The sequence below is a fragment of the Vigna unguiculata genome, chromosome 7 (genome assembly GCF_004118075.2).
Source record: "Vigna unguiculata cultivar IT97K-499-35 chromosome 7, ASM411807v1, whole genome shotgun sequence".
Taxonomy (NCBI): Eukaryota; Viridiplantae; Streptophyta; class Magnoliopsida; order Fabales; family Fabaceae; genus Vigna; species Vigna unguiculata.
Window position 1 is genome coordinate 2,280,278 of NC_040285.1, and position 144,179 is coordinate 2,424,456.

A 144,179-nucleotide genomic window follows, 5' to 3' on the forward strand; every position below is an offset into this window, starting at 1 on the left:
TGAGGGAAATTGCCTCCAATTTTGGGTGTTGTTTTTGCATAGTAATAAATTGGTTGACTTTGTTTTAGTGAGCATGGATTATTATTATTATTATTATTTTATTTTTTTTGCATGCTATTGATTTTGGGAAACAAGAGTTTATAAAGTAATTTTTTAAAGCTACCTGAGTTTATAAAGTATTAGTACTATGTTTTAAGGAAATTTTGTAGAATATCATTGAATGAATTCCATAGAACTTGATATTTAAAAGAAAGTTAATGTTTTATAATTAAGATAATACTATAAATCAAATAATAATAAATATCACATAGGAAAATATTATTTATTAAAAATTAATTTTTGAAATAACTTTGCATGAGAATCCTTTGGAATCTTAACTCAATGAACCTCAAGCAAGTCCACTTACATGGTAATAAAAAAAATACTTGTAGAATTTGGTTTGACTATTTTTGTTCATTTAAAAATAATGTTTGTTTTTAGATATTTGTTCTACTTCAAAGTATAAATGATTCAAATTAGAGTATTCAAGTTGTCTATTGTTTTAAATTATCTTTTTATTTAAAGTTAATATGGTTATAAATTGAACAATCAACTTATATCTCTTAGAATATATTACGATATAACATATTGGAATACTGATGTTATCATTTTTTTATATATATTTATTTTAGAAACAGAATTGTTTATTCCTTTAATATCTTATACAAAATTTATTTTAATTTATCATAAAGTTAATCCCAGACCAATTTTAAGGGGATCAATTATATCCATCTTGATCTAAAATCTTTAATCAAATAAAATCTCCCATACATATCTGATCAATATCTAAACAATATTTTTTCAAAGTTATGACGATACAATATTTAATGATATTGAATTCTTTTCTTGATACTTTAATATGTGTGTGTATAATTTGTGTTGAGGATGATGTTGTAACCGAATTTGAGTATAAAGAGTTGTTTATTTATTTTTATGTTGTATCCAAGTATTTGAGACATCTACTACTAAAAATTCTTATATTACATGAAAATTTTCTTATAAATTTGTTAAAAGAATTTTCAAGAAAAGACATTTTTCTGCTATTTTTTTTAAGAATTTTAATTGGCAGGTAACTGCACGCACGATCAATAGTTTGATAAAAATCTTGAAAGAGTATTTGTGGTATTGTCATCTAAAGAAATATCATCAAATATTTTTATGTTTCTAAATAATGACAAAGCTTTCATTCATATCATTAATTATATGTTTATGAGAATGTCATTTTAAAGAAATATTTTTCCAATGCTTTCTAGGTCACCACAAAAAAATTATTCATATTTTATTAATAATATAAGAGAACGTGTAAATATGTTTTGAACACTTATTTGAAACACTCATGGTTTATAAGTTGAGTTAGCAAATTACATTAGTTTAGATTTTAAAATTGTTGATGAGACTTGGATGTTCGATGTGATGATATTAAATAAAAATATATGAGAATTTTGTTACTTAGAAATTAAAGTCTTTCGAGAGTTCATCTCCTCAATAATATGTTTTAGTTTTTTTTTTATATAATTTTATTACTTATTTTATACATTCTGAACTTTTTTTATTAAACATCAAAATTTTGTTACAACTGGAGCAATAGGGAAATAACTGGAAACGGTAAAAGATTTTATTTGGCGCGCTGCAATGGCCAACAAGATTAAAAATCTTGGAAGAGAATAAAAAACAAACAAAAAGAAAGTTCTTGTAAATAAATGGGTATACAAAATAAAACATGACTCCAATAGGACTATGCAACTTTTTGAAAGTGAGATTTGTAATATTTTGACATAATGAGAGGCAGGGAATGAACTATGATAAAACATTATGAAACATTTAAGTTCCCCAAATGGATATAAATAATGTTCTATCTGGTGATTTGGTCGAATATGTGTACATGAGCGTTCCTCTAGGTTTCGAAAACACCGATCCAAATTTTGTTTACAATTTGATAAACTCATTGTACAACTCAAAACAAACGACATTGAAGTATCATAGTTTTGTTCAATCTTATTCAAATTATTCATTGTATATATTATGTGGATGACTTAATTTTAGCACGAAATGATATTTCAATCATGAATATTTTTAAGTTTGCTTAGGTGTGTATTCATATGAACAAGTCTTAATATAGTTTTTGAATGGAGGTATTTTGCGAAAATACATGTTAAAAATTATTAAAGATAAATTTATTAGTTGTTAAGTATATGAATTTTCAAGTAGAACATCATAAGTTAGCGTTAGCTTTTGTGCATATCTTAAAGATTAAGAATAGAGATGTCAAATAAACTTGTTTCTCTAGGTATTGTTTGAATCCGTTTCCGTTTTAAAGAGGAATCCCCGCATTGACTAGGTATAGATATGGAGAATTTCCGACTTTTTCAATTGAGAATGAGGATGTGGATGTACATATTCGCCATGTCCTCATCCTCATATCCGCCATAATACTCGTCCTCGGTTAAATTATTAAAATATTCATAGTCAATTAACTATATATATATATATATATATATATATATATATATATTACTACACACTTTCTAGTATTTATTTCTTCTAATTGTTTGGTTTGTCATAAAATTTATTCACGTCTCTAATATATTTTTCATCTTATCATTTTTTTTTTGCAATGATGTTGAAATAATGTATGTCAATTAAATGTTTTTTATGTCTCACATTTGAATATTTTTATCTTTTTTAATATTTTTATTTATTGTATATTTTTCTTTAACATAAAAATGTTTAAACTCTCGATCTAAGTGTTCAATAGCATAAACATTTTATTTATTAGGTAATATAAATTTTTGTTTCATTTGAATAACTATTTTGTTTCACTAAACAACTTTCGTTGTTTCTCAACTATTCACTATGTTGATATTTAAATATTTTCTTAAATCTCTAAATTATTTTTCATTTTATCATACCCTTAATTATATATTTGTTTTCCTTTGTGTGATTTTATTCAATAGTCTCTCAAATTGTTTCTAACACACACTTGATAATTTTTTAATATTTTTATTTGTTGTTCATTTTTATCATGTAAAATATCATTTTATATATTTTATATGATTATTTTTATTTTCTAACTCATTATTATATTATAATTTTCTTATTATAATTGTACAAATAAAGTTTATTTACTGTAATATAAAAATTTAATGTAATTGCCATGAATTTCTTTTTTATCACCATCAAACATATATGGAAGTTCAAAAGATACAAAATATATGTTAAAATATTTTATTATTATTAGTTTAATATTTGTTTTTTGCGTTATTTTGATCAAATGATGTATTATAACTTTTATTAGTATATAAGAAAGAGTTCATTAAAATTTAAGAAATTGAAGTAAACAGACCTTTAAAATATATTTTAATTTGAATATTTGTTTTTCTTTTATATTTTTTTAAAAATATTTTTAAATTTTCTCAACTAGGTTTCATTCATGTTTACAAATTTAATAAATGTTTTGATTCTCATTAAATGTTATTTGGTATATACAATTATAATTTCTTTATAAATATTTGATATTGAATAAACAACCGTCTTCCTAATATTGAATATGATAATATTATGTTTCTTTGACCGTAATTTTGTATTATTTTGTAAAAATTAATTAATACTTAAACAGTAAGAAAACGAGTACGAGTATGGGTACGAGTATATACCCGTTACTCGGTAGGGATGGAGATGGGACAAAGATTTGATACCCGTTGAGTTTGGGTATGGGATGGGGATGGATTTGTTCAATGAGGATGAGTATAGGATAGTGAAACTCGTCCCTGTCCCGTCCCGTTTCCATCCCTCATTAAGAACCTTTTTGAAGACTTATTCAATTATCTCTAACAGTTGTGACTTGTCTTTTCAGATTCTTAACCTAGTTTTCGAATTTGTATTTATAGAGTTTTAAACCCATTTGTAAAATAACCTTTTTGAGTATCAGAAGTTTAATGTTGTACTTTCAAAGAAACTATCTGAGTGTTTGAATAACTTTGAAAAAACTAGTGTGGGTAGAGCGATAAATTTCTCCAAGTGAGTTCTTGGGGATCGAGGGTTATTATTGTTGATAAGAAAGTTGGTCATTCTTTGTGTGACTCAAATGAAGTGTTCTTCATCTCTTGCGTCTTCAAGAGATGTGTATTTTAAACCCTTTAAATCTCTTATTTGTGATTGTACTGGGGTTTATGTTTAGTGATTAAGTTAATCTCTCTCTCTTTAAGAAATTAAAGACTAAACGTAGGGTTTTTGATCCGAACTAGTATAAATACTCGATATTCAATTTTCTCTTTCCATACACTTTTATTAACCTACAAATACATTAAAGGAAAGAATATCTAATGATGTCTAATCTTTATATATTGATGAATTCATTGCACTTGTATTATTGCATTTTAGAGGTATATGATTAAGGTAGATGTTATAATCCTCTAATTATTGTTTCATCCATAAAATTTGAGCACAACAATTGCTTGCAACAATATAGCCAGACTCAGTAGTTGATAAAACCACATAGGCTTGTTTATTGGAGTGTCAACTTGTTTCTTAGAGTGCCAAAAAACTACCTTAATCATCCAAAGAGATGACAAACATCACTGGTACTTTTACGAGTACTTTTTCTATCAATTTTACAACCCCCATAATCAACATAATTTTAGGTCTACTAATAGAGATCCTATCATACCTCTAAACATAACTTAGTTAACTTCCATACCTGATTCATCTTTATCCAAGTAACTCATAGGTGTACCCGCCCCCTTAGCAGTATCTATCCCAAATTTCTTTAGTACTCCCTTGCAATACTTAGATTGAGATATATAAAAGTTCCATGTTCCATTTGCTGTTTAATTTGCAGTCCAAGAAAAAATGTCAATTCACCCATCACTTACTTGCAAATCGTTCACACACAAAATTATCAGTTGATCCAAATATTATATCATCAACATATATTTGATTTAACAAAATGTATTCATCTACTCTTTAATAAACAAAGTTGAATCAATTTTTCTGCTAGTAAAATTATTTTCTAACATAATCCTACTTGATCTTTGATCTTTCATATCAATACTTGTTTTAATCTTTTCTAAATGGTTTATTAACCAATTATGTGTTAAGAAAACTTGTTTCTTATTTTAAAACAATTTTTTTTTTATTCTTTGATTTCATTTAATATTTTGTACTTATTTAACCTTATTTCTATATTTTGCTAAAAAGTGCATGCCATAGTACTACTAAACTTGACGGAACACATTTTAAAAGTATTTTCCATATTATATTCGACTTATTTTGAAGAAATCATATTTTTTCTGCACACTTGTTACACAGAGATTTTGAAAAATGGTTCAAAAAGGTCTACCTAATATCAATTTTAAAAATTAAAAATTTTACATGTTTTAGTAAAACTAAAACAAATAACAAACATGGGTCAAACTTTCAAAACCTTAAAAATGGTAACCCAAATTATGAAATGACCCGGCCCAATCTAAAAGTTGGATCTTGAACGTTAAAAGCTAAAAACAAATTAATAAATTAATAAGTTGGATCTTTAAGTCATAAATTCCTTAAATTGTTCTCTTAAAAAAAAATTGTTTGTAGAAAACCTTGTATTTTATGTTGATATAAAAATCAGACGTATTTTCTCCTACTTATCTCACTAATTGAGTATGTAAAATCACTACAAATAACAACCATATCACATTTAATCAAACTAATAATAACATTGGACTCTTGAAAGAATACATAAAATGTGTGAGAACTCTCAAGTTTATTATTATTATTAAATAATAATAATCAATGAATAAACCAATAAGATGATGAGTTAACAAAATTGTCTATCTTATAATCCATAAAAGGGGGAAAAATAAAAAAAAAATAAAAAATAAAAAGATTGGTTTTTGCTAGGGCAATATAATATACATTGAGAGAAGGAATTGACATGTTAACCTTCAAAGAGATTTTAAACAATATCATTGATCAAACGTTTATGGTGATGATAGTGCCTCTCCATGAAAGCTCTAGAAGCCCCTTCTATGCTTCTTCGCCATGTCTACAACAACAACCATTGAAAAAGACAACTTATGCAAAGGTTTTAAGAGCTCAGACACATCAACAAAATTATGCACTTTTCTTTCTTATTCATAAAAATAAAAAAATATTTTTTTAGTACTGAATTTTGACTACTTTCTCTTACAATTTTAAACATTATATTTTAAGTGATTTTTCACATTTTTATTTTTTTATTTTCAATATTTCAAAACCACTTGAAAAGATAACATTTCATATGTTATAAAAAAAAATTGTCAAAATTTAATTGTCAAAATATTATTATCCTTAAAAAAATCCAATCTTCTCACAATTCCGCTTCTTTATGATCGAGACCCATCAACAATCGTCTTATTCATATAGTATAATTCAAAATCTATCATTGTAGTATTTAACTTCATTTAAGTTATCATTCGGATTACAATACACCATAAAGAACTGAAAACTGTTTTTTGATGTCTCAAAAACAAAGAAAAGTGTTAGAAAAAAAAAAGTGTCTCAATGTTGTTTTAATCTTTTCAATCATTTTTTCTTAAAATACAATTTTTAAAGAAACAAAAATTATGTTAAAAGAGTACAAATATTTATGCTTTTTTTTTTTCTGTATTTCTTGTTCCAATACAGATAACAAATTGGTGGAAACAATTCTAGTCAGAAGAACAACAAAAACTCCCTACCAAATGTTACATTCTCAATTAATAGTAGCACAATAAATCATAAAATATATGTTTAAAAAATAAAATTACACAAGAAAAAAATATAAAAGATCTTTTATGAATTAAAATTAACCTACAGTTATTCTTTTCCCTAATATTGATTTACAGTTATCCTTACGGGTTTCGACAATTTTTTTTTTTTTAATAAAAAACAATAATTTTCCAAAAAATTAAAATCAGTAAATGATATAAAATTGATTTACCTTCTCAATCGTTCCCAACAGTGACTTGTTTCTGAAACCCCTTGTCCTCATGATGTGGGCCCCTCCGATCCCAATCTGCCGGAGCAACGCCGTCTTTCGCGTGGCGGCCGGCGGCGGTAGAAGCGACCTCCGTTCAACGAAGGTGGCGGCGGCGGCGGCGGCAGGCTCTACCCTCTTGGTGATCTTCTTCTTCTTCTTCTTTGGAACGTTGTTAGAGTTACCCACTTCAGCAAACTTCCTGAGCAGTTCGTCGGAACTTTTCTTTGTGACATGCTGAACCTTTTCATCAGTGTTCATTGCAATAACGTTGGAAATTAGATTTGTAACGAAGAATGTTGTTTCAATATGGTTGAGTTTTGATGAAAGGAAATTGGACCGTTGAGTGAAACAAATGATTGTGATTTATGGGTGGGAGAGGGAAGAAAATATAGCCGTTGGGATGTAATAACATGGGTCGGAACTTTCAAAAAATAATTTTATTAAACAAAAGTGATAATAGATCTACACTACTAAAATTGTATAAACTATCTTCACGTTATTTATTTCAACTTTAATCCAGAATTACATTAATTTAACTAAAAATATTGAATGAGGTCCTATGAGTATCTCTAGGCTAGGATAACGAATACTTGGGAGTTATTTTGGATCAATTAAAAGAACCTTTTTATTAAAATGGTCTCACATCTTTAAGAAAAATTTAATTGCATATGTAAATAATTCCAAACAACTTACTCTAAAATAAAAAATAAAATAAAAATTAGTTAGAATAATAGGTTCTATCATATACAATAATGAAGTCTAAATAAAAAATTGATAGAAATTCTATAATTAAACTATATGTTGAAAGAATATTTTTATTATGTGTGTTCTTCTAGCAGGAGCTTTTAAAACTAAAATAAATGAAATGAAAATTGAAAAGAGAATAATATCATATAAATCTAATCGTCGCTAGTTTTCGTTCGGGGATGTAGCTCAAATGGTAGAGCGCCCGCTTTGCATGCGGGAGGTACGGGGTTCGATCCCCCGCATCTCCACTTTATTTTGGATTTTATTTCGTTTTTGTTGAAATATTTTTGAATGAGTATTTTATGTCTTTTTTTCTGCTTCTGTAATTTTGTTTTCTCACTTTATACACTAATGAGTGAATTATGTTGGATTATTGTAGCAAACAATCTCTCTCTATCTCTGTTCTTAATATAAATATACATTTTTAAGACTGAGTTAAATGATTTTTGTTAGAATCATGTACGTTAGATTAATAAATGTGTTAATTAAGAGTATTAATTAACAAATTTAAAAATAATTAATGTGATATGCTTTTCACATAATTTTTTTATTATAGTCCCAGTGAAAATAGTTATTATTTTATTTAATTTTTTAAAAATGCTGATTGCCACGTGTTTATTAAATTAATGAACGTTTTCCTTTACATTAAAGTTTTCTTATTTTAGTTTTAAATTGTATTGTTCATTAGAGGTTTTCTACTTTCAGAATGCACCCCTTTAAAATTAGAAATTTTAAGTTTTCGTTAAATTATTTTTATCACCATTTTATAAAGCGTTATTGAATTATTTGAATTTCAAAATTAAACAAAGACATAAAATTATAGAAAGAAAAAAAAAATTATCCAATAAGTGAATACATTAATCCATGGGAGCAGTGACCAGACTCTGAAAAAAAACAGTAACCAACGTGGAGTTGTGTTAGGAATGGTGAGGTTATGATTAGGAGAAAAAAGAAAGTGAAATCGAAAATTATAGTAAAAAAATGAGACACCCAATTGGTGTTGTTTCTAAGTAGTAGTGTTTTTCAACTCACAATTGGCGAGTGATGACAAATTGAAGAAGCACTTCCACCATAAGAGACAACAAACCTTTCATTCATTCATTCACTCAATTCATTTCAAACAATGTCAATGGCTGCTTCAGCTTCTTCGCATGGCTGTATCTCGGCAATTGCCACGTGCATCCCATGCTCCTCTTCCAAATTCTCTTCTCAGTCTTCGTTGACACTGGCTGCACCCCAGAGAGCCTCAACCAGAAGAAGCTTCCGTGTGTGCAGAGCCATGGTTCAGCAAGCCGTTCAGGGTGCCCCTGCAGCGTACGCCAAGGAAATGGAACGCCTTTCCGCCAAAGAATCGCTTCTTCTCGCTGTGAGCCTCTTTTCCTTGAGTATATTCCCAATTTGCGTTTTCTGGGACCTACCCACTTGCTTTTGGGCCTTTGTTTTACTGTTTGTTTGTAAAGAAAAGAACTTGTTGCTGTTTTAGATTATGGGTATGGCTCTGTGCACCACCTTTTTTTCGTGTTTGTTTAGTTTTACTGTTTTAATTTTTGTTGGGAGGGGTACGAGGTTTTAAATTGTGGTTGGGGATGCTGTTTGATGCGATTTGTTGAAAAATGGGGTGTGGAGACCCTGAAAACCATGATGTTGTGGCTATAATTGTGGTTGCAGACGGTTTTTTGTGACATCGGTGGCATGAAATTATCAACATGTGTGGATACTGCATAGGTATACATCATGCACTGTGATTGGTTTGAGTTGGTGTTAGGGCCTAGGTTTGTGGACAATTTCCATCCTTTTATTTTGATTTCCAAACAAATGCTTGTCTTGTTTTTATATCTGTTTGTTATGTTAAGAAAACAAGGGGGAATTTTGTTGCTGTGCTAATGTGGGATAGTGGAAAATTTTATCTGTTATCTTTCTAAGGGAGGTTGCTGTGCATGTTAAAAAACCAGCATAGATATGTGCAATCTCAAGACACTTCAGGGGATTGTGGCTGTAAGTTACTCTAGATTCTATTAGTGCGTTGTGTCTGCAGATGAACCTGGTTACCTGCCAGAACGATGATAGACTTGATTTAAATATGAAAAGGAGTAATTTGCCTATGTCGTTTTTGCAATCTTTGAATTTGTACTCTTAACATACTCACACCGGAGACATCTTTTCAGTTTAAAGATGCAGGGGGTTTTGAGGCCTTAGTCGCTGGGAAGGCTACTGAATGGCAAAAGATTGACGTGAATGAAAGGATAACTGGTCTTGAGCGGCTTAATCCAACCCCTCGCCCCACAACGTAAGTGAATGAGATTATCCATGTCCATGCTTCTGTATTAGATGTTAATGCAATTTTGTGCTACAGGTCACCCTTCTTGGAGGGGCGTTGGAACTTTGAGTGGTTTGGTTCTGGAAGTCCAGGATTGTTTGCTGCTAGGGTTATATTTGAGTGAGTTTTCTCTTTGATTATTTGCTTTTATCTTGTCGATTATCATCTTGGGACTTCATACTGGTCTCTTTTGACTTATAAGAATGTAAAGTTTTTATATGGGAAATTAAGTTTTGATTGATCTCATTGTGTGCTTTTGTATCTGTGCAGAAACTTTCCTTCAAGTTTGGCTAATTTGTCAAAAATGGATGTTGTTATTAAGGATGGAAATGCAAAGATTACTGCAAACTTGACATTATTAAACTCGGTACACTTCTGAGTTGCAATTTTTTATGCATGTACAAATCTTAATTTGGCATTCACGAAGTGTTGATAGCTTCGGGTGTATTTTTCACCCTTTCCAATTTTCATGCACCAGTTATCCAGAAAAGCTAAGTTTAGATCATGACATACGAATGGTTTTATTTCACATCATAAACACTCACATAACTGCCCTTTGGCCTTTAAGTGTGGACAATGCGTAGGCCTACCTACCTTGTGCTGAAATTTAACATTTTATAAGAACAATGTAGACAGAAAATATAGATTCTAGACCATTTGGATTTTAAGGTTTGGCAGAAGGCATGAACAGCGAACAACTGCATTATATTCTCTTATGTGAGTGTTATTCCATTGTAGCCATTTTTAGTATCTGCATGATGCTAAATGGTTCATTCCTATTCCTATACTAGAGAGTGGGGCATGCACTAGTGACCTGTCTATCAAAGTATAAAAGCTAGATTTGCTTGTTTATGGGAAGAGGGAAAATAGCAACAGAAGAATTGGAGAAACGATCTTGGTTGCAGTTATAATTAAACATTCTTATTTGATTTTTTTAATAAAATAGAATTACTGTAAACTTGTATTAATTTAAACAATTAGAGCGTGTTTGAATTAATGATTTTTTTTGTTGAACTTCAAAGCAACAGAAACTTGCTCACGTTTGGTGCCTCAGAATGTGAAATTTTGTGTTCGAAGGTGTAATTGAGAGAATCCAACGGATTCCCAAACATTCAATCAAACATGGAGAAGTGTTTACTAGTTGTACTTTTTCCTGTATATTTTTTAGACAAAAAAGTGTAAAAGTACCTTGAGTTGACATAAAATTGGGTGCACGAATAGAAGAGTATCTATTCAATAGAACTGTCATTTTCTGTTTACCATACTCTTATTTTAGGTCAGAAGCTAAAATTATTTTGTCCTTTTCATCCGGACACACATGAAGGAGGGTAATCTTGTGCTCAGTTGTAGTAAGTAAAACTAGTTTGGGAATTCAATTACACAACTTGAACTTCAAGTTAGTTTTAGTTGGTATTTTTCTTAAAAGCTATGATAATGCCTACATAACATATTATTGTACAATGTACACCATTTGTCGTGTTTAACCTTGTCTTTGTTGATTGTATTCTTGTGGGTATCATCCCATTATTGTATTTTGAATCAACTTTGTGATCAAGTGTAGATTGATAGTAAATTCCTTCTCTCAACCAAGTTATCTGTGGAGGGGCCACTTAGAATGAAAGAGGAGTATGTTGAAGGGGGTTTTGTGTCACCAACAATTATTGAAGAGAGGGTACCGGAACAGCTTAAAGGGGCACTTGGCCAGGCAGCTAATGCTTTCCAACAACTTCCTGCCCCTATACGTGACCCTGTTGCCAATGGGCTGAAAGTTCCTCTAAGTAAGCTATTGCTAATTTTCTATATTCATTCTTGACACAAGTGTTCTTGTAGATGTTGCACTATATTTTTGTTTCATTTCACTTTGCACTCCAATATAAGTATGATTGGAACATGAAACTGTATAGCCAATAGGTTGGGAAATACCTTATCTCTATGAAACTTGAACCATGTTTATGTTTCAGTCATTTCATTCAGATATTAAAAATTGTGTTATGCCACCCTTACTATCCATTTTTCTGCAGCTATTGCTTGTCGTTTTTCAATAATTAATGCCTTCTGAAATGGCGTATGTTGGTAGATATCCACTATAACATTATTTGATTATTTCACTCCCAAAAAATATACATGCAGAAAGATAGGTTGATAACATGACTGTGATTAAGAAAATATATGTTAGAGGGAATTTGGGCAACAGCTGGGTGGTCCCATTTAGGGGTTGTTTTTCAGTTATAAACTGTGATGTAAACCATTTAATAACTATGAAATGGAAATGAATACCATTAGGTGGAGTTAGAATATTGTGTGAGGATTGTATTGCGAATTGCATCAATTGTCCTGTGATAAAAGTTAGATGAGTCAAGATACTGTCAAATTGTAACACTTGAGCTACTATACTTTTAAATAGAAGAGATGCGTTCTGACTATATTAACTATAACTTGGTCACTGTAGACCTCTCAAAATATCTAGAATGTGTATCATTCTCACAAGAAGTTCTTCCCTTGTTTTCATTCAATAAAGCTTTGACTTTTCTGGCTATTTCAGTCACCATGTCTACACAAATGTATATTCAACTTGCACTAGTATTCATATTTTGATGTGAAAACTCCATTCCCTTTTCTTGTGTACGAAGGTGGCAGCTTTCAAAGGCTCTTCATGATTTCATATCTCGATGAGGAGATACTCGTAAGTTTGACATACTTATTCTCAGTAGTCAATTTTTTATAAGTTTGATGCATGTGTGGACCGTTGTAGATGACAATGCTAATCTGAAATCTCAAATTTTTTATGCATACACTAAGAAGCATAGATTCAAGTCCTATTACAACTGATATAAATGTTATGGGTATATCGCCATATTTTGAAATAAGGAGATTTAAATATACATTGTCAAAGTTGTAATAAATGTGTACACTCTTGCATAACTGAAAAGCTTTTTCAAATGGAGTTCTGGATGTATTTTACTTGAATTGCCAAATTGGAGTGTGGTGAGGCATTCTTATAATGTGATTAAGAATAAGAGGCGTTTAAATATTTGATCAAACCATGAGTAACACATGCTTGGTTTCCTTCGTGAAAAAAGTAACACTTGCTAATTCACCTGAAAAAGAAAGTGGTTCATATTTAGTCTTAATAAATTGCTTAATGCAAGCCATCTATTGTGGACTCTTCAAAATCTGGTAGGGTTACTTTTCCTCAATAATATGACATTTTCATGACTAAAGCTGAGAGCCCAATGCAGCTCAGGGTTTATTCTCTCTTGAAAGGAAAGGCCTGAAGATAATGTTGTTTATTATCATTATCAAAATAGCTATGCTAGTTACACTTTCTTTTGTTTCTTTATATGTTTACTGTCACTAAAATTGTTCTTAATTTTTATAGCTTGATGAAAGTTTCTTAATTATAGAGACAGAAACTAATGTAAATTGCTTGTTACTTTCCAGCTGCTCTTCTAGTGTATTTCTGTGTCTATCTCTACTGATTGGGAAAGTGACAGTAACATGGAAGAAAATAAAAGAAAAAAAAGAGATATGATTCAAATGTTCTTCTTACTCTTCACTTTTTTGTTTTAACTGGTCTTTGAGTCAATTAAAGGGTAGTCCTAGATTGAATGCATATAATGCCATTTTTAGCTATAAATAACTAGATCAATTGTGGTTATATCTGAATGTTTATGTTGGTTTTGATGCCAGATAATAAGAAACACAGCTGGGATTCCTGAAGTTTTAACGAGGTTGGATGCTGCACCATCTTCCTTGGGAGATACTAGTCCAGAGTATGAAAGCTAGAACTTCTATATATACTTGGGAACTGAATTTTTGTCCCTCCTTACTCATGATGATGAGTCAAATTTCTCTGGAAACTCCTTTTACTTTTTCTACAGAGGGTAGAAATGTGAATATGGGTTGAAGCTGACACAAATTCTTACAAAACCTTGGATTTCATTCTTTGTTTCACAACAAAGTGGCTCTTTGATGTAGAAATTATATAATGCTACTCATACAACCATCATTGGTGAAATGAAAAATATCTGCCTTTGATCCAATTCTATAGCAATTCTGGCATTAGTTTTTGTTAATTTTTCAATTTTTCTGGCTGGTGCATCCAATTGGGTCAATGTCAATGATTCTAGAAAAGAAAGAAAATAAAAGCATACAGTTTGGGATTGACATTTATTTTGGTTATCTTTTCTTTATAGTTGTCAAAATGAATTAGAATCCGTGAACCAATTCTGTCCACTACAGGTTCAGGTCGGGTTGGGTTAAATTATTTGTACAAATTTCAGTATAGGTTAATTTTTTATTTTTGACCTGACTGTTGAACTTTGCATTTGGGTTGGTGGAGTTGTATTTTATGATTTTGGTTTGTATTTTGAGTTTAACACCATTTTAAATTGAATTGAAGTTTATTTAGATTTTAATCAGAATTATAATTTAGTTTTTTTTTTCTTGGATTGAAGAAAAAAATTGTATTTCTTCTTTTAAGTGAGTCAATGAGTCAATCCGTTTAACTCACCATCCTGTGGTGGGCTGAATCGGATTTAAATTTTTTTGACTCACTAATAAGTGAATCGGTTTAGGTTCACTCACTAGTGACTAATCTGTGGTAGACTGAGTTGGGTGATTCATTTTGAATGCTCTACTTTTCTTCATAACATATTTCTTGCGGCACTCTTCCAAAAGTCATCTCACCCTCTTAAATTTTCAAAATTCCCAAACAAAAATTTTACATGAACACTATTTTTCGTATACTTTTTCTGATTACCAAGTTCATGATATCTTAGACCTGTGGGACCTAAATAACCATGGGACATGTAATCTAGAAACAAGAGGGTATTATGAAATATTTCAATAAACATATTAACATAAACTAAAAATCTACATGCTGCAATGATACTTTTAATGTGTTATAGAAGAGATATCCTGAAACACTTTATACATACTTGAAAACACTCGTTTCAGAAACAAAATATCTTGTGGATTGTATATTTTGCAATACATTAAAAAATGTTTCATGCAAAAGAAGTTGTATATTCAAGTTAAGTAAGTAGCAGAAATGGAGGCAGGTCAATGGCTGTGTTTTATGAGAAAAGAATCAAAAGTCATTCAGTGGTGTATGAAAGCTTTAAAGGTGTGAAATCAAAGACTATTATTAGGTTTCAGAAATTAACATTTTGTAAAGAGTAATAATGTTTATTTTTTTTAACCTGAAACTTCCAAAGAAGACCGTCATCTTTAGAAGAAGGAGCAGGTATGTTCTGAGTAGAAAGTTGAATTCACAAGATCTACCAATAAGATGTAATTTGTTTTGTTCTTAATTATATAACTTTTGTTAAAACTTTAATTAATGTTTTACTCGGTTTATTATTGCATTTTGGGAACGTAATATAATGTAATGAATTAAATCATCAAATTGCATTAAAAAGTTATAAATTTAGTGAAATTAAATTGATTTATTTGCTGATAAAAAAATTATTTGGACACATTTTTACAGCAACAATCCCTATGTAAACGCTATTGATGTTTCAAAAGATTTTTTGTAGAATGAAGTTAAGAGTTGATTATTTAAAAAACAACGACTTTTAAAAGAAAGGTAGCATATGTTGTCTGCCATTAATTTCAATAATGTTAACACTTTGGAACTTAATCTGAACAGTAGAATACAATAAACCCTGCAAATATTTAATCACACAATTGACAATAAATAATTAAATATATCACCTAACTTATTGACTTCGATCCACCTCTTTTAGAGGTCAACCTATTATGTTATGGTTACCATTTTTTCAATTTTTTTTCCCAATAAAAGATATCATCGATCGTGCCTTATTGCTGTTAAAATTTCATCAAGAGTTCTAATCATGATTAGGAGGCTCTTGATTAACTACTTATTGTTCAGTTTTATAATCAAGTCCACGGTTAGACAACTTAAACCAGTCAATCATTAATATTTTTTTTTTATAAATAAAACGTTTTCATAATATTTTTAACTTTACATATATTTTTAAGCTTAATTGATTCAATTTGTTAAAAAATGTTAGTAATGATGAATAATAATCTATATCAATATATTATAATAAAAAATCTAAAATAAATAAAAAGTGATATAAGTACATACAATTTTATTTTTCATAAATAAATAATGAATAGTATATATAGTCATGTATTGTTTATTAGTTGAAGTAGAGAACAATTTAATACATATTTTTATTTCAACTTTTTAAGGTATATTTTAAAGATAAAATCGTGATAAATGTTTTAAATTTCAAGATGAATAATATATTAGACACGATGATTAATCATAAAGATATTATCTTAAGAAACTTGAAATTGAAACAATATTATATATGAAATTGATAAAAGAAAAAAAGATTACACCTGCTCCTACCTTAGAAACTTAAGCAAAAGATACATGTTTTAAACGAAACATCTTTAGTCAAATTTAATATTAATAATGTTTTGGATTGTCCACATGTTCTAGTTGTTACTCTAATTACATGTCTCCAACCAATATATGTAAAAATCTTAACCTAATTAACCAATTTACAAGTCACCGTTTTATATTTATAAACATAGTACTTTTTCTTCTTTCTCAATAGACATCACTTTCTCTATTTAAAGATATGATGAATTTTCTTATGAAGTTCCTTGTTTAGAAAGCATAGCAATGTGATGTCCAAAATTTACTTTCAAAATTTTGCTATGAGCACCAATAAAGTTTGTTTAGTTCAACATACTTTTTAATATATATTATCAATTTTAAATATTTTTTAAAAAGTAAGTGCTTTTAATAATTAAATTTTAAGTATGGACATATATTAATGATTTAATTTAGGAGAGAAAATCAGAAAAAAAAGCAATCTAAACTAACTAAAACTAGCTTTTAATTTTTTTAACTTGTACAAAATTAACTTTATTTTATAAAAAATATTTTATTTTTAAGTTTCTTTTATAAAATTGTTTAAAAATTTATATTTATCCAAAAAATAAGATGGGATTGATAAATACTTTGACTTCTATATATATATTAATGAAGTAAAGATAGGGAAACTGCATTCATATCTTATGCTTACATCTGGTTAAATAAGGCACACATTTACTTTAATTTTAATATAAATATTTTTTTTTGTTATATTTCTTATAAGGACTTTTTTTTTTTGTTAATATACGTTAAGATATAATAATCAAATCATTTATATTTTTTTTTCTTAAAATAAACTCTTTAATTTTGTAATTTTTCATTTAAACTTTAGTCAATGTGTTGTTTTAAATTAAACAAGAGGGGTGATTGCCAATTTCTTAAAGCATAATGTTGACAAATGTCATTTATTAAAAATATAAGAAAAATGAATGTTTATTTTAAAATCAGAGTAAATACAACAAGTATTATTTAAAATATCTTAAAAAGGTAAATGCAATTCCCTTTATTGATTGGAAAACAGGAAAAACTATCCTCCACACTTATACTATAAATATATACAGTTATAATATATATATATATATATATATATATATATATATATATATATATATATATATATATATATATATATATATTAATGAAATGTAATCATAGGAGCTAAGATAAAGACATGAAATCATTTTAAAACCACCACTTTAATTTGGTTTTCCGACAATATAATACCTTCATATTTTTATCTTCTCTATGGTGATAAAATGTATAAAGTAATGCATTTATTGTTTTGAAATTAAGATACTTTAGTAGCTTGATTCTATATTAGAATTTTTTATATTTTGAGACTTTTTAAATTGATAAAAAAATTTGTTTATTATGAGTTTTCTAAGTTAGCAAAAAACTTTGAAATATGAAACATCATAGTAATAACTTAGTTCAAACCTAAAAAATATATATATCTTTCTTCAACTTATTTTTCATTAAGAAAAAAATGAAATTCAACCACCACTCAATGTGTTATATAATAAATTATTAAGAGGGCTTCTGAAACTAGGTCATTTTAAAATGGTGGATGTGATGTGTTTCAGCCATATGCACTCCTTTTTAAGTTTTAAAACCCTACTTGATGTTTCAAAATTCTGATAGAGTATTCCAACTTGCAAGCTATTGGATATGGATGCCTACCATTACACTATACACAACTATATATCTACTTTTTTTAATTTACAAATCACATTTCTGCATAAACAAATTCAGACCATTCTTATATTATTTTTTACATAATTAAAAATAAGGTATCGTACAAAAAAAAAAAAATTACATCATCGTCTATTTGAATGATCATATTTTAACCTTTTATCTTTTTTCTTCTTATTATTTCCTTTTTATTTTTTCATCATTTCATTTATTACATGCATTATTAACTTTGTTCTAATATTTTTCCATATATATATATATATATATATATAATGTTTTGCTAATGAAAATTTTTTTACTATTAAAAATTTTCATATTACATGAGATTTTTCTTGTAAATTTATTAAAAAAAATTTGCAAGGCTTTTTCCTGCTATTTTTTCTAAGAATCTTAATTGACAAGTAATTTCTTTGTGAGTAATTATTTCTTACAAAATTATAAAATTTGTAAGTATTTCTTATAATTTTTTTTGTTAAAAGTGTTCAATACAAAATATTCTGAAAAAAAAAATAGACAGTAATTTCTGCAAATTGTTTTTCATAACAAAATTTACAAATATTTTTTACAAAAAAAATCAAAATAAAATTCACAGAAAATATAAATTTTTTTAAATAACGTTTCTGTGTATATAATCAGTGGAAGACAATAATATACAAAGAAAACCCATGCATTTGGACTTTAAATATCATTATTAATTCTAGCAAGGAAAACAATCCTTAATATATTTGATTCCTCCTTTTGCTCTATGTGTTATCCAAAAGTTTACCCTTTGTTTACTTTTATGAATTTGAATGGAAAAACGTGAGAGAGGGAGAATGAAGATTGCAGACTTCTCCAGTATTAAAAATTGTTGTCAATCTCACTATCTTTTTTTTTTTTTTTTCATTATAGGAGATAGTTAAATATTATGAATATTCAATTACCCTCCACTATACACTGAGAATAAATTAAACTATTGTATCTCACTTTAGATAAGGATTAAAAAAAAAAAAATGGAACATTATCCTTTCTGGAATACGTGCTGATGGTAATGTTCACAGCCTGAGTTTCGTCTCGATCCTTAAAAAACACAAAGAATTGAACAACATACCACTTTACTCATATTAATATTCTTCTTCCTTAAAATAGTGAATCAAATTAATTAATGTGATCCATGTTTTTCCTCTGACTTTTCTGGTTTCTCCTAGTGAAACACGGAGATTTAAGCATGGCAGAAACTAAAATTTGCAGAAGAAGATGCAGATGAAAGTGATAAAAAGTCAGTCATTCTCTTCTCTCTCTATATATATATGTGGATGATAAGCAAGCGAAATGATTTCATAATCAAACACAAAAAAAAAATATATATATGAACTACGAAATTGAAGAAAAGATCTCTCTCTATATATATATGTCTATAAAAGAAGTTGAGGTGGTTCAAAGCCTTGCATGATGTGATTAGGATCCAAAGGGAGAAAAGGAAAAGCAGCGATCTCAGAAATAAAGCCTTCCAAATCAGTGAAGCCACCCAAGTAACCACCACAACTTTCATCACTGGAACAAACCCCAACCTCTTCTTTGACTTTCTCCCTTGTCACATCCAACCCCCAACATCCTCCATTATTATCGTCATATTCTGACATTCTCGAATATTCTTCTTCGTTTTTTGCCCTGGCCTTCTTCTTCTTGCAACATTTTTCTCCGCTCGGTTTCCCAGTTAGCTTCTGCACCAGTTCCCTGAAGTTCTCCACATCGGTCTTGATGATCTCTGGGGCAAATATGTGGATTATGCGGATCTTGGGTTTGGCTTTGGACACCATGTGGGAATCTCTGTGCATGGCTAGGGAAGGTGTGTGGGTCTTGTGTTTCCTAAGCTTCATCGTGTTTTCCATGGCAAGTGTTCAAGTTGGAACAATAGAAGGGAGAATTAGAATATTTGTGTGATTCTTAAAAGGGAAGAAGAAAGGGAATCATGTATATATAGGGGCATGGATTGATGCAAAAGGGAAAATTTGGAAAAAGAAGAATATGAAGCTGTCTGTTGGGAGCATGGATTAGATGAATGGTGGTGTGACAAATGCAAAGAGAGAGTCAATAAAGTAATCACAACTCAATGCTCCCTTCATTTCCCACTTTTCATTATTATATGTTGTTTATGTGTCTACTTTATTTATTTATTCATATATCATACCTTGAAGGACAAGAATGGATGTGGACAAATTTTCTTATTCAATTTCCCCAAAACTTATCACTTGTTTTAATTAAAGGTTTTGGAGGAGATACTAAGTTTTTACTAGTACTATTATTAATTAAGTAAAGGTTGATTCCAATGTTTAACATAACCATATTCAAAGTTGATAATTTTGAAGAGCTACTTCAGATAGGTTGGTTGAAAGGTTTTTTTTTTGTAACATATTATGTGATTGATTAACTCATGAAGTTATTAATAACATAGTGTGACTAATAAATTTTATCAATCATCATGCATCATTAGCTAGCTATATTATAAAATATTATACAGAGTGCACAGGACTCGTTGTTAATTGTTCTTTCATCTTCGAATGAAGCCACCAACAGCACCAGTGATTGGGTGGAATCTCTCCTTCAAGCACTTCAATATTTATCAGATCTCATTCTCCATATATTACATGACAAAAACTAAGTCCCTTCCACCATAAAACACCTCAAATGTTGCAAAATCAGTAACTTTTTTTAGAGTGCACCGTAAAAGATTTATGCAACAAAAAATAAGATATTGCTTTTTCTTTTCAAATATAGTTGAAAGTCTCACATCGACTCATAATATATAAGTGAGATGCAAATCTCATCTTACAAGTTGTTTTTATAAGATTGAGTTAGATCTAAAATCCACTTTCTTAACATGATATTAAAATCGTGTCAAAAGTTTTTTTTAACAAGATTTTTAAATATTCTGTTTCACCCGTTACCCGACCATCCATTTCTAGTCCGGGCATATAGATGCAAACCTCGTTAAACCTACTAAACCAAATATTCTTACAATTTTTAGCTTGTTAGAAGCCTAAAATTTGTTTAGGATCTTCTGATATGCATCTGGCATTTATATTTTTCTTGAAGCTATATAGTATTGTTTTACACTTAAGCAAAAATGCTATATACTATAATGGACCTCTGCAAATCGTTTTGAATATTATATAGATATATTTATGATACATGAAATTTGGTTTGAATATTTGGGGTTAGGTATATTGTTACACGAAATGTGTGTGGTTGGAAAATTGAAGCCCACATGTGAATACTTACATAAATCAACAACAGCTATCAGATATACGTAATCTGAGTTACAGAAGATCAAAATGTACATGCAACTTTTTACCTTTTGCTTCTTTTTTTATCTCATCCTCTCATAATATACTTTTATTCCATGTTCACATTACACGTCGCTTTCACCATCTTGGCGTGCAAACTATAAAGTATAAAATCATGTTTTTTTATAAAGAAAAAAGTTACATACAATTTTGAACCTTCTACTTTGTGTAAATCCTATGAATTCAGTTTTTTCATTTTGAAATAGTAATATTTATAAAAAACATGATCAATTCTTAAATTGTTTGTTTCTTATGTTTTAGTTAATTCAATTATTCTTTATGATACCTTCAAAGTAAGTATTATTATGTTTATGGTTCAAATGCATCAAAATAAAAGAATTATAATATAAAATATTTTAAGGGTTGAATTAAAATTATAATTTTTTAAATAAAAAAGGTTTTATTGTGAATTGGTAATACAAAAAGTACGAAGAAAATAGAAACATTAAAATTATGTTTATACATGACGAAGATAAATAAATTTTAGACATAACTAGTTTTTAATTTGGGTGGATAATCTTAAACATCGATAATTTTATTAGACTGATGGAAGTATATTATAAAGTAATGTTTTATTTAAGAAAATAAAATGAAAATATTACATATGCATGCATACTACTCTCTTTATATAGTTAAGTGGCTGATTATAATTTTGAAACTAACTATGTTTTAAAATCAACAATTTCAAACATACAACTAATCCTATGCAGTGAAATGAAATTATGAATGGGTGTATATTAAGTATTTCTTTTAAAGGCTAGATGTTTTTATCGTTTTTCAGTTATTTATTTATTTTATTTCTATATTTTATGAAAATCACATGAAATATTGATTTCAACAAATTATTATATTTTAATATGAAATCCTGTTTTATTAAATGATAAACTTGATGTAGAAAAATAATTTTATATGATTTTATAAAATATATAGACAAATAAAAATAATTTAAAACTTAAAATGTATAACATTTAAAAAAAAAAATTGGTGAACTATCTGTACCTGGCATTTTGTGTCTTTTATGGTGTGTCCAAGTCATTCATTGCTGGTACATTCATTTCATTGATAAAGATAAAGATCTAAGTTGAAGGTTGCCACTTGTCGTAATTTAATGAATTTGATGCAACACCACATAATTTTGGTGATTCATTGTGGCTCTATAGCTCCTCGGTTTTTGACCTTTTCGAACTGTTCATAATACAATCATAATCACAACTTCCAAAGTACTATGTTTCAACATTTTTTAATTCATTTCAGCCGGAGTTTTGGTCACTTTCTAGTGGACACACCCACATATAATTTCTTTGTATTAAATTAATACGTAAAATTTATTCTCTTAATTATATATAATATATATTTATATACACACAGAGAAAAATGTGCTATACTATATGGGAAGCCTAATGGACCCCTAATATTTAAATATAAAAGAAAATAATCACTAATATAAGATTTGTTCGTGTGTAAAATGCACAAAGTCTTGGACAGTCTTAAACAATATCATCAATATTGTTTGGACGATGAGTAAAGTTATACACTATTTGGTACAATTTGTTATATCTTTGACATGTTCTAGAAGACAACAACTACACTTATTTCATCATTTTCAGACTAAGTATATTATTTATTTTAGATTGAAGTAGGTTAATCCAAATTAGGAGTTGTTATTTTCCAGAGAAAGTATAACCTTCACATATTGAAAAACACACCTTCAAGATTATAAAATTAACTAATAATTTGATTCACTACAGAAATAATTAAGACCATGTAATTTTTATCATAATTAATTATAGGAAAACATAGTCCAAAACTTGAAATAAGCTTGGATTTTAATATGAAGCAGAATTGACTAATGTGTCAACGAAGGTTGAGAAGAGAGAGAAAAATTAGGGTTGAAGAATGGGAAACACGAAAAAGGGATGATTTTTGTTACGTGGTGGCAAGTATGGTCTGATGATAGTGTTCCAATGGCAACCGTGTGATCTTAAGATGATTTTGTAATGTGTGATCATCACAACACAAACACACCACCACAGAAGGACCACATCGTATTCTTTTGTTTGCAGATATGTAACGGTTGGCCACGTGGGCGACGTGTGAGTTAGAAGATCATAGAAGTGCAGCAGCAATGTTATGTGCGTGAGTTGTGCCATGTTGTTATTGTTTGACGTGGTTCCATGTTCACCGTTCGTGCACTTGCACTTCCTTTCTTTCTCTTAGCTGGAATCTCTTTTTTCCCTTTTCTAATGTGCACGCGCTGCATCACTCTCCATTGGCTAACTATGAAATGTCAATATATTAATTAAATCGACTTAATTAATAAATTCATTTTTTATTTGTTTTTAAGTTTTAAAATAAAGTAAATAAAAATATGTAATTAACAAGGTTTTTTAATAATATTGTCACTTTTAGATAGAGATTGTAGTGTTATTTTAATATTTGGCTTTTACAATTATGAAATTATATTTATTTAATATTATTATGTATATTATTTTATTATTAATGTAAAACAAAGTACTGTTATTTACTAAAATCAATTGAAACGTAACCTTTCCATCTTCACCTTATAAAATTACACTTTTAATCCCTGAAACAGATAGGATTTTCTGATCTATCAGAAGCAAAATTGAACTTTATAATCTACCACAATTAGTTGTGCAATTCAATTTTTGTAATATATATATATATATATATATATATATATATATATATATATATATATATATATATATATATATATATATATATATATATATATATATAATTGATAAATAAATATAATCACTCTTCGAATTGCATTGGAAATGTTTTAATGTATTTTCTTTTTCACTTTGATGGTAGGGTTTAAATTGTAATGTGGGGGTGCTAATAGTAGGGCCTCTGTGAAAGAGCAATTCTTTGTGCACTTCACCTTATTTTCTGCGTATTTTTTTAAATTTTCATTTGTCCTTTTTTTTATAATAAATAGAATAATAAAATTATCTTTTAAGATTACAAATTCTGAAATAGATTTATAATTTTGAATATTTTATCCAAAATTATGTAATTAATGATTATTTTACACAGCTTCAAAATGTCTTTAATTATATTTTGAAATGGTTGTTTTGAAACAATTTAACTCTATATTGGAATATATAATTTATAAAAAATTCAAGTTTTAGGTTATGAATTTTGAAACATTCCTAACCTCTTGATTGTTATCCGGTTTTTTTTTCTTTAACATATCTAAAATAGTGAAGAGCATAATTCCAAAATAGATATTTTTGGAATGTCTTATATGGAATTATGTAAATGATGCTTATATTAAATAATGCGCGTTTTAAAATTTCTTTTAACAATATTTCTTAATAGTCATTCTTGAAAATGTTTATCAATGATTTTGACAAAGTCCATCCAATACATGAAGAAAGTATTTGGTGTAGAAAGAAAATCCTTTTATGGAAACACCAACCTTCATGGCTCGATGCTATGTTTGGACCTCAGGGCCCATAACTCTATAATGTGGGCGTCATTTCTACTTGCACTTTCATACTTTCCATGTACACCGCTATGGATAATTGAAAGACCAAACATATATAAATTTTGATGTCTCTCTTTCACAATTACTTAATTGAGAATTGTTATTATTTATTTGTTATTTTTAGTCTCTTATTAAGAATTTTGATAAAACTTTTGATTCTCATTTTAAAAAGTTGAATTCATCCTCTTATATGGTTCGTCCCTCGATATATATATATATATATATATATATATGAAATTGAATTTTATCTCTTTTTATAGATTTATATCAATTATATCTTTATGCTTCGGAGGGTGGAGGAAAGTAGGAGTATTTAAATTTCGCTTGATCTCGATTCCATTTGATCGAGAATCCAACCGCAGGGGTCGGGCCCAAACCTCTGAACTAGCACTACAAAAAAAAAAGTCCGTAGATGACGAGCTTTGTGTCCAAAGGTATAATGAAAAGTGACCCTAAGGTAAAGGTTTTCTAGCCATATTAAGTTGAGCCTACCCATCCCTCCTTGGTTGAGGGAAGATTCCAATTACCATGTCAGAAGGCAATCGTTAAATTCACTCTTCTGGCTCCGTCACGGTTATTACCGCGTTCTCGAGGTATTGTCTGTTTTGGAGCGTTTGAGCTTCGTCACGTTTTTGTCCTTAAAAAGCGTATCAAAAAATGGAGGAAGGTAGGAATATTTAAATTTTATTTGACCTCGACTCCTAAATAATATGAAACTTATTAGGTAACGGAACAATATATTTCATATATTACTAAATTATAGAATGAGTTTTATATAAATTTTTTTAAGGAAATAAAATTCTGTTGTGTATCCCTTGTCACCTAACAACCAGAGAGCAAACAAACGTGAAACTTCTTCTTCTGGTCTCCCACACATAAATACCTTGTCTACTCAGGGTAGTTACAATCAAAACCACTTTATTCACAAAATGTTAAATATAAAATATTTAACTATAATTTGCGGATTAAAAAAATATCATTAAAAGATAAAAGTCTACTGTGAATGGTCAATTCAGGTTTTTCTAAATGAAAATTAATCATTGACGCAGATAATAAATATTTAGTACAAATAATATAAATTATTAAAAAAACTTTATATACATTATAAATAGGAAAATAAAAATAAAAGAGAGAGAAAAAAAAACACTAAATAGCTATTTAATTAAGTAGACGTGACTATTTAATTAAGCAGGCACAGAAAAAGACTTTAAAACTTAATTAGGTTCATTTATTTTGATGCGCCTATTTTGCCGTTAAATTTGGAATTTTGTAAAGCCGACTATTGAATGTTATGAATTTAATTAAGACCAATACTAGAAAAAATTATTAAATTTGTGTAATTTGACTCAATTTTGTTTTATTAAAATTGCATAAAATTAAAAAAAAAAGTTATGCACGTAAATAAATCATGCCAAAAGCAATTCCATACTCGACTTTTATGTTGAACATTTTTTCTCAACATCTTAGTTTCATGATTTCTAAATTTTTCAATACAGTTCATGTTTGTATGCATAATTTTTTAATTATTTTTGGTAGAGTTGTATTTTTATGCATACCTTTTTTTTGAGTTCTTATTTATGGAATTATGTTTACATCCATGAGTTTTGATCTTTTTTTTTTAACAGAAGACTTTAAGACGTTTTAAAAAATATTTAACATGAAAATCGTGTATTCAATTACAATTTTTTTAAGTCATGCTTCCTAATATAACTAACCAATTAAAAAATATATTAACTTTTAATAATAAAGTAAAATTTTCTCCAATACCAACAACTGAAAAAAGAAAAACAAAATTTCTTGTCTTTTGAAAAAAAATATGTTTCAATATTATTAACATAAAATGGAATTAATGATGTTAGGTTATCATATATTATGTGACAAAAAAATTATTAAGCATAGAAAGAAATACAAAATATTGATAGGTGATTTTGATATATAATATATGAAGTGGTAAGTATTTATTAAATGGATGATTTTCACATTATCACGTAAGTTTAAGAAATTTGTTTGAATATCACTTTAATTAGTTGAATATGATATTCTACTTAAATAATACTAGTGTGAAAGATGAATAATTTCCTTAATAATTACAAAAAAATTAAATAATATAGTTGATTTTTAACCAAAAATTTTAGAAAGATCAAAGTAATATAATTATATAATTATTGGATTGGATCATTATTATAATGCTTTATAATTGAATCATTAGTATAATATGTTTCAAGATAAGTAAAGAAACAAAATTTATTTTGTTTTCATCTTCGTGAATAATAAAAAAATTAATCTATTCTTTTATTCTTCGTTAATATACATTTTGTTGTTAAAAAAACATAAAAAATGAAACCTTTAATAGTTTTATAAAAAAATATTATAAATAACAGTTACTCGTATCAAAATAACGGTTACTTCTAACAAATCACTTAACAATTATTCTTTTTAATAAATTAATTATTGTATTATAAAGAGTAAAAACGAAATAAAAATTATGTACCGAGATATATCTTTAAATATAGAAGTATAGAATATAGATATAAATTACATGACATAGGGACAATATTTAGTTACTTTTCAAAAAATTTAATTTCTCCTTTTTGTATATGTTAATAATGTTTAAAATATTTGGTTTTTTATATTTTACATTAAGACAATATCCTTAAATATTTAATACTTTTAACCTATTACATTATTTCCAAAATAATGATCATGATTTTGTAACTTAATGAGACTATTCTAAATCATGTTTGACTAACATCATTCTTTTTAGGACAATGGTAGGATAACACATTTGCCATGACATTTATAACGAGAAAGGAAAAATAATGTGTCAAAGTGTAGAATAATACGATGACACAACTACATTAATTTGGCATGACTTTTTATATTGGGAGAATAAGAAATAAGAAAATTATTTTTTAACAAATTTTTTTTACAAAATTTTGATAATACCCACGTTACAGTACTAAATCAAATATTTTTATTAGTAAAAAAATTTTCTCTAAATAATTGTTGTGGTAAAGTTGTGTATGTGTTTTAGAAAATTATAGCATGACTTATTTTTTGACTTACATATTTTATTATGTGATGTGGTTTAGTATGAGTCATTAATTCTTTCAAAAAATAATAATAATAAATTAATTAATAGGATAAAGATGCTTTAACTCATTTTTTTTATCCACTTTTAACTTATTTTTTCGATTACTATTAAATAATTTATTTTGATTTTTTTATGTGATGATCTAATGGTGATTGAAATAGTGGGTTAAAAATGAGTGAAAGTGGGTTAACTATCATTGTCCTAATTAATAATACACGCTAAATCACTAATTTCAAGACATGATTAAGCTTTTATTGCAAAAACAACTTTTCTCTGTTTCCCCCTTCCTCTGTTCTCTCTCTCTCTTCTTCCATGCTCTCTGTTTCTTGTCCTCTAAACTATTTTTTAAAATTCTTCATTTAGTCTTCAAATTTAAGATAACCTTTTAATACGGAACATGCTCAATATACTAAGAACATTCCTCAAATCTGAACACAGCACGATCTCAATTCCTCAATGATCCATGGTTGGTTGGTTCGCACAGCAAATTTAAGTGGTATGAATAAATTATTGTAAACATGACAGACAGAAAGAAGAACAACAAAAGCAAAACAAAAACTCCACTTTCTTTTCATTACATATGAGCATAACATAGTATAGTATACACTTCCATTTCTACGACCAACATCACCACTAATCATGAAATCAATCTATAAGAAGCATAACCATGATTAGAGGATTAGAGGTAAAACAAAAACAACCTAAACTGTCTCGAGTCTCATCGAGTCTGAACCAACACAGAGGAATGAATCTCTACTCAATCCAGTATATTGTTGTACCAGTAAACACCATTGTCCTTAGACTTTTCATCACTCTCAACGTACATGCACTCTCTTGCCTCTCTCCACATAGCCTTATAGATAGGAGTGGCATCGAAGTGATAATAATCTCCCAGAATCGGTTTTATAGCATTGGTGGCTTCCATTGCATGGTAATGCGGCATGGTGGAGAACAAGTGATGTGCGACGTGTGTGTCAGTGATGTTATGAAGAACCTTGTTCAGGATCCCGTAATCTCTGTCCACGGTGGCCAATGCGCCTCTCAGCCAATCCCACTCCGAGGAATCGTAGTGAGGAACCGCAGGGTGAGTGTGCTGCAAGAAAGTGATCAACACCAACAACGCATTTACCACCATCAATGGCACCCCATAGACACAAACCACCCAGAGGAACCCTTTTGCCAGCACAAGCTTGTAGAGGCCGTAACACACGGCTAGAACCCCCGCATCGGAGAGGTAAATCTGAAGCCTTTCACGGTCGGAGTAAATGGGGCCGTAAGGGTCATAGTGGCAGGCGAAACGCTCGTAGCTCCGACCCGAAACGTTGAAGGCCAAGTAGAGAGGCCAACCTAGGGTTAGGGTGACGGTAAGAGTGAGAACTCTCCCAACAGGGTTGTTCAGGTACTTCGAATACCAACCAATGCTGGACTTTTTTTTCGGCACAAACACTTCGTCGCGTTCGAGGGACCCCGTGTTGGAGTGGTGGCGGCGGTGGCTGTATTTCCACGAAAAATAGGGCACCAGAAGGAACGAATGGAGAAGGAGCCCAACCGTGTCATCGAGGCACTGGTAATCGCTGAAAGCGTGGTGGCCACACTCGTGCGCTATGACCCAAACGCCGGTGAGGACGGAACCTTGGAGGATCCAGTAGAGGGGCCAGGCCAAGAGGGAGAGGTTATAGGGAAGTGTGGAGAAGTAGTTTAGCGCCACGTACAGAAGACACGAGGCTATGGCCAGGTCGTAGAAGACGTAGGAGAAGGAACGAACCACCGAACGCTCGAAACAGTGCGGCGGAATCGCTTTCTTCACTTTGCTCAGACTGAACGGTGGTTTTGTGTGTGGAACGCGCTTCTTCAAAAGCACATCTTCACCGGAGTTTCTCTGTTTTGGAGCAGAGCTTCGGCCACCACCTCCCATTTTCACGCAACCTGCAAGTAACAGAAAGTTTGGTTGCAGACTTTTAACAAATACGTTGTGATAGTGATATATATTCACAACCAAAGATTCGTATGATTGTTCATATAAAGTGTTTTTGAGATACAATACAACACTAGTGCCTAAACATGGTCATTGTTGCGTAAATATGAATACATTTTATAGGAAGAATTTGATAATCTTTTTCCAAACCTAACATTCATAAATACATAGACCAAAGCGTGTGCTGATAGAAAACTGAAGCCCTGCATTTACCTTGAAAGCTGGTGGATTCGTGTAAAATTAAAAAGTTGAATTTGCAACATAAAGTATTAGGGTTGTAATGCACGTTTAGATATATTTTCACGTTGTAGTTTAGGTGAGTGTGAAAAGTGAGAAGAAAATCGATTTTTTGTGGACACACGACAATAAGTTCTTGCTAGGAACGTGTCAAATGCATGTGGAGTGTGGTAACCAAGTCAACGTAAACAAATAGTTAAGTGGCATGCACAGTGAAAACACAACGAACAAAACACTAAAATACAAAATCAACGAACAACGTAACGTGAACATCTTGAAGTCGTAAAATATTAAAACTTATGTAAGGAAATTAATTCCATCCCGACCAAGTTTCACACATCAATATCAGTTTGTAATTGTCTGCATGATTGATTTTGTTTGATGGGGTAAGACCAAAAGGATAAGATCTGTTCTGTATTAAAATAATTTGATGAAGTGGTAAATAATATTATATAATATAGTAAAATATATTTTATTAGTGAAAATAGGTCAAGTATCGGTGAAAGTTTTATATGGAATAGAATAAACAAAATTATATATTATATAAAAATAAAAACTCATAACAATATTATTTTAAATTTTTTAAAATTTTAACGTAAAAGTAATGTTAGATGTCTAGTATATAATACAAATACCATTTGAAAAAATATAACCCAACATTTATTATATAACAATCACATGGGAATTGTGTATGCCTGTCCACTTATACATTATAAATTATATTTTACATTTTGTAGTTTTGGGTTTTTTTTTCATAATTTTAGTCTCTTAATTTTTAATGTAGTAATTTTCGTTTTTTACTTTTTTTTTTTTAATTTATGATCTATGTTTCTTGTTTTTAAAATTTATATTTTAATTAATGAAATTATTTCTTGATGATACCTTAAATAAATATGCTAAGCTTAAAGATATGCTAAGCTTAAAGATATGGTTAGATGAAAAATAAATAAAAGTAAAGTGTAAGAAAATTAAAAATTGAATGAAAATTAGGAAGTTTTAAAATTTAAATGCTGAATTTCCAGAAAAAAAGAAAACTAAAGTCGTGAAGAAAAGTTAAAAGAAACCAAAGTTATCATGGAATGGAGTGATTGATTGAAAAACACAAAGCATGGATATATTTTTCTTCGAGAAAAATGTTAAATTCATAATTAACGGACTTTTAGGAATCAGAAAAGGACTTTGTTAACATTGAACTATTGTTTCTTTAGAAAATTATGTAGTACGGAACAATTAAATATGAAGACAAATGGGAGAAATTGATAAAAGATAAAATATCTTTCAACTTAACAAAAAATAACACTAAAAATATATTGACTTCAAAAACCATACGTCACATATATTCCCATATTTAGCCTTGTCTACCTAAAAATATTTAAAACTATTAATCAGATGGTAGGTAATGATTGAAATTGGAAATTTTGAAAACCTTGAATCAAATGAACATTAAAACATGAACCAAGCATATTTATCTACTTTAATTAGAAGTGTAGAAAGTAAATTAACAACAGAAAAAAATAAAAAAGAAGAAGAAGCAATGATTATTAGATTCTTTAGATCTAGCAATCATGAAAATAAGCTCCAGATAAAAAAAATTAGCATGATAATTATATATATATATCTATTCAAGAAAAGAATATGAAACACAAATAAGGAGAAAAACCTGAATCAGAGAGGTGAAAAGAAAAGTTATGAAACAGGCATACTGGGAAGAAAGACCTAATTTGTAAAAAGAAAAGTTATGAACAAGAAGACGATAATATGAAGACTCTAGAAGCCTTATATATTTAGTTTTAAAACATTTTGAAACTAAAAAAAATAAATAACATCTTTCTTTAAAAAAGAAATCTGTTATAATCTTATCAAAATACCATACACAATTATCACAACACATATTTAAGAACAGTTAACCATAAACCAATCTTATTCTATTCCAACAGTTACATTGCAAAATTGTGATTTTCTCAATTTAAGAATTATTTATTCTACTTTTACTATGTCTCAGTGAAAAAACTACTAATTTTAAACAGAAATAAGAAATATGAACCTGGAGATAATAAATTATTATATTAAAAGATATATTAACTATTATATTATAAGATATTATTTGTATATTGGAGATATTAAACAAATAATTATTATATCATAAGATATGAATTTTAAATGTCTTAGAGATGAAATAGATTGTGATATAAATTATTACACTAAAAGATTGATAGTTAGTTAAAGAAATTAACAAGAAAAAATATTTTTCATTAGTTTCTCGTTTTTTACCGAGGGAATAATTACTCGAAAATATTGTAGTTAACTTTAAGTTAATTAGTTATAGTTTGATAAAAATATTTCTTTCTGTTATTATTTTAGCGCAAAATTCAATTTCTTTTAGTTATGGATAATTTTGTTGTTAATCCATACCTGACAAACAAAATTTATATTAACGAGAAAAAAATATCCAAATTATTATCTGACTGATTTATTTATTATTATCCCAAAATTTCACAAAATTATTCTCTTTAAAAATAATAAGATATTAATATATTATCAAACTATCATATTTTATTATCACGTAAATTCATAACATTTTATTTATCAATTACATTTATTAGATAATTTCCAAAATTATAAAAGATATTTGACTAAAATATATAATATTATTTTCTTTCCTTTAATGCTATCACTATTATATTTTTTGCTAATTTCTTTGAAAAAACTTTCTTCAAAAAATACACAAACAATAATTTACAAGAAATTATTATTATTATTTTTTATAAAATATTTTTGTATAAAATTCTTACTAAATTTATTGTAATTTTACCTATTATTTTGTATTTCGATTGCATATTAAAAAAAAGCAGAAGCTACATATTCCTTTTAAGCTTTTCATACATATTCTTTTAAAAAAAAAAATTGGCAGATAAATTCTATAATATTTCAGATAAAATTGAAAGGAAATTAATCTAGCTATAATTTTATTAGTAACACTGTAATTTAATATAGGAACAAGTTGTTAAAATTTATTACGGGTCAATTAGGCAGTTGATAAAGATAAATTTCAATAATTTCCTTTGGATCAATTAGGAGTAATTATAAATAAAATTTTGTAATTTGCTACATATTATTTAAGAAATATATAGGAAATATTTTGTTACATATTTACTAGGAAATAATTAGGAAAAAATTACCATAAAATTGTTGCAAATTAACAAATAAGTTAAGTTATTTCCTTTTAATTCATCAATGAGGTTTCATAGACGAATTTGTTATAGAAATTGCAATAATGACGAGAAAATAACTCCCTCGCTATTAATTACTTACGAAATAATGTCATCGTTGTTTTTTTAATAATCTTTCTTAGAATGATTTTAAGAGATCAATGAGGGTTTAGTTAAAGATATAAATACGTTAGTATAACATTATAAGATATTATTTATAAATATTTTTTGAGATATTTACATAGAACTAGGTATATTTGAGATATATATATAAGATAACTCATACTATAATGGAGATATTTTTAATATCTTTGAGGGTAGTACATAAGTCTCTTAAGCTTAAAAGTCATAAATTATTTATTTTATTATTATTCTTTTATAGTCTTATTTACAACAATATAGAAAGTATTACGTTCGAAAATACATTTAGTAGTTTATTTGTTTATTTTCTGAAGAATACCTAATAAATTCTAAATTAGTTATTAGCATGGGAATAAAATTATTTAAAGAAAGATGAGAGGTGGGCTATGAATAGTAGTAACGTGGTACAGGCCGTTACTCCCTTAAGTTAGTTTCATAAAGAAACGTGGCAGTTAGCGATCAGAAAGATGCCACGTGTGTTGTGTTGGACACGTGTAGGGCACTTGAATGTTTATATAAAGGTGGGAAAGAGAAAAGAGAGAAAAATAGAAGATTGAAAATGCAGGCAGCGAAGAAAGCGGTGGAGAGCGTGAAGGAAACCGCCGCAAACATTGGTGCTTCTGCCAAGTCTGGTTTGGAGAAGACCAAAGCCACTCTTCAGGAGAAGGTTAATCTCTTCTTCTTTTTTGTTACTTTCGTTTTTGTTCATGCATGGTGAATGTTACATCTTCAATTAACCAGAATCTTTATAATGATTATTATGGAAACGAACGAAAATTTTGTATTCGTGGAAAATCACAAAAATGAAACTGGGCTCGTCTTAACTTTGAATTGGTCCGGAACAGAGTGAGAAGATTAGTGCACATGATGAAAGGGAGAAGGAAAGGGCGACTAAGAAGAAACAAGAGAAGATAAACCAGGCCGAGATGGAGAAGCGCCAGGCGCGTCAGCACAACGCTGCAGCCAAGCAGTCTGCCATTGCTGGACAGGCCCACGGGCCTCAGACAGACACAACTGGGCCTGAGTCCGACAACGCTGCAAACACTGGGCCAGCGTCTGAGACTTCGACCTTTACCACAACTGGGCCCGGGCCCGATGCCATACCCCCAAGTACTGGGCCTGGGCTTGGGTCTGAGTCTTCCATGTACCCCACCGGTGAATTTGGACAAATGGAATCTAACGAAACGGCAAGAATGTCTGAGCCTGATGATAGGTATGTTCTTGACCATGGGCCTGAGGCTGGGCATGAGGCACTTCCCCCGATCGAGACTAAAACTGTCGTGGATACAACGACCCAAACTAGCATTGGGGGAGAAAGTGCTCCTACGAGTGGGCCTACTTTCAGTTGAATAACAACGATTCGTGAAAACTTTGAATGTAGATGTGTTTTGTAGGTAGTTAGGTTATGCTATGTTTTTAGATTATGTAGCTTTGGGTGTTGTATTTTATTAATCTTACGTTGTATACTTTTGTGTGTGTTTTTCGTAGTTCATAACCCTTTTGGTTATGGGACCAGTGTTGTACGTGGAACATTTAGTTCCTCTTAGTTACCTTATCTGTCTGTCTCAATAAATAAAAGTGTAGTCTCAAGGAATGGTGTTTTTTTTTCTTCATAATTTCATGGCAAAAGAAATCAGTGAATTATCTATTTCATGACATCCAAATTTATTGAGTTATTTTTATCACAGACAATAATCTTTCGGGCCTCACCAACCTAAAAAGATAAAATACTTATATTATCAATTAATTGTAAATGTTCTTTGATATAATGCGTTTTTTTTTGTCATTGTACAAGTTTCTCACACAAACATATTGAAAACAGAACAAAACTGTGATTAAAAGCAAAAGAAATGAAATGAAAACATGGCAAAAAGAACAGGATACTCATTTTTGCAACCGCAAAAAAGATGATTTGAAAATTAACTTAGTTCGGCAAAACTATAACAGGAAAATTAATGTGAGTACCAACCACTAAGTAACAATGCACAACAACATCAACTGCAATAATGATAATAATAGACCTGGCTAATACAAGATCGAAAAACAAAATCATACCCCCTGCTTGCGCAACTCGGCAGCTCCATGAGCAAAGTGGCATCGATCTCCAAAAGTGCAAGACCCTTTTGCAAAATTCTCACACAGCTTGGTCTTGAAGTTACTTCCAGGTGGAGCAGGGGCACCAGGAACACCATGGGTGGATTTGGGAGGGGCAGACATTGAAACAGTCAAAAGTAAATCTTTTACCATATTACTTGCCTCCTTTATCTGTTCGAAAGTTCCCTCAAGTTCAATGTTTCTAAGGTTTGGATCAGTTTCATGCTCTCTGATTGAAAGCTTCGCTCCTGTTTGGCGACAGATCTGCTTTGAGTTCACACCACCCTTCCCAATGATAGCTCCTGCCAGAGAAGCTTCTACACTGATCTTGGCCGTAGAAATGGCGCCAAAGCTACCAGCCAAGGGAGGAGGCTCAATTCGACCAGCCATTCGACCAGCTGATGGAGGTCCCAAAGGTCGATGATCATCAAATGAGGGAGCAATAGGTTTACCAAGTTCCCATTCACCATGAGCAAAATGGCACTTGTCACCAAATTTGCATCCTTCAGCAGTATTGAACTTGTTACATATGCGTGTTTTAACAGCAGATGGAGTAGAGCCATTAGGGATCGGAGGTGGTGCAGCAACAGCTCTTGAAGGAGGAGCAGCAGGTTTTAAATTCATCATATGGGCAACCACATTATAACCACCAGGAACAAAATGCAAGAAATGGCAGCTCTCACCAAATGGGCAACCAGAAGTGCTGCAAAACACATCACGGTATCATCAGATCATCATATCAATACTTCTTACATAAAATGCAAGCCTCTCTTTATTTCCGGTTTTCTACAGAATGAAAAAGTAACTCATGGTATAGAATGTTAAAGACCATGGATTATTTAGAAAGACATGTATGCATTATGTTCAAATTTTGAAAACCATCAAAAGTCCAAAACTAAGTTCATGAAAGTGAAACACTGAATTAAACACAAGAAGAAGGAGATATCAGTGGGCAGAGATATAGCAAAGCTACTTCAAGAGGATCAGCCATATCAACACTTTAGCATCGCAAGTCTTTCGTATACCATGTCAATGCTTATACTCACCCAACATACTAAGGGAGTCAACCAAATATGAAGTACTTAGTTTGTTTTCACAAAATATAATAACAATGACGTTTAAAGACTAAGTACACTAACAATTGCTATAGAGCAACAGTTAATAATGGACAAACTGCATCAGAGCAAAACGAGGACTTGACGAGTAGTCTTATTGAAGCAACGAACTATTCTTATCTGTTTGTTTAATATATACTATCAATGAGAAAATTTATCAATGCTTATCAGAGTGTAATTTTTAGCTTATGAACTTGTCTCGGTCGATTTATAATTTAACAGTGTACAACAACTGATTAAAAACGATAGGTTTTCAGATGGGACAAGCGGGTGAACAAAAATACAGTTTCCATCAAAAGTTTAGGGAGTGTGCTCTGGTTTTCCCTTCAAGTTACGATTCAAACCAAAATTTTCACTAGTAATCAAACCAGCTTGGTAGTGTTTGGCCCAACTATCGTTTTGGTTTTTCTTTTTCAAAGAAAAGCTAACACAAACACACACACATATATTTGGAAAAGCTACTAAATTAAGGAGCATTTTTGCATAAAATAAAAAGGGGAAAAAGTAGCTTAAGAGGAAAAAAAAAAGACAACCAGAGTAACTTTAGTCAGCTGCAGTAACTACCACCAATTCATCCTAAAATAATCAATGTATGAAAGTAAGTGAAGCTTTTGGCTTAAAATGAGCTTTTACGCAAAAAGTATCAAACTAGTTCAGCTTTACTTTTAGATCTCTAATTTTGAGCTTTTAACTTCAAACTAAGTAGCTTTTAAACCAAGAAAGGATGGCAAAACAAAATCCCATTTCAGATGGTAGCAAAAAGATTACTTATACGGGCAGTTTGAAGCCTCTATTTCAAACACCCAAACCAAAGAGTAAGCTTGGCAAAAGAGCTGTGTTGCTCAACCCCACCACTATGTACAGAACCTTCTAATTAGGACCTTGCACACTACTACTTTGAAATCATTTATTCCCCCCCATCTCCTCAGTCAAGTGCTAAAAAGCTCAGAAAGGGGGTGGGGGGAAAACTAACGAAAGCAGAACAGAAATTAAGACACAGAACAACTAAGAGCAGAACCAAGACCGGTAACAATGTAAGAATGACCAGTGCTAAGAACCACCACAATAAACAAACACCATAGAGATTACACAGATTGGCTTGTCACTGAAATAAATCAGTTACGGACCGAAAGAAATTGATGATTGGGGTATGAGTTCTTAACAAAATCAAGTTGGGCTAGTGTTTCCTTTGCAAAAATCACTTAACAAGGTAGGACCCAACACAGAAATTATACAGTAATCCCATTAAAACAAAGTTTAGATGTAGAATTAACTATTGAAAACAACAGATAAATTACCACAATTTTAATCACATCATCAAGGTTTAAGGCTACTGCAAATATAATGATGAGACCTCACAATGAGATTCCCCTCCATGAGCACTCTCTCAATCAAGGTTCTAAAATGTGGTTGCAATTTTCTTGCAATCCTTGATGTTGAGGAAATATGAAACCACATTGGCCACCTTTGTCCACCACATCAAAGATTGCAATAAGACTGCAACCATAAAGTGCTCTTTGGGTGGAATTTCATCATAATTTCGCATGACCATAAGTGCTGGATTACAATCTTATAACACTAAATTTTGAATGACATATATTTACATTATCAAGAATGTAAATGTAAAGAAGTCACCAGCTAAAAAGCATATCCAGAAAATCCCTAACAAGCAAGAAGGAATAAAAGATGTTAAAAAGCACAACTATCTTGTGAGACTACTTCTAAACAATAAACAACCTCTCAATCAAATTCATCTCCAATTATTGAACAAAGCTTCTATATACTCAGAATGTAAGATAGGACACAATTGACTAGTTCAAGTTTATAGGTGTTGAAAACAAATCGGTCTCTTGAAAAATATAACAACACAACCTTGATGCTAAATTTTAAATGCATCTATACATAATTTAGAAATAGAGTACCTGACCCAAGTAACAAAAGTTCACCATATCAGTCTATTAATAGCTTACCATTTGAAAGGTGTGTTCATAAATAATAGAATGCAACGAAAATTTCATAGATATTGTTAAAAACACGAACAACATTTACACTAACTAAAGAGCGTGGGAAACACAAACAATGAAAACAATCAATTTATCTTCGGTGTAATGTTTGGTTCCCATTGCCAACGGTCGTCCTGCAAATTGTTATCATCTTTATTGTTCTCCATTACAAAACCATTATTCTGTTACAGCTTGATTAGACCAAAGAACAGTATGTACCTGTATAAAAGCTTCCAATACCGACCCAGTTAATTCACATATTAGTTTTATAGCATCATTAAAACAATTAATTCTTACGATACACCGCCATTAAAAATATAAAAGATGCACCTCAGAAATACTCATTTAGATAGGAAAGATTAGAACCTAAAAAACTTGGTACAGGGCTTCGATTTGCTTCCTACACCACCTGATGAGGACTCCAAGTCTGTTGCAAAACATTAATTACGTTTTCTCAGTTAATGTTCTCTACTGTTATTATTAAATCAGTACACTCCATTTAAATTTTTTTTCTCCAAAAACACATATTTCACGAGTAATATTTATATCTGAAGTATATTAAATCAGGTAAAATTTTGTACAATCAACCACCCGAAGCTAATAGTTAACAAACCAATGATAAAAAAACATGCAACACAGTGAACACTAAACACTTAACCACTGTTTCGTTTGAAAAAGACACGTGTAATATATGCTTAGTTTTGGCTGGTCGAATTTTCAAGAATTTCAGGAGTGTTGTAACAAAGCAAGTAACTAAGCTAAAACCGTAAAACGAAAAACGACCATGAAGCAGAGGCAAAACGACGAAGAAAAAGGAGCGAAAACGGGACATTGCCGAGTAAGTAAACAGAAGAATGTTACAGAGAGAGAAAGAGAAAGAGAAAGAGAGACGGAGAGAGTGCAAACCTTGCTTGGTCTTCTTAACGGCGCCGTTAAGGGTGGCGGCGAGTTCGGGCCTTCCACGCTTGCGAAGGTCCATTGAGAGGGATCGAGATCCAGAAAAACCCTAACAAACGGCGGAAAAGAGGTTTTGGAGAAGAGGGTGGTGAGGCAGAGAGAGAAGGTGGTGGTGGTGCGAAGAGAATATCAATAAATAAAAAAAATAGTATATATTGAAATTGGTGAGTGGTAGATTTGGGTAATACTGAGAGGATTTAAAAAGAAAAGGTTTCAACGTAGTTAAATGTTGGGTTTGGATTCCGCTGAGGTGGGAATCCAAAAAAAAACAATCATATGTGTTGCCCTAACTGTTTTGTTCTTTTGCTTCTGCCGCACCTTCATTACCCGTGTGATTTATGACGTCACGCCTACCTCCATTTTTCATTAACCTTAAATCTGAAAAGAAATATAATATATATATATATATATATGTATGTATAATCCAAATTGCATTTTGCTATTGTCGGAAAATATTTACTATAAGAAATATTATGGGCGGAAGAGTGGTGTGATCTTAATCAATTTCTTCGTGTTATTAATTTTGTTAACGTAAATATGGTAGTGCTTTAGTTTAGGTAAATTTTTGTAGTATTACATTATAATGTATATTTAGGTTTTTTAAATTATATACATATAGTAATAAAAATTGTATGTAATAAGTAATTAAATTAATAAATTTATTTTATATAGAATATTATTAAAATATTTCTAATATAAAATTAATGCTACAGACATTTTTAATTTTTCCATAATACAAAGATATTATTGTAATCCCGCACGAGTGTTAATGCAATGTGTTTATATTTTTATCATATTATTTTATTTTATTAACTTAAAATTAACTGTGGTAATAAATTTACTACTTTCTATGTTAACTAATACTTATATTGTTTTCAAATTCAATATACTTACGTTATTTTACTCAATATATCGAAGAGAATAGGAAACTTAGAAATTATAAAGAAAATTGATATTTTGAAGATTGACAAATCTAATATGTCAATTTCTAGTTCTATTAAAAATTATTATACGAATTCATATTCTTTTTTTTTTCTTCTTTTAACATTACAATGCTATTTTTTATTCAAATTCACAAAAATTCAATTTTGCATACTTCATCATTTACTCTCATTTAAACAAAGGCTTAAACCCATCAACAACAACACTCATGGTATTAGGGATTTTAGAATTATAGTGGTGAATGTGATTTTAATGTGGTGGTAAGAGTGGTGGTTGGGGTGGAGCTTTTAGTGTAGGGGTGGTGGTGTTGAAGGGTCATGAAATAAGTGTTAGGGTTATGAATGATTAAATGACAATGATCGTGATGAAGCGAGGGTTAAGGGTAATAAAGTAGAAGATGAGACTAAATTGAACAAATTTAACTAAAAATAGGAAATTATTTTAAAAAACACAAATAGTCATAATTAAAATGGTGCAAGTAATATGAATAGTGTCAGTTGATACACTTTGTTATCAATTTAAACAATGCCAACGAAAATGAATATAAACATAATGTAGGAACCAAATTGAATGCGAAAAAAAAAATGAACCAAGACAAGGACCAAAGAATATTTAAACCTTAAACAAATTATTTCTTTTCACTAATTTGATTTGTTTATATATACATTATCTTCTCCATATTTATAAAACAATACACTTGGTTTCTTAGTTAAGTCTTGTTGAATAAATATATTATTTACTCTTAAACCTCCTTACTTCTATTATAAACATACTTTTGTCAAGGCATAGATTAAAATGTTAATAAATAAATGCAAGTCTAATTCTGAAATCTTGCTTATAAGTACGTGTGATTTTTTATGATAACAAATAATATCATATTTTAACTCTTTAATAAGATTATTTATTGTTCAACTGTTTACAAAATATTTAAGATTAAACAATCATATGTAACTATGAGACATAATAGAGAAAGACTAAACACACATCCAATATAGATGAAGTCTTACCAATAAGCAACAAATGTTATTTTTTTATTTTATAAATAGTACACAAAGTCTACAAAAAACCTCTAAACACATAAATAATATATGATTAGTAGCATGCTCAAAACGACTTAACAAAGTGTAATAAGTACTAAATGGAAACAACAAAGAATGTCTACCTTTGGAGGAAGTTGACTAACATTTTCCAAATATAATTCTAACACAATCACACATAATGAGTTTGTATATTCACTTGTATTGTCGGAAGAGTAGAAGAAATTGTAGACCAAAATATGTCATTCACCATGATATTGAGTATAACAATGAAAGTTGTTAGAAGTCAAACATATTTTAAAAAGTACAAATACAAAACACACGCAAGTTACAACCATCCTTTTCAGACACTACAAAAAAAAAGTTAAATTGCGGAGGTTTTAATTTCGTTTAGCGGGGGTTTTTACCCTCCACAAAATAATTTGCAGGGATTTTTCAAACCTCCACAGTTAGGTTCCCCACAAGTTTTTTGTGGAGGTTTTCTATAACCCCTGGTACCAGATTTATATTGTGGAAGTTTTTTAATGGAGGGTTATAACCTCTCCTATTCATGACTATTATTTTGTGGAGGTTTAAAACCTCCTTTATTTTCATAAACCTATTTGATTCCAAAATTCCTATTTTTCATTTTTTTGTGGGCGTTAATACCCTCCTCAATTTGAGGATTATACTGTAAAAAAATTTTAACTTGTTTCGTTTGTATTATTTAATTTGTGGATTTATAATTGTATTTTTCTTGTATTATTCAAATCTCATAAAAAAACAATATTTTGTTTGTAATTAGAATTTCCTACTATACTTGACAATGTATGTCATCATTTGAGATACTTATATTTTTACATCAACAATAATTTTTGTAAATTTCAATCAAATACTTCAACCAAAGTGCTCAAATATATATCATTAGAACTTTTGATTCTCAAAATCAACATATTAACATAAAAACAATTACAACTTAATCCATACTTACTCAAAGTTCATAATACACTAAAATAGTTTCATCCTAAAAAACATCATCAACACCCTAAATGTTGCTACCACCAGATGATCCTCTTGTACCCATAGAAGACTCAGGCTCATTTGCATCACCGGTTTGCTAAAATTATAAAAGATAAATATTAGCTGCAAGAAAGACGTCAACCTCAAACCATGAAATCAACATGCATATACTAAAATCAGAACTCCACAACTAGCATAATAATAAAATAAAAACAACACTCGATGAAATTTGTTACATGTTAATTATGACTCTAATTTCCTTTATGACAGCTAAAGAATTAATTGGAAAATATACCTTCCACATAGAACCTTGGCTATTTCAGCCCATTTGTTGCCATGTATACAATGAGCTTTAATAAGAGCTAATTCCTCCTCTAAAATCCAGGGATCCTTCTTTATGTCTGGACTAAGATGATTGCACCATCTGTAAATGTTTGAAATTAATTTCATGATAATGAACATATATATATATATATATATATATATATATATATATATATATATATATATACCAAAGCCAATGCGTATGTATTTGGTGTTCATGAAGGATTTAGTAAGCAACAGAGTATATAATAATACCAGGAAAAATGAAAAGCAAAAATAACAAAGCTAGTACAACTTAATTGTTTAGTAGCCCATATACAAAGCTACGAGTTGCCAAATCTTATAATATTCTAAAAAGAGTTATTCTTTAAGCTTAGGTATAGTTTGATGAAAGGTTTTAGATTTAAAGGCTAAACATTCTAATTAAGTCATATACAATGAAGCTTAGCATTTATCAATACAAAAGAATTAATTAAAAAAAGATAGAAGAATTTCTCACAAAGTTCAGTTAACCTTACTGTTCTCTGCATTGTTTTTCTATTCGACCAGGCAAAGACTGGGATATCAAAGACCATTTTGTAGATCCATGTATAGACACCAGTTCAATTATTTTATCATCCTCCTGCATGTCAACTAAGAGAAGTTAATTATGAATAGAATTGTTAGAAAGTAACAAAAATTGAAAAGGAAAGAATTATGTTTTAACCTCCTTTGTCCAATGTCCTTTAACAAGTTCAGGATTAAGAACTTTTTTCCATCTGTGAAGACATTGAACGTTTTTCCATCAATTGCATTCCACATTTGATAAATCAGTTTCATGAAATGAGCATAATGCTTTCAGAAAGAACTCAATACAAAAGATCTTGAATATATGACGATTATGGTCACATCACACAAAATAATTCCATTGGTTCACCCATATATCAATTCTCCTTCACAAAAAATAATGCATTCAAACATTAAGGAAAGATGGAAATAGAGATTTAAGGACTTTAGCTTCCCTGGTTTAATTCTGACTTAATCTAATAAGTTCATCCTTAACCCTTTCTAAGGTATATTCTAGTTTTTTTATGTTTCGATGAGTATGCTCTGCAAATGGAAAACTATAGAAAGGTGCTCTGCAAAACTACATTTATTGGGTCATTGTGCAATTTATTACATTGAAAATGCATGAACATAATGGGGTATACTCACGAGTCATCATTCTAGCTTCAACAACACATCCCTCATTAGTTGTAGAAAACCTTCTCATCGCAGAAACACAACAAACCACCTAGGAAATTGAAGAAGTTGAATCTAAGTACATATATGCACACTATATGGTATGAAGACGTCTAGGACTCAAAAGCACATGATCTAGCTTTCTCTCATTTCTAGAGCCCGATTATCTCAAGTGTGAGAAATGTAAGATATATATCTAAATATTTATACAAATTCATAGACAATGATAAATATATAATGTTCTTACCACATCTACAAAAATCAACATGTTGTTAGAACAGGACAATATTGAGTCCAACCAAACCAAAATAAACACTTTAAAATTATCACTCTCCAAACAAATGTTACTTCTTTCCCAAAAAAAAATAATTGAATTAAAGTAATGGATCAACAAGATGGAATGCAATATGAGCCTGAAAAGCAAATTATAAGAAAAGAGATTTGCAAACAATATCAGTTGTTGTCATTATTGATGAGTTACATACTCACCAACCTTGATTTCCTGCAAAATGATTTAGTCCATAAAACTAATCATGCATTTTCACTTTCATATTTACATTTAAGCTTAATGCAAACACTGGTTCAAAAGCATTACCTTCTTCATGTACTTTTCTACAAGCCAAGGAACTTGTGATTGACTCTTGAAGCCACCAAAAGTTGTTCCCTTCCATACATGCCCAGTCACCAGCTGGAAAAGCCGAGTACATATTTCCTAACCTGATGTTGCAACCTCCACAATAACTTATGTCCCCCAACCCTGTAATTTTTAAACAACCTTGAACTTAGATCCTTAAACTTAACTTTTTTAATACTTTCTGCTATCAGTGTTCAACTAACTTCGTTAATTTTAGATGTTTTAATACTGTCACTAATTTCAGTTTGATAATCTAAAGCTGTCAGCACTAAAATTGTTTCACCAAGCCCAAAACATGTGTCAGAAACATCTTCACTTTTTTAATTTCGATTAACAACTCTAAAACCAACTTCGGTTGTTAGGCAACTATTAGAAGAAGTTATAATCAACAATTTTCTTGTAGTGGAAATGGGCATGCTATAAAATCTTAAAGAACTTTCAATAGAAGGGCAAATGAACAAGAAAAGAGATGCTAGGGACCAACCATCCATGATATGGAACAAGAACTGAGGAATGCCAGATGTGTCCCACCAGGTTGTTTAGCAAAGAGCTGTTTTTGACACAATATAGGCACCTAGATACCTAGGCCACCCTTTACTCTCTAATGAACCTTCTTTGAAATCACTTAGAAACATCTTCACTATTTCATCCACTTTCTCTTCTGTTAGGTTATCAGCATCACTCAACACTCCTCTTGCCCACGATTCCTTAGGGAAACTCTAAATTTGACGTGATTAAACAACAAGACCTTAAGAAAATTAAAGGAAACTAGATGCAATAATAAACTAATATCTGTTATAGGAAAGTTTTGAATAAACTCAAGGTTAGATTGCATAACATATGGATTGGCTATTAATTAAGTATTCAGAAGAGAGGAACTTATTGGCACAATTAGATGGAGTTTATCCAAAAAAAATAGGAAAATAATTTATTGGCACAAGAAATTGGTGCCTACCTCTAACTGCCCAAGAAAGGACGATAGATTCACAATTGTTGGTGAATCAGATAATTGGAGGAGGGGCATGAGTGATTCTACAGTTATTTTAGTGCCATAGTAATTTATTTGCAAGCATTCTTTAGCTAACTCGTATGTTTGAGTCACTGTCTTTGTTCCTTGCTCATCTGGTACCACTTAAAAACATGGTAATTCAATTTCTGTTTACAAATCTTCTAATAACACATAACTACTCAAGTTCTTCATACATCCAAAAGATCTATTGAACGTTTTGATAATAACAAGAAAAATAGCCCACTCAATAACATTCCAAAAGAAGAGCCAATTCCAAAAAACTTAACTATTGTGAAAATGCTTTCATAATTCCTTAACTGTGTTGGGCTTAACAACAAATGCAAGTTCATGATATGAGAATTTCACAAGCCTTTATAAGCTCTGCTTTTACTATTTCAATAGTTGACATGGGATGGGATCTAGAATTTCAAATGGTCATGAAAAGTTGCAAACTTTAGGCCCCTTTTAGACAACTTTCCATATCTATTAATTAGATTTCACGACACGAGTAGAGTCTTACCCCACGATTCAGGATTACTATACTGATTAAATCACTGTCTTTAATTACAACTCCACCAATTCCTGCATTGTTAACCTGCATGAAACAACATTTCATACTAAAATATGCTAATACAAAATTTACTAGATGTGAAAAACTGATTCCCTTCAAACCATTGAAAGAAATTATCCTAACTATGAGTAGATGTAACAGGAATCTGTCAAATTGATTCAATGGCAACGGAAGCTTACTTAATACCAAATATTAACAAAAATAGAAAGAGCATAATCATCCCTTTGCCAAATGAAGAAAAGTAAAATAAAGGAGATATATAAAATGCTCAATCTCTTTTTAACCCCAGGTGGTTGGTTCCAATATCTTAAAACTATAGTGGGTCGAGATGACACCAAAATATGCAGAATTTGGCAAAGTGTCAGTTAAAACATATGTGTATTCCTTTGGGGCGGTTCTACTACAACTAATAATAGGAATGAGACCTATAGATAAAAGACTTGGAGAAAGAACTCTTGTGGGATGGTAACAATCTAAAGCCTATGAAATTTCAACTTAAGTATATTAATTCTTTAGTACAACCTCAACTCATCAAGGCATCTACATGATTCAAATAAATTAGTCACTTTGTGCCTACTCAAATATTGTTTCTTTCCTCCAAAGTCATTATAGTTATTCACCAAACTCAAATATAGCAGGCATGCATTTAGCAGAAGAACTAATGTTAACCATCATAAAACTATACTGCATGATGAACATTAAGAAAAAAATAAGCTATACAGTGTCATCGATCTAATCACAAACCACAATATGCACCAACTTTGTTCACTTTTACAATATTTGTGTTAGATATTAATTCAATGATGATCTATGATGGAATGGTAATGTATAATAGACTATATAACATTATAATTAAACAACTATTAAATTTAAGCAAAGCCATATTTACTCTAATTGAATATTACATTCTCTATAGAAAATAATACATTAAGACTGTAAAATGGATTAAGATAATGATATTAAAATTCTCATCTGAATATAATTGATTAAGATAATGGAACTTTACAAGCTTTCTAATCAATCTCTTAGTTCTTTGTTGTCTTCCTTCCTTTGTCAAGGCTCAAAACCATCTTCTTACACAATTTTATAATCAAACACTAATCAAGAAGTACTATATACATACATAATCATCAAGTTAAACAAACAAAACCGATGAAAAAGCATTCCTATGCATCCAGATTTCAGATGAAAATGTATGAGCTCGTAAAGAAGGGAAAAAAAGAAATTGGATTCTTATTGTTACTTCGATGGACCTGAAGTTCATCAGAGAGTCGTCGGTGATGGTAGACCTTGACTAGATGCCGTAGAGTAGGTCCTGCCACAACCGCTCCCACTTAGACAAGTTGTTTTGCCTTGTCGTGAACTTCGACGACTTGCTCCTCTTCGATGCATTTGACCTCGACATCTCCACGCTTCCCTTGTCGCTCCCTCTGCCTTCGTCGGTGAACTCCAACGCGGTGCCAATAGTAATAGATTTTTAGGTTTCGAATCTCGACGAAAATGGTCTTCACTCTGATTGGAGATTTAGGTTTCAGGAACAGAGAAAATTTCACTTAAACTATGAAAAAAATATACGGAGAAAAACAATGAACTTGTGATGAGAAAATAATCGCATATCGTAAGCAAATTTGAGTTGTTGCGATGAACATCTGACGGAGAAAGAAGATTAAAAAGCGTTAGGAAATGAAAAACATAATTTGTAAACAAAACAAAAACATATGAAATAATTTAGAGTTAAAATAATATAAAAGTTTGTAGCGGTGAAGAAAGATTGTCAAAAATGAAAATATTTGTAACGGTTAATTATAACCGCTAATAAATAATGGCTAATAACAAGCGAAATTTTTGTAGTGGTGGAGGGAAAAACTGAAAAAAAGATAAAAGGGAAATAAAAAGTATAAAATGATTTGCGGAGGTTACAGACCTCTTCCAAAAATTAAAAAATCCCACTAATTTTAGCATTTGGACAATTCAAGAAAACCATCTTAAATAATATTAATTTGTGGAGGGTTTTTATAACCTCCACAAATAAACCTCTACTGAATAATTTCTTTTTTGTAGTGAGAACATCCATAAATAAAAGCAAAGTCATGCAAAATGATTAGTAGTCAATTTACATGAGACATATATGCAATAGTGTTGTTAAACTTCTTCATTGCTTTTATAAAGATCATTTACTAGAAAACTTTAGAGTGGGAGCTTTATTTATAAATCCTTCATTGTTATGAAGTTAAGCTATACAATTAGAAATTTTTAAATCTATGTACCTCTTTAAGAGTTTTTCTTATAAACACCAAGAAACTTTTATTGTATAGTTGAAAGTAACATAATACTCGATTATCTAGATTGAGATAAACATATAGCTAGGAGTGACTTTATGTACAAAAGCTAAAAATGATAGTGAACAATACTTATAATCATATTTGATTAGTGAACTCTGTAATTGAAATTGTATCTCTAAGACTCTCATTCACCAAAATTTATATTTATGTAGATGAAAAACATTATTTCATACACTTTCTCTATTTATGTTCAAAAACACATTACATTCATCGTAAAATCTAAAAGTTCTCAATCAATCACGTTACATTCTCAAAGTCCACTTTAAAACATTATTTATTTTTTTATTTATTTTTCGATCATTCCATAAAAATTGATTGATTACATGTTATAATAGTATCCATTAACCCTTCTATATATTCATTTATACTATAGACAACACCTTTACCTACAACACAAACTATTAGAATTGTCCCTCTTGGAAAAATAGTGAAAGAGGTCTTTGATACCTCCACCAACTTACCATTCATATGAATCTCCTCCAAAATAGCTGAACAAAACTTCCCTTTAAAATATGTCTAAAACTCTATATGAAGGTGGAGTTTATCCCCTGCAGTACAAATTCCTAATTAAAGAAATATAGAAATAAACAAAAATAATTAAAAGAAAAAAAATCACAATTCTTAACTTCACACCTCACTTACCCATATTTTTAGAATTTCCCGTAAAGAGCAATTGGTTAAGCCTTTAATGATAAAAAGAATTGAGGTGGAATTCGGATTCTTGACTCTTTTCTTCTTCACTACCATTGAAGAAGTCATATAGTTATTTTACTTATCTAATTTATGTATAAACAATATAACATTATTGTTTTTTTGTAACTGCAGTTTTGATACCGTAAGCGTGAGTTTATATCCATATAAAAAATATTAAATAACATGACATCTATTAACTTTTTTATTTAATTATAAAAACTTATAAATGTGTTTTCAATCTTGATATGTAGTATTTTGCTTTTGGTACGTACAGTTTTTTTCACTTAATTTTTTTGGTACGTACAGTTTTTTTCGCTTAATTTTTCAATCTAAAATATTTATTTTTGTAGTCTTTATAATATTTTTTTATTTTGAATTAGTTCGTGTGAAAATATAATAGAGACTAAAATCAATAACCTGCATATTAAAAGGATATAAAAGAAAAAAAAAGGATTAAAATAAAATAACAAGGAAAAATATTCAAAGACCAAAAATAGAAAATAAAAATTAGGAAATAGAAACAAAATATAACCATATTTAATGATTAAAGACATATTTAAATCTAAATTGTATTACATGCTATGAAGCCCGAGTGGTTAACAAATGGATTTGAGACTCTGAATAGAACTTTGGTACATTTGTTCTTTCTAGTGATTCAGGAAAGGTTTTACCAGTTATGGTCATTGAATGATTCTAATTTGTAGTGAAGAATTCTTGAAAAGAAATTGTTAAATGGGCACTTTTTAGCCTTTATTTTATCAAGAAATTGATTCTTTAAAATGGTATTCATGCCACAATGATGATAAATATTAATATTTCATCCGATTTATGGAATATAACGATGCTAGTGGTGGAGATATTAGGTGTGAAAGTTATTAGTGCAATTGTTGAGAATCCTTGTTGGAAAAGACTTGCATCCCTCAAATGAATTCAGTACAGATAGATAATCATTTAACTCAGCATCGTGAATTCCATTGGTTATACTATTTGCTGTGCCAATTAAATAAATGCCAAAACAATCATACCAATTCCAATTCTAAAAGGGTTGAAGATTTCAATGTCATGATCATGATAATCATTGTGCAATACAAAAAATATCTTCTAAAATATATGATGCATTTTGTAAATCGAAAACAACTTATTTATTAATTTTTCTTCTACGTTAGCAAACGTAAATAACTACGAGTTCAACAAATTCCCTGCTCACAATTTTCTTTCGTGCCAAATGGTCTGTTCTGCTAGTTCGGTGGTGAAACAAACAAAATGTATTGCATCTCAAAGTAAAATGATCTAAAAATCGTATACAATCTAATCAAAGTTGCAACATAGAAAACTATATTTCGAGGAAACAAGATATTGTGAAACAAACAATGAAGTCATCAAGAAATCAAGATACCAATCACAAATTGATGAAAGTAACGAACAAATGAAAAAAATAAAACATGTTTCTCTCTCGATTCAAGCGTATCGTTTATTGTATGAGCTTCGTTGCATATAATAAAAACACAAACTAAGGTTATACAAAATTTTTAAAAATAAAGACAAAGATTGATGAGAAATAACCCATTTGATGATATTTTTTAGTTACAGAAAAAGTGGAGTTGCTCAAATTATAAAATGTAAAGCACTAAACTATCGTAAGACTGGTATTAAGCTAACTTTGTTGCTATGATATGAAACAATCAGATTACTCCAGTGTGGACAATGAATTACATAAACTCTCCACTTGTTGCTGTTCAAAAAAATACTGTTTGCATTAGAGAATGGTTCCAACAAATTCAGGTCGTCATGTGAGTCATCACAAAAAGCGACATATTTCGTTTGAAACTCAGATTGGTCAACTTGGATTGCACATTGGGATCTTAGAATCACTTAACATCGTTCCTTGAACCAAGAAAAAAAAAAACACCATTCTAAAATATGGATTAGACTCCAAGCATCTCATAGATGGTGTAAACCTCATGTTAAATAATTTAAAGTAGTGTTATAAATGAATGGGACTGACGAACTAGCCACTACAAAACTACTTCGTTCTCTTTCCATAACAAAATATTGCCAGGTAAAGCACTAGACCCTATGCATGCCCCAGCTAAGAACATATGTACGTGTGCATGCAAAACATCACAGGCAAATCCGTGTGACCATTAGAGGGAACAAAAAATGAAGGCTCTTACCAATGAGTACCGATCTATGGGAGATTGACGCTGTCAAATTTGAGCTGAACCCCCAAGCCAATACATAATTCCGAGTAAGAAATTAAATTATTGTGCATTCTACATCTCCATGTTTTTCATTTGGAAACCTTCAGCATGCTTGTCCCCGAACTTTGTTTGTATATCGGAAATGGCATGCCTACGAGAGAATTGTAAGAACGCATCGTTCCAATTCGATTGTAAGCCAACGGCAATTCATTAACTGATCAAGACTAACCTGCCAGTAGTATGCCACTGTCCGCCAAAGGTCATTCAAAACTGCATTTCAGGTTTGATTTGATCTACTTATCTAATGTCAGTATATTCAGGGAATGTTGTACAATCATCAAGGTCTGAGATTAAACCAGTAACATAATCATGTGGGATCATGCCAACACCCTCCATTTCCCATGAACTTTCAACATTCAGGTCAAAGGGGAAAAGTGTATCCACAGCAGTAAGTCCAATTTCATCTGTAGTGAATGGAGCGAGATCAAATCTAAGATCCTTAAGTAATGGCACTGACTGGAATATTGAGTCAGCCTGATGGTGATGCATTTCACTGGCATCAATTGATGCTCTCTTGGACTTTGACCTAGAAGGCTTAGCAGAGTCAGATATGGAAGACTTCTGCTTTCCAGAGGATTGTATCCTGGATCCAGGTCGAGACCTTGCATCGCTGGTTGGGAATGCAGATGATGCCCATCCAGAGACGTCTTCTTCACAAATTCTTGTTGCCTCCCTGAGGAGTAGGGATAAAGGAGAAAAACACCATTAGCAGCTTCCCAACAGTTACCAGGAAAAAAATGATCATAGACTAAGGACTTAGATAAAGAAACTTAATTGACATTACAGCTTGATTAAAGCAGTCACACCAATTGTTTAAAATACTACTTTTGTTGTGTGAAAAGCGCAATGGCCAACAAAAGGCAATGACGGATTTATTTGATGCAGACAGTCTAACCAAGAGTAAATTATGACTGAAATTCAACCAGGCATGATGTAAAGCAAAAGAGCATATACTTTATTCCATAAATCATAAGTTGATCATGTATTATAATGAATTTAGGAATTTAGTTTCAGCATAACAAGAATATAACAAGTACACCAAGAAGAAAAGGACAACATGACCAGCTATTGAAGGATCTAAAAAGAAGATAAACAATTTTCTGATGTATGACAAACCACAGAATAAACAATTACCATTGAATAAAGTCAGACATATCATCCCCTCTCTCCCCGGAAGCAAACCAGCAATGGACCACAAGGGATGCAATTAGATATAAAAATTAATGAAAAATAGATTTGTATAGAAATTAGGACACACTATACTTCTGAACCAAATGCCTGATGCGAAATTAACTAATTCTATTTACCAGTACTCAATTTAGTTTCTTGTTCTTGCCTATTATTTCAAGCCTTAAGTTGTTTTCTGTTCTAGGCACTAGACCTCTAAACATCAGCACCCAAAAATAAAAATACTAATTTACTACCAATATCATTCACAAGTGGAACCATAAAACTAAAATCCATATTCAGCCATACCTGAAACGATTCTCGGCAATAAGCAGACCAATTTTGAAGTCATCTCCTCCTGTTTGCTTACTTAAAGATGGTGTTGGTTCAGTCCCATGTATTGATAAGTTTATAACAGATGGAAACAAAGCTAAGACATCACTCTCTTCTTTTGGGAATTCCAGAGTAATATCCAACCTATCAGCACTCATTGGCATGCCTTCCCCTTGGTTAGGGAGGATGACTTTATCATTCACTTGCCCAGTTGCAGAATCATCAAGTGCAGCTGCTACTAACTTCTTACTCTGGACCAAATTTGCAAATGGCACTCTTTCAGAGGATTTCTTCAAGGAATTTTGCGAAGGCTGGCCTATGGAAGTAAAAAGACTCTGATCAAAATAGAGACCATTACAGGTGGGTGATGGATTTTGCCTGCGGTCAACATGTGATGCCACCTTCCAGGCAGATGAAAGCAATGCAAAAAAGTGCTTCTGCAGCAGCAACTCCCTATTTGCCTGCTCAGAAGCAACATCTAACAGCATCCGTATGTTATCCTGCCAAAAGAGACTAGATGTGAGAAAAAAAGTTTTTCTTTACCAATTATCAATTTTGGGATGTGTGATAGGGATGGTCAAATATTTTCTAGATCATAAATAGTAAATAAAAGTTGTAATCTACTCCAAATGAAATGAAACCATGTAGATGAGGTCACCACCACATGCAACGTCAAAATATCATAGACCTGAAATAAACATGTTAAACCTAACATTGCCAATCTAACCTCTGTAACTTTAAGAAGAGCCTTTCCAGAGCCAGGAGTGATGGTCTTCTCATTATTTGCATTGTCCATTGACAATACATTCTTCTGGAATAGTTCTCTAAACCGCTCACAGCAATGGACAGGATGTCGATATCTCCCCCTGTATGACCCACCAGCAGTCATGCTATTAAGAATATCGCTAACCAAACTCCAGTTAGGACCATATTCATGAACAACAGCGCATAATATAGCATCCTCCTGAGCAAGCCAAAAATCAGCTGATGGAATACAATCTTTGGACCAATGATTTCCCTTTCTCATTTTTTCTGGTTTTATTGTCCAGATCCGTTTAACAGGCATAGGAATGATGGATATTTTTCCTCCCATCTTACCCCTGCCTGCTGTTTTCGGTTCAAAATCAGCCAGACTTTCACAAGTCTTTGATTCTGCATGTTCATATTGCACAACTAAAGCATTGGATTCTAAATCAGACGCATAAATGTCAGGAGGATCCCTCTTGGACTTTTTGGACTTCTTAAGTCTCTTTTCTTCACCATCAGTCGTTGCTTTAGATTTACGTTTTTTCTGCATGGATGAATTTGGAGACACAAATTCCATACCAGTGATATCCTCATCATCTATGTTCATTGGCTCTGCTTGTGACTCTTCTTTCACAGGTTTCAATCCAGAAGTTAAAGATCCTTTCTTTAGAGATTTGAACTTTGCCTTCTTGGGCTTCTTTTTAGGTTTGGGTTTCAAATCCCCTGGTGTTGTCCTGTGGAAAAAAGAAAAATATAGCATTCTCAGGTATTTTCTTATTTGGGGTTTTACCTTGTTACAATACAAAACTTTTCATGTATTTCAAACTCTTACTGGTAAAACTGCAGAAGAAACATTCAAAACAAAGACGACTTTTTAAGAAAGCATTAATGTCAAAAACTCAGTCCCCATCAAAAACCTAGTTTGTATGTAGAAGAATATTACAGTTACAAAGTGCAAAGAGCTGTTTTCATATCAATGTTAGATATACTATTTCAAAAGCAAGTGATGGGAAGGAGATGGTCAGAGTTCAGTGCTGGCCTACTTTTTAGAATCACAAGCTTCTTCCTCAGCTTCTTTCAGTCTAGCTTCATATTCAAGTTCCTCCATCAACTACAAGATCACAAAAAGCAAAATATTAATAGTCACTCCAGAGCATAGAGAAGGAAAAAAATTCATAGCTCATCCAACACACCTGATGTTGAGCCAAGGCCTCTACTTGCTGCCGATATGCCATGGTTGCAAAATCAGCATCCCAGCCTATTATGTAGACCAAAGTAGTGTTCAACCTCATAAGTCACAATTATGTCAAGCATACAAACTAAACATTTTTTAAGACAACATTTGTAACAAACCATCTCCTGAATGAATCAACAAATATGCGAACACTGAAAGCACTGGAAACCAACCGTAAATCAAATTTTAAAATTCAATGTAAGAGGGTAGCAAGGCACCAGAATATTTATTACACAGTAATAAAAGATTTCAAGTGTAATGAACATATGGAGGAAAACAAACTATAAGATACTTTATAGCATGTTTTGTACTTTCACGGACCCACTAAACTATGCTAGAGACAAGTTATTTGGATACAGTCATGGTCAATCACTTTTTCATGAGATCTAATATAATGACATGAATTTTAACATTCATAAACAGGATAACAATTATTTCCAATTTTATGAAGCAAAGGGAGCAATGAGGAGCATACTTTCATATACAAGAGGTTCCTCGTCTTCATCAATTTCAGCCTCCATCTCCTCCTTGTACTTTTCGATCCGATCCAACTCCCATTCTGTGTCCTCAATCCTGACTTCAGATTCCAAGGCTGTTTTATCTATAATTGGATCCCACAGTTCCAGAAAGCGAATGGCATATCGATCAATAGGGCGTAGCTCATTTTCAAATGCTGAAATAGCTTGTCCAGCTGCAGCTGCAGCTGCAGCCATCTGGTTCACATCAGCCAGCACATCAGCATCATCTTCTTTGACAGCAACAGAGTTTGGTGGTCTATCTTCCTTATTCTCACTTCCATTTAATACCAAGCCATTCTCTTTATTTAAGTTTGAAACAGATTCACCTAATTCTGGAGTTTCATCATCTTCATTTACATATTCATCCTCCTCAAGTCTCCCAATGGCTTCTTCAGTAAACTCCTGGTTTTCCACAGCCTCTTCCAGTTCAACTTTCTTCAAAGCCATGTAATCTGCCTCATCTTCAACACATTTCAATGCAGCCTCTACATCTGCATTCGTTACAGAAACTTCCCCAGTGTTCTGGTTTTTCTCCTTCAGCATACTTTTTATTGAAAGTGTTCTATGACCTGAAAATAGTTCCATAGGATCAAGCTTCTTGAAGAACTCAGTATTATAACCCCCACTTTGTATGACTAGATTATCAAGTGCACGCTTCTGATTTGCTTTCTTCAAAATATTCTCCTCAATGGTGCTGTCACTAATCAATCTATAAATATGAACTTCACGTGTCTGACCAATTCTATGGCATCGATCTTGTGCCTGTTGATCCATAGCAGGATTCCAGTCACTATCATAAAAAATAACTGTGTCAGCTCCAACTAGATTGATACCAACACCCCCACTACGGGTTGACAAGATGAAAAGAAAATATTTGGGGTTTGTGTTAAAGCGTTGCATTAAGGTCTGTCTCTCCTCCGGTTGGGTCGATCCATCCAAGCGCATGTATGTATAGCCATACAAATTAATGAATGCCTCTAATATGTCAAGCATCTTTGTCATCTGGGTGAATATCAAAGCTCGGTGACCTTCTGATTTTAATTTTCTCAACAAATTTGCCAGTTCCTGCAGTTTCCCACAGTCAAATTGTATAAGACGCCTATCAGGGAAATACACTTGTCGGCGAACAATTGCTGGTCGAATTGGTGACAGTAGCGGCAACAAAACTTCAGAGCACTTCTGCTTGTAAGATGGCTGCAGAAACACATTTGTCTCACTTTTACTGCACCAGCAAACAGGAGAGGGTGCCCGTGCAGCTGGAATTGCAAACATGAAGCTTTCAACCACATCAGTCATCTTTTGAAATCGTTCAATGGGGGAGAGAACAATGTCAGCTAGCTTTGTTGAGTACATATACGAAGTAGGGTTTGCTTTCACCATATGAATGTCATATACAGGATGCCTTAAGGTAACAAGGTCCCTCAGAGTTGTTGAGTACATAGGTCTCTTTTTACATCTCAAGGAGTTCCACCATGCAATAGCTGCTGCACGTTCCTTTGCCTGTTTTAGCCTCTCTTCCCAGATTTTCTTATGGATGTCTTCAAAAATGTTTGTTCCTTGCAATTTTTTTTGACATTTTAGTGGCCTAATTACTTCTAGCTCATCTATGTCAGTACGTTCCATGATTGAGGTTGCAGGAGTCTCAATAGCTTGTACTTCATCACTTTCCCAAGCAGCCATACTATAGTCAAGATCAGTGAATAAAAGACCCAAACCTCTTAGGTCCACCACTGAAAAGGGACTAGGCAAAAGCATAGAGCAAACAGAAGAACTTAACTGAATATCAATACCACATATATCAAACGAACTGACAATAGGACGACCCTCAAATAGGTCAGGATGATTGCAAACTTTACGAAGTTGCATGATAATACTAATCATCCCAAAAAAATTGGCACTTGCTAGAGTTGCTTGAGTCTCTGAGCTAGCAATGAAATCCTCATACAAATTCCGCTGCCTCTTTGATAGTCTACAATATATGACATGTTCATGCTTCATTGGAAGTTGCTTTTCCACATCTCGCTTCAGTCGACGGAGTAAAAAGGGACGAAGGACATTGTGCAGGCGGTCAACAACCTCCTTATTAATTTTTTCTTCTCCCTCTACCATCCCTGATATAGGATTACTAAACCAATCCTTAAACTCTTGATGCGACTGGAAAACATGGGGCATTAAGAAATGCATGAGAGACCACAGTTCCATCAGATCGTTCTGTAGTGGTGTACCAGTCAAGAGAATCCGCCGTTTTGAATTGAAATTCAAGAGTGTCTGCCACCTTTGTGACTTCCAGTTTTTAATGAGATGAGCTTCATCTAAGATCAAATATTTCCACTTTTTGCGCTTGAAAACTTTGGAGTCCTGAATAACTAATCTATAAGTAGTTATGCATACATGAAACGAGTTTGGTTTTAACCATCCTTGCCTTTTAAGCTTTCGCTCCTTTGCACTTCCAAAATAAGTCAAAATTTTAAAGGCAGGACACCATTTCAAAAATTCGGTCTCCCAGTTAAGCATTACACTAGTTGGTACCACAATTAAATGCGGACCCCAAATTCCTTTTTCACAAGCAAGATGTGCAAGCAAAGATATAGTCATAATTGTTTTTCCAAGACCCATTTCATCTGCCAAAATTCCATTCAGTCTTTTTTCATACATGGTGACAAGCCAATCCAATCCAATATGTTGATACTCACGAAGAGAGTACTTGAGTAGAAAAGGGAACTTCGTACGCACATTAGTTGTGGAGAAGGTGTTTCCAGTAGGTTGTGCTGATCTTGCAGCAGCAGCTGCATCAGCAATTATATGCTCACTTTCTCTTTGATCCAAATTTTCATGAGGTGATTCCCAATGTTCTTCTGCTTGGGACTGTGTGGTAGCCAGGTGTTCACCAGACTTTATATCTTCATCCATAGGAATGCCAGAATCCTTTTGCCCGGCATCTTCATGGACAGGAGAGTCTGAATGGTCTTCGGATAAAGCAGAAGCATAATCAGTTTCATATCCCCCATCTTCGTTGTCACTCGGGTCCTAACAAACAAAGGGGGGAGGGGGGCAATAAAAATCAATGGACTAAGGAATCAAGCCATCAGTAACAATTAGAGGTGAATTCCGCTTACCCTTTTATACCTTGCAAGCAGTTCCTCGACAGGCATGTCACTCTCCTTTTGTAATAATGCAATCTACAAATAACAGTTTGTCATGAAGAGTAACAATACAACATATAAATATATATAATAGTTGCAGAAGGATATGGGGGAAAATTCTATATCAGTAGTAGTATTCTGAAATAATATTGCAGAAGGATAGGCAGGCTAGCTCTTAACCTCATCCTTGGGATCTATTGCATCAACTCTTTCGAGTTTTTCCTCCTCTGATAAGGTTGTTTCATCATCCTGAACATTTTTTTTAAAAAGTTAAGACATAAAATTGACAGGCAAACAAACAAGATTGAAAAATGGACCATGTTGAATATAGAGAAAATAAGGTTTGAGACTAATCTCCCTTGTGTAGAAAATACACATAGGGGCTGTATTTATAATAAAGAAAATATGGACTAAGCCCAAAATACATATGAAGACTAATAACAGTAGAAACAGAAAATAAGATATTAATGATATCTTAAGAGTAAATAACCAAAACCTTTAAAAATAGTTGAACAATTGATTAACAGTGCCAAAAAATTCTTCATATAAAATCAAATCAAGCACAGTAATATCCAACAAATTATTGACTTCAAATTAGTATGGAACTATACTAAAATTTGACTAGCAAAACCTTCTATAATGCATTTGGATTTGAAATATATAAAGGAAAGGCTTGGTCTACCAGCAGATCACTTCTTCATATTGAATCATTCAACTACTAGCTAAACCCCACTTCTCTCCATGAGCAAAGGCTTGATGCATGCACATGCTATCAACAGAAACTATAACACACATAAGAAGAAAAAAAATCCATCCATAGAGATTTTGCCTCGCCAGTGTCAGCACTCAACTGAAATTATCATACTTGAAGTCTGACCATGTTATCATGTGGCCAAAAAATACAAAAAAATTAAGCTGGGTATTTGTACTGAAGCCACACTTGAGAAAAAGAAAATTGCGTCAGAGAAAAAAATTATTAGGATAAGGGCAAAGATAAATCTGCTATCTAATAGGACTTCAATCCTAGCCCAGAGACCTTGCTGAGGTAGTGAGGTCCAGAACAATTAGAAGGCATCACCAAGATTATCATTCAACCAATAGAAACTACTTGATAATTTATAAGCACCAAAGGGCCTTGTGTGTGCAACTATTTTAAAATGCGCCCTTTTAATTTATATGCCCGTAGTCATACACAATTCACAACTTCATACATTATGCCAATGTTAATATTAAAGCAGAGTACATGTCTGAAATAATAAAGATGTAGCCATCGCTTTGTAAGCTCTTTGAACTTTTTAGACATGCAACATCTGCAACAGAAATAATGCAAACAACACACAGCTGACACAGTGAAAACAGTTAACATAAACTATAAACCACACCTTCATTGACGATCAAAACCAATTGAAACAAACTCAACTGGAAATGATAATAATTATAAATATAATATTACCTTGTCTTCTGTGCCAAGCAAAAAGTCACCATCTTCCTGACAAATATCCAGAGCAGATTGTAAGGAACAAAGCAAAAGGAATTCACAATAGAACATTTGTTGGAAAGAAAAAGGTGCAAGGAAAAGGTTTAAAGAATGCTTGTACCAAAACAATGACAGTTGAAATTTGTTGGAACATTTCACAGCTCATGTCAAGTCACCCATTAATAATGTCCCAAGAATTTTATGTTTTATGTTCCCTCTGTTTCAATAATATTTTCCTACTAGCTAACTCATTTCGCGAGGATGACAGAATACTTTGATGAGGCTCTTAGATTGTACCATAATTAGTTACAAAGAAAAACCCTGATGAGTTGATGTTGGTGAAAAAAATATATCCAACTGATTAAACCATAGTCATCAATTTTGGATAGCTGAGGATAGCAGCAAACTCTGAAAATGCCTAAGTGGGGTAGCAGGAAGCACTATGACTGCAATTTTAAATATTTTAATACAATATAAATTATTTTATACACAAATACTTAAAAACAAAATTAAAGAAACTTATGATAAATACTAAGACAACACCCAATCGGCATCAATCTTGGAGCAATATGAACATGGAAACAATTAGAGTCAAATTAACAGAAAAAAAAAAAAACATAACAAATTAGTAAAAAAAAATTAGTACGATGTAAACTAGGTGGAAAGATGGAAGAAGAAAGATTGGAGCATAGATAGTACTATAATTCGAGAAGGACTAAAAGTCAAAACAGAAACAGATAACATTTTTGTTGAATAATTTACCCAAATAAGCCCTAAACAATGATCTTATAAGGGTACAATAGGGTTTTTAACCCTGTATGTTTCAGCGCTACTATTGCTTGCAAAAGCCACTGACTTGGTCACTGTTACAACTGCTGCTGAACACTGTTCCACTATTTCAATCCCACAGCAGTCTTGATTGCTCAGCTCTGCTTCCCACTATCGTGTGCTATTGATAACTATGATTAGACCAACCCTATTTTGTTTAAAACTTCAAAGGCTGATCTCTATGACGATGTTCAATCTCTCCCTACTACAACTTGAACACAGAAATTTAGATACCTACTGCCAACACCATTTATTTTGTGCATCCCTCTCTTGCATGGATGTCAATTGTCCACCAAAACTACCTAATCAATTATTAGAGAACACCAATTCTACAATCTCACACCAAGACTTAATTAAGATGAACAATACAAATTAAGGTGAAGATGAACAGCAACTTGTTCATAGGAGTCAACCGTTACCAACTGGGGGCACCTGAGCAAGCTGATTCTCCAGTGATTTGTATGATTACATGCTAGAGCTTATAGCGTATATTAAAATATTATATCATTCATTTTCCTCGCAAGCAAAACCATAGATTTGTACTTGGATCCTTCCCTACAATGTCAAAGTCATTCAGATTGCTAATGATGAATCATCATTACCTGCACAAACAGAGACTGCTAGCATCTAAAGTCCAGATAAAAACCCAGTACATGAACTTGTTATTTCTAAATGGATACGATCTACAAGCTTGAGGGTCAGGTCAATTTCCAAATATGACCGAATTGTGGATTCTTTTATGGGACTTTAGATTTTGAAATAAACAATTTTCAAACTTTGTAACAGCAGTGAAAAACTTACCTACACGTGATGTCTAACAGAACCCAAAGGACTACAGGAGCATCTTATATTTAGATAAACATCTTCATTTTGGAGTCACTTTCCAAAATTTGTGAGTTGCGGGAGACAAAAAGAGTGAAGGGAGAGATGATGTGAACATATACCATGTCACCAAATAAGTGTCCTCTTACATTGTCTGGAGGATTATTCTAAAACATAATTGCTGCATAAATTATGAAGATGTGCCATATAGAAGACAGAAGACAGATCGATAGATCTTTAACAGATGGGAGATTAATTATAATGAGTACATGTTTGGCTTAAAATAAAATAAAGCACATTATCACCTCTTCATCAGTAAAATCATACGCAAAATCTTCATTGGCTGTCTCTCTAGGAACCTCTTTTAGATCTTCAGATTGACCTTCCTCAAATTGAGACAGATTTTTTGTTGGTGTAGCAACATCACCATTACTTTCATCCTGTTATTAAAAAATTAGCATTACACTAAGTCTTTAACTCGCTCTGCTATTCAAAGTGGTAAAACTAAACACATACAACTTACACAACGTCGACCAGAGACCATACTGGAGTTGTTTGTACCAATTTTGCTAACAGATAAATGATCATCACCATTTTCTGGAATACATTAACCATGTTCTATGTCAGAAACAAGTATAACTAGTGCATAGAAAATGGCAGCTCATACCTGATGCCAATATTTTCTTACCATCACCAGCTGTTCTTACTATTTTCTCAACATCTTCACTATGCTCTGGACTACTTTCTTTCATCACAGATTCTCCTAATTGTAAAATAAACAGTGGCATAAATGCTCCGATGGTTCATAAGGTAATCACAATATATGTATAAGGTAAAGCTTACAGTTTAGCAGAAAGGTACATGTTGCACTATCCTAACTACCACTGATAACCACCTTCCCTTTCTTGTTCAATATTGGCTTCCAGAGATGAGAAACTGAGGATAACTCAGAATCCCAGAAAATGAAAAAGAGGATGGTTGGTACAGCAAATTGGCATTTCCCTCTAATTTTTTGTTCTAAAGAATTTTAAAAATAAATAAATCTAACCTTTCTCCCCTTCATAACGTTTGAGTAACTCCTCAATCGGAACATCCATTTCATTATGCAAAGCTTCCAATTCCTCTTGTCTCTCTTCTTTAGTAATAAAAGCCTCATCTTGCTCAATTGTTTGCTCATCATCCTCCTGCAAACAATACCATATTATCATAAGCTCATAAATGGATTTGGTTCAATCTTCACCCATTAAAACACCAGAAGAAATAATCAGGCACAAAACACGGAGAAGATGTTAAATTTTCAAATGAAACTTGGCATTGAGAAAACTTCAACAATTTACATGGAAAAATTAACAACGTTGCAACTAGGAAATGCATAAAGTATATTAAAGATATAAAATACCAGTATGCACAAGAATAAGTCAACAATGCAACAATTACAAAGTGCAGAAAGCCCATGATGTGATGCTTTTTTTAAACAAATAAAGTACAAAACATAGGAGCATTAGTTTCAAGTTAAAATGTTGCATTCCAAATAAAACTGTAACCAGAATGTTATTCCTGGCATATCTAAAACATTACGTAATACATATACATTTGGCTAACTTTTAATACTCCTAAGAATCCCTTTTAAATTTCAAAATAATTAAAATTTAAGTTATAGTGGGGTTAGAAAATAACTTATGTAACCCCCTTAGCATGGGAAAAAACAGTATGGACAAGAGAATGTAACTTTCCCAGAAATAAAAGATACCCAAAAATACCTTTTTGATAACCATCTAATAATCATAGGAATAAATATTGACTTTCATATTATAGGGAATGCAGAATAAATGACTCCATGATAGCACATGAATACAACACACTCTACTATAGGTGATTTAACAAAGAAAATGAAAAAGTACCTGTGGTAGTGGAACTCCACATATCCACACTATCCAAAAGTTGTTACATTTTTTTTCAGTAAAAAAACTAGATAACAGATTATTTCTTCGACTAATTCCCCAAAAATTTCACATCTAAGGGTTTGGTTCAACGTTGGAGAATTGCAGAAACAAGAATTAGTTGTTTCTCATTCAAGGTGAATTTTTTAATCTTTAATTGATTTTGGAAACCAAACATGTGCGGATTCCACGTTAGAAAATCAATTATAATCAATTCTATATCATTTTGACGCAGAACCAAACACGCAACCAAACACGCACTAATTCTCCTTTTCATGCAGCACAATTCTTGATTTTTTTTTTTTCAAAAATAAGGACATCAGTCAAATAAACAATGAACAGATTAACAAAACCATATTTACTTACACAATAATATGAACTTCATAATTAAATAAATATTAAAAAAAGTAAATTGAATCTTTATCTAGGTTTTTTGAAATAAAAGTTGCCTTCACAAACAACATGCCCAAAACTTAAGAGTCTTGTTTTATGACCGTGTGGCAATAATAAAAAAAGAATATTGTTTGAAAAATAATTACCGATTCATCATCAGATTGTACATCATATTCATCATCGTTGTCGGCGGCATCTGATTGATACTCCACTACAATTGAATTGAGCGAAGTGAGAAAAAGTGATTCCATTTATAACTTCAAATATGTCTCTCTACCTACCGACATCAGCTTCCTTAGGTTCATTAATAACATCTCCATGCCCATCTTTGTGTTGAATACTCATGTGATGCTCTGCAGAATTATTCTCTCCTGATTTATGAGCATCCACAAGATTTTCTGCCAGCATTGTTGAGTACCTGAAAACAATATATACTTAAAAGATAAGAGCAACGAAGTCAAGTGGGCTGCCAGGTTCCACAAAACATAAGTGAAAAAAAAAATATAAAAAGGAATCAACCTCTCTGTTTGCCCTAATAAAAACTCAAGCTGTTTGTCAAGTGCCTTTTTCTTCTTTTCATCTAGTTCCATTTGATGTTTGTAAAGAACCTAGTACAATAATAGATGACGAAACGAAGGTCACCATATGGAAATTAAAAAAAGTATGCTAGCCAACAAATCAATTGAGCAAAAAAGTATTACCAGCTTTTCTATTTTTGTCCAGAATTTCTTAACATCCTTAGAAATATTTAGTGCAACCTTTCTTAACCGCTGTTCTTCTTCCTGTACAAGATACAGCTTTCATCACAAAACATAACAGTGGAGAATAAAAGAAGCATGCAATCATTGAATTATGCTTTCCGTATCTTATAAAATACAACCATAGCATCAATAACTAATGCAGGTTATCACTACTTTCATTTATAGAAGAGAGATCGGACCTTCATCTTCTTTTCACCCCTTGTAGCCTGATCTATCATGCCTTTGCTGGCTCTTAAAGCTACTTTCTTTGCCTGAGCTAATTTCCATTTCCTCTCTGATTCAAAATCCTGCAAAAACAAAAAACAGGATGTAAAATCATACAAAATAAAATATAGAAACAACAGATTTTGAAGGTGAAACTAGTGGGTACCTTTGATAACCACGCCATTTCTTCTAAGACATGGTCCCAATGAGTTTTGGGTCGGCGAGGCTCCCTTGGAGCTTCAAGAGCCTGACCAACAAAAAGTCAACCTTAGACAGAGAATTGTGAAAGAAAAATATTTTCTTCTTTTTTTGCAAAAATAAGCAGCTAAAACAATTCTCATTGAATGATTTCCCATTTCATCTTTCAGGTTGTTCTAAGATTCATTGTCCTCCTTTTCTGCAACTCCACTTTCTGAGTGAATTACAGGGTTAACATCTAAAAATATAAATATTCTTTCAAGGATTAAAAACACAGCATTTGGTGAGGCTTCCCATTTCGGACTAAAAAAAGACAGAAAAAGAAAATCATATTATAAATACACAAAAATTAAAGAGAGGGAAATAAGCAAGTCACAGCCAAACATTTAACCACCAAACTTAACCAAAATTTCAAATTGACAACATGATTTTACAATCTTAATTTAAATAAAATTTCTTTTTGAAAATGCATGTACATTCACAAAATATAAACTATTTCATTCCAGCTCAGATTATTTTAACATTTCTCATTGCTGTACTTAATTGCATCATTTTAGTTAATTAAGCTTCACATTTTTTTGTTTTCTTTTTTCTCTTTAGCAAGATTTTTAATCCTCCCAAGTTGAACATTAACTTTCCTTCTGAGTTAGCAATCTTTTGGATGTGAAATTAGTTCCATAGTTTAAGTACATTGGAATCGGATCCTTCTTACAAGGAGACAGGGAAGATTGATAAGGATGTCACATCAACAATTAGAGTTGGTGCAGCTACAAATAAATACTTCAAGCATAACTTCGTAAGTGCATATCAAGCTCAAATGAACTTTATCAAAATTGGGACATTTACATGTAGAATTCAGATGGGGAGAATTTAGAGTAAAAGAGAGAACTTAAGAAAATGAAAATGCTGTATTATTCAAGAGAATGTAGTGTGTACAGGTTTTGTATATATCATCCATATATATGGTCTCATAATACACTTAGTGGAGACTATTTTCCTAGGCTACTATTAATTAAGCACAACTTCCTAGACGCTGATGAACATTAAATGCATGTTATTGTGTGGATGTGATACACCATACATAAACATACAATTTTTAAAGTACATTGACTACTATTTTTCCAACATTAAAACCAATAGTGCTCCATAATAGTATGTTGAGTTGAGCAGCAAAGTGTTAAAAAATGCCAGAAATAAGAGAGTTGAGGTGTATGAGGGGGCATACAAAAAAAAAATATAAGAAATGAATATTCCAAAAACAAATTATGTACTACCAATGGAGGAAAAGATAATGCACTTGGCTTATATAATTAAGCCATGCGAGAAGACAGAGAGATTCCGAATAAAAGTGAATCAAATTTCTTGATAAAATTCGTGTTTCACATTTACAACTGACAAAAAGGTGTTAATGTCAAATGAACTTTGTGTTACCATACATTTTTTTTTTTTTGCTGAAGAGTTATGAAATAGGAAAGAAATGAAGATGGGGCCAACTGAATATTGTACTAATGATTTGCTGATTGTGCAAAAACAATATCAGCATTTCACTTCCAAGGTTTTTCTCATGCATTGCACTAGCAAATATATGCTAAATCACAATACGAAATTCCCTTACTAACTTCAACTTTGCTCATCAAACCCAAGTGCAGTGTATATCTGTGACATGCAACCAACTTTTTCCCAGCCACAATCATATTTCCTAAAAGGACTAATTCTTAAGCAAATTCATTTCAAGACTAATTCAACAAGAAAAAATTGAAAACCCATTTTTTAAAAGTCTCAAACACCAATAAAAAAAAGTGTATTGACGCCAAAAGTCTTAAGCTAGCATGATTGCGTAAGCGGCATATCAAGTAAGAGCATGGGAGCTAAGAGGAGCTCATTTTAATCATACAGACACGGATGATACAGATTTTAAAAGGTCTGCCTCGGAGTATTTAACACAGTTGCTTACCCAGGATTTCAGTTACTGAACACTATGATAGAAATTGATTCACCTAAAACTAATCTTAACCATCTATGTAATGATATCAAACATCCAAGATTAATTTTCTCTTGATACCCTGTACATGTCCATAATAGGAACATTCTCTTGCCATACCATGGCATGGTTTGCTATCCTTATCCATAAAGCCAAGGACAAATCTCCAGCAACTTATGTTAACATACTAAAGCATAGCTAACATAATTATTTCCACCATATAAATAAAATCTAAGCACCATTCCATACCTCTACTGCATTTTAACTCCTGTTACCGTTCTTTTTCTGTATTAGTCAGTTTCAATCACCACAAGTGTTATTTGAATAATTTTACTCTATTCAACTTCTAACTTTTCCCGAATCTGAATTCCTTCTTTTTCTATACACCAAAAACAAAGCAAACAGTTTAAAGGACCAAAAGGTCGACCCTCATAAGAAAAGGAACAAAACCTAGCAAGGAAGAAATCGTAACCAGCAACTGAAATTTCCTCCAACTCCAAGACTACCACATAAAACAAAGAACAATAAAAATATAAATAAATAGTTTAAAGACATGCAGATGATAATTTTGCATTTCAGAGAAACTAGGTAAATTTTCAATTGTCATAATTATTAATAAGTTTTTCTTTTTAATTTCTCAGCCAGTAACAACAGTATCATTCATAGCCAGAATTAACAAAAAAAGAAAAACAAAAAAAAAGATTAAAAAGTCTAGAGACGAAGACCAAGAAGACGAAAACGCGAACTAACCTTTTGCCGTTTGGCTCTGCTCTCGTGATCAATCTTAGACCTGGGACCTTTGGAGGCCATCGCAGAAATCAAAAGGCAAGCACGAAAAGTATCTGTTTTTCAGTGCAACAAAAGCTTTAAATCTTAGGCGATTAACCAGAGGCAATGCATGTAGAAAAAAGAAAGTCGTCGAGAATAGCTTTGCGGAGAAGAAACAGAACCTTATCGCGCGAGGAATTGAATAAATCGCGAATGGATGAGAGAAATAGAGGCTTGGGAGAAGAGAGTGAGGGTGGAGAAGAAGAATGAGAAGAGGAAAAAAGCGATGTGAAGTGTGAGAATGGAAAAACCTAACGCAGAGGGAGAAGAAGGAAGAGGAAGAAGAAGGTGAAGACGAGAAGAGAAATTAGAAGAAGCCACGCACGCGAGGCGAGGTAGACAGCGTTTCTTCACCTGACTTGGCCAAAACGCAGCGTTTCCGCACTGTTCCTATGCTTTCTCGGCCCGGAAACCCAAGGGCACTCTCTTTTACATTTTCCTTTTCTTTCTTTTCTATTATTTTACTTTTCTTTTTCCACTCTATTTTAAATTTGCTTAATCTTATCAACACTGAAATTAAAGTAACCAGGAATCCAGATCATTTACATAACAACTAAAATATTTTTTTCTATATTTAAATTAAATCATGTTTTAATATTATATTAACTCAGCTGTCTGGTCTAATTTGTTTTTCAATCATCAATCATAAATCATAATATCTATTTAATCAAGCTATAATTTAATACTATTTTTTGTTTTAATGATTAATTGCTTTCAAAACATATTTTTTAACCTTACAGTATTGTGGAAATCATATTTTTATTTTTATTTATTTTTAAAATTAAAACAAAAAATTATTTATTATAATTTTAGAATAAAAAATCAGAACACCGGTTAAAGCCCTTTATTATTGTCATGGATTATAACAAAATTATTAAATAGACACTAAATTGCTTTAATTTTAAACAACTTTTAAATGAACAAGTTTTTCATGACGGTTGTGGATGAGTTAAGAATTATTTTTATTGTGTCTATTTAATAATATTAATTATACTTTTTATAATATAATTATTTATTAAATGTTTTAAAATTAATAGTTATTTTTATTTATTTTTTATAAAATTGTTTATTTTTTTATTCATTAATAATTAATTTTTTATTTATTTTATTTTATTTTTAAAAAATTTAAATTTATTTATATATTAACTTAATAATATTATACTATTATTTTCTATTGATATATTCTATTCATATTTAAAAAATACGTACAGCGATGACATGTGTCTACGTTAGTATTAATAAAGAAAATTTATTTGTATAACTATTTCTTTACTATTTTAGTATATCTTTTATCAATCTTACTTTTTAATCGAATACCATCTTTTTCATTTATTAAATTCTGAAATATTTTTCTAAACCTAATTAGTTACCTGATAAAATTTACATGTGATAAATTAGAAAGTTATTTATTTTGTAAACACATTTTTTAAATTAATAATATTTTACTTTAATGATTGTAATAAAAATTAATATTTAAAGTTTTATCGCACTACAAAAATAATGATTTTTAGGTGGGGTTTATTATTTGGGGTTATTATAACCTCCAATAAAATATACACATTGTGGAGGTTTTAAAAGCCCCATTTAACTATCTGGGGTTTTTTTAAGAAACCCAAGGAATGCCTCTTTATTTTTTTTTCTCCTTTTTCAAAATTTTTAATTACTTGACCTGTTACCCTTTCCTCCTCTCCTTCTCTTTGTTTTACCCTAGTAGTAAGAAAATAAACCCTTCTCGTGCATGCCTCCACTATGTCTCCACTAAGCCTCACCGTGCCTCCACCGTAGCTTCACCATTTTTGCTTGAAGTTTAAGGTAATGAAGATCGTTATCTTGCTTTCAATTTCATCTCCTTGCTTTTTATTGCTCTTTCTCGTTCGATTTCATCTCCTATTTTCTATTTCGTCTTATTTCAATTTCGATTTTGTTCCCTGCATCATTGCTTTTGATTTCGTTTTCTTGTATTGCTGCTTTCGATTTCGTTTTCCTCTTTCAATTTCATCTCTCTTACTCATGCCCTATCTCACTGATTATTTTTCCACCATCAAGTAGTAGCTTTGACACTACCATAGCTACCGCAATCGGAGTATGTTACTGGTTTATAGTCCCTACCTTGTTCCTTAAGGTTTAAATGTTAAATTGTGCTGTGGTACTGATGTTTGCTTATTGATAGTATAAAGGAAGGATTTTATCTTGGTCCTCCACCAAAAGACAAACTTCCCAAGGTACATTGTCCTCCTTGCTTTGTGTATCTCCATTGGAGTATTGTTAAAATTTAGTAACTTTTGTAATTGTACTTTGACAGAACTCTCTACAAGGATCTGTGTTGGTGGGATCAATATCATATGGTAAACTATCATTTGCTGGTCTACAGGATGGTAAACGTCCAGAAAAGCATCATGTGTCACATCGGGTTTCTTATATCATTCCCCCAAATAAGGTTATCATCTACCTATGCAGTTACCCACCTTAAGGTTTTCCTTTGTGCTCTGTAATTGTACATATCAATACGTTCTGATTTGGACAAGCACCAAGCTTGCTGATGTATCAACTGGTATAGTTCTGTTCTATTTATTGTTGACACTACGCATGGGTAATAAGATTCAGTGATTCACTTGTAGCTGGTTACTTTTAGAATACAAATGCACTTGACAATTTTACACTTTGTTGCCTTATGTTTCAACTTAACAGACAAGGACTGGGAAGATATCAAGTTTGGGGTGGACAATCAAGTAGACTTCTATGTTGTCTCATTTGTCAATGATGCTAGAGTGGTGCACGAGTTAAAAGAGTATCTCAGAAGTAATATTTTAGATGTCTAATTTCCTTTTTATGCTTTTGTATCTAGTTGTGTGGCTTTGTGCATCTGTGTGGAAGTTTCTTCTTTCTCGGTGTTTATTGCTTCTCTAATGTGACAACCATGTATTATTAGATATTAGTGTAGTCATAACCATTGTCGGAAACCCCCTTTCACTACTGTCACCCACCTGAACTGTGGTCACCCTTATCCCACCTTAGTTGTAGCTCTTCTGGGAGTTGTCTTAATTGTTGCATAGGGTAGTGTTTAGTCCCTTTTCTACTACATATATGACTTAAAGTTTATAAAGCTTTCGTAGTTGATAGAGACTTGGGTATTATGGGATTTCTAAGTATCATATTGGATCGTATGTGTTGCTTGGTAGAGTATGTAAGTGTTTTTGTACCCGATGTGTTTGAGTACTTAGTATCATTAGTATACTGACACAGGATGCTAACTAATGAGAAAGTTGAGTGAAATATTATAGGGTGTCTATGTGCCTTAAAAGCTGGTTTGAGTTAGGTCCTAATGAGTCATAAGGTGTTTTTATTTGTTGTTGTGGACAGAGAGTACTATATGTAGAAAGTGAATGTATTGTATGTGAGTTTTGTTTCAGCATTAAATTATATTTCAAAACAACTGTTAGAGAGGCAATTTCTAATTTTAATATGAAACAACTAATGTAGGACAAGTTATTCTGTAATACTACCACATGATCTAATAGATAATAATACTACGTTATTTCTCCTAGCTTCTATCCATAACTGCCAACATGACCATTATTATTAGACTTATTCAATATTTAATAATACATGAGTTCTCATGACAGTGATTATGTATGGGCCCCACCATTCTCATTATCAACTAAATTATTGTAAACCTTTTTCTATAGGTCATAATGTTGATATACACGTGATTATAAAAATTGAAAGTGCAGATTCCATACCAAATCTCCATTCCATACTTTCTGCTTCAGATGGGTTAGTTTCATAATGTTCAGATCATGTATTTGTAGATATTTCATACCTTCAATAACTTTCAGTTAAAAGGGATTGGAATTTTGATTATGTTGGTGATCAATATTGTTTTGGTCTACATGTTTTTATTTATTTATTTTGGTCTAGTTAGTATTCAACATACGAGAAATGGAATTGATTACATGGAGGAATGGATAAATATAATGTATAGAAGTTTTATGCTTCATGTGAACATAGTACCCGAAAAAGAAATTGGAAAATGGAACATTTCAAGTTAATTATCTCACTATGTTTACACACACACACACACACACACACACACACACACACACACACACATATATATATATATATATATATATATATATATATATATATATATATATATATATATATATATATATAGTTTCTTCCTGGTTTGTTGAAGTTGAGGATTTTCAATTCTTATCTGTATTTTATACCCTTGAAGAGAAGGTAAATACTACATATTATTTTATGTAAAGCTTTTGTTTGTGGTTGGGTGGTGGTGATTGATTGTTGATTTTTGCATGGTAAATGCAGGTATATTTGATAGCTGATAACAGAATATTGGTGATTAAATATGGAAGGATTGTAGTTGTTGAGCCAGAAGCAGAAGTTTTCTTTGGTCCAAGACCAGGTGAACCAGTCGAGGCTGAAATTATTGGTCTCTCAGTGAGCACATCAGGTTCAACTGTTTACATCAATGTCAAGAAAAGAGGACTCTTTGCATATCACTCACATGGATATTAAATGTTTTTTGAACTATCAAGATTGTAAATAATTTTAGTTTTTGTAATCTTTAAGCAATTAAGGTCCTGAAGTTGTGTTGTGAGGGTATAGGATCTCTCTAAATGTAAATAAATAACATAAAGAATAGCAAGGGAGAATAAGAAAAAACCAATCCTAAGAATCAACCTATTTAAATAGTTAATTGTTTGCAATAACATTCAGGAACAAAAAATGGGGTGATACTAAACTTTGTTTCCATACCTTTCCAACATTTATATTATTCTTCTCTCCTTTAAGGAAAAAGAGCACTATGATTGTTAATTCAATACTTGTCTCGTCCCACTTGAATGAAAAAAATAAGGTAATAGAACTGTTATAATTGTGATCTTGATTAGGTTGATTCATTTGCCACACAACAAAGATATTTGAAGTTACAACACCTTTCAAAATACAAGAATATGCACCTTTCAAAATAAATACAAGAATAAAGAGAAAGAGAGAAGATGAGAGGGAAAAAGGAAAATTAAAAACTATGTATAGATTGAAAGTCAGTACAATTTTAGCATTACAGTAAAATTAATTAAAGAGACTGTGATACAATAATGCTGGTTGGCATTCAAAACTCTGGTATTACCGGGGGTTTTAAAACCCCAGGAATTCATGGGGGTTTTTAAAACCTCCAACAGTGCTTGGGATTCAAAACCGCAGGGAGTTAGTTGGGGTTCTAAACCTCTGGTAGTACCAGGGGTTTTCTAAACCCCCAATAAATTGCGCGAGTTCCAGGGGTTGCTAGAAACCCCCAGTAATTTGTTAGCTACGCTGGTTGTTCCAGGGAAATTTCAAACCCCTGGTAAAATCATTAGTGGGGGTTAAAACCCCCAGAAACGCCAAAAATAACCCCACCTAAAAATCATTATTTTTGTAGTGTCGTGAGAAAGAAAAATAAATACACGTAAGTGCTTCTGTTTATATATATATATATATATATATATATATATATATATATATATATATATATATATATATATATATATAATGTTGTAATTATTCAATATTATTATCATTATTTTTTATAAAAGTATTCTTGTTTATACTTTATTACAATGTTTTATTTATTTATAGTTCACAATAAAAAAATTGAAATTCAAGTAATTTTAGTATAATGATCTTGATAAATTTATCATTGTTTGTAAAAAAGGATAAAAAAACAACTTTCACAGAAAAATTGAAAAATAGATATTTAATGAAATAAAAATTTCTAATTAGACAAGACAATAATAATATTTAAAAGTTAAAAATTGTATAATAATAAATCATTTTTATAATATTATTTTTTAAATGTTCTAAGACCCTAAATTTTCTAAAAAGAAAATTTGTTTTACTACTAGTAATTGGGTTTGTTTATGTACAGAAATATCAAATAAAATAAATAATTAGATTTTATTATTGTAACGACATACACTACAAAAAAAAATTAAATTGCGGAGGTTTTAATTTTGTTTAGCGGGGTTTTTACCCTCCACAAAATAATTTGCAGGGGTTTTTCAAATCTCCACAGTTAGGTTCCCCACAAGTTTTTTGTGGAGGTTTTCTATAACCCTTGGTACCAGATTTATATTGTGGAAGTTTTTTAATGGAGGGTTATAACCTCTCCTATTCATGACTATTATTTTGTGGAGGTTTAAAACCTCCTTTATTTTCATAAACCTATTTGATTCCAAAATTCCTATTTTTCATTTTTTTGTGGGCGTTAATACCCTCCTCAATTTGAGGATTATACTGTAAAAAAAATTTAACCTGTTTCGTTTGTATTATTTAATTTGTGGATTTATAATTGTATTTTTCTTGCATTATTCAAATCTCATAAAAAAACAATATTTTGTTTGTAATTAGAATTTCCTACTATACTTGACAATGTATGTCATCATTTGAGATACTTATATTTTTACATCAACAATAATTTTTGTAAATTTTAATCAAATACTGCTCAAATATATATCATTAGAACTTTTGATTCTCAAAATCAACATATTAACATAAAAACAATTACAACTTAATCCATACTTACTCAAAGTTCATAATACACTAAAATAGTTTCATCCTAAAAAACATCATCAACACCCTAAATGTTGCTACCACCAGATGATCCTCTTGTACCCATAGAAGACTCAGGCTCATTTGCATCACCGGTTTGCTAAAATTATAAAAGATAAATATTAGCTGCAAGAAAGACGTCAACCTCAAATCATGAAATCAACATGCATATACTAAAATCAGAACTCCACAACTAGCATAATAATAAAATAAAAACAACACTCGATGAAATTTGTTACATGTTAATTATGACTCTAATTTCCTTTATGACAGCTAAAGAATTAATTGGAAAATATACCTTCCACATAGAACCTTGGCTATTTCAGCCCATTTGTTGCCATGTATACAATGAGCTTTAATAAGAGCTAATTCCTCCTCCAAAATCCAGGGATCCTTCTTTATGTCTGGACTAAGATGATTGCACCATCTGTAAATGTTTGAAATTAATTTCATGATAATGAACATATATATATATATATATATATATATATATATATATATATACCAAAGCCAATGTGTATGTATTTGGTGTTCATGAAGGATTTAGTAAGCAACAAAGTATATAATAATACCAGGAAAAATGAAAAGCAAAAATAACAAAGCTAGTACAACTTAATTGTTTAGTAGCCCATATACAAAGCTACGAGTTGCCAAATCTTATAATATTCTAAAAAGAGAAGTTAATTATGAATAGAATTGTTAGAAAGTAACAAAAATTGAAAAGGAAAGAATTATGTTTTAACCTCCTTTGTCCAATGTCCTTTAACAAGTTCAGGATTAAGAACTTTTTTCCATCTGTGAAGACATTGAACGTTTTTCCATCAATTGCATTCCACATTTGATAAATCAGTTTCATGAAATGAGCATAATGCTTTCAGAAAGAACTCAATACAAAAGATCTTGAATATATGACGATTATGGTCACATCACACAAAATAATTCCATTGGTTCACCCATATATCAATTCTCCTTCACAAAAAATAATGCATTCAAACATTAAGGAAAGATGGAAATAGAGATTTAAGGACTTTAGTTTCCCTGCTTTAATTCTGACTTAAGCTAATAAGTTCATCCTTAACCCTTTTTAAGGTATATTCTAGTTTTTTTATGTTTCGATGAGTATGCTCTGCAAATGGAAAACTATAGAAAGGTGCTCTGCAAAACTACATTTATTGGGTCATTGTGCAATTTATTACATTGAAAATGCATGAACATAATGGGGTATACTCACGAGTCATCATTCTAGCTTCAGCAACACATCCCTCATTAGTTGTAGAAAACCTTCTCATCGCAGAAACACAACAAACCACCTAGGAAATTGAAGAAGTTGAATCTAAGTACATATATGCACACTATATGGTATGAAGACGTCTAGGACTCAAAAGCACATGATCTAGCTTTCTCTCATTTCTAGAGCCCGATTATCTCAAGTGTGAGAAATGTAAGATATATATCTAAATATTTATACAAATTCATAGACAATGATAAATATATAATGTTCTTACCACATCTACAAAAATCAACATGTTGTTAGAACATGACAATATTGAGTCCAACCAAACCAAAATAAACACTTTAAAATTATCACTCTCCAAACAAATGTTACTTCTTTCCCAAAAAAAAAATAATTGAATTAAAGTAATGGATCAACAAGATGGAATGCAATATGAGCCTGAAAAGCAAATTATAAGAAAAGAGATTTGCAAACAATATCAGTTGTTGTCATTATTGATGAGTTACATACTCACCAACCTTGATTTCCTGCAAAATGATTTAGTCCATAAAACTAATCATGCATTTTCACTTTCATATTTACATTTAAGCTTAATGCAAACACTGGTTCAAAAGCATTACCTTCTTCATGTACTTTTCTACAAGCCAAGGAACTTGTGATTGACTCTTGAAGCCACCAAAAGTTGTTCCCTTCCATACATGCCCAGTCACCAGCTGGAAAAGCCGAGTACATATTTCCTAACCTGATGTTGCAACCTCCACAATAACTTATGTCCCCCAACCCTGTAATTTTTAAACAACCTTGAACTTAGATCCTTAAACTTAACTTTTTTAATACTTTCTGCTATCAGTGTTCAACTAACTTCGTTAATTTTAGATGTTTTAATACTGTCACTAATTTCAGTTTGATAATCTAAAGCTGTCAGCACTAAAATTGTTTCACCAAGCCCAAAACATGTGTCAGAAACATCTTCACTTTTTTAATTTCGATTAACAACTCTAAAACCAACTTCGGTTGTTAGGCAACTATTAGAAGAAGTTATAATCAACAATTTTCTTGTAGTGGAAATGGGCATGCTATAAAATCTTAAAGAACTTTCAATAGAAGGGCAAATGAACAAGAAAAGAGATGCTAGGGACCAACCATCCATGATATGGAACAAGAACTGAGGAATGCCAGATGTGTCCCACCAGGTTGTTTAGCAAAGAGCTGTTTTTGACACAATATAGGCACCTAGATACCTAGGCCACCCTTTACTCTCTAATGAACCTTCTTTGAAATCACTTAGAAACATCTTCACTATTTCATCCACTTTCTCTTCTGTTAGGTTATCAGCATCACTCAACACTCCTCTTGCCCACGATTCCTTAGGGAAACTCTAAATTTGACGTGATTAAACAACAAGACCTTAAGAAAATTAAAGGAAACTAGATGCAATAATAAACTAATATCTGTTATAGGAAAGTTTTGAATAAACTCAAGGTTAGATTGCATAACATATGGATTGGCTATTAATTAAGTATTCAGAAGAGAGGAACTTATTGGCACAATTAGATGGAGTTTATCCAAAAAAAATAGGAAAATAATTTATTGGCACAAGAAATTGGTGCCTACCTCTAACTGCCCAAGAAAGGACGATAGATTCACAATTGTTGGTGAATCAGATAATTGGAGGAGGGGCATGAGTGATTCTACAGTTATTTTAGTGCCATAGTAATTTATTTGCAAGCATTCTTTAGCTAACTCGTATGTTTGAGTCACTGTCTTTGTTCCTTGCTCATCTGGTACCACTTAAAAACATGGTAATTCAATTTCTGTTTACAAATCTTCTAATAACACATAACTACTCAAGTTCTTCATACATCCAAAAGATCTATTGAACGTTTTGATAATAACAAGAAAAATAGCCCACTCAATAACATTCCAAAAGAAGAGCCAATTCCAAAAAACTTAACTATTGTGAAAATGCTTTCATAATTCCTTAACTGTGTTGGGCTTAACAACAAATGCAAGTTCATGATATGAGAATTTCACAAGCCTTTATAAGCTCTGCTTTTACTATTTCAATAGTTGACATGGGATGGGATCTAGAATTTCAAATGGTCATGAAAAGTTGCAAACTTTAGGCCCCTTTTAGACAACTTTCCATATCTATTAATTAGATTTCACGACACGAGTAGAGTCTTACCCCACGATTCAGGATTACTATACTGATTAAATCACTGTCTTTAATTACAACTCCACCAATTCCTGCATTGTTAACCTGCATGAAACAACATTTCATACTAAAATATGCTAATACAAAATTTACTAGATGTGAAAAACTGATTCCCTTCAAACCATTGAAAGAAATTATCCTAACTATGAGTAGATGTAACAGGAATCTGTCAAATTGATTCAATGGCAACGGAAGCTTACTTAATACCAAATATTAACAAAAATAGAAAGAGCATAATCATCCCTTTGCCAAATGAAGAAAAGTAAAATAAAGGAGATATATAAAATGCTCAATCTCTTTTTAACCCCAGGTGGTTGGTTCCAATATCTTAAAACTATAGTGGGTCGAGATGACACCAAAATATGCAGAATTTGGCAAAGTGTCAGTTAAAACATATGTGTATTCCTTTGGGGCGGTTCTACTACAACTAATAATAGGAATGAGACCTATAGATAAAAGACTTGGAGAAAGAACTCTTGTGGGATGGTAACAATCTAAAGCCTATGAAATTTCAACTTAAGTATATTAATTCTTTAGTACAACCTCAACTCATCAAGGCATCTACATGATTCAAATAAATTAGTCACTTTGTGCCTACTCAAATATTGTTTCTTTCCTCCAAAGTCATTATAGTTATTCACCAAACTCAAATATAGCAGGCATGCATTTAGCAGAAGAACTAATGTTAACCATCATAAAACTATACTGCATGATGAACATTAAGAAAAAAATAAGCTATACAGTGTCATCGATCTAATCACAAACCACAATATGCACCAACTTTGTTCACTTTTACAATATTTGTGTTAGATATTAATTCAATGATGATCTATGATGGAATGGTAATGTATAATAGACTATATAACATTATAATTAAACAACTATTAAATTTAAGCAAAGCCATATTTACTCTAATTGAATATTACATTCTCTATAGAAAATAATACATTAAGACTGTAAAATGGATTAAGATAATGATATTAAAATTCTCATCTGAATATAATTGATTAAGATAATGGAACTTTACAAGCTTTCTAATCAATCTCTTAGTTCTTTGTTGTCTTCCTTCCTTTGTCAAGGCTCAAAACCATCTTCTTACACAATTTTATAATCAAACACTAATCAAGAAGTACTATATACATACATAATCATCAAGTTAAACAAACAAAACCGATGAAAAAGCATTCCTATGCATCCAGATTTCAGATGAAAATGTATGAGCTCGTAAAGAAGGGAAAAAAAGAAATTGGATTCTTATTGTTACTTCGATGGACCTGAAGTTCATCAGAGAGTCGTCGGTGATGGTAGACCTTGACTAGATGCCGTAGAGTAGGTCCTGCCACAACCGCTCCCACTTAGACAAGTTGTTTTGCCTTGTCGTGAACTTCGACGACTTGCTCCTCTTCGATGCATTTGACCTCGACATCTCCACGCTTCCCTTGTCGCTCCCTCTGCCTTCGTCGGTGAACTCCAACGCGGTGCCAATAGTAATAGATTTTTAGGTTTCGAATCTCGACGAAAATGGTCTTCACTCTGATTGGAGATTTAGGTTTCAGGAACAGAGAAAATTTCACTTAAACTATGAAAAAAATATACGGAGAAAAACAATGAACTTGTGATGAGAAAATAATCGCATATCGTAAGCAAATTTGAGTTGTTGCGATGAACATCTGACGGAGAAAGAAGATTAAAAAGCGTTAGGAAATGAAAAACATAATTTGTAAACAAAACAAAAACATATGAAATAATTTAGAGTTAAAATGATATAAAAGTTTGTAGCGGTGAAGAAAGATTGTCAAAAATGAAAATATTTGTAACGGTTAATTATAACCGCTAATAAATAATGGCTAATAACAAGCGAAATTTTTGTAGTGGTGGAGGGAAAAGCTGAAAAAAAGATAAAAGGAAAATGAAAAGTATAAAGTGATTTGCGGAGGTTACAGACCTCTTCCAAAAATTAAAAAATCCCACTAATTTTAGCATTTGGACAATTCAAGAAAACCATCTTAAATAATATTAATTTGTGGAAGGTTTTTATAACCTCCACAAATAAACCTCCACTGAATAATTTCTTTTTTGTAGTGATATAATTTAATAGGTTAGATTTATTTTTTGTTTACTCTTAAATAGTAAAATGTATGGTAGTTTTAATATGTTTTTACGTAGGAAATTGATTATGATTATGAGCTTACTTCCGTTTTGCATCTCATCTACAGATTAATTGATATTACTGGTAAAATGTAGTAAAACTTTTTAATAATTTTTCACAAATAGAAAAAGTCTAGGTTTTTTAATAATAAATCTATAATCATATTTAGTGTTTAATTGTAAAAATAGATCATTGGATACAAATAAATAATCACTTTTAAAACTTGTTAAAAGAAAAATACAAATACAAATAAATTTATATTATTAATTTTTCTATACAAGTATTCATGTCAATATTTGTTTGATGTGAATATTTTAAAATTTAGGATTTAAATTTTTTAACTTATATTTTTAAGTTCATAACACAATTTTGTAGAAGTTTTCTAAGTTTTATGACAAATGTAATTCTTTTCTTTTTATGATAATATTTTTAACTTTCCATGCATGTAAGTTCATACTAACAAATTAGCAATAATTTAATTTATTTAAGCATGACAAAATATATGAAGGAAATTATTCATAAGCTCGATTCGATAATAAGTCGTACATGACACATCTAAAATAGATATGAAACAGAATATTAAAGAACACAAACTTTATGAGTGATAAACTCACACCAGCATCATGAAAGAACTATAAAGATTATATCACCAAAAGCAGCCAAAACACATCAATCACCATATTCATTCACAATATATAAGTCTAAAAGATCTTCCATATAACTAGATAAAGAAGCAAAGTCCCCTCCAAAGTACCTCACTAACCCAATTGTGTTCAATTTCTAACCAAGTTGTATCCTCTTAAACCCCAAGTTCCAATGTATTAATCCAATCAACAGTTATGTTCCTTTTTTGTAATCAACTTGACCTCTTTATCCCCAAACAAAAATCCATAATGTTTTGCTATTTAAGAGTTGAGTGGGTTTTCAACTTGACCATTATTATACCAAATATAATAGCAGAGATATGCATTCAAGGCATTACACAAAACTTACATTTGCCAGACGAGCATCATTGAGCAAAAAAACAAGATGGCTCTAGTTCATGAAATTTATAGTTCAAGATTATATTCGTGAGCCAAAAGAAGATTCATGAAGAACAAAAACTATAGATTTTTTTTGTGAAATTTGAGTTAAGGTTTATGGATAATACCCTTGGGGGGTGAGGATTTGGCCATAGTGTTTTTACCGATGTAAGAGAACAAAAGGATTTGGCTATGTTGGGGTTCAACCATGCGTTGGCATAAGGGTTTAACGGTGGTCGGATCAACAACAATAGGCGCAATTCCTCAACAATGGCATACCGGTGAGCAGGTTTAGGTATATATGATTATGGAAATGAGAGGGAGTGAGTGAGGGTTCATGCTTTGTGAAACCTCATAGTTAGTAACTAAGATTATTGAATTTTTATGAGGATTTGTGGAGGGGCAAATGAAATTTTTAGTTTTAAGGAGAGGGAATATTCATTAAAGGTTAACTTTATCTATAAATTAAAATTAGTAGGTAAATATTAGTATATAATTTTGAATTATCTATGGATAAAAAATTGGTAGGTAAATATTTGTATGTAATATTTAGTTTACCTACGGATTATATCTAATAGGTTATATCTGTATTAATGTTTAATTTACCTACAAATTCATATCCCTAGATAATAATCGACAGGTAAATTATTATTTCCTCGTAATGTAATGTGTTAAAAACGTATATACTAATGGTTGTTGTAAAAGCTTATTTTATTCAATAGTTGTATATAGCCACTACATAAAAAAATAACGCAAAATAAGGTTCGTGATTATTTCTACATACGAACAAATCCTTTTCCTGGAAAATAGGTTTACTTAAAAAAAATCAAACAATTGACTTTAAAGTTGAACTAGCCACAATGACACTCTTCCAACAAACCCTCCCTTAAATTGAACTTTTATTCAAATAAATACAATAAATTTACTTCTCCAAAATTGCACATTCTAAGTCTTCTTCCCAATTTCAAGAACACTTCCAACTTTAAGGCTTTGGTTATGATATCAGCTAGTTGATCATGAGTTCAACAGTGTAGTAATTCAACTTCCCCTTGATTTGTTAACTCCCCAAAGAAGATTACATCTAACATGAATATGTTTACTCTTATCGTGTATAATAAGATTCTTTAAACGTTTGTTTGTTGAACTATTATCACAAAAAATAATACACTTTATCTTAATCCCCAAATTCTCAAATATACCTATCATCCAAATGTTTTGAGCAACATAAGTTATTGTTGAAATGAATCCAGTCTCAACGGTGGACAATGATACCACATACTAATTTATATAAATAAAAGCAACAAACTCATTTGACATCTTAAAAACATAGTCTAGCGTACTCTTTTGGTTTTGAAGGTCTCTTGGCATGGTCATTATCACAAAAAGTTACAAAATTGTCACCTCATGTTCTTTTGTAAAAGAGCCCTAGTTTAGTGGTTCCTCTTAAATAACACATAACATGTTCACTATTTGTTGATGCATAGTTGTTGAAGCTTCCACGAAACAAGCCACCAAACTCAAAACATACATTAGACCTAGTCTAGTGACAGTCAAGTACATAAGACTTCCCACCATTTGCTTATACGTGATAGCATCAACCTTCACTCCTCCAACGTCATTTATGAGCTTGCACCTTAGAACAATTGATTTTTTTTCTATAAATGATCAATTATGTAAACCAAAACTTTCCATTACTTCGTTTGTATACTTCCTTTGACAAATAAAGAGGTGTGATGTCTATCTGACTTCCACACCAAGAAAATATCTATGTATCCAAGATCAGTCATCTCAAATTTCCTTTTCAGTGAGTTATTTAATTCTTTAGGTCAAATTATGTCTTTGGTCCCAATTTTATAAGAAAGAATCAATTTAGTTTTTTTTTTTAAGTCTCAATTAGGTTTCTATTTTCAAAAAATGTATCAATCATGTCCTTTCTGTTAAATTGGATTAAAAGAGGTTAATGGCACAATGACTAAATAGGGTTATGTACGAATTAACAATGACTAGGCAAAGTGAAAAATAGTGATATGGATTATTTTTTTAATAATTAAATTATTACAACAAGTCTTCCAACAGTGTTTTTTTGTAATGAACATAAATTAAAATTTGACTGTGTTATCATATTAGGGTTTTCTTATTTAAGGAAAATGGGGATTGAACACCGATAGAATAATAAGGTGTCGAAAGGAAAATTTGATAGAAAATTGGTTTTGGTTGACAATTTCAAATGAAATCAAACTAATAATTTTTAGAAAATGAAATTGATAACATAAAATATAACTTGCCATTCTTTTGGTTACATAAAGGTTGTATCTTGATTGTCATCTCACATTTTGTTTCAACATTTCACTTCTATAGTTTTTTTCCCTCTCAAACTCTTTTATGGATTCTCATATGCTACCAGATTTCTAGACTCTACTAAAGTTAGGAAGCCAGCTGGCATCACATCCATTCCTTTTTGTGTCTCCCTTTTTTTCCTTCTATATTTCAATCTTTCTCTTTTCAACCCAAGCTGCTCTCATCCGATTTGGATTCATCATTTTGAACTTTCCCAACTTGTTTGAATTAGAAGCATCTGAACTGCCTCAGTTGTGTCAATCCATGGCGGAGGTGCCAACACCACTGATTTAGGGTTTGATCCAAAAAAGGCAAATGACAGGTATGTATTACACGATGTTGCATTGCATTTCAAATATAAATGACATGTATGCGTTACATAAATCCACCTAAATATCTCCAAACACGGTTTAATCCAATTTAACAAAAAAAAAACATGGTTGATACCTGCTTTTTAGTCATTTGAATTAATGGGTTCGTCACTAGTAATGCTTCCTTTATTTTTGACGTGTTAGTTACTCTAAGGTTTATGTAAAGCCAACTTTTCTTTTAATAAATAGAACAATTTTTTCCATTATATTCTATTTTCTTTAGAGAATATATATTCGTTACTCAGTGGGAATGAAACAAAAATTTGATATTCGTTGAATTTGAATATAAAAATAATAATAAATTTGTTCTATAACGATGAGTATAAAATAACGATACTCGTCTTTTCCCTCTTTCCATCGACATCTCTAACTAGTTATAAGAGAATAACATAACCAAAATATTTCGTAATTAGAGAAACTAATATATATATATATATATATATATATATATATATATATATATATATATATATATATATATATATATATAATCTAAATCACAAGACACGCACAATAAGAAAAAAAAAACCGGACTTGACGCACGGTTACAAACTAGTATTGTCTGACTAGTATATTTCACACTCTAGATTAGATCCACCTAATTTGTGTGTATCTACCGAAATTTGGTAAATATTTTAAACAAATTTGCCCATGGTAAAAAATTTCAAATTCAATTATTTATGTTGATGTATGATTTTAGTATTCAAAATACTCTCAAAAGTTTTCTTACATGTAATCATTACACTCTATCAACCAAACACACTATTATCCGTTGATTATAAAAATCCAAAGGCCCAATTATCCCCTACAGACACTCTCTGTGCACTGCAGCCTATGAAATCAAATTTACAACAACAAACAACAGTGTCGTAGCAGAATCAGAGCAAAGTATCAAAATTTTCTTGCCATCTCTTCAAAAATTTACTCTATAAGATTATCATCAAGAAACCCCAGTGACCCCCAATTCAAAACTAGGGTTCCAAGTCCGAACCAAGGATGAAAGCCTCTCTAAAGTTCCGCGATGAACAGCAGAAGCCGCTGTTTAGGGCGAAGGTGCCGCTGAGTGTTCTGGGTATGCCCTTCCAATCCGGCATCGTCGCCGGCGAAACGAAAGAACTCACTCTGAACCTTTCTACCTTCTTCGAATCAGGTCCTTCGCTTAAAGTGGCGTATCGACCTAACGATTCCAAGAACCCTTTTTCGCTCATAGTGAAAACGGGAACCGGACCCTTCGGTTCCCCTCTCAAGAGCTCCATGCTCATGAGCTGCGAGTTCAACCTTCCCGCCCGAACCGGTTCCCCGCTCTTCATGCTCCACTTCAAACCCCGCTTCGGCGACTTCACATTCAAGAAGACCCAGACCTCCATCTTCGACGGAAAACCCTTTTGCAACGCGCAAAACGACGTCGTCATCGTCGACGAGACCGTTCAAGTCGAAACGCCGTCGTTCGCCGGAGCCAAGATTCCTGTTCTGGACACGAACTCCCGCGCCGCGGGCGCCGTCGCGGGAATGTTCTCCGGCGTTGAGGTGTCCGCCCGGACAACGCTCCCCGTGCGGGGTCGCGCCGCCGTGAAGTTCCGCTGGGGGGTTAGAGTTCCGACGGAGTTCAAGGGAGACGGCGCGTTCCAGCGGATTCCGTTTCTCGTGATGGATAAGATCGGCGTGGAGCACATGATGGAGTGCGGCGAGGCGAAGAAGGGCAGGGCGGACGCCGCCACTCGGGCTCCCGCGAGTGCCGACGTGGCGGAGGCGTGCTTCGCTGTGAAACGGCAGATGGAGGTCCTCCAGGCGGAGAACGGATTGCTGAGGAACGCCGTGGAAGATCTCCGGCGAGAAATTGTTGGTGTCCGAAGCGGAGGTTCAGAGTTTAATAAGTGGAAAAACCCTAAAAAGAACGACAAGAAAACATCTTCGGATTATGGCGGTTTTTCGGGGAAATCGACGGAGGTCGAAGCGAGTGAGGAATTGAAGAAGGCATTGATGGGAGGTGCTCCTTCTGGTGCTTGAATTTGAATCCGTTGAATTAAAAATATTCTTCTTTTATGGTGTATTGTCTATAACTTTTTTTTGGGATGGGTAGAATTCTGTTTTTCTCTTTCAAAATTATAGATTCAGTTTTGAAGCTGCGCAATTTTCTTCTTTATTGTTATGTATGTTATGATGTATAGGTTGGTTCGTCAAGGCTATTGTGTTCAATTTTGAAGCTATGAATGGAGTACCATGAAGTTAAGCAGAGTTAGATTATGAATTGGTGTCATTCATTTCTTTCACATATATACATATGAAATTTAAATGTTAGCCGTAGATTTTAGATCAGACTATGAACGTTTGGTTTGGTGTGAATTGGGTAATCAAGTTTTGAATGTGAAGAGAATTCATTCATTTTGGTTAATTGTTTGCATTGTTGTGATTTGAATTCATTCGTGTTAGTGAGTTCAACATTTCAATATGAGTACAGTGCAAGAGACATATGTGTGAGACAGATTGGGGGCAGTGGTTCTTGAACAATTGAATCAATGGGAAAGACACTTCAGATTGTGCTTTTTTTTTCAGGGAGTTCGAACTGGGTTTTTGGTATGTTGTTTACAACTTTCAGCTGTTTTTGCTCAATGTCAGATAGAGATTGAAATTCTTCTTGTTGCTTGTTGATTTTGGTTTTAGCAGGAATTGAATTTTCAATTTTAAGCATTTCATTAATGCTCTGTCAGGTATTTGGGTTTGTTCATGCTGCATTGAGATTTTTGGTTTGGGAATTGAATCTTGAACTTTCAGATGTTGATCCTCAACGTGTCAACGTCACATTTGTTGAAAATGTTGAGTTATAGTTTTGTTGTTTAGAGCTTTTTGGTTTGGGAGGGAATTGAATTGAATTCAATTTGGTGTTACTGTCAGTTTTTTAATTTGAAAATTGAATTTTGCACTATTATTGCCAGCTATTGCTTACAGGAGATGCAGATTTGTCGGAAGAAATTGCCCAATAATTGACAATTGAGTATTACAAAGAGAGGGAAATGAATAGGCTGCAATTCGAATAAACTTAAACCTTTAATCACAGATATTTTATTACATGATAAAGTTTTTACAGTTATATATATATATATATATATATATATATATATATATATATATTCTCTTTACTAGTTCAAATTTTCTATTATTTTTATTTTGTGCTGTTTTTGGTTAGGCATTACAAATACATTAACTGATATTTTAAATATTTTTTAATATATTCTAGAACGTTGAAAATTATTTTAGAACGTTGAATTTGGTGATAATCAGTATATTATAAAAATACAATAATAAAACAACACAAAATATAAGGAGAGAATCCAAAATCTTTCTTTACATGATATATTCATATATTCATAGAACATATTTATAGACATGTATCTGAAGATTGTGTTTTACAGAAGATGTAAGTATATATAGGTTTATTACATTATTTGTTCATATATAGAGATTTGTTACCTCAATTATATGCCAACAGAGGATATTTCTAAAAATAAGAGATTAATAAAAAGTAAATTAAGGTGTACGAGACTTATAATGGAGGAAATAGAACTATGTAATTACAATGAATTCAAATTATATTGGTATCATTTCCCACTTCTCTTCAAGAGGGAAGACATTAACCGACCTTGACCCAACGCGACAACACAGGCCTATGTAAAATAAGTTGTCTAATTCTTAATAAAAATAAATAAGATCTTTATTTATTTTATGTAATTGCATAATTAGTTAAAATTATTACTATAATGATTAGTTACGATAATATATTATATTTATACATTTATAAATTCATACTGCATGATTTCTTTTTTAATTTAATGTAACATATCAATATGTAATGAATTTTATCATAATAGCGTTAGACTGTTTATTATCTTTAAAACAAAAATAGAAATCCCATTATTTGTATATTAATAAATGACACAAATATATGTAAACTTAATATAAAATAATATTTTACTAATAATAGACCATAACGTTAGAGTAATAACATTTTATTTGAAATATAAGATATTAAATTAATATTTAATATATATTTAACAAATTATAAACAGAAAATTCAATTCTTTTCTTTTGAACTTAGAATTTCCTTTCTTTCGTAGATAATCAAACCTAATTTATCATCATGCTTATCTTATGTATAAACTCTTCACCCAGCATCACTAAATTAGCTGTTTCTGACTATATATTTTTGTTCATCATATAAAAATTTGTGTATCATTTTAATTTAATATAAAATCAGTACTCAATTACTGATTTTTACGATTTTCATAATTTTATCATAAAATTATTAAATATATTTTAAAATAAGTTATAAATATTTTAAAAAAAATTGTTAAACATTTTATAGTAAAGGTTATCCAAACAAAAATACATTATGAAGGTTTTTTATAATTATTGTCGTATTTATAATTTTTACTTTCTCTTGTATTTATAGATAAATTATAGTTTTAGAATTACTGTAAAAATTATCAAGCTATTTTAATAAATTTAAATAAATATATTGTATTTATATACAATTAAACTAACATTTTAAAAAAATTATTACGTTAAAAAATATGATCAAATTTTAACTAAAAATTATTAAAAGAGTAAAATTGGTGATTAAATGCTAATTTTAATTAAGCTAGCTTTGAATTCTACAACTTTGGGCTAGATTTCTAAATTTTCATTTGGGTATTGATGTGTTGGTCATTATAAGAGTTTATTTTAGTTTGATGTTGAACATTTGTATAAATACACCCTTATTTTTATGGACAAATAAATGCAAAATGTTTCATCATCACCTAGATGTGTTATCTATAGAGAAAAAAATACTTTTAAAATAGATGATACGATTAAAAATATATAAGAAAAAACTATAAATATTTAATTTGTGTATCAAGTAGAAATAAGAGAAAAAAATACATACATATACGAGAATTGTAGGTATAGTTTTGTTAAAATTATTACTGAGTATTAAAAGAAAAAATTTTGTCCCCCTTAGTATTGTATATTTAAACTCTACTCTATGATAGATATGTGTGTAGTTGAGAGTGAGGATGACCAAAATACTCATGTCCACGGGTATGATGGATAAAATCCATGACGGATAGTTGGTATCGCAGGTAGAAGGGTATTTTAATATCCATTTATAAAGGGTTAGGTGCATGTACCATACCATTCTTACCATGGATATCTGTTATCCACAAAAATATAAAAATAAAATTTAATTTATATTTCATTAAGTTTAATTTAATTAAAACTAAATATACATTTTATTATATTAAATTTAATTAAAATAAATATTTTATTTTATTTTATATGTCTTCTGTAATTTTATTTTAAAAATTTATAAAAATATATTTTATTGAATATATGTGGGTATCCACATATACCTGCGAATTTTAAAAAATCCGTGAATATTTTGTAAATAGATACTTGACGGGTAACGAGTAGATTTTTCTGTTACGAATGGAGTTATAAGTAAACATTATAGGTGTCTGATCCGACTTCTCGTCATCTATAGTTGAGAGTGTACAAATACATCACTTGACTTGTTTCAATTAATTTAAGGTTTGAAATTTGTCACCCAAAAAATGATAATTAATAGTGGTTATTAAAAAAAACATAAAAACAAAGTATTATATTAATATAAATATCACACATTAGTTGCTTTAAAATCAAAGAAAAAAATGTTCATAGGAAAAACAACCATCTTTACATCTTTAGAAGAAACAGTATTCTTTAATTTATGATTAATTTTCTTCAAATCTAAGAAACTCATACTTAGGACCATATTACTATAATACTTTTTATTTATAAGAAAAATTAAATATAATAATGAGTAATACAACTTTAACATTCTAATCTATCTAGGAGTTAACATTAGTGGGGTTGTCATTGTTCTAATTCAAAAACCTAATCTAGACTCACAATACCAAGTGGGTCATTTTCTAACTTTGTAATATAATTTATCTATTTTAACCTTGTGTATTATTAAACTATATTAAACTGATCTATATTTAAGCTATAATATATTAAACTATAAAATAAAAGGAATTTAATATTCAAATTAAGCATTATTTTAAAAATAAACATTTTAAAATTAAAATACTACATAAATAAAATATGATGTTATAGATTTTTTTTTATTATTAATGTAAAGTAGTTTAAAAAATATATTTTTAAGAAAATATTAAAATAAAACTACATTGGGGTGATCCAAACACAACTTGAATTATTCTTAAGAAAATTACATTAGATTTATATTCAAATTAAAATTTGTCCAAGTCAAGTTTAGGCAAACCAAACAGGTAACATCCACCCACAATAGATCCACTTGTTGAGCCTTGCCAATGTTAAACTTGGGTAAACATTATAATTTTCTTATTTTTCATTTATTTAATAAGCAGGCAATTTACTCATAGATTAAATTGATTAATATTTTACAATTTTAAAGATTATTGTACCGTTCTACTTATTTCCAAGATGAATTACATGTTCCTTACGATTGCAAGCAACTAAGTAAATGACAGTCTTAAAGATTATTTTTATCAATTTATTAATTTTAGGTACTAGTTTAATCAATTATTAAAATTCAAAAGAATAAATAAATTAGTTTCTTCTTTTTTTTTTCACTTGAAATGCGAGTTAGAAGATAGCTTCGAGACAAGCAATAGAATCTATTTAAAATCCCTAATTATTCCTAATAGGTGACCAAAGGTCACATTAAACCTAAAGGAATACATTAATTATTATTTAATAGAGGGTAGGATAGTTATGTAGGTAAGTATAGTATGGAACATTGACATTATTACATTCAAATTTCTTATTTTTTATATGTATATTAATTTACAAAACTCTTGAATAATTTTTAAAATTTTAATTTTCTAATTTTTTAAACTAATTTTAATTTATATATATTTTTAAAATTTCAAGAATCCTTAATAATAGCGTGGTTTGTCCCACATTCCAAATTACGTCGCAAACGGTGACTCTGTGTGTGGGACCCACGCGAATGCGCGCTGTTTCGGCGTTTCCTTCAACCTCACAACACGTTGCGCAGAACGACACCGTTTTGGAACGACGTAATCCATATCCATCAACCTACCTGAATCGCTTCAACGAAGGGTCTTTGAAGTTCGAAGGAAATGAATGTAAAGCGCATCGGATCAACGTCGTTTCGAGACTATTTCCGAGGACACAGATCTCTTGAAACTGCTCAATTTCTCTTCAGGTACATTCAAATCCTCTTGATGACCTGGGTTGTTCTGTTTTTCGCTTCGTTTGGATTTAGTTGAATGTTGACTTTGATCATGGTTACGACCGGATATTTAGAAAATATTTTAGTGTGGTAAAATTTTGTTAGGTGTAAAAAATTTTAAAATATACTAAATTTTAAAGGATATTTTTATTTATATATTAATTTATATATATAAATATATATATATATATATATATATATATTATTTATATATATTAATTTATATATGTGTAAAAAGATTGAGAGGCAAGCCTCTCACACACCAAGAACCTCCGTCACTGGTTATGAGGATTTCGGTTATTCGTGTTCTGATGCATTCTTTCAGTGCACTGAATGGTAAGTTGAAGCTGAAGGATTTCATTTCTTGAGATTTTTTTTTTTTTGTTTCTGTTCGGTGGTTTTTGGTTTGGTATAACATCCACTACATGTTCATGACTTGAAGGGATTTTTGTTAGCATTTTGTTGATGCAAGTAAAACTGAATTAGATTTTTTTTAAACGACATATTGGCTTCAAATTTTTTGAATGAAAAATAAAACGTATTGAAAAGGAAGACTTCACTGAAAAAGTGACTGTCAAATTTCATCCTTTTTTTTTTTCTCAATCATTTCACCGTTCAAGTGACAATAAGCTTGGTTTAATCTAAGTAACATTCGGAAAAATGGGTTCCAATTAATTCATGTCGGGTTATATTGCAGAAACAATAAAAGAGTTATGGTTTCAGCTTGATATTATTTGGGTTACTCTAGTGAAAATCTATTTTTATGCAAAGAATAGCATTTGAAACACATGGCATTGCATGTAAATTTAACGCATGCTAATATCCTTTTAGGTTCTGAATCAACTTCATAGACTCAGCATGGTAATTTTAGCTGCTGCAACGAGTTTGAAGCGTCTACTTTTTGTATCTTTCGACTGATCAGATTTCTAGTGATTCCAATCCATCATATCTGTTTGATAGCTTCTTCCTGTACAATGGCGAGGTAGTCGATCGATTACTAATTTGCGCTCTTGTTTTATCATGGAAATTAGATCAAACTATTCAGGTAATGTTTTTCTCTGAGATTTCCTAGGCACGTTTGGAACATACAAAATTTGATCGGTGCATTGACAATTAAGGAGTAGACATCATGTCAGGGAAGAGAGTTTCGCCGAAATTAGGGATCTTGTCGTTGTGGTGTGGGAGGCTTCATTGCTTTATGCATGAGTAGGACCGATTCTTGTGTTTCAGTGGCCATAGTTTTCTTTCATTATCATCTTATTTCATAAATAGGATGAAAAGATTACAAAAGTATATACCTTTAGAAGTATTTATATCTTCTTGTTTAAATTTATGAAGGATCTTAATTGCAGTATTAACTATGGTATGGGGGTTAGGCTTTCTTTTATGACACCATTCTGGAAATTGATGGAATCTAATGATTCCTGGTGGTTTACAAGGTCTTCCTTAGGTTAGTAGATTTGCTAATTTGAATCAGTCATAGTGTCCATGTTACTGTAATTTGAATTGCTATTATATGAATTTTCATTCTCACGTTTCTTTTAATTTTGCATCTGATGGGTTAAGGCACATCATCATTGACCACAGGCCATAGCTGATCAGGTCCTGTATTATTGGATGCGTTTAGGAATACCCTTCCACCTTTGATGCTTTTTGCTGCAAAAATGCAATTTGACTACTATTTGTTTTACTTAAGGTTTCATTGTTACGTTGCAGGAATGCATCGAAGACATTGATAGTATCTGTTAAAGGGAAAGCCAAACGAAATTCATGACAGATTAATTTTGTAACATTTTACTTGTAGTATTTTACAGGTTGCATGCAGAGTGAAGAATTGATATTGATGTGCCTGACAATTGATAAACTGAGAGGCTCCCTGTATTCAAAATCGTCATTGAGTACAAAACTCGCACATGTGGCAACAGTCAGGAAGAGTAATAAATGAATGACAGAAAATGCATGAGTAAGAAGAAAATCGTATTGGCAATTTGCTGCTGTTGGATCCTACAAGTGCATGCATAAGCTGTCCACGCATTCATCTCTCCAATATTAGAGCTTCACGAGATCATCAGAGCTTAAAGATAATGTTTTCTGTGCAACAGATTATCTCCAACATGCAGTATTTCCTGTGCTCTTATCCCCTTTCTATTAATTGTCCATGCTGCAAAAACGGCTGTTCTTCATCTGTAAGCAAAGCACAGTGAAAAATTACACAATTATTTGTGATTGTGATATACATACAACACATTTCTGCTTAATCCTTAAAACATTAGCATGGTGACCGTGATCACCAATTGTGCAAACAATCCTCAGCGAAAGACAATGTTAAAACAATTTTATTAAATAAGCACACAGAACTTGTTTTGTTTGCTTTTTTTTTTCTTTTCAAAAGACCTCTTAATGAGCACAGAAAAAAAAAAGCAATTTTTTCAATAAGCGTAAGCCAAACATTAGCTATAAAACAAGAGGTCCATCGATTCCTGTTCTGATCCAAAATGAAGAAAAGCACAAATGTTTTGCCCCAGTTAGAGAATTGCCCCATATGGTATAATAAAAATGTTGATTTTATTAAATTACAAAAAGCTTATTTGTCTGACCTGAACAAAAAACAAAAGAAAAAAACATAAGGGGTTTCAATATACAGCAGTAAGCAGCATGATTATGTAGACGGCTAATTATTACCACTTTCACCATCAGATGCATCTGCAATCCTTGCAATAGCGTCAACAAGTGCTTGCTCGTGCTCCTATACAACAGTTCAAGCAACTGTGAACAACAACAGTGCGTATAATAAAGGATTCAAGATGGCAAAAACACGATGATGGACTTACTTTCAGCATTTGCTTTGCTTTCTCAAGCTCCATTGAATCAGGAGCACTTGTAGCAAAAATCCTTTCCACCTGTTATAACATCAATGTCTCAAATAAAAAAACTTTCCCTGTTTATTCTTTTGGTTTTAAAGATATTGCTTAGGCATATGATCCTACCTCCTTAACTAGAGAATCTGTGTTCAGCAATTCAATGTCATCCAAAACTCTCTTCCCAATACCATTTTGTGGTGGGTGAAATTCTTGTCTGGTATGAAACCTGGGATGACCTCTCCCTCTTCCTGCACCTAAAGAATCACCACCATGGCCAAAGAATCTCTTAACCCCTCGACCGTGTCCACTATGTCCACCTCTATGGAGTATGCCTGGATCTTCACCTTCCCATCTTATATCCTCCGGTGAGATCTGTAATTGACAAGGTATATTTATGTTTGTCCGTAAAATATGAAAATATCATTTTGCCCAATTTATAGTTATTGCAACATAATTTCTTTTGGGGTGGGTAGAAACAGTCAGGGATCTGTAGCACTACAAGAAACATGGTTTTGCACAAACAGCTTACACGTTCACAATGTACGAGGTTGTATGCACATAGAGCAAAAATTATCACTCAAATAGGGTGTTAAATGACAAGACAAATACCTCTCAACCCTCTTTCTATTTGTATACAGCTACATGTTTACTAACAAAAACCCACCCTTAATGGGCCTATTTCCCTACTTTCTAACATAATCCTTAGTATTTCTTTGACTAACTAACCTAACTTAAATAACTATTAATTGACCTATCAAAATCACCACCGGTTGAAGTTGTAAAGTACAACTTCACCATCCGAAATCTATGTTCAAGCAGTGTTTCTTTATCCGTGAAATGGTATTGCAAACAAGTGCAGAATGAGTTTGCACTTTAGAGATAGTAAATGTGGCACAAATGAGGAAGAAAAATGATCCATTTGACTCTACATTGGACTAAACTTACACAAGATCAGGAAAGATAAGAGATGGAATCTACAATGCACCCTCTTCAAGAGACAGAGGATGGATTCACCAGCTTTCATAATCATTGATTATATAGCCTTTCTGTACATGTAAAATAATCTATTGGCATATGGTGTTTCAACCAGGGTACCACTACCAAGAGAAGAAAAAAAGAGTAAAGGCCAATAGAAGGACAATGGATGAAATAGATTTAGTTTTAGACCACAATAACAGATAAGCTGATAGGAGGATTCAAACTTCTTTTTATGGGGGGATGGATGCTGCAAATTCTGCTATCCCTTAATATGTTCCCAGTGTCCCCTTGGTATCATTTTTAAAAGAAGGTGGTGCTAGAGGCCAGAAAATCATTTGGGTCATCTAATATTCTACTTTTTAGTCATTTCATACTATTAGATGTTAATCTTTCCATTAACCATCTTTTTCTAATGCTAAAATAAATGTAACTAATCAAATTTAAAAACCTAATTAACTATTGTTGTTATATATGCAGCACAACATACGAAATATATACCTCTTTGAGATCAACCCATTCCCAAGTCTCATGTACTTTATTAATATCATAAACCAAAGCATGCCGACCCTGCGAGAAAGAAACAATCGAAAAGCTAGGATAAAAAATTACTGAAAAGTTACTAAAAAAAAGCCTCTCAAGCTGCCATGCACTTTCAGGATTGGGTCCTAATCACACTTCAGCTTTTTTATTTCCATCTGGATTAAAAGGTGAATACTTCATTATATATCCTACAAGAGTTTAGAAACAATAAAGAGAGACACATTCATCCTAAATGATATAAATATAAAATGCTTGCATACTGTTCATTCTCTGTGCATGGGGAAACAAAACCAAAGGCATCATGTGGGCAAAAAAACTCAACTACATAAATCAAATCACCCTAAAGGACCTAAACATCAAATTCAAATGACAATCAGTACAGTAGCTATTCAAACCAGGTAAAATATAAATGCAGTAATCAAGAATTTTCAGAACTATTTTAAGATCTAAACATACATCAGCAGGGTTGTAATCAGTTACAACAGCCTCATAAAAGTGGTTATCTTCAGGCCACCTAGTCCAAACTTTCTTCCCAATCAATGGATCAAACGCTGCTGCTTCGGCGGGTGCATTCGATGCAAGAGCACTGGCATTGCGATTTGAAAAATGCCTACCTCCAGTAGGTCCAGCAGAAGTATACTGTACAGACTTCACTGAAGATAAAGCAGGCAAGGACTGACCCTGGTGGAAAATTAAAACCAAATAATACATCTCAAGCAAATTTTAATCCTCTAGATCCTAAAGCATCCCTAAAAAATGCAGGCATTGAATATGAACACAAAAATTGTGCTGTTTGAGCCCACATCACATCATATATTAATAAAATAGAAGGTGGTACCGAATGGGATGTCTTCTGTTTTTTTCGGGACACTGAAACAGTTGGACTAGGTAAAATGTCATGAACAGGCTGAGATGTGCTACGCCTTGCAGGTTGGTAACAACCAGTTTGTCTCCACTCCCTGATTGAATTTTCAATCACATAACATAATAAAAGGAGAAAAATGGCCAAAAGTAATGTTTTTCTGAACTATTGCAACTATTCAAATAATTTCCAAACCTAATGCGGTGAATTATTTCATCAGAGTTAACCCTGGTAAGAAGTTCTCTGTGTTCATCATCTGAAACCCTCAACTCTTTTCTAAGTTCAGTTATCAAACCTTCCTTCTCCTGATAAATACATAAAATGAAATACAGAAGATGAATCTTTAACACGGGAAAGATAACAAAAAGTACATGGAGGGAACCAATGGTACATACCCATGTAAGAGCATCAGACTGAGCTTTGAAAGCACGCAAGACCGCAGAGTAAGCTTCCTGTTCAAGTAGATGAATTTGAGCCTCCATGTCACAGTGCAAATTAAAGCGTGTAACAAAAAACCTACAGAAGATTTTTCATTGCCAGTAACACTGCTAGATCTCAACTCTATTCTGACCTGAGGAAGAAAGATCATCATCAGTACCTAACATTGTTTAATACAAAAGGAACTTAATATAAGTAACAAGAATGACACGTTTCAAGACTCAAAGGTCAAGTTTATTTTTGTTAAGTACATTGACTCATGCATTGGAAGAGAATTTTCTTTATTAGTGAATGATGGTTACACAAATTATTTCTTTAAGGATTCAAAGTTCATGTTTATTTTGTTGAGGATATTGATTCACGCATTGGAACAGAAATTTCTGTACAAGTGAATGCTGGTTACACAAATGATTTCTTTAAGGATATTCAAAGTTCAAGTTTATTTTGTTAAGGATATTACTTCATGCATTGAAAGAGATATTTCTTTATAAGTGAATGCTGGTTACACATTATTTCTTTATGGATATTGATTAAATTATTCTTTAAGGTAGTCAAAGTTCAAGTTTATTTTGTTAAGGACATTGATTCATGCATTGGAAGAGAAATTTCTTTATAAGTGAATGCTGGATACAAAAATTGTTTCTTTGTTCTAGAAACAGAGGGCTCTTGACTCTTTAAATTTCTTTTCCAATTATCAATGAGCATAATCACAATCAATTATCTTTAGTCTCTTGCATTCTTCATTTTCAAGCTTATTCAACAATTTGAGCAACTCAGATGATCGGTTCCGCAGGATTTACAGGTTTGGACAAAGAATAATAACTAAAAATACAATTCAATGTACAAGCATATGAGAAGCACTGGCAGGAAATGTGACAAGGCTTGTACGCATTCAAATTTTAATGCAACCTGCTTTACAATGAAACAATTTGGATATTAAAAGTTAAAAATATGATCCAAATGCAAGGTTCTGGAAAGTATCTTTAGAGATTTCATGCATCAGGGTTGCTGTTTCATTATATAATTTCTTCTACCCTGCAGATCACAATTGAAACATATATTTGGTCCCTACCATAACCTTCTTGTGATATATGGTTCCTTCAAACACCTACAGAACCAAATTTCGCCCCTTATCAACCTCCTTCATCAATTACCACAGTCCATGTCATATACACACAAAAAATAGAAAAAAAAAAAATCCATCCCAGTAAGAATTTCCCTCGTATAACATGCGGCAACAAATCCCAATTTCATGCATCCAAACATAGATGCTGCATCTACAGGCACAAATACCAAGAAAATAATTCCTATCTGATTGCTCACGGGACTCAAGTTCAAGTTCTGTTCCCTTACCAACTTAAACAGTCTCCATACATCAACACCATCAAAACCTAACCTCAGTAACCATATTCCACAGTAATATGGGCCACCAATAATTCTCTATCTTCAAACGTTTACAAATTACTAAGCACATACCCAATACCAACAGAAGGGTATCTATTTTCACAAAAAATCATAACAAATTTATATACAAGCCAGAAAAATACACACGCCCTACATTAAAAATATTCTTTTCGCCTCAGTCACTTCTCATTTGATATTCTGAAAGAGCCAATCCAGCAAAATAAGGAGTTAAACTTAAACCCTAGCTGAACATTATGCACATCAATGTTACAGTGCCAATTTCAGGAAAGTTCCTAAAACAAACCATCTTCAACGTAATAATAACAGCCAATTAAAAAACTACGGACCCCAAGTCCAGGAATTTCGAATATCGCTAAACAAATTTTAAAAATCTTTTTCTTTCTGACAACATATTCGACAGGTTGAGGTAATAAGAAAAAGAAAACCCTAGAGGGCAATGAGGCTCACCGGGAGTGTCGGAATTGGAGAGTGCGAGAAGATTAGAAAAAATGGGTGAGAGAGCGAAGGGAAGCGCGTTTGGGTTGGAGAAAGTCGAAGGTTTTGGAGAAGAAAATGGGTTTTAGTTTTGAGTTTGGGTGAGAGAAAACGACAGAGTCAGAGGGTGTTGGGTGTTTTCCTCGTACGAGTTATATAGTATAGTCTAATCGAGTCGAGTGGACACAAAAAGCAAACCAATAGAGAAAACAGATTTGGTTTTGGTTTGGTTTGGTTGAAGGAAACCACAGCAATGACAGGGTATGGATTCTAGATTATAAGAACAAGAAAAAAAAGCTATTAGTTTAGTTAATTAGATGAGGAAAAAATAGTTAAAGTTTATTCGTATTTAAGAATAAAATAGTTTTTTTAAAAAAATATGAAGGGAAATAGTGGCTAACAAATAATAATTCATATCAACCCACACGAATATTTATAGAAAAATAATTAATATGGTATAAAAGGATTCATACAGATATTTTATTTGGTGGTATTTTTAATGTTTCTTGAAATATTTACTTATAGGAATTTTTGTAGTGTGTACAAATTTCTACCGTTTTATCTTTTTAAGAATATTTTTAAACAAAAATAATTATATATAAAATAAAGAAAAGTATCTATAATAAAAATATAAAAATTATTTATATTTCATTTTATAACAATAATATTTTTATAATAATCAATCAGTATAATAATATATTTCAAATAAAATAAAATTTTGATTTAAATAGTACAATTGAAGCAATATTTTTTAGGTATAATTACCTATTTAAATTTAATTATTGATTTAAATGACACATGTAAGTTATGACAATTTCATTTTTTTTTTTAATTTTTTTTAAATTTATAAACTGACACTTGACGTGATATGTGACTGTCTCTTGTCATGACAGGTAGTATTGATAATAATTATTTTCAATTTAGATCTTTATTTAAATTGTTTGTTCAGTTTAGTATCCTTATTTTTTAACACAAACCAATTCTATCATCTCCAATTAAAGACCAAATTAATAAATAAGTTTAATTACAACTTATATATACATGTTAAAATAATTTTTTTTGAATTTATACATCAAATCACTGTTGGTAGGGGGAGCTACTTCACCTATGAATGAAGAATGTTTTTGATGATGTCTACTGGTTTAGAATAAAACATAGCTTGGTCTAGTTAGGATATGCATTAGGCAAATAGCTTCTCTTTATCAAATGTTTTTTAGGCCTGTTGTGTAATCTTGTATATGATTAGTTTTTTAGCTAATGGATTAGCTGTGAGTATGGCACAAAGGAAGTGAAAATATACTCACGATAATCGATTAGGTAAATTGCTAATCAATTAGTGACAGCAAAAATCTTTGTATAAAAGCTGTTTTTAGAATCTGTTTTGTCCAAGGAGAAAATTGATAGATCACGCAGTTTTCCATCTGAAAGAGAGCCCTCTGAGAGTCACAGAGTTTCTGAACATTCTGGAAGATCACTCAAGTGCAGATCCAAGAAGATTGATAGTTGATTCTACTATGATGGGTCTTGCTTGAATCAAGGAGCATCTTGTCAAATCTGCACAACATAGGTGTATTCGTTTCTTGTTTTTGTTTACTGTATTTCTGATTACAGTTGCTTCAGTGTTTGAAGTGTAGGCCTAGGTGCAATTGCGTGGATGCATTACTCCTAGGGGGAGTTCTTGATTGGTAGATCAAGTTCTTGGGTTTTTAGGGTCTAGAATTATATAGGTGTGTTTGTAATTCTTGAATCCTATCTGTTTAGTGGAATCCTCCTAAGTGTGTTACTTAGGAGAAGACTGGATGTAGATTCGCCTTGAATCGAACCAGTATAAATTGTGTGTCTTGTTTCTTTCTCTCTCTCATAATCTTTCTTGATTGATTTAAAGTCCATTAACCCAAAACTGTGAAATTGATTAATTGTGCTTTAAAACCTAAAGATTTATTCAAGATTCATCTTAAACCAGACAAAAGCCTATTAATCAATTCAGATCCCTTTGTGGTTAAGATAATTAGACAGATCTGTTTTTAACAATCACTGCACATACATATTCAAATTAAGTTTGTAATAATTAGGTGTAATGATTTGATATATAAATTCAAAAAAATTATTTTAACATGTATATATAAATTGTAATTAAATTTATTTACTAATTTGGTCTCAGTTAAAGATGATAGAATTTGATTGTTTTAAAAAATATGACTACTAAATTAAACCAAAAAATTAAATAAATGATTAAATTGAAAACAATTACTACCACTACCACATGTCACAACGATAAATTGTCGCATGGTACGATGATGACCTAAAACGTGACCGTTTATAAATTTTTAGAAAAAAAAATAATTTAAAAATTTCACATCTTGACACATGTCATTAATCCAAGACTTAATATAAAAGATCAAATTAAACATTTTTAGATAATTGGAGAACTAAATTAAATAAACAAATAATAATGATACCAAATTAAACCAAACTAAAATATTAGAAGACTAAATCAGTAATTATATCTGCTTTTTCAATGACATGTTATGGGAGATATTAACATACTTATCATTGTTTATTCTTTTCACATCTCAACCTTTGATTATTTATATATATATATATATATATATATATATATATATATATATATATATATATATATATATATATATATATATATATATATATATATATATATATATATATATATATTCCTTTTACGTGATTTTTTCTTTATAATTATTAAAAATATATTTTTTTTATAAATAAGGTTATTCCGTATTTGTTTTCCACATACTGTTGTGATCATAATTATTTTTATAATATAAGCATGATTAAAAATAAATTTTAAAAGTGTTTAAATAAAAAATTGAAAATGGACTTAATGTAAGATTTATTTTTACAATTAACAGATACATTTTCTTAATCTTAATTTTTATTTTATTCGGACAAAAAATACGCTATTTTTATAAAATGAAATTAACTTTTTACCTAAAAAAGAAAGAGAAAAACAGTACTAGCTATGTAGATATTTGGTAGTATGCTATTAGAGATAACTTTTGCTTCAGGATGACAACTCTGTGGAAACTATTTCTTTATCCTAATTCATTCTCATATCTATATTTACATACCTAAATAGATATATATTATTTTATCTAATATTCATTTTATTAGATAATATATATATATATATATATATATATATATATATCAATTTATTTATTATTTTAATATTAATTAACTATTATAAAAAAATATTTTAAAAAATTATGATATTATTAAATATTCTTACATATTCTCATTTAGTCAATATTAAATATTTAAAAAATATATATATTAAGTCACATTTCAAATTAAAATACTAAATAAAATAACCATATTTATTAATTTTGTAAACATGAATTAATAATAAAATGTGATTTTTTATACACGAATAAAAATTATAATATTTTACTTAAACAAAAGCACGCAAAAAACAAATTTTAAATTATTAATAATTTATATTGAACATAATTTTTTTATCTTTTGAATTTTAATTTATGTTGAATGATGACAAAGAAGATTTATAATAATGAGATTAGATTATTATACTATAGGAAATTCTTTATGTAATTATGATAACAAAATTACACTTATAACAGTGAGTTCAAAAAAAAAATATAAAATATCATCAACATGATATTCTATATGATAAAAATTAATAACACATAAATATATTAAAAAGAAGTAAAAGTGATCAAATGTACTTATATGTATTTAGAAATAATTTGATACATCATTGAATAAAATCACATAAAAAATAAATATATAATTAAAGACATGATAAAATGGAAATTAGGTCGAAGATATGAGAAATAGAGATGACAAATAAATTCGTCTTTGCGGGTATTGTCTGAATCCGTTCCCGTTTTGACGGAAAATTCCCGCATTGACTGGGTATGGGTATGAATCTCCGACTTTTCAATTGGATATGGGGATGGGTATGAGGACGTACACATTCCTGCCATAATACTCGTCCCCGTTTAAATTATTAAAATATTCCCAATTAATTAAATAACCATATATATATATATATGTATATATATTATTCTTTAATTCTTCTAATTATTTGGTTTGTCATGAAACTCATTCGCATTTTAACATATATTTTTCATCTTATCATAACTTTTATGTAATTATGTTAAAAGATGTATGTCAATTAAAATTTTTTATGTCTCACATTTGAATATTTCTATTACTTTTTAATATTTTTATTTATTGTATATTTTTTTTACACGAAAATGTTTAATACTCTCAATTTAAGTATTTAATAGCACAAACCTTTCGTTTACTAGGTAGTATAAAAAAATCATTTACTTATTATTCTTATTATTAGTTTTTGTTTCATTTGAAGAACTATTTTGTTTCACTAAAATTATTTTTGTTATTTCTCAACCACTGAGTATATGTGTTGATATTTAAAAAGTTTTCTTAGAGCTCTAAGACATTTTTTCAACTTATCATACCCTTAATTATATATTTATTTTCCTTTATGCAATTTCTTTCCATAGACTCTCAAATTGTTTGTAAACATTTGCTAATTTTTTAATATTTTTATTTCTTGTTTATTTTCATTATGTAGAATACTATTTTGATATATTTTATCTAATTATTTTTTATTTTCTAACTCATTATCAATCATACTGTAATTTTTTACTATAATTGTATAAATAACTTCTATTTACTACAATATAAAAAATTAATGTAATTGTCATGAATATTTTTTTATCACCATCCAACATAATTAAAGTTCAAAAGATACAATATCTATGTTAAAATTGTATTATTATGATTATTATTTGTTCTTTGTATCATTTTAATCAAGTAATGTATTATAACTTTTATTAGTGTATAAAAAAGAGATTTATTAGAATTTAAAAGATTGAAGTAAACAAACATTTAAAATATAATTTAATTTGAATATTTTTTTTCCTTTTATATATTTTTTAAAAAAATTAAAATTTATCAATTAGGTTTCATTAATGTTTGCAAATTTAATAAATGTGTTAGTTCTCATGGAATTTTATTTGATATTATAATCTAAAATGTAAACAATTATAATTTATTTTAAACTTTTATTATGCTTATTATTTGTTCCTTGTATCATTTTGATCAAATAATGTATTATAACTTTTATTAGTGTATAAAAAAGAGATTTATTATAATTTTAAAAGATTGCAGTAAACAAACATTTAAAATATATTTTAATTTGAATATTTGTTTTCCTTTTATATTTTTTAAAAAATATTTTTAAATCTTATCAACCAGGTTTCATTAATGTTTGTAAATTTAATAATTGTGTTGGTTCTCGTGAAATTTTATTTGGTATTATAATCTAAAATGTAAACAATTATAATTTATTTTAAACTTTTATTATGATTATTGTTTGTTTTTTGCATCATTTTGATCAAATGATGTATTATAACTTTTATTAGTGTATAAAAAAAGATTTATTAGAATTTAAAAGATTGAAGTAAACAAACATTTAAAATATATTTTAATTTGAATATTTGTTTTTCTTTTATATTTTTTAAAAAATATTTTTAAATTTTATCAACTATGTTTCATTAATATTTTCAAATTTAATAATTATTTTGGTTCTCATGAAATTTTATTTGGTATTATAATCGAAAATGTAAACAATTCTAATTTATTTTAAAGTATTTGATATCGAAGAAACAATTATCCTTCTAATATTGAATATTTGATAATATTATGTTTCTTTATCATAATTTTTATTATTTTATAAAAAATAATTAAAATTAATATTGAAGTAGTAAGAAAATGAGTATGAGTATGGGTACAAGATTATACCCGTTACCCGGTGGGGATGGAGATGAGACAAAAGTTTGATATCCGTTGGGTTTGGGTATGGAGATGAGGATGAATTTTTTTTACGGGAATGGGTATGGAAAAGCGAAATCCGTGCCCGCCCCGCCCTATTGCCATCCCTAATGAGAAAACAATTCATATATCAAACTAGTCAAACTTTTGAGGGATGATGAAAATTGTTTTAACAAAAAAAAATTATCAAATGAAATAAAAATTAAGGATAAAAGAAAATAAATGATAAGATTTTTATATTATCTAGCAAATAAAGGATTTATGTGATTGAGATATTGAGGGTCAAACATTTTAATGTGAAAAAAATAGACATTGGATAAACAATATTAAAAAGAAATAGAAATATAAAACGTCAAACATAAAAACTATTTGATTTATTATAATTGATAATACACAATTTGAATATAACTACGCAAATGGTGTGATAAGAGGAAAAGATACTATAGATGTAAGTTAATTTCATGATAAAGAACAAAGCGTGGAGAAAAAATCTCCATCCAAAAAAGGAAAAGGTTATAATACTAAATACTACAAGAATATAATATATATATATATATATATATATATATATATATATATATATATATATATCTAATTATTTAGTTTACTTAATTGAACACTTTAGTAATTTAATTTGAAATATAAATGGATATTAAGTCAGATATGAAGATAAGGACAGTGCATATATGTATGTATGTACTCATTTATGAGTCTCCATAACCAATTGAAAATTTTAGATATTATCCATATTCATACCCTATCCCATTTATAAATTGTGGACACTTTAATAATTTAAATAAGAACATGAATGATGAAAAGGATGGAGAGGAAGGTGAGTATATGGACAAAGAAGAGACAAAATGATAAATAGTTGAAAAAAATAGTTTGGAGTCATTACCTTTGTTTATTTTGAAAAATTACGGAAAAACCATAAAATAAGACAAAGTTTGCAAAAAATTAGATTTTGTATTCGAAAGTCAGTCATGTGTAGAAAATATATTAGTGTCATACAACATTCATCCTAAGACGGTACCTCTAATTAAATATGAAAAATGAATGTGATTTCTCTAAATATTTATTTTAAAAAAAAACAAAAGAATGTATAAAAAAACAAAAATAAATATTTTAAGTATTTGGACCCAACAATAATTAACCTTATTTCTAATGTTTCCATTAACAATAAAAAATCAAAGACAAAGTGTACTTTTAGATAAAAAGAATATTTGAAATATGATTTTGAATAAAGTAAAGGTTAAAATACTCCCTTGGTCCATGTTTTTGTTAAAAAATCTCAAATAGGTCATAACATTTTTTTTAGTCTTAATTAGGTCCATATTTTTGAAAATGTGTAACAATTAGGCTCATTTTGTTAGTATAAAGTTAACGGTGTTAAAGATGTGCCACGTGTCACCTCCACATTTTTTTTGATTTTTTTTGAATTTTTATAAAATTTTTAATTTTTTTTTTGAAAATTATTCATGCCACGTGTCACGTCAGTATTGTGCCACGTGTAAAGTCAGTAAGGTGACACATGTCAAATCATTGTCTGAATCTCAATTTGGTCCATATATTTGTTATTTTTATTACATTTCAGTCCATTTTTTTAAAATTTTTTAAATATATTTATTTTAACTTTTTACAAAATTGTTTTAAAATTTTATATTTAAATTTATAAAATTGTTAATTTTAAACCAGCTCTAACATCTGTATATAAATTATTTAAAACAATTTTGTAACAAGTTAAAATAAATATTTTAAAATTTTAAAACAAAATATAAAATAAACTTAATATTATTAAAATGTTTAATAAAAATATTATTATAAAAAGTTAAATTTGATGAAATTGAAAATTAAAAAAAAATGGACTGAAATATAATTAAAATAACAAATATATGGACCAAATTGAGATTCAAACAATGACTTGACACGTGTCATCTTACTGATGTGATACATGACATTAATAGTTTTCAAAAAAAATTTAAAAAAATTTAAAAAAATTTAAAAAAAATTTAAAAAAAATTTAAAAAAAATTAAAAATTCAAAAAATGAGAAGCTACACGTAATACCGTTAACACCATACTAACGAAATTGGCATAATTGTTACACATTTCTAAAAATATGTAGACTAAAAAAAATCTTAGAATCTATTTAAGATTTCTCAACAAAAGATGGACCAATAGAATATTTTAACCTACAGTAAAAAGGGTCTGTTGGTAATAAAGTACAAGGGTGTGCTGATAATGAAGTGGGGTGCAAGAACCCAATTTTTCTTATATTTTCAAGACCATGAGACAACATGGCTCTTGTCCTTCACACAAGAGTTTCTTCAAGCAGCAGCTGAAGAGCGGCTCCAAGACCAACCACCGTGCATCCCCGTCCCAGCCTGGTGCGTGGGGGGTTGATGATAAATATTGGATGAGGGATTTTCTATGTGACGTAATGATGCTCCCTCTTGGAAATTAAAAGGAAAGAGATGGGGGTCGTTGGTCTGTGTGTTGATTTAGTGATTTAGTGGAAGAGGGAACTGGGTATTTGGTATTCGATGTAAGGAATTGAAAATGGAGGTTGAAGGTTGAAGATGTGTGTGTTAGCATGAAGATTCTCTGGTTGTTCTGTGAATAAAGGAAGCAAGGGGGAGTGTGAATGTAATATCTTGGCTGTTGTTAGCCCATTTCAAGAAAGGTGAAAAGAGTAACATGGGAGGTGATAGTAGAAACATGTCTTGGTGTTAGTTCACAGGGAAGAGGAGTGACAGGTGGTCTATTTTAGAAATGACCTTAAAGAAAAATCAAACATATAATAAAAATGGCTAAACATATGATTTTTATTATTATAGTTTATACTTGTTGATAAAACAATTTGTTATAAAAAGTAATTACGGTTTGTTGCAAAAAGATGTGAATGTTAGATAAAGAATTATAAGCATATTGTTTGGTGTTTTTATTTTGAATTGAATCATGAAATTTAATCTCAATGAAAATTTTATCGGTGAAAACTTTATCATGTATTATTACACATCATAAGTTTGATAAAAATATTAAATTATTTACTTTTGACCATTTCCCACTAGATGTAAATTTTATTTTTTATTATTGACTCATTTAGGTTAGACATAAATTTACGTTTGACTTAAATGCGTCAAATATGAAAAACAAAATTAAGTTTGGGGGAAAATAATCAAACATAAATTTTGACAAATTATTTACAAAAATGTTACCCACATTTTTTCACGTATGATATCTTTTGGTCATACTTAAATGGGTTAACATAATAGTCCTATTTTGTGTTAGTAATAGCCAATTGAAAAAAATTGAATTTTATTCACACTCATATTCATACCCAATCTGTGTGGAGATTTCTTATTAAAACAAACAAGTTGAAACAATATTCATGAAGATGAATTTATTTGTCACCTTACTTCTACTCATTTATTTTGGCAAATATTTTGAAAAAAATTATAATCTTAATACATAAACTTTAATTCTATTAATAGAAATTTTGTGACTTATCACTAATAAGAAGTGAAATGTACATAAAAAAATGGAGATTTTGAGAAAGGTGGAAGTGGTGGTTTGTTTTGAAAAATTTAATTTATAAGTTGATTTAATAAGAATGAATTAGACTTAAAAATATAATTTTTTAAATAATATTACGATATTTATTGGTTGTTAAATATATTAAATCATGAGTTTTCAAATTACTATCAAATCTCCTAAAAATACTTAATTCTACATTTGAGATATGAGGTATGTGAGAAAGGTATATTAAAGATTTCATTTAATGTAAACTACTTAAAACCACATATGCTACTGTATTAACCATAAATTTTAAAAAAGTGTAGCCTTTGTAGGTTTTGACCGTCAAACTAAGCGCCTCATCTTTCACACTCGAACTTAGTAAGAGGAATCTCTTACTTTATATTTTGGTTTCGATACACTGACATCAATGGATAATTATTTTCCTTTCATCCAATTATTTTTTAAACTAATTACAATTTAGTGATCAGATCAATAGAAAATACATTCTAAAAGAACTTACCGAATAATATAAGGATTAAATATGTTTATAGTCTTTTAACTTTTAGTAAATATTGAAATTTGTCCATTTTGAAATTTTGAACTAATTTAATCATTTATCTTTCAAAATACGTGAATTTAGTTCTTTTAATCAAATTTTGTTAAGTTTATTTGAAATTTGAAGCGTATTTCATAATAGTATTTGACTTGACAATAAAACAAAAATGTGCATACATTGTAAACAACTCAAGTACAATCCTAAAATACATATGAAATATCAAATAAACTTAACAAAATTTGATTAAAATCACTAAATTCACGGATTTCGAAAGATAAATGACTAAATTGGTCCAAAATTTCGAAATGAACTAATTCTAAAATTCACTGAAAATTAAGGATCAAAAACATATTTAACCCTTAATATAATAATTAGCTTGATATATAGATATTAATTATGTAATTTGAACTTACTTTTATAAATCGTCAAGGTGGCTACTGGAACTGTCATGTGAGAGGATTAAATAAAAATCTTAAATAGTGCTGAATTTCTTAGTTTATACTCATCCCATCTTCCGATCTCAGCAAAAACAAGAAGAATCTTGAGTACAAAAAACGAGGGAAGTAAACAAAACTTGCCAAGTTTAGATCTTAAAGGAGTGATAGTTTTTTCAAATGCGTCTAACTTGCTAAGTATAGTTGGGTTAAAGATCGAAACAAAACCCGATAGTTTATTGTGCAAGAAGATCTTCATCAAATTAAGGTGTAAGGTTTTCACATGATTGTACTGAAAACATGATGACATTTTAAAAATGGTGAAAGATGACAAAACAGAAATGATTAGACACACAGTACACTCAAGAAAGGTGTTGCTGTGTGAAAGGAATTCTACTATGCTGAATGACCGATCCAGGGTGAAGTTTTTGTTTTCTTCAAACTAAATTAAGTGATGATTAAACCATGGTTTAAGCTGAGAACATGGATTTAGAAGGTAATTGACTCAGACGCACATGTCTATCACATGAATATCCATAATTTAATGTGTGTTTGAAGATTAAAACAAAGTAATGAACAGTCAATTATGCTTTTGCATTTGTCTTTCTTTGTTTGTAGAGTGGATTCAATGACCTTTTCTCAAAAGCGTAATTTTTCTATTTTCATGTTTTTAACGATAAACTTCAATTTTTTAAACGAAAATATATAAAAGAAATTACTTAAAAATTGTTGGAAGTCGCACATCGATTAGAGATCAAGACAATTCACAATATATAAGTGGGTGCAATCCTCACCTTACACGCCGATTTTGTGGGGTTGAGTTAGACTTAAAACTCACTTCTAACATGGTATCAGAACAAGGTTAAAGCATATACTAGCGAACTTTCTTAGACATTCTGTTCCATCCGCTATCTCGGTCCGCTAATGGACCACCCATTAGTTTCTTATTCCACGCACGAGATGAATATACCTCGACCGGTTTTGTGGGGTTGAGTTAGGCTTAAAGCTCACTTCTAACAAAAATTAAGTACAATTTGATAACATTTTCCAAAAAAAGTGATGGAATCAGTTCCTCTTTTTCCTCCAATCCTAGCTATCGTCCATCCGATATATAAGATATTGACACCACTCTTAACCTAAAATCTTAAGATGATAGGTTTATAAGTCTTCATCCTTATATGATACTCAATTTTCTTACTTTTACTCCATGTGAGACTTAAACTTATACTTAAATTCCCATGGGATATAAACAAAATTATGATAGCCACATCATTAATGAAAAACACACACACCTTTGAAAGTTCAAACCAAACCCTTGACCCTCCCATGCTGTGTATATGAACATGCTTGTTTTGTCTTCTCAAATAAGCAGCTGTGATGTCTTTTTCTTCTCAAATACGATGCATAGTATAATAATGCAAGTAATGGTGAACCACGTGCTTAAAGTATGTTCATTGGTTTTCATATATTAGCCTGATCCAACTCTCCAAAATTATTACTACTCTTATATACTATTACATCTCACACTACTTCTTGCTGAAACCATTCTCAGTTTCTGATGAAGAACATCAGGTGCAGACTTTTGGGTGCAGTGTTGGCTTTGGTGCTTGTTCACATTCTTTTGTTCTCTACTTTCTGTGTCCGCCATGACCAGAGATTTTCAAGAGACACATTTCTTTCTAGGAAGTTGCTGTCTTCATCATCATCATCATCATCTTCTGATTCAGCTTCCAGAAGTGAAAGAAAACTAAGTGGAAACAAGAAACAGACCAAGAAAGCTGTGGAGCCAAGCTTGAGGAAAGCACCATCAAGTGTTCCAAATCCAACACAGAACAAGTAGGATTTCACTTTTCTTCTCAAGATCTAATCAATGAAGAATCCATTGTTAGGTTTATGTGATTTCATATATATTTTCCCTTTAGTTCGTCTTTTTCTATGTTACACATCATTTTCCTTCTCTTCAGATTTAATTGTAATACCGTTGAAAGTTTTGTTAGAGTTTTTACTAGAGAAATTTACAGTACTGTATAAGTGGATATGTAAATCTGTTTTTATAAATTGTCAGTTTTATAAAATTAAGTTAGACGTAAAATTTATGTTTTGTGTGTAAGAAGATGAAAAAAAAATGTATTTAAGTGTAATATAGTTAAACTAGTGCAGTAAGAAGCATTTTTCCTTGTAAAGGGTAGAAATTTAATTCCCTGTAAAAAAAATATTCTCCATAGTAGATAATCTTGCTTAAATAGGACTGTTGTAATAATTTTTTTTTCTTTCTTTCAAATGTTCAATATACCTACATATCGACGTGGGTCCGACATATTTTTATGCCAACAACCAATATTAAAATGAGACCTTTTTTAAGTTTATTAATATTTAAAAAGACATTATTTTATTAAAATAATTATATTTTTATTGAAAGTTTATCTTGCAAGATTTTAAGAATGTAAAATTGTTTATTAAATTTGGGTGATAATAAATATATTTCAGGAAGTGACATTGACGTTTGAATTACTTTGTTCTGATAATTAGGGAAATTTTTTAACTGATTTGAGACTAATTTTACTATTAAAATTTTTCACATAAAATTTTGCTCGTAAATTTGTTAAAAAAATAATTATAACAAAAGATTTTTTTTCTATTTTTTCTAAAAATCTTAATTGGTATGTATCTATTTTGTGAGTAATTATTTTTCACAAAATTATAAAATTTTTAAGCATTTTTTACATTATTTTGTAAAAAATATTTTATAAAAAATTGATAACAATTTCTTGTAATTTTTTTTTCATAATAAAATTTATAAATATTTTTTATAAAAAAAATTTCAAAAAAAAATTTACAAAAAGTTTGAATTTTTTTAATAGTCTTTTGAGAATTGATATATTCGGAATGGCACTTTGATATAGCCAATAAGTTAACTAAAATTATTTAGCAATGAATTTCGAAAGGAAGAAAAAATCACAACATTTATGGGTTTTCTAAAAAAAAACAAAAACTAGAATATATAGTAATAAAAACTATTCAATTAACAATGGTAGTTTATAAAAAAAATTAAAATGATATTAATTTTTTAAAACTCATGTACATACTATAATTTACATATTACAATTTTTATATTTAAAATTTAAATCATATTTTATTAATATGACTTAAAAATATGATTTAAATTTTAAAAATACACAATCTTTTATAAAATGAATTAAAATAATTTGATTATTCAATCTAATCAAACTGAACCATACCATATAATCAGGACATATTTAAAGATTGGGGTGGATCAATCCAATATAATTTTTGAAAAGTGATTTGTTAAGTCCAATTAGACCAATCTAACGTTAAATATCTAAAGAGCAAGGTCAAACATAGTAGCTAGTGAGAACACATGGAAAAGTAAGGAATGCACGTTTGATTGTTGGGTAGTGTTTTGTTGGAACATCTAGGTATGCACTTTTAGGTACCAAACTTGGCTTTACAACCAAAAAGATTGAAACCTTTTGGAGTTTATATATGATGCTTTCTTTGGACGGTTTCATAAATTAGTTGGGATAATATAGTTATTATTATTATTTTTTCTGTTTTCAATTTACCAATCAACTTGTTATTGAAAAAGAAAGAAAGGAGTTGATCACCGAAATAAAAGAAATTAGAGAAGGAAGAAACGAGTTCATTATAGCAAAAACTATACTTTAATTAGATGAAAATAACAAATATTTTTTACATTCAATAAATTTAAGTTATGTCACGTAAATCACATTCTAAAATTGTTTTCAAATGTCAACATTCTATAAAAGATATTTTTAGAAGTCGATATCCAATTAAAATTTTAGACTTCCATATATATATATATATATATATATATATATATTTTGAATTTAAAGTTTTATTACTTTAATTTAAGTTATTTTTTAATTTTATTTATTTTATAATTTTTTTTATATAATTAATATGTATATTATTTTCTATTTTATTTTAATTTATTGTAATTCTATTTAAAATTTAAATTTTTAATTTAAATTATATTTTCTTTATTTTTTATTTTTAATATGTTTTAATTTAAATTTACTTTAATATTAATTTTTACAAGTTTAATAAAAATAAAAATTAAGTATAATTAAAAACAACAAATTTTAAGTTAAGAATATATATATATATATATATATATATATATATATATATATATATATATATATATATATATATATATATATATATATATATATATATATATATATATAATATATATATATATATATATATATATATATATATATATATATATATATATATATATATATATATATATATATATATATATATATATATATATATATATATATATATATATATATATATATATTTGGAAATCGATTTCTGATGTATATTTTTTTTGACATTTAGACGTCCAAATTCTTGGTTGGATCTCGACATCTAAAAATAATTTGAGTGTGATCTGCGTAATTTTTTTTAAATGGTTAAAGAATATTTTAGGTTTTAAAAAATTCTTGGAGGTGTAAGAAGAAATTTCCCTCTTCTAAAAGTTCACATTTTAAGATATCAATAAAGTTGGCCCATAGGTTGAAACGCCATTGCTTCCTGCACCCCAATGTTTTCACTCCCATAATAATTGAAATATCAGTTATGTCCTTTAGGGTAAGTCAGCTTTTGTTTTTTCAATTTTTATTTTGAATTGCAGCAAGAAAATATGGGTGCAGGAAGCATCGATCAGTGGATGGCTTGGTTACTCAGATTTCAGAGCCCAAAATCGCATATTCACTTCTGCAAGACCTAATGTTTGGAGTTTTTTTTTTTTTTTCTTACGAGGAAATGATATTTACCTTATTTGTTGCTTTAAAATAGATATTTCTAGCACTTTATTTTTGTAGTTTTTAAACGGATGTACACTTCCTTCATACTTTTAATTAATTAAAAGTACATTTTTTATATTTTAACGACGTAATTCACCTTTTATTCTTATTTCTAAAAGTTAGTTTTTTAAACTAAATTAACCTTTTAATTTTCAATTTCATTTAAATTTTAGCCAAAATAATATTTTTAAATAAATGTGCGGGGAGAATCTTTCTTTCATTCACATTTTTAATATAATGAAAAAACTATATGATTTTAGAAATAAAGAAAGGACGCATAAATTATAAAAAATATTAAAAAAGATGTTGAGCCGATGATATGAGGGAACAGAAAAGAGATTCTATTGTTTGAATTAAAAGAAAAATAGGGTGATTTGATTAAATTTAAAACAAAAGTTCGTAAAAATTTGTGTATAATATAATGAGTATTTTAGATTAAAAAATATTTTATTGAAAAATAATAAAGATTACAAATTCTTTCTTGATCATAAAAATAAATAAAATTAGAGTAGTTATTGTTTATAAAAATGTTAATATTAATATTATTGTTATATTATTAGAATTATTGTTATTGTTATCGTTAATACTATTATTATTATTTAATTATTATTAATATTAATATTATAATTACAGTGATTATTAAGTTATATTATTAGTGTTATTATAAAATTATGTTTGTACAATGAAATGTTACTTTGTATATAAAAATAAAAATTAAGAATTTATAGGATTATATTGAAATAAAATAAGTAAGGTTTATATTCAGTTGTATTTCAAAATGTATAGAATGAATTCCATTCTAATAGAATCGATTCTTCCATTATCACAAAAGAATAATTTTCATCTCCTCTTTAATATTCAGAATCAATTCTTACATGTTTTTAACACTCAATTGATTTTACCCACCTAACACGTCCAAAATCGATTCCACATCTCCAGAATCGATTCCGTGCCTACCACAATAAACCACAATCAATTCTTTCTTTTCCTTACCGATAAAGATATTATATATCTTCTGTTTTTATTTATATTGATAGAGATATCATATATTTGATTCTCTTCTATTATTATCAAATATTCTTTTTATTTTATTTTTATTTTTCTCTCTATATGATGAGACATTGTACTCTATATATTGAACAAAGATTCTAATAAATCAATAAGCAAACAAGCTCTCTTTGATTGGTTTTTCACCCAAACTTTTCTTGTGCGTTTTTTTGTATGCATCTTTTTTTTTTCTCTCATGGCTTGCATATGTCTAACATGATATTAGATTTAAATCGCTTTCCGCATATTTTTTTCCTTTCTTATTGATTTCCTGCCATGGCCAATACTACATCATCCTCTAGTTCTCCCCCAAATCCTGGGCACCCCAACCCATGCTTTGATAATCTCACTAATCCCGCCCATCCCCTATTTCTTCACCCCAGTGAGAATCTTGCTCTTGTCTTGGTGTCACATCTTCTTTCAGATAACAACTATCCGCAATGGCGATATGATATGCTCGTTGCGTTGGAAACCAAAAACAAGGACTGTTTTGTTATCGACACCCTTCCATGTCCACCCTTTAATGATCCCTTGCATGAAGCTTGGAAACGTTGTAACAAAATAGTAATTTCATGGCTCACTCGCTCCATGACGCCCGCCATTAAACAATCTGTTATGTGGATGGAGTTTGCGTCTGATATATGGATCGATCTTCTTCAAAGGTTCTCTCGTGGGGATAAATTTCGCATTGCCGATTTATAGGAGGAAATTCAGAATTGTTGACAAGGTGATTCCACAATTTCTCAATATTACACATGCCTTCAAATCCTTTGGAAAGAACTCTTTTTGGTATCGCACGATTCTTGTCTGTACCTGTGCTTCTCCTTGCACATGTGGCTTGATTTCCAAGATTCAGAAAGAGCGTGATGATGATTGTGTCATCAAATTTCTTCGTGGCCTGAATGATGAATTCTTTTAGGTTTGGTCTCAAATTATGCTTATGGAGCCTATACCTACTTTGGTGAAAACTTTCTCTTTGATTCTTCAACAAGAACGTGAATTTAAGGCTACTTTTCATTCTAATTCTCAAGATTCTAGACCAATCTTGCCTTTCACGAGGGACATGTTAAAAATTTTCACAGTGGTTTCTCTAGCAATCATGGACGAGGCCGCTTTCCTCGGTCTGGTGGCCGCAATCCTAAATATTGTGACCATTGTCACCGAACCAATCATACATCTGATTCTTGTTGGATTAAGCATGGTGTGCCTCAAGACTCTAATCTACACACTAAAGTCCAACCTCCTCCTTCCAAGCCCTCTGCTCATGCTAGTATAGTATGGTTGATACCGTCTCCTCTACTGTCGATCCTCGTGCCGGGAAGGATGACAAAGCTGAAGCTTAGTTTGGTTTCTCTAGAGAGCAGTATGAAGCTTTCCTCGCCTTGATTCAGCAGTCTCAATGATTCTTCTTCCACAGCTACTGTTGTTCATCAATGTACTACCAAACCCACAGGTTTTGTTTTTTCCTTTTTTCTTGGATTTTAGATAGTGGTGCTACTGACCATATTTGTCCTTTTAAATCTTTATTTCAAAATCTCAAACCTATTTCTATAAAATTACCCAACCAAAACTCTGTCATTGCTAAATTCTCGGGTACCATTGTCTTGGGCAATCTTATCCTTCACAACACTATTTTTGTCCCTGAATTTTCTGTTCAACTCATATCTATTCCTAAATTGCTTAATTCTACTCATTGTCTTATGGTTTTCTCCCAAAATACTTGTCTTATTGTGCAGACAGATACCTTCCAAACAATTGGAGCGGCTAGGAAACATCAAGGCTTGTTTTATCTCTTAGATAGTTCTCAAGACAGACGTAACTTGAGTATATCTAACACAAATATTTCTTTACCACATTCTACTCTCATTAATAATGCTAGCCCGTGTAACTTGTGGCATATGAAACTTGGTCATCCATCTAATAAAATTTTACAGCTTCCTGTTTCTGATCATTCTGATATTTTTTCTCCTTCTATTATTGCTTGTGATGCTTGTGCTTTTGCCAAACAAAAACGTCTGAAATATTCTTCCAGCATGAGTAAATCTCTTCATTTTTTTGAACTTATCCATGATATTTGGGGTCCGATTTCCGTCTCTTCCATTGATGGATACTAGTATTTTTTGACTATAGTTGATGATTATAGCAAATTTACTTGGATTCTTTTTCTTAAAAATAAAACAGAAGTCAGATCTCTTCTTTAAGACTTTATTAATTTGACAGAAAATCAGTTTTCTTGCAAGGTTAAGAAAATATGTTTCGATAATGGCAAAAAGTTTCTTCTTAATGATTTTTATAATAGCAAGGGTATTTTTCATGAAACTTCTTGTGTTGCAACTCCTCAACAAAATGGGATTGTTGAGAGGAAGCATCAACATCTTCTTAATGTTTGTCGTGCTCTTCTTTTTCAAGCAAAAATACCAAACATTTTCTGGTCCTATTCCCTTAAATTGGATGTTCATCTAATTAATAGGTTACCGACTCCTTTTCTCAGTAATCAATCTCCTTATGAATTGGTCTATTCTACTAAACCCGATTTTTCTAATCTAAAAGTTTTTGGTTGTCTGGCTTACGCTAGTTCTGCCAATACTAAAAGAACTAAATTTGATTCTTGAAGCTTAAAATGTGTTTTTCTTGGTTATAAATCTGGAACAAAGGGATATGTTTTGTATGATCTTCACTCCAAGTCTATTTTTGTGACTAGGAATGTTATCTTTCATGAAAATATTTTTCCTTACTCATTCTCTTTGCCTTTTGATAACTCTATTGCTTCAATTGATGATTCTCCTAATTGTGATATTAGCATGTATGATTTTCCAGCTTTACCTGTTTCACATGCCACTGACCTTACTATGGATCCTGTTACTAGTATTGTTTCTGATAATGCTGAAGTTACTGATCTTGATCTTAGAACATCTCATAGAGTGAAAAACAGGCATCGATACTTAGATCAATATTATTGTGGTGTTGCTTCCACTTCATGCTCTACTTTTTCCACACCTTATCCAATGCATTCTTTTGTTTCTTATGATAATTGTTCTTCTGCCCAAGCTGAACCTTTCTCCTTTAAAGAAGCTGTTCAACAAGACTGTTGGAAACAGGTTATGGATGCTGAGTTACATGCTCTTGACAGAAACCAGACTTGGACTTTAGTTCCTCCTCCTTCTGACATCAAGCCAATTGGTTGCCGCCGGGTTTACAAATTCAAACATAAACCAGATGGCACAGTCGATAGGTTTAAAGCACGATTGATGGCTAAGGGTTTTACTCAAACCGAGGGGATTGATTATTTCGAAACTTTCTCTCCTGTTGTTAAACTTATTACTGTCCGCATCCTTTTAGCCTTGGCCACTGCTAGTGATTGGTTTATTCATCAGTTGGATGTTGATAATGCTTTCCTCCATGGAGAGTTACATGAAGAGATCTATATGAAGCCTCCACCCGGTCTTTCTCTTCCCCAGCCAAATCTTGTTTGTAAGCTTAATAAGTCTTTATATGGTTTAAAACAAGCTAGTCGTAATTGGAATCAAAAATTAACTTCAGAGCTACTTCTTCTTGGTTACACACAAAGCTCTGCTGATCACTCTCTCTTTGTGAATAAATCTGTCTCTAATATTACTACTTTATTGGTTTATGTCGATGATGTGGTTCTCACTGGCAATAGCATTGCTGAAATTAATGCTGTAAAAGCTCATCTTCATTCTAGATTTCATATTAAAGATCTTGGCCCTATCAAGTATTTTTTGGGCCTTGAAGTCTCTCGTTCTCTTGATGGATTAATTTTGAATCAAAGGAAATACTGTTTGGACCTCATTTCAGAGACATGGATGCTTGGATGTAAACCTCTGCACCAACAACCACCTGATCCTTCTATCAAACTTCATGCTGACGAGGGAGCTCTTCTACCAGATCCTTCTTCCTTTCGACGTCTGATTGGATGATTACTTTACTTGACTAACACCAGGCCTGATATTAGTTTTGCTGTCCAACAACTCAGCCAGTTTGTTTCTTCTCCGCGTGAACCACATATGCACTAGGCTTTACGGATCATTCGATACTTGAAAAATGCTCCTGGATATGGCCTTTTGTATAAATCCAACACCTCTTTTAAAATTTAGGCATTTTTTGATTCTGATTTGGCAACATGTGCCACTACCTGACGCTCTATTTCTGGATATTGTGTTTTCTTAGGCACCTCTTTGGTTGCTTGGAAGTCTAAGAAACAAACCATTGTTTCACGATCTTCTTCTGAGGCTGAGTATCGCGCCTTGCATCCCTGGCATGTGAACTACAATGGGTTCAATACCTTTTTCAGGATTTGCATTTTTCTATTCCCACTCCTTACACTGCCTTTTGTGACAATAATTATGCTATTCACATTGCCAAGAATCTCACTTTTCATGAGAGAACCAAGCACATAGAACTTGATTGCCACATTATTCGACAAAAGTTTGTTGATGGTCTTATTCACCTTCTCCATGTTCCTTCTAGAAGTCAACTTGCTCGTATGTTTACTAAGTCCTTACATCCTTTTACTTTCCGGGTTGCTACTTCCAAGTTGAACCTTTACAATCTTCATGTCCACCCTGAGAAAGGGTGATAAAGATATTATATATCTCCTATTTTTATTTATATTGATAGAGATATCATATATTTGATTCTCTTCTTATTATTATCAAATATTCTTTTTTATTTTGTTTTTATTTTTTCCACTATATGATGGGACATTGTACTTTATATATTCAACAAAGGTTCTAATAAATCAATAAGCAAACAAGCTCTCTTTGAGTGATTTTTCACCCAAACTTTTCTTGTGCATTTTTTGTACGCATCCTTTTTTTTTTCCTTTCTCTCATGGTTTACACATGTCTAACACTTACATAACCAAGACTCCTTAATGGACATTTTTATTTCAAATTAAAGTGAAGGATGTTTATTTTTAAAAATATATTCTCTTACATCACATGTTTTGTGTTTGATTCTACGTTAAATTGATGTAGAATTGATTATAATTGATTTTTTAACGCAAAATAAATACGTATTTGATTTTCAAAATCAATTAAAAGTTAAAAATTTCAGATTAAATGTGAAGCAACTAATTCTTGTTTTTGCGTTGAAGAATTGATTTAGCTAAAATCAATTATCCAACACCAAACCAAACACACCCTTAATGGCCAAATACAAAACTCATTTTCTTTCACAAATATCACTTCCAAATCGTTTCGAATCCTCAAAAACAAATCTATGACTCACACTCGCAAATGCATCCTCGTACATCTACCATCCCAAACTAATGGTCTTAAAAGATTCATTACAATTGAGATTCTTGATAATAATGTGAACGCATTGACGTGAGATTCTAGCATTTTGATTACAAAGATTATTAATTGATTAAACTTTGCATTAATTAAACCTGAACAGCGCATGTATCACATGGCTTAACAGTAACAAGACAAATGCTTCCATATTACGTGTCTATCTCCCAAAATTGTTTCTCATTTTTAATCATCAAACCCTAGAATTGTTCAATCATTAATCCTACACTTCTAATCTAATCATAAAGTTAATTACTTTGTAATCAGAAATCAAAATTTATTTTCTTTGTTTATTAAGAGAAGATGGTATTTCTAATAAGGCCTCGTTGAATGGAAGAACGTATCTATACAATGTATTGCATCACTCATTGTGTTCTTGGCTTCTTCTTACATGGTCAAGTGAGAAATAGATAAGTGACCCATTAGGGTTTTAAATAAATAAGATGGTTAATTAAAGAAAAAAATTTGGTTGAATCTGAAAAAATGAAAAGTATTATAATTAAGCTGAAGTGAATCATTGATTCATATGTGGAATTTTCCAATAAAAACAAGAAATCTTTATCAATCAATCCTTTTCGATATGAGACAATGTCAAAAAAGAGAGTAATAAGATGAATGTCTTTTCTCACACATAGCATGAGAGAGAGAGAAAGAACACTGTAGCATGATCTACCTGTCTGCTACTGGGACAGGGTGTGTGCATCTTCATCACTGTAATCTAATAACCTAAGGGGGACCAACATTTTAATATATATATATATATATATATATATTTATCTGAGTCAATGTTAAGATTCCTCTCTTTGCTACTCATGCTTCTTCTCCTTTTATTATGATTTTCTTGTTGAAATTTCAACAAAAGATTTTGAAAATTATTCAAACACAAACACTGAAACAGAGGAGGATTGGAGCAGGTGGATCATTTTTGCTGTTAAATCTTATCACATAATATTTGGATGACACACTATTTCAACTGGATTTTTAACTATTTTTAACTCTGGAAGAGTTTGAGTAATTTTATCTACAATGTTTATTTTGAAAATTTTGAGTGAGATTGACCTTGATTGATCACTTTTTATTTAGCACTTCAATTATGAACCATAGTTTTTCAACTTTTTTAGGTTACTTTTTAACTTTTAGTTTTCAATACATTATCAAACATAATCATGCTATTGTGAGATAAAACAATGTCAACATTAACAAATATCATAAGATGAAGAATCTTGATAGGTGCCTAAAGACACTAGGTAAGGAATTAATATTTAAAAAAACAATAACTATAGACACAAATTTAAAAATCCTAATAAAAAAACAACTTTTAACTTTTTAAAATTATTGCACTCACACCAACAGACTTTTTTCTTGACAAATTTTCCATTCACAACCAACACTAAAAGTGGCATTCAAATAAATACATTAAAAAGATGTCACTAAAACCCATATAAATAACTCGTGGAGAGACCAAAATATATCCGTACTCTTACCTGAATTAATCTTTTACGGAAACATACAAACATGGACAATGGAGAAATTTCCCAAAAAGTCCTTATTATTTTCAGAATAAGCTCAAATGTGTGCAAAACTTATATGGTCCATACTTTATGAATTGACATGTTTTTTTTCTAGTACATGTTTAATTAGGTTAAAGATGGATTCATGATTTTCATTTAAACCAAAAGTTGTTTGAATATTCTTGTGTTAACATCTGGAAACATGAACCAGAGGTTGTAAGACATAGTTAAGACATTGAAATGAGAAGTTGAGAAGTTTCACGTGACTTACAATTCTGTGTTCCCTTCGATAAGAAGGGTCTTTCATGCACACACACGGGGCAACCTAGTAAATGAATAATGTGTTAACACATTCATTGGTACGGTGATGATCCTTTCTCATTCATACGTATTTTGGCCACAACCCTCAGAAACAAACAATAGAGACAAACGAATGAGGCCAAAAAATGCTTTAGTAAGGGATAAGATATATGTTGTTGTCCACTAATTTAGGACGATACTTAGGTCCCAGAAGACATGGCGCCGTATAATTTTTTATTATACCTTTAAAAGTAAATCTCCTTCAAATATATAGGAGAAATTCATATTCAAATTCATGTGTTGGATCAGCAACAATGATATAATAAGAAAATTAGTTTATGATGAACTTGTGTGATGAGCATGTAAGCCAAAGTATTGGTATAGCATCACACATGGTTCTGGTCACAGCTAGCTGCACTCTCTGCCATTTCCATGCATTAATTGCAGTTTTTGTGATGCGTTTTTTGTTTGCTTATTATTTTATCGTTTTGTAACTGTCAATGTATCTTCTATAATTCATAGGACTCTGTGTATGTGCTTCTATGATCTCAATGAATAGTATTTAATTGGGTGGATTCAGAATCATATAATTATTGTTGCAATAGTTATAGGTTTCTGAAATAATGTTGTCTAGGTCATGAGAAAACATTAAGTTGACATAGGTAATATATGATATAAAATATTGTTATAATAATTAAGTCCTTGTTACGTATGTATGACAACATTTTTTATAACTCTTCGTTAATTATTTTCATTATCCATAATCAGAATTATTTGAAGGGTAAAGTTAATTACAAGAGAAAAAAAATATAAAATATATATTTTCACAAACTTCTATACATCAACATTTGTTGTTTTCTTTCTATAAATCCTTTTCATGAATTAAGTCTGTGACTCACTTTTCTTTTTCTTTTTAATTTTCACGTATGTTTGGTTGGAGGAGATGGATGTAAATAGATTAGTGAAATTATATAAGACAAACAATGAAAAGAATTAGTAATATTTTATTTTTTTTTCTACGTCGTTCTTGATCTTCTAAATTTTTTCTTCAATCAGCTTTCTCAATTAATTTCTATTTCATTTCGTATACATTTTTATTTAGTCATTATATATTTGAACAATGATATTTTTACTATTAAATTTTAACAATTTATTTTTATAATATGAAGTGATATTTTTTAAATGGTTTTGAAATATTGAAAATGAGAAAATAAAAAAATAAAAAACCACTTAAAAATGTTACTTAAAATATTTGTAAGAGAAAATTATTAAAAGTTTAGTAATCGACAAATTATTTTCGTATATATTTATCTGCTTTATTTATTTTGTTTCAACCACACATACTGCGATACAAAAAATGTCTTGTGCAGTGTACATGTAAAAGAGCACACATGCAACAACGTTAGGCCCACTTTGTTTCCATTGAAGATCACCTTTATAGCTATAATGACAAGACATAACCTCTTCTGGTGGATTAGGATCCTCCATGGAGTACTCTTCCACCATAATCTATTCCTATATGTATTATAAAATAAAGTCTATTGAAAATAAACAGTCTTTTCTTTATTAATAATTAGTTGGATTACTGAAAATATACCCTATTCAATCACAAAATAATAATTTAATTTTACAATAATTACTTTAAAACACACGTCATCATTTCTAAATAATTGGTCACATAAATTTTTTAGACAAGTAGTAAATACAAATTAATATTTTTTTTAATTAAACATCTTTACTATATATTCCTACTTATAATTTAGTTGAAAATTTTGTCATACCATTCTTTTACAAATGTCAGTAATGTCCCTTACCTTATATCCTGAAATAAATTGAAATTAATTTTTCTTCTAAATTTTGGTCTAATTTAGTTTTTACTTTAAAAATACATGAATTTAATCATTTTAATCAAATTTCGTTAAATTTGTTTGACATTTTAAATGTATTTTATGATAACATTTGAGTTGTTTACATTGTTTGACACATTTTTCTTTTGATGTTAGCTAAGAAATACATATGAAAAGTTAAATAAATCTAACAAAATTTAATTAAAATAATTAAACAAACTTATTTTTAAAGATAAAAGACTAAATTGGTCCAAAATTTTAAAAATGACTAATTCCAATTTTTTATGAAAATTAAAAAACTAAAAATATATTTAATCCATAAATTTATATATATTAATTGTACCTTGTAACTCTTATTTTCCAATATACCACGTTTTCATTGTCCTTTTGTTTTCTCATATAACACGTTTCTATTATGTTAGTCTAAAATTCGATATTCAAAAAAATCAAATTTTATATATAATTTTGTATTAACATCTATTTTAAACAGGGTTATTGAAAATATGTTCAGAATTCGGTAAGGTTTTACCGAGTTCTGACCTAGTAAAAATGTGCTATTTAAATAAATAAAGATTAGAGTGTGCTGTTTTGGAAACAAATGTGAAAATTTTCCATTTGAATGATAAATACTCTTGTTAATACCATGGTTAAAAGAACAGAGAATCTAATTCCATTTGTAAGAAATTATGTAATCTTTAACCTCCACTTATGTACAATCCTGATTATAATACTCATGTAATACATATTTAAATATTATTAATTATTTTATCTCATATTTAAATATTTAAATAAATAGGAGATGAAAATTATAAAATTGTTCAAGTAACACATGATAATTCTTCACATTTCCACATTGAACAACATTTGGAATGGCTAATGCCCCCAAGTGTTCTTAAGTTATTTATAAAAAAAAGAACAATCCCTTTTTATATCAAATAATTTTATTTCAAAATTCATAATCAAATTTAATTTTTTTATCACATTGGCTACATTTTTATAATTTTAAGTTAATATAAAATGATTTAATTTTTCACTTTGCAATGTATTTTAAATTCACACGATTGTTTGATAGATAATTATTATTTATTTTTATTAAAGCCAAATTTCACCACTTGCATAATATAATATTTTTGAATTCACAGCTGAAATAGCCCATTTTCCCAAAAACTACTGTTACACCGATCGTTTTCATATAATATATAATTCAGGTCAATGGTTATTTTCCTAAAAATTGTATTCTATTCAAAGTTGCATTAGAAGAAAACCAATTCCACCTCGTGTATAAATACAATTCCATCTACGCAAAATTTATTAGCAGTTTATTTCATTTTCACTGGGAATTTAAATTTCATTTGTTCAAATTTTTTAATCTGCAAATTACTAGTAAGCAGATATCATTGTTTCTGTCAACGAAACTGCATAAAGAAAGAAGAAAGAGTAAGAACTTTTACTGCAGTTCATCCCAGTTAACAAAGTTTCCATGATCATGTTTTACTGCAAGTTTCCATGACTATGAAAACAAGCACTGTTGAAATTAATTAACCCCATCTCATAGAATTAATTCTTCAGCAACAGCAACCCAGTTCACGTGTTTTCACTCAGCCAACCACACACCCTTCGAGAGAAATTATTACACGATACACAGGACCACCACATACGTATGGTATCAGCCAGTTTTCATGTAACATGTAATGATTTTCTGCAATTGGTCGGAACCGTGACAGTTGTTTTATAACATGTAAAGTCAGAGAAAAAAAGAGTGAGAATTCGAAGATGCAGTTCCATATTCTGATTAACAAGCCAAAGGCAAAATAAAACTTCCATGACTATGAACATATATATATATATATATATATATATATATATATATATATATATATATATATATATATATATATATATATATATATATATATATGAGCATGAATCCCCATCTTCCATTAATTCATCTCTTTTCACTCCTTAAAAGTTACAATTCTAAGAAACGCAAATACTCCATAAATTTTCCCCCTCTAGCTATTGTCTGAACTTTTACATGCCTCTGGCCAACATTTCATGGAACATTCTATCAGATTCTTGCTTCTCCAACCTAAACTTCTCGTGACAATCCGCAATGAACAATTCCGCCAGCATATCGATTTCGTTAGTGTCACAATAACTTTTGGTGTCATTGCTATCGTCGTCGGAAATCTTGTCTTCCAGCCACCGCAAGTAACCGGAGAGGTGGGCGCTGCCGTGACAGTCCTCGTAGAAGTGGTCGGAATCGGGAGGATTGGACAAACCCTGAAAGACCCTTGCGGGGACTGTGATGAGCTGAGAGGATTTGGAGGAGCACCAGTTGTAGTGAAGCCTGAAGGAGCCGGAGATGATCTTCTTGGTCATCTTTTGCTTTCTGTGGTGGAGGTAGTGAATGTTGTTGGAGTGGTTTCCCTTGAGGGTTTGCAAGATTGCAGCTTTGAGTTTGGAGAGTGCACGAATGATGCGGCACATGTGGGAGACTATGAGGGTGTGGATGAGGCTCTTCAGCTTCATGGAGCTTAGGGCTGATGAAGAAGATTGTGATGGAGCATGTGGTGATGGTTTTATGGCGGAGAAAACTTGAACTGTGTGTGAGGTTTTCAGATTGGAAGATGGAGGAGTAGACATGTTTGTTTGTATGTTGTGAGAGAGATTTGGGTGATGGTGCTGTGGTGAGCCTCAGAATTCAGAATTCAGAAGAGGGTAAGTACTCTCTATTTAATGTGTGTGAGAGAGTTAACATCATATTCCAAATCTAACTTTCTTCCAACTTTGCCCTTCGTGAATAATTTATTAGTATTTTTGTAAAATATTTTGGATTAAATATGTTTTTTGTCCCTTAACTTCCAGTTAATTTTGGAATTAATCCATTTCGAAATTGTGAACATATTTAATCCTTCATATTTCGAAATACGTGGATTTAGTCATTTTAATCAAATTTTGTTAAGTTTATTTGACATTTCAAACACGTTTTATAATAGTATTTGACTTAATATTAAAGCGAAAATGTGTCAAACAGTATAAACAACTCAAATACAATCATGAAATACATACGAAATATCAAATAAATCTAACAAAATTAAATTAAAATGACTAAATTCACGTATTTCGAAAGATAAATGACTAAATTGATTCAAAGTTTTGAAATAAACTAATTCCAAATTTTACTGAAAATTAAGGGACAAAAAACATATTTAACCCAATATTTTTAGTTTTTAAAATTCTTAATACTTAAAATCTCTAAGTTAATTTGTTGATTGTAATGCTCATAAGTTGGATAATGTTAATTGAAACCATGTATATAATATAACAATACAAAGATAATGCCAAAACTAACACCATGGAACCTTGGTTAAGTAAATTGAATTTGCATATTCTTTAGCATTAGGTTCAATTTATAAAAGAAAATAACTAATAAATTAAATACAATATGATATGCTAAAAAGAGTACGAGTACACAACTGAAAAAGAACTAAATAATTTTATATTTAATCTATTTTTATTACTCCATATATCTTTTTTATTGCGTCACGTCATCTATATCTTTGTGTCTCTCGCATTACCTATTATTTTATTCTATTTTTTTCTCTCTCACCAATTGCATCTTTTTAAAATAGAGCGTACACTCGATATTTTCAGATTTTTTACAAGTCAAGATTATTATTATTAATGAAGTAAACGGGTATTGATCTTGTATATGATAAAAGAAGCATCATCCACGTTGACGGAGAAAAAATTATGCACCTATGATTTTCGTGGAAAATTCAAACCATTTTCGTGGATACTTGTTACTCGGGGTAACACCCACTGAGTTTAAATTTTTTTGAATTGTTTTGGCATCTTCATACGCTACTAATTAAGGAGATATTTAAATGAGTGTTTTAATAATGAATAATTTCTACTAAAAATAAGAAAAAAATTAATGTGCAACTTGTATATAAGTTAATTTAGAAGAGAACGCTGATGTATTTTGCTTCAATGTTATTTGTGATTTAAAATTTTGGTCCCAAGGGTGTGGGAGAAAAATGAAGGCTCTTAATTCTTTTTTCTCTTCCATTTGATATATTTGGAAAAAATATTGAATATGAAAGAAGATGATTTATAGGTTTTGAAACGTACGGACAAAGTTGTTTTAAGTTTTATTATAGTAAAATTATACTTCGATTTTCATATTTAGTGTTATTGATTTTTTTAAAACTAAAGATATTATAATATATTAATTAATGACTCATAAAAAAATAAAGTATCAAAGTCAAAAAATATAATCATAATATCATTGTTTTTTATTTTATCCTTCTCTTTGTATTTGTAAATAAAATATAATTAAGAAGAAACTGTTCATAGTTCTCCACGCATACTAAAAAAATTAGAAGAAGGGACTTCTCTTTCCGTCCATTTATTAAAATTCTTCCATCCCCTTCTTTGGTTTGAATTCAACACACTGTTGTTGACTTCAAATATTTTTTTCTCAACATATTATTTTAACTTCTTTTCTGCAATGTTTTGAAATTTCGTTAGCATGTTTTATTAGTGTTAGGTGTTCTCGTCCACATAAAATAATTCACAATTAAATATAGGACACATCCAAATATATTCACATACGTACATACTCCTCCACACACAATATGTTAATTTTCTTACCTCACTTTTTATTAATTACATAATATTAGGAAATAAACATCTTTATCCTCAAAATAAATATTCATCCCCATATATTCATAAATAATAAGTATCAAATTTTTGTCTCATTTTTATTTTAGTTAATAAATATACTCATATTAACAATTGTACATGTATTCTATACTATTTTAAATATTAATTAAATAGTATTTCTAAAAACAAATCACAAAAAATAAAATATTATATGATTAATGATTTATGTCAAAAGTACACACATTGTAAGTTAAAAATACATCAACATTTTCTACATATTTGATTCAAATTAACTTAAGTCTAACTAAACTAGTTTGATGTAAATCTAGTTGGACTCAAATCATCTGAACATGATCCCACCGGTTAATAAGATAAAACTTAAAATTAAAAAATATGAATTTAAAATATTCATTAAAATATACTTAAATAATACAAATTTAAATAATTATAAATTAGATTTGACCAATTTTTCCATTGACATTTTGTAAAACATATATTTAATTTTCTCACATCTTTCAAATATTAATTTTTAAATATATAATGATTAAAAAATATTTTTATTATTTAAAATTTACTGTCCTTTTATAGTTATCAAATTCAAAACGTTTATTATGGTTTTTTTTCAATTTTTTTTTTCAGAATAAAAAATATCCAAACATAAACTGATTCACTTGAATATATATATATATATATATATATATATATATATATATATATATATATATTCTTATCAAACTTACAAACACCCACCTCAAAATTACAATAATAGTGGCATTTAATATTGTTGAAAATAAATAATTAATTTATTATACATTTAACTATTTTATTGTTTGAAAAGATATTTTCTTTTTTTTATTAAAATATTAACTTATTTTCAATTCATCTGTTATTTTAAAAAATTAAATGGAATGGAACAGTGAAAACAATTATATGTCTTCCTCTTAAATTATACCAACATACTCTGTAGGAAGGAAACAATGAAAACAAAGTAACATTTTTTTAATTAAAAAATGACATTTTTTCTTAATCCAACAATCACTTTAGCTCAATTTTTTTTTTCTACCAGAAATAGTTGACATATGATGAATTGATAGTTATGTTTAATTTATTAAAGTTTTAAAATACTAGTGAGTAGTAGAGACTAGAGAACCAAAACATTATTTATGAAAACAAGTAATAACATATAGTAATCAATCCATTTAAATGTTACCTTCTTAGAAAAAAGATATCTTGTTCATTCACCTGTGATTTTTTTTCAGTCAAATAAAAGTTAAATGCACAACTAGCTATAAAAAATCTGTATGAGGTTCAATATAATTATTTTATATTATTTTCAATTTAAAAACCATTCATCTAGGTTTACTTTTAGTAATTACATTTACTTGCCATATTTATAATTATTTTCTTTCTTTATCTTATATTTTTACTCCAAAATGGAGACAAGGAATATCAATACTTTCTAAAACCTTCATCCCATTCCTTATTTATTTATGGTTAACAAGTTCTTCGTTATTTTTTATTTCTTTTTATCAAGAACAGAATCTGACTACACCTGTCAAGTTAATTTTTTTGAATCATGTATCTTTAGATCTCATTAATGGATTGAGATTATTATATTATGTGTGAGATATGATTTTAGTTTCTATAGATAATGATATTTCTTTTCTTACTTTCTTAATTTTTTTTTATTTCTCGTTAAAAAATTGTCGATTGTCCTTCCTCAGAAACTGTATCTTTTAGTGTTTTAATCAAGGGTGTGAGTATTCTAAATTGGATGAATTTAATTTAGTTTGGTTGGATATTTTGGAAAGGGATATATATATATATATATATATATATATATATGACATAAAGGTATATTGTAATCACCCAATAAGAAAGTCTAATACTAATTAACATGTACGAATTTCAAAATTAATTATACCGTAAACTGAATAAAGGATTTGTGTACAACTTCAACATACATAAAATGATGGGAACTTATGGTGGGGAGATTTATTAAGACGACACAATACTAATAAAAATTAATAAGATAGTTAAATTTATATAAATGACTAACATTATCTTCAACCAAAATTTTTGATAATCTTATATTTCATATTAATTATCTAACTCTTTTATCTTTACTCAACGTGAAACTTAAAAAATTAATATAAACTATAATTCAAAACAAAATTTTAAAATAATGAATTAATGAATTTTTTATTTATAAGATGTTGAACTTTTCTCATTTATAATTGATACGAGATTTAAATACATTTAAATTTCTAACACAATTTATAAACATATAAAAATTAATAAAGATTAAAATAAGATTCTCTATTCTCTCCAAGATGTTCACCTAGTATGATATAGACATAAAAATAGAAACTCAATTATTTTCTGGGATATATTTAATTAAGTCTTTATGTAATTATAATTTTTTTCCTTAATACTTGACTTTGAATAAAATAAAAATGTGTCTCTCTAAGAGTTCTCGATAACATCACATTTCTCTTTTTGTTTGCTTTTTATTTTTTTTAAGAGAAAAAAAGATACAAATTTTTTGCTCACCATAATTAAAAACATCGATGAATATAAAATTTAATTGGAAAATGAAAACGAGTATAGTCAAACTTAGGATTAATTATCATCTAGATATATCATATAAAATGATGTATATTGATCATTTAAATGATTAATTCACTAGTGCCTATAGTGTAAATTTTTATATACACATACTATTATAAAAGTGTATATAACTTATGTTCTAAACTAGAGAAGATTTATTTTTTGATATTTATATATATATATATATATATATATATATTAATTAGGAATTTAAGTTTGAGTTTAAATTTCATAATTAATAAAGATAAAAAGTTAAACACCTTATTTTTGGAAAAAGAATCATAAATTTATTATCTTAATATTTTTGATTAAAAGTGATATAAATTTTTTTATGTGAGCATAATAATATATAATATATGTTTCATTTGCTGTGAATTCCTTCGAAAGATTAATCATTGTACTATATAGGTACTCTTATTAAGGTTTTGATTTAAATCAGTATTAATCCTAATATGAGTGATTTTGGATCAATGGTGATATTAATTCTTATATAAGTTGAATTCGTATCTTATTTTTATTTTTATTATATATATATATATATATATATATATATTTATAAAACTCGGAACACGAAAGAGATTAAATTCAAAGATTTACTAAATCCAAAAAGGTTATTATACATCATTTATGCAACAAATTAAATATTAAATTCGCATCATAACTATTCCGAAATTTCCTATAACGTATTGTAATAATGTAATAATTAACTGTAGATCATAGACTTAATTTTTTTATTCCACAGAACTTTCGGGCAAAAATCCAGCTATGGTTGTTTTTTTTTTTTCTTAAACGACAGCATCCCTATGGACTCGTATTTTGACCCTTTCCATACCTTTATTTTAATTATATTTTAAGGGGAAACGACAGGGCACGGTATTAAATTGATGCATCTACTTAATTTATTCTATTTCCAATTGCAAAACTTTCAATACATTTTTAATTCCTTTTTTACTTTTAACAAATTGAGGAATCAACAGAAGTTTTTTTTTTCTTTTCATTTCTTATATACATATTTAAAAATATAAAAGCATTTCAATCTCAACTTTACTAATTTATTAGTATAATTACCATGGTTGAATTTGAGATTAAGTTCTATGTATATTGATGTATCCACACATACACTACTATTATATACTATGATATAAAATTTAGGGGAAAATATGATCCTTGGTCTTAAAGTTTCATCTAAACTTGGAAATGGTAGTTGAAACTTAATCATTATTAGATTTTTGCATTTCCAGAATCATGGTCTTTGGGTTCTTATTCCTGAATGACATTAAAAATAATAAATGGCGTGCTACATGTTATTTACTTTTTTTTATAAAATAGAAAACTATCGTCGGTCTAGTCAACTAACGCTTTTCACCAACATCGAAAAAAAATGTTTTTTTTATGAAATTTGAACTTAATTTAGAAATGGCCCATGATCAAAACTTAGTCAATGTTTGGTCCATGCACATTGAATAATAATTATATAATAATAATATTATTATTGATAATAATATTAATATTATATAATAATAATATATAATTATTAATAATATTATTATCATTATATATTAATAGTAATGATAATTATATATATAATTATTAATAATATTAATATTAATAATTATATAATAATAATACTATTATATAATGTTATTATTATTAATAGTAGAATTATTATTATATATTACCAATGATTTTGGATGTGCATGAATCAAACAATGACCAAGTTTCAACTAGGAATTTCTAAATTAATTTCATACTTCAGGACCAAAAACAATTTTTTTTTCAATTTTCATGGTCACGCTTAGGGATGGCAAAGGGGCGGGGCGGGGACGGGTTTTGCTATCCCATACCCATCTCCGTAGAAAAAATCATCCTCATCCCCATATCCAAACCCAACATGTATCAAACTTTTATCCCATCCTCATCCCCATCAGATAACGAGTATAATATTATAACATCCATAAATCAATAAATAATGTATTACTTTATAAGCATTTTATTATATATTATTATTATTACAAAAATATATATAGGTAAACTAACATATAGTTAGGTAATAAAAAAAAACAATTGGTTAAATAATTATAATAATTTTGTTTCAGTTATAAGAATACATAAATTTCATATATATAATTGAATATGCATTATGATATATGTATGGGTCAGTTAATAAGTAAATAAAATAATAATAATATAATATAACTATAAAATATACGTATATGATAAATATATGTTAATGATCGGATAATTCCATTAGTTACACTAGACTGAATGACGTATTGAAATGATAAAAGAAGATAAACTATCTTCTAAAAATAATCTATAACTAACCTAATAGGAACTACATCATTAAATGCTTAGTCTAATTGAAACTAAGTAATCATTACACAACCACTGTAAATAGCAAAGAGATGTTGGAAGGCACGAGTGGAAAAGATACGGTGAAGGTGGTGGAGTGAACAAAAAGAGAAGAAAGGAAAATAACAGAGAGTGAGAGCGTAGTAGCAAACAAATCCACATATCACCTTGGTGCATTTTTCACAATAATTAAGATAAGGGAATGAGACATCTATCATTTTATCTTTTTATTATGATTATTTTATCTGTTCAGAATTATTTTTATCTCTACATTTATTTAAAGTGAGGTGTCCCTAACCTCATTTTAATTTAATTTAGTTCTCATTCCTATTTATTTAATTTATATTTACTCTCATTTACTTATGTATATTTATCTCCAGTTATGTACTAGTCCTTTTCATTTATTTATATATATTTTTTAATTATGCATTGATCTTATTTATTTATTTATATAATTATATGGTTTAAATATTGAAATAAAAATTATGATAAATAAATATTTGATTATTGTAGTTGGAGGTATGACCTTGGGGATTTAAACAAGTTAGTATTACTCAAGATGAGATGTTCTTGAGTTACTTTGTTGGCCATGAGCTCATTTATCCTAACTAGTCTCTACAAAATTAATCAATATCTTTATAAAAGTATAATAAAAATCCAGTTTTATGGATTTGGGAGAATTTTTATTTCATTTCATTTTATTATGATATGCTGTATTTTTTTTTTGTGATATTTGTCTCACTTCCCTATTTTATGATTGTGTGTGAAAAACAAAATTTTATAACATTATCATAGATGGCTGCTCCCAACATGCCTGAATCCCTTCTTCACCGACATTGTGACTATTTTTCCAAGAAATGCATGGCAAACCAATGCAGTGAATAATTCTGTAACATTTCAGGGAACGGGAAACTCTATCGTTACTTTTCTCTATGCTCCGAATGCGCCAATTGTCATCAAAGGACAAATCGGAGTTACCTTTTATTTACCCCCAACAGTCCAAGTGAACCTTATTCATAACTTTTTCCCTCCACCTGTTTGAAAGCCAGTATATGAGGAAAAAACTGTAAATAAATAATATTTTTTCCCCTTCTAGTGTAGGAAATTAAGATGTACTAAACGATGTAGATATAAGATGCATACAGTACTGTAAATGTGTGTGTGTGTATATATATATATATATATATATGTGTGTGTGTGTGTGTGTGTGTGTGTGAATATTTTAAGTATAATTAGATATCATCGTATAATTTTGCCTTTAAATTTTATAAGTATATTGTAGAAAATAATAATAATTAAATGAATAGTAATTTTTTTTATCGTCACAAATCTCGTACCCATACTCGTACCCGTTTCTTTACTACTTTATTATAAAATTTAATTATTTTATAAAATAATAAAAAATTACAGTAAAGGAAACATAATATTATCAAATATTCAATATTAGGAGGATGATTGTTTCTTCGATATAAAATATTTGAAATAAATTATAATTGTTTACATTTTAAATTAGAATACTAAGTAAAATTTCATGAAAACCAAAACATGTATTAAATTTGCAAACTGCAAACATTAATGAAACCTAGTTGATAAAATTTAAAAATATTTTTAAAAAAATTTAGTGGAAAACAAATATTCAAATTAAAATATATTTTAAATATTTTTTTACTTCAATTTTTTAAATTCTAATGAATTTCTTTTTTTATACACTAATAAAAATGATCATACATCACTTAATCAAAATGATGCAAATAACAAATGATAAACATAATAATAAAATTTTGATATAAATATTGTATCTTTTGAACTCCAATATATGTTGGATGGTGATAAAAAAATATTCATGGCAATTACATCAAATTTTGATATCGTAGTAAATAAAAGTTATTTATACAATTATAGTGAAAAAATTACAGTATGATTGATATAATGAGTTAGAAAATAAAAAATAATTAAATAAAATGTACTGAAATAATATTCTACATGATCAAAATAAACATTAAATAAAAATATTAAAAAATTAACAAATGTGTGTCTTATAAACAATTTGAGAAATTAATTAAAGAAATCGCACAAAGGAAAATAAATGTATAATTAAGGGTATGATAAGATGAAAAATACCTTAGACATCTAAGAACACTTTTCAAATATCAACATATATATATTCAATGGTTGAAAAATAATTGTTTTAGCGAAACAAAAGAGTTATTCAAATGAAATAAAAATTAATAAAAATAAGTATTTTTTTTATATTACCTAGTAAATGAAAGGTTTATGCTATTAAATACTTAAATTGAGAGTATTAAACATACTCATGTGAAAGGAAAATATATAATAAATAAAAATATTAAAAAATAATATAAATATTCAAATATGAGACATAAAATTTTAATTGACATACATCATTTTAACATAATTACATAAATGTTATGATAAGATGAAAAATAGATTGGAGATGCGAATGAGTTTCATAACAAACCAAATAATTAAAAGAAATAAAAAATTGAAATATATATATATATATATATAGTTACTTAATTAATTGTGAATATTTTAATAATTTAAATGATGACGGAGATATGGCCGAGACAAGTATTATGGCGAGGATATATATGTACATCCCCATAACCATTCTCATACCTAGTTGAAAATGTCGGGGATTCCCCATACCCATACTCAGTCAATGTGAGGATTCTCCGTCAAAAAGGGGACGGATTCGGACAATATCCACGGGGACATGTTTATTTGTCATCTCTAGTCACGCTAGTTTTTTCTTATAAAAAAATAAATAACATCTGACACGTTGTTTGTTGTTTTTAATGTCGTCCAGAAGTAGGGACCAAAAACAATAATTTTGAAAGTGCATGGACCAAACAGTGATCAAGTTGTGACCATAAACCATTTTCAAATTTAGACCAAACATCTCTTTATTTATAAATTAGAAAAATACTTACATGACAACGGTTCAAAAATCATTATCGAAAATAGAAATAGGACATAATTTTTTAGTGTTGTATATATTGAGTTTTATTTATCTTTGACTTAGATTGTATAGTAAACATGTTGTCTGTATGCCTTAAGCAAATTGTTAGAAAATGTTAGTAATTTAGATCACATATATCTTTAAAATTATTAATCTTTAAAATTATTAATAGTTTATGCCTCGTATTTAAAATAATTGATAATTTAATTTTAAATACATTTTAATAATACTTAAATTGTTGCATAATGCATCAATTTTTTCGTGATGAAAACCGAATAGATCAAGTTACAATTGAAAAGTCACACCCTAACTTTTTAGTTATAATTTTTGGCGCGAAAGTAAGTTTGATTCAACAATTAGTTTACTGAAATTTCACCTGGGACAACAATTTTCAAAACATTCATAACTTTATTAAAATGAGTTGTTGTTTTTGAGCAAAAATAGTTGTCTAAATTTAAACTCATGTTTTTTTTTCTTTTAATTTTATTAACATTTTTAAGTTGTTGTCTACATTAAAAATTGGTGTAATGACTTTTTCTATTATATATAAAATTTCTTTGAACAATTATTTTCCCACTGCATTTCAATATTTTTTATTTTAATCTCTCATCATCATTCATAGTATTTGTGGAGTTTCGGAGTTTTAAAAAAATCGATAAATATAATTATTTTGTTAACTTTTCATAATTATTTAGACAAAAATATGATATTCCATGAAATCCCAACTATAACAATCTACCGAACTAAAAACTATGGTCGATCTGACTGTTCCAAATACGAAAATCAATTTGTGAAAAAGATACATTGAATGAAATAAGATTATTATTTTTTGGTAAACACAAAATACACCATATATATATATAATAATAATAATAATAATAATAATAATAATAATAATAACATTTTTATAATTAGAGTTCAACGTATACTAATGAGTTGACCTTTGTTTTGTTTAATAATAATGAAGTGGACAGAATTAGCAAGCAACACAGAAAAACACAATAAACAAAAGCCTCATTTGCACTATCAACATCTTAATGTCATTTAGGACACTGCTGAGGTTGGTAACCTCAATGTTTGGAGTTACCAATGATGTGCGTTTGCTTAATTTGGAGAATAAAAATATAGGGCAAAGTGAGATAATAAAAATTTCATATCCTTTTCATCTATGGATTTTCTAACTTACAAAATGAAAAACCCATAAATGTTTGCTTTTTAGATTTTTTTACTTTAATATTATCATAAACAACTATTTCATGAATTCCACTGTACATGATCTATTTTCTGAAAGGAAAAGAAAAGAATGAGATTATGGAAATTGGATGACATCGATATATCCATTTATTTAATTGCAGGAGATTACGATTCTTAACAAGTCAAATATAGTGTTTTGTCATGTGTTCCCACTGCACATGTGAACATGTTTGTTGTTTCTAAGTTAGTGGGTGAAAATTTGTTCTTTTGAAGTCAATTCCAGAGGTAACAACAAAACATCACATATCAAATTAGGTGTTTGGATGTTAACCATTCCTCCATACTTTTACCTTCAAATTTATATCCCCATTTCTCACTTTTCAATTCTCTTTCTCACCACAACATAACATAATAAGATTATAAGTTAAAATTGGTTTATTATACATAAACTAATATAAAAAATTTCACATATAATTTTTTTAATACCTATAGTGATTTTAACTTATAAAAGATTTCTTTTTTTTTCTTATTCTTTTGAAAAGTTCTTCTAAAGAAATTTGTTCTAACACGAGCTTTAATTGAAGATAAACATGCCACCTATACATGTTTTAAGTGATTTATTCAGAAAAAGTGATTAAATGAATGATTAGTGTTTGTTTGACTTGGTAGAAAGTTGACTGAGCAGGGAACATCCTTGTGCAAACAAAGTCAAGGACAAGGATGTGTGTTATGATGAATGCTCTTCATTAACATAATCTATTGCTGCAATTCTATGTAAATTAACTCACAATTTCCAGGAAAACTTCTCTATCACAAGCTTGAATTTCCATTGGGTATATATCATAATTAGGGTTTCATTAAAAATATCTTGGATTTTTTTTTCGTAGTTTTAATACAAACTAAAAATAAATATTAATATTGAAAAAATTTCTACTGATTAACTTATATATAAACTAATTTTAAGAAACTTGTTATAAATTTTATTATAAATTTAGAGATATTTTAAGAGAAGCTTGTTAAAACCATGAGTGATATTATTGAAGTTTCCTATTGTAGTAGGGAAAAAAAAGGATCAAACTAATTATAAATTTAAACTTGAGGCAAAGAAAATTTTCGTAGTTTTAGATTTAATGATTCACACCATTGTGGTACTACTTCTCTTATTGAAGGTTATAAAGGACAAAGCAAAAAAAAAAAAATAGAAGAAGGTGTAGTTGTCAAAGTCACACATCTCAAATGAGATATTTGATTTTGATTCGGCTAGAAATGAAGGAACAAAAGGAAGCTTGAGCAATTCCCAATTAATTGTGGTCTCTCTTAACTTCTTATTAGTCATTGATAGAGACATTAACTTGCTAAGCTTCTAAGCACAGCATTTGGCATTTTTTATATGATTATTAATTTGATAATTGTTTTAAACTGGTATTGTCATAAATAATCATTTTCCTTTGTTATTGCTTTTAAAGATGTCAAAATCAATTTCAATTCATGAGCCAATGCGAGCCGAGTTGGGTTGAAAAAAATTCGGTTCTTTTTATAAGTGGGTTGAATTCAACCCGGCTCACTTAACCAACGGGTTCGAGCTGGGTTGACCCACTTAACCCACCAACATATTTTAACAATTTTTGTTAATAATTATTTACTATTCTTAATTATATAGGTTCACAATTTCATATTTTTAAATACTAGAATGTTATTCAATTATATTTGAATAGTTTGAATGTTTCATTAATTTGATTGTCAAGTTATATACGTTGATACTTTGATCTTTAAATATAATTTTTATAGTAAATTACTCAAGCAACCGTATGATAAACAAATTTTTCTAAATTAGCATTACAAAAATGTGTAGGCTTTTATTTATATTTTGTTGAATATCATGACAGAAAATGCGTAATATTAGTTATGTTTTCTTGGATAATATAAACACTTTGTTGGAAACAATTCATCATATATTGGTAGTGAACATGGTAAGGACATTAATTCTTGATTTTACTATGATTAACATTTCATGGGTTACTTAAAATATTTTTTTAAATATTTGAATACTTAAAAATAAATACATAAATAATTTTTTTATGTGAGTTGATGAGTCAACCCACCTAACCCACCAACTCGTGATGGGTTGAGCCAAATTTCCGGCTCACTATAAAGTAGTCAGGTTGGGTTCACTCATATTCAACCCGGCTCACTTTGACATATTCACTTTGACATATTTACTTTCATAATAGTCGTGTTATTCTTATTGTTACTGTCTTGATTATATAAAAATATATTTTATGTTTTCTTATATATCAATTAAATAGTTATTTAATTTTTCAAAGCAATAAAATATTTAAATAATCTAATAATAATATGATTTAAAATATTACATTAGAAAATATTGTATTATAAATTTATGATTTTTTTTTCTTCATGCTGTAATGTTTAATTTTATTTTTTCTGGTTGAATTTTTAATTTTCTCCCTCTTAAATCCATTTTTTTTCTCTTCATAATAGTGTTTTAGTGCTTAATATTAATATTTAATACCAATAAAACTTAACTCTTGTTATAATTAGATATTAATACGAAGTTTTAAGAAAGAAAATAGTAGTTGTTATAATTTAGAGGAATTTTCTATTAAAATTTATATAACGTATTAAATGTGAATGCAGGTCGAATTATGTTAGGTGGCCTATCAAAAACTTATGCCTAAATCATCAAAGTCGTGATTTGGTTTGACTTATTTTTTAGAAAGATCAAGTTTAAGCTTTTAAAAAACATATTTAATCAATAGGGCTAGGCTTTTAGAACTTAATTAGTCTTGAAAGATTCACGTGTTTATATAATAGTAATATGTTATATTGTATTAAATATTAATAAAAGCATAGTGGTGATTTTTATTGAATTAAAAATTCAGTGGTTATATTAATTCTAATTTTATATTATTAATAGGCATGCATGAGTTAGTAATTCAATAAGGGTTAAATATGTATTAAATTCGTAAATTTTATAAATAAAACTGGAATTCATTTTTATCTAAAATATTAATAAAGTGTGATTCTTAAATTCTAAAAATAATAAATGTATTCTTTCTGAATAAGGATGAATTTTAATTTCATATTCATTATTTTTTTTCAAAAAAATATTTAATATGAAAATATTTATATATATGTTATAAGTGAAAATAAAATCGACTTGTAAGCAGTGGCAGATCTTGACCAAAATTATTGGAGGAGCCAAAATAATATACTTAAAATTTATATATTTAACATTACTATTATTAATTCAATAAAAAAATAAATAGATAATTTAGTATAGTTATAACTATAAAAGAAACTACACATATACGAAGAATTATCCATTATTTTTTCATATTCTTGAACTTATCAAATTATTCAATCATAACTAAATTTTTCACCTTTTTTTCAATATAAATAACCATATTATCTAGTATTCATTTTCTATAACTAAATTTTTCACCTTTTTTTCAATATAAATAACCATATTATCTAGTATTCATTTTCTATTTTACTAATGTGCACATATCGATACAAAAGTCATCACAAACATTTTATTTCATTGTTATGCGGTGACCAACTATATTGTCCTATTTTGATCTTCACTTCTCTTTTATCAATTTTAAAAAATAGATTTATTCTTTTGTTTTTCATCAATATACCTATTTAAAAAATAAGTTTAAGACTAACAAATAATTTATCATAATCTAATAAAAAATTAAGAGACAACAAAAAATTATGATAATCAAGTCCACTTAAAAATTGTTTATAAAAAATCACATATTACATTATTTACTCTTCTATATTCATAAAAACTAATATACAAAATGTCATGAGATAAAAAATAGTGTTAAATATTAAACAAGTATTTCAATGTCAAGTGACACAAGTTTTTTTCTTTAAAAATGGAAGAAAAGATATAAAGAATGAGAACAAAAATAATGAGTTTCTATTTAACTTTTTTTTTCTTTGGTAACAAAAGAAATTAGGTAAAAGTGAGAGATGACTACAATATATGAAAAACTCAAAAAACAATAAGAAGAAAAAATAAAAATTATCTTAATAATTGTTTTGATTTATTATATTTAATTTTATATTTTTTTATTTATTAACATTAAATATTATACTTTATAAAAGAAATAAAAATAATAATTAATTTAATTTTCATTAATTTTTCAATGTAATACTATCTAATTTTAAAAGATATATTTAATTTAAATAATTTAAAAATATACAGAATTTAAAAAAATACATATAATTTAAAAAAATTGAAAAAAAAATTGAAAAGTTTGGGGGGCCGTGGCCCCCGCCTGCTCCTTATAAGCTCCGCCTCTGCTTGTAAGGTGAGGTTTGCATCCCACTTATATATTGTGAATTGACCTTATCTCTAGTCGATAAACCATAACATATGTGATGGAAGAGTGATTTGTTTCTGTAGAAAACAAAGAAATATATGAAGAAGGAGATTGTGTATAAAGTATTACAAGAGAGTGTTATATATACACACAAAGCTAATCCTACAAACACAAGTAAATGAGCCTAAAACATGAGTTTATGCTACCAATTTCTTGGTTGGAATTGAACTTTTTTAACATAAAGTTTAACCAATCCAGTTTGTACATTAATAAAAGTTAACAATTTTAAGGGTAAGATTGATAGTTCACTTTTAGGACCATTTATGCATTGGAATATGCTTGGAGGGATGATTTTCAAAAGCTTTGGTTGAAGAGTGATTTTTCTCTAGTTTGTCATGGTTTTTTTGGATCAACGAATGATTCCTTTGAATCTTAAGAGGTAGATGGAGTCGTTAATTATATTTTTGTAAGCATATGCAGTTCAAAATTTCTCTTGTTTTTCATGAAAGAAATCATTGTGCCGATAAGTCATCTAATTTAGTTTTGATTCAGGGAGAACAATATAATTTTTTTAGTAGGTATAGTTTGACTATGTTTTGTGAAGTGTAAATTTTATCATGGATTTGGTGTGATCCTTACATACTTTATATTCTTTTATTTTATTTTTCTTAATAAATTTTCATATAATAATAAATAATTGATAGACTTTTATATATCATCATAATTGAGATGTTAAAATTTATAATAATGCCTGATATATCTTATTTGAAAAATAATTTAGTATGTAATGATACAAAAATAAGAAAATAGTTTTACTTTAAAGATAATTTGGAAAAAGAATTATATACATCAAATTACATTATCATCTTTATAAACTATAGCAGAAAATATTTACAAATCATCTCCAATTTTCTTGAATAGAGTTAAAGAAGTTTCTTCTTTTAAATTAATATTATAACCAAGCCTGCAAGGTATTAGTGTCAGAATCTAGGTTATTTTCCATCTTTAGAATCCTATGATTCTTTCTATTATTTTTCTCCTTCTACTTCCTTCCAACTCTCATCACCTGCCACCAAGTAATAAAAAAAATATTTATAATATCATAGATATACAAAACAAAAAAGAGATAATAAGATTAAAATAATTTAATGAAAGGAAATAAAAAATTTTGAACAGGCAGACGCAATTTTATATTATTTTTATTATTATTATTATTATTATTATTATTTAATTTTACGATATTATTTGTATAATTTTAAAATAATTGTCAAAAAAGTGATAAAATTATTATATATAACTAGCGTAACACAGGCGCTATCGCGTCTGTGTGTATGTATTTTTTAAATATGCGTGATATTATATTAGTAAGTGATAATATTATAATGTTATTAAGTTAATATATATATTAAAATTATATTTATTAAAATAAAGTGAAATATATCAGAACAAATAAAAGAATAACCATTGATAAATAAAGAAGAAGAGAAGAAGTAGAGATATCTGATTTTATAAA

General features: G+C 29.7%; 12 protein-coding genes, 3 long non-coding RNA genes and 1 other non-coding gene across 60 annotated transcripts; 7 read left to right on the plus strand and 9 right to left on the minus strand.

Annotated features, from left to right (window-relative positions):
* Positions 1-5,790: 5,790 nt before the first annotated feature.
* LOC114192444 lies at positions 5,791-7,372 on the minus strand. Its single transcript, XM_028082162.1, has 2 exons — positions 6,983-7,372; positions 5,791-6,067 (listed from the first exon to the last, which is right to left on the minus strand). The coding sequence occupies exons 1-2, from the start codon at positions 7,277-7,279 to the stop codon at positions 5,978-5,980; spliced, it is 387 nt and encodes a 128-aa protein (XP_027937963.1). The 5' UTR covers positions 7,280-7,372; the 3' UTR covers positions 5,791-5,977.
* Positions 7,373-7,943: 571 nt separating this feature from the next.
* On the plus strand, positions 7,944-8,016 carry TRNAA-UGC. The gene has a single exon. It is a non-coding gene; the product is annotated as a tRNA-Ala (tRNA).
* Positions 8,017-8,705: 689 nt separating this feature from the next.
* Positions 8,706-14,139, plus strand: LOC114192735 (probable plastid-lipid-associated protein 13, chloroplastic). The gene is made up of 7 exons (XM_028082534.1): positions 8,706-9,134; positions 9,934-10,055; positions 10,122-10,205; positions 10,356-10,452; positions 11,647-11,863; positions 12,716-12,768; positions 13,776-14,139. Exons 1-7 carry the CDS (start codon positions 8,892-8,894, stop codon positions 13,869-13,871), a joined length of 912 nt encoding a protein of 303 aa, XP_027938335.1. The 5' UTR covers positions 8,706-8,891; the 3' UTR covers positions 13,872-14,139.
* Positions 14,140-19,444: 5,305 nt separating this feature from the next.
* On the minus strand, positions 19,445-20,323 carry LOC114192309 (VQ motif-containing protein 17-like). Its single transcript, XM_028081998.1, has one exon. It carries the CDS (start codon positions 20,064-20,066, stop codon positions 19,590-19,592), a length of 477 nt encoding a protein of 158 aa, XP_027937799.1. The 5' UTR covers positions 20,067-20,323; the 3' UTR covers positions 19,445-19,589.
* An 8,354-nt stretch (positions 20,324-28,677) lies between these two features.
* LOC114189943 (delta(12)-fatty-acid desaturase FAD2-like) lies at positions 28,678-30,245 on the minus strand. Its single transcript, XM_028078672.1, has one exon. The coding sequence runs from the start codon at positions 30,045-30,047 to the stop codon at positions 28,890-28,892; it is 1,158 nt and encodes a 385-aa protein (XP_027934473.1). The 5' UTR covers positions 30,048-30,245; the 3' UTR covers positions 28,678-28,889.
* A 4,000-nt stretch (positions 30,246-34,245) lies between these two features.
* LOC114190596 (11 kDa late embryogenesis abundant protein-like) lies at positions 34,246-35,316 on the plus strand. Its single transcript, XM_028079546.1, has 2 exons — positions 34,246-34,361; positions 34,540-35,316. The coding sequence occupies exons 1-2, from the start codon at positions 34,254-34,256 to the stop codon at positions 35,041-35,043; spliced, it is 612 nt and encodes a 203-aa protein (XP_027935347.1). The 5' UTR covers positions 34,246-34,253; the 3' UTR covers positions 35,044-35,316.
* A 247-nt stretch (positions 35,317-35,563) lies between these two features.
* On the minus strand, positions 35,564-40,037 carry LOC114192074 (zinc finger CCCH domain-containing protein 14-like). Its single transcript, XM_028081648.1, has 3 exons — positions 39,813-40,037; positions 39,273-39,333; positions 35,564-36,491 (listed from the first exon to the last, which is right to left on the minus strand). Exons 1-3 carry the CDS (start codon positions 39,883-39,885, stop codon positions 35,744-35,746), a joined length of 882 nt encoding a protein of 293 aa, XP_027937449.1. The 5' UTR covers positions 39,886-40,037; the 3' UTR covers positions 35,564-35,743.
* A 2,680-nt stretch (positions 40,038-42,717) lies between these two features.
* On the minus strand, positions 42,718-48,323 carry LOC114191552. Of its 19 annotated transcripts, none has more exons than XR_003605976.1 (9): positions 46,550-48,323; positions 45,976-46,142; positions 45,505-45,739; positions 44,982-45,143; positions 44,360-44,438; positions 43,872-43,923; positions 43,684-43,787; positions 43,137-43,265; positions 42,728-42,938 (listed from the first exon to the last, which is right to left on the minus strand). It is a non-coding gene; the product is annotated as an uncharacterized LOC114191552 (long non-coding RNA). The 19 variants fall into 19 exon arrangements; XR_003605970.1 differs by lacking the exon at positions 44,360-44,438 and having other exon boundaries at positions 46,550-46,624; positions 47,854-48,321; XR_003605971.1 differs by lacking the exon at positions 44,360-44,438 and having other exon boundaries at positions 46,550-46,624; positions 47,844-48,321.
* A 2,999-nt stretch (positions 48,324-51,322) lies between these two features.
* LOC114191894 (protein PHOTOPERIOD-INDEPENDENT EARLY FLOWERING 1) lies at positions 51,323-68,876 on the minus strand. Of its 4 annotated transcripts, none has more exons than XR_003606032.1 (22): positions 68,593-68,876; positions 68,393-68,484; positions 65,630-65,710; positions 65,439-65,546; positions 65,200-65,280; positions 65,018-65,106; positions 64,780-64,916; positions 64,645-64,709; positions 63,214-63,349; positions 62,833-62,928; positions 62,689-62,762; positions 62,471-62,605; positions 60,492-60,527; positions 59,219-59,287; positions 59,012-59,074; positions 55,853-58,922; positions 55,337-55,401; positions 55,187-55,254; positions 54,124-54,877; positions 53,373-53,896; positions 52,066-52,569; positions 51,323-51,959 (listed from the first exon to the last, which is right to left on the minus strand). XR_003606032.1 is itself a non-coding variant. In XM_028081341.1 (21 exons), the coding sequence occupies exons 2-21, from the start codon at positions 68,450-68,452 to the stop codon at positions 52,134-52,136; spliced, it is 6,126 nt and encodes a 2,041-aa protein (XP_027937142.1). In that variant the 5' UTR covers positions 68,453-68,484; positions 68,593-68,876; the 3' UTR covers positions 51,323-52,133. The 4 variants fall into 4 exon arrangements, 2 of the variants coding, with proteins under 2 accessions (XP_027937142.1, XP_027937141.1); XR_003606031.1 differs by having other exon boundaries at positions 51,323-51,987; XM_028081341.1 differs by having other exon boundaries at positions 51,323-52,569; positions 62,854-62,928.
* A 1,212-nt stretch (positions 68,877-70,088) lies between these two features.
* On the plus strand, positions 70,089-73,275 carry LOC114190732. Of its 3 annotated transcripts, XR_003605845.1 has the most exons (6): positions 70,089-70,282; positions 70,641-70,692; positions 70,773-70,907; positions 71,159-71,269; positions 72,157-72,244; positions 72,803-72,972. It is a non-coding gene; the product is annotated as an uncharacterized LOC114190732 (long non-coding RNA). The 3 variants fall into 3 exon arrangements; XR_003605846.1 differs by lacking the exon at positions 72,157-72,244 and having other exon boundaries at positions 70,520-70,692; positions 72,803-73,275; XR_003605844.1 differs by lacking the exon at positions 72,157-72,244 and having other exon boundaries at positions 70,090-70,282; positions 72,803-73,272.
* Positions 73,276-74,974: 1,699 nt separating this feature from the next.
* LOC114191657 (transcription factor MYB122-like) lies at positions 74,975-80,286 on the minus strand. 17 transcript variants are annotated; one of them, XM_028080968.1, is made up of 8 exons: positions 79,812-80,279; positions 78,508-78,582; positions 77,934-78,100; positions 77,463-77,697; positions 76,940-77,101; positions 75,829-75,880; positions 75,384-75,512; positions 74,975-75,185 (listed from the first exon to the last, which is right to left on the minus strand). In XM_028080968.1, the coding sequence occupies exons 4-8, from the start codon at positions 77,467-77,469 to the stop codon at positions 75,077-75,079; spliced, it is 459 nt and encodes a 152-aa protein (XP_027936769.1). In that variant the 5' UTR covers positions 77,470-77,697; positions 77,934-78,100; positions 78,508-78,582; positions 79,812-80,279; the 3' UTR covers positions 74,975-75,076. The 17 variants fall into 17 exon arrangements, 12 of the variants coding, with proteins under 12 accessions (XP_027936769.1, XP_027936770.1, XP_027936771.1 ...); XM_028080969.1 differs by having other exon boundaries at positions 79,802-80,279; XR_003605994.1 differs by lacking the exon at positions 75,829-75,880 and adding an exon at positions 76,317-76,395 and having other exon boundaries at positions 78,508-80,286.
* Positions 80,287-85,215: 4,929 nt separating this feature from the next.
* Positions 85,216-86,660, plus strand: LOC114189607. The gene has a single exon (XM_028078219.1). It carries the CDS (start codon positions 85,413-85,415, stop codon positions 86,421-86,423), a length of 1,011 nt encoding a protein of 336 aa, XP_027934020.1. The 5' UTR covers positions 85,216-85,412; the 3' UTR covers positions 86,424-86,660.
* A 4,705-nt stretch (positions 86,661-91,365) lies between these two features.
* Positions 91,366-93,943, plus strand: LOC114190878. The gene is made up of 2 exons (XR_003605871.1): positions 91,366-91,644; positions 92,503-93,943. It is a non-coding gene; the product is annotated as an uncharacterized LOC114190878 (long non-coding RNA).
* Positions 93,423-99,485, minus strand: LOC114190877 (protein EMSY-LIKE 1). 6 transcript variants are annotated; one of them, XM_028079942.1, is made up of 12 exons: positions 99,223-99,465; positions 98,423-98,458; positions 97,433-97,483; positions 97,308-97,364; positions 97,108-97,217; positions 96,889-97,009; positions 96,507-96,731; positions 96,009-96,077; positions 94,659-94,904; positions 94,503-94,571; positions 94,354-94,417; positions 93,423-93,855 (listed from the first exon to the last, which is right to left on the minus strand). In XM_028079942.1, exons 2-12 carry the CDS (start codon positions 98,423-98,425, stop codon positions 93,806-93,808), a joined length of 1,065 nt encoding a protein of 354 aa, XP_027935743.1. In that variant the 5' UTR covers positions 98,426-98,458; positions 99,223-99,465; the 3' UTR covers positions 93,423-93,805. The 6 variants fall into 6 exon arrangements, with proteins under 6 accessions (XP_027935743.1, XP_027935741.1, XP_027935744.1 ...); XM_028079940.1 differs by lacking the exon at positions 98,423-98,458 and having other exon boundaries at positions 97,433-97,510; positions 99,223-99,466; XM_028079943.1 differs by lacking the exon at positions 98,423-98,458 and having other exon boundaries at positions 97,308-97,483; positions 99,223-99,485.
* An 11,440-nt stretch (positions 99,486-110,925) lies between these two features.
* LOC114192709 lies at positions 110,926-111,827 on the plus strand. Its single transcript, XM_028082497.1, has 2 exons — positions 110,926-111,067; positions 111,175-111,827. Exons 1-2 carry the CDS (start codon positions 110,960-110,962, stop codon positions 111,460-111,462), a joined length of 396 nt encoding a protein of 131 aa, XP_027938298.1. The 5' UTR covers positions 110,926-110,959; the 3' UTR covers positions 111,463-111,827.
* A 14,591-nt stretch (positions 111,828-126,418) lies between these two features.
* LOC114192170 lies at positions 126,419-127,203 on the minus strand. Its single transcript, XM_028081796.1, has one exon. The coding sequence runs from the start codon at positions 127,145-127,147 to the stop codon at positions 126,533-126,535; it is 615 nt and encodes a 204-aa protein (XP_027937597.1). The 5' UTR covers positions 127,148-127,203; the 3' UTR covers positions 126,419-126,532.
* Between the last annotated feature and the right edge of the window lie 16,976 nt (positions 127,204-144,179).

Coding starts and splice junctions, on each gene's coding strand:
- LOC114192444 (XM_028082162.1), bottom strand. CDS start 7,279: ATGAACACTGATGAAAAGGTTCAGCATGTCACAAAGAAAAGTTCCGAC. Junction 6,068..6,982: donor TGTTGGGAACGATTGAGAAG/GTAAATCAATTT, acceptor TTGTTGTTGTAG/ACATGGCGAAGAAGCATAGA.
- LOC114192735 (XM_028082534.1), top strand. CDS start 8,892: ATGTCAATGGCTGCTTCAGCTTCTTCGCATGGCTGTATCTCGGCAATT. Junction 10,453..11,646: donor ACTTGACATTATTAAACTCG/GTACACTTCTGA, acceptor GATCAAGTGTAG/ATTGATAGTAAATTCCTTCT. Junction 12,769..13,775: donor ATCTCGATGAGGAGATACTC/GTAAGTTTGACA, acceptor TTTTGATGCCAG/ATAATAAGAAACACAGCTGG.
- LOC114192309 (XM_028081998.1), bottom strand. CDS start 20,066: ATGGAAAACACGATGAAGCTTAGGAAACACAAGACCCACACACCTTCC.
- LOC114189943 (XM_028078672.1), bottom strand. CDS start 30,047: ATGGGAGGTGGTGGCCGAAGCTCTGCTCCAAAACAGAGAAACTCCGGT.
- LOC114190596 (XM_028079546.1), top strand. CDS start 34,254: ATGCAGGCAGCGAAGAAAGCGGTGGAGAGCGTGAAGGAAACCGCCGCA. Junction 34,362..34,539: donor AAGCCACTCTTCAGGAGAAG/GTTAATCTCTTC, acceptor GGTCCGGAACAG/AGTGAGAAGATTAGTGCACA.
- LOC114192074 (XM_028081648.1), bottom strand. CDS start 39,885: ATGGACCTTCGCAAGCGTGGAAGGCCCGAACTCGCCGCCACCCTTAAC. Junction 39,334..39,812: donor CGTTAAGAAGACCAAGCAAG/GTTTGCACTCTC, acceptor GTTTTGCAACAG/ACTTGGAGTCCTCATCAGGT. Junction 36,492..39,272: donor CCCTGTACCAAGTTTTTTAG/GTTCTAATCTTT, acceptor TGTGTTTTGCAG/CACTTCTGGTTGCCCATTTG.
- LOC114191894 (XM_028081340.1), bottom strand. CDS start 68,452: ATGGCCTCCAAAGGTCCCAGGTCTAAGATTGATCACGAGAGCAGAGCC. Junction 64,917..65,017: donor TTATTAGGGCAAACAGAGAG/GTTGATTCCTTT, acceptor TATTGTTTTCAG/GTACTCAACAATGCTGGCAG. Junction 53,897..54,123: donor CTCTTCTTAAAGTTACAGAG/GTTAGATTGGCA, acceptor CTCTTTTGGCAG/GATAACATACGGATGCTGTT.
- LOC114191657 (XM_028080970.1), bottom strand. Junction 75,881..76,939: donor TAGAAAAGTACATGAAGAAG/GTAATGCTTTTG, acceptor ATGTCTTCACAG/ATGGAAAAAAGTTCTTAATC. Junction 75,513..75,828: donor AAGGACATTGGACAAAGGAG/GTTAAAACATAA, acceptor AAACATTTACAG/ATGGTGCAATCATCTTAGTC.
- LOC114189607 (XM_028078219.1), top strand. CDS start 85,413: ATGAAAGCCTCTCTAAAGTTCCGCGATGAACAGCAGAAGCCGCTGTTT.
- LOC114190877 (XM_028079940.1), bottom strand. CDS start 97,504: ATGATGATCTTTCTTCCTCAGGTCAGAATAGAGTTGAGATCTAGCAGT. Junction 96,732..96,888: donor AACAGAAGACATCCCATTCG/GTACCACCTTCT, acceptor ATTTTCCACCAG/GGTCAGTCCTTGCCTGCTTT. Junction 94,905..96,008: donor AATGGGTTGATCTCAAAGAG/GTATATATTTCG, acceptor TGTCAATTACAG/ATCTCACCGGAGGATATAAG.
- LOC114192709 (XM_028082497.1), top strand. CDS start 110,960: ATGAACATGCTTGTTTTGTCTTCTCAAATAAGCAGCTGTGATGTCTTT. Junction 111,068..111,174: donor TGGTGAACCACGTGCTTAAA/GTATGTTCATTG, acceptor AACCATTCTCAG/TTTCTGATGAAGAACATCAG.
- LOC114192170 (XM_028081796.1), bottom strand. CDS start 127,147: ATGTCTACTCCTCCATCTTCCAATCTGAAAACCTCACACACAGTTCAA.